The sequence below is a fragment of the Cheilinus undulatus genome, linkage group 1, assembly GCF_018320785.1.
Source record: "Cheilinus undulatus linkage group 1, ASM1832078v1, whole genome shotgun sequence".
NCBI lineage: Eukaryota > Metazoa > Chordata > Actinopteri > Labriformes > Labridae > Cheilinus > Cheilinus undulatus.
In genome coordinates this window covers 12884226-13028404 of record NC_054865.1, presented here as the reverse complement: position 1 = coordinate 13028404, position 144179 = coordinate 12884226, and the positions used below count along the sequence as shown (strand labels likewise).

Sequence of the window (144179 nt, the reverse complement as noted above, 5' to 3'; positions counted from 1 at the left end):
CAAAACATTTTAGTCTAGTTTTAGTCCATAAAAAGTCCTCACATTTTAGTCTTTACTTTTAGTCCAAGCATTTATTTTCTTGCCTGAATCTGGTACCAAATCATGGTAGTGTGTTCTATGCACCTTGGTAAACCTGGGGTCCCTGCTTTCTACAGTTGAGAGGAAGAATAGCTACAGCTGCATTGTTTTTTTTGACAGATTTACCCAAATGGAAAAATATCAGGGATTTTTAATGTCTGACAAAAGCTAAATGATATTGTAGTCTAGTTTTAGTCAAACTTAGTTTTTGTCAGTTTTAGTCATCACAGATCTGTTCTTTTTAGTCTTAGTATAGTTTTTGTCATGAAACAAAGGCTGTTGACGAACATTTTTGGTCGTAGTTTTAGTCGACGAAATTAACACTGGTTTTTCCCGTCGCAGCAAACAAGGATGGAGGTTAGTGAGACAGACATCAGCTGAAAAAGTGTAACATACACAAGCGTTGTGTGAGACCGCTCATCCAGGCTTTAGATGGAGGCTTTTTTTTCAGTACTGCTTGCTGTAAAATGTTTCAATTTTCTTACATAAATGCTTGGCATTGTCGTAAACAGCTCAAAAGAGAGCCAATTACCTTCACTTTTACCGCCAAAGAACTTACAGCTCTCACAAGTTATATATATATATATATATATATGTATATATAAATATATATCTCACTGAACAAAACATGAAAACAATGTGACAAAATCCTGTCCTGGCATTAGCAGCAGATCTAGACCTGGAAACTTTACCCTCATAAAGAGAGATTAGTGGCCATTTTTGTTGATAAAGCAGGTCTCACAAATTTGTTTTCCACTATTGTTTTTTACAAAGCTGATCACAGAAGTCCAGCACCTTCTTTATCTTGACCTGCCAGTGAGGGAGAAGTGACATTGACAGGTGTGGCATTGTTTCCAAAGTTGTAATGTCTTCAAATGAGCGAGCCGAGAGTATGGCGCCAAAACACAGTCAATGCCAAGGGTGTTTATTCTCTTAGAAAGCTAAAGCCTAAAACACACATCCAAAGTATCTTACCCCTAATCGTCTATGAACAAACTCAAACCTGCAGTGGCCAGATGTGCCTGGACATGTTGTGGCACTTTGGACTACTGCTCTATTCCCGGCGTGGCCGGCAGAGTGCATTCCTGAGGGAACAGCTTTTTTGTCCATCTCAGCTGCTGTTGTAGGAGATCCATTCAATTCAGTGTCTTCTTTTGGGGTAGAATAGGTGTGATGCCTCAGCTGCTGGTGAAATACCACTGATAATCTTGGTGAGCTTCGAGTTTGCCTTGGCCTCTGGTATCAAGCACCTGGTCATGCAGGGCTAGTGGGGAGTTTAACTGTTGACACACTGCTGTCAGAGTGTGCTAGAGACGGCAACTGAGGCGTGTCATATGACGAGCCGCAGCGGTCTGGCACCAGTGTGTTTTAGGCTTTAGCGCTGAGAGTGCTGAATTACATTGGTTCAGTGGTATATGCACAAACGCGTAACCTTCCAGTTAGCAGAGAGCTGACTGCCTACTGAGCCACAGCTAGCCCTGGAAATGAGCGCTGTCAACACTGTGGACAGGGGGCCTGAATCTAATAGGCTTTTCTTCAAGTTAAAATTTTTTGTTTCATAATCTCAGAGAACATCTGAGTTGTATTTCTTATAAATTTACAACTTTAGGATCTCAAAAATAATGTGTTTTTCCCTGTGAAATTTACAGTTCTTTCATTTTTCCCCCTTTTTTTCTTAAATTGGCTTTAACACAGCACCATAAACCTCAGCCCTGAGCTTCACTGGGAGCCATTCTTTTCAAACTGTCTACAGAAAAATCATTGATCCTGAACATAAGATTAATGCAAATGTTTTCCTCTTGGTTTAACTCTTAGTCTTAGTTTCCTGCCCAGTGGGAGACATCCCTCTTGATAGTTATAAATATCAACTGTAAAGTCCAGAGGTGATAGGTGATGTAATCAAACTCACTGGGCGATATTATGTCAGATCACTAAAAACACTCGTACTGTACAGTCTACACACTGATGCACACACCCACACATAAGGCATCACGTCTTGGCTCTTGTGGGACGGAAATCATCATATTGTGTAATAAGTGTAAACATGAGTCTGATGGGCCCAGCTGGATGGAAAACACATTCTCACACTTTATTACACTTATCGTGTCAAGTCAGGCTTCCCATTCAGACTTCCTTAAGTACAAACAAATCTCCTTTTTTTCTTATGCTGGACTTTACTCCTTCAAATAGCTTTAACCATCACTTCTGTCCAGGAGGTGGGGCTAAGAAAAACTCCAGATCTTCTAAGGTTACTCTAAAGCAGGACTCCCAACCTCACATTCAGTTGAACACACTGTTGGTGTTTTTATCTAGAGGGAGGGCCACTTCATTTTAAACAAACATTTTCTAAATGAATTTTAATGAAGTATTTCAAATTTAGCCATACTTAAAGGGATATTAAGGTATTTTTTCAAGTTTGGTTGTGAAAGGTACTTAGCAGTAGTAGTGGCATTAATGGCATTACAGGACAACAGGTAAAGTTGCTCTGTGCGATTTGGTGATTTTTAGGTAATAATGGGAAATAAAAACACAGTTGGTTCAATTTAACCCTACATCAAATTTTTTGAAGCATTTTTCACCTCCATGTTTGGTGCTGTTTTGCAAAGCAAGCTTCAGCCACAGCTGGATCAGCTGTTGGGGATGTGAACTTTGACAGAGGTGTGGCGATGGTACAACCAAAGGAAGTTTAATAGGTATACATGAAAGACAAGCAGCAACGATTATTTATATGCATTACTATTTTTTGCTCTATGTCAAAAACTCACGTTAAGAACCCTTTGCACAAAAATGTTTGCATAAAAAAAATCAAGCAATTAATATTTTACAAAAGTAATTGTTTTAACTTCTTAAAACCCACATCAGTCTTGATCACACAAATCAAGTATTAAGGGATTTTGAAATGATGATATCGAGCATCTCCTCAGTTGTGTAGTACCTCTCTATCATGCCAGGTAAGAAATGAGAAGCTCTCCTCCTCTGTACACCTGTGCACCGTGCTGCAGCTGCAGCTGTGTAAACAAAGTCAGGGTCTGTTTTGGTTCTGTAACGACTTGAACTTTCATGTTCTGGGAAAGGTCCTGTGTTTTGTTGATTTCAAAGCTGTGAAGGTGCCCCTGTGTAGATGTGTGTTATACATATTTTATAATGAAAAATGGTTGTGGTGATTTGAACATCTGCATAAAAATTACACATGAAACAGAGGATACCTGCACTACCCACACTTTTACAAATTTGGTCATAAGTTAATGCAGTGTGCATGCTGTAGACACCTGGACGCACATGCATACGTGCATTTTCACATACATGTACTCGCACACCCACATAAACTTAATGCTTTATGGCGTGTGTAGAGAGAGGAGGGGGAGGATATAGTGCAAGTGCCCTATGTAGGAAAATCAGGTATTTTCTCCATTTGCCATATATGGTATAAATGGAATAATCTGAAAGAAATCTTCAGAGCACAAACTTAAAGCCCCAGGCCTCAAATGAAGCAGAGAAATGAGAAGATACATGTTTCATACTTTTTATTCAAGCAGGATCAAAAATAGTGATTTGAATGGACTCCAGTGTGCATGTTTTGTGCATAGAGACATTAAACAGGGACTGTTTTAGGCCATGTTTACAATAGGCGAAAAAAAAAAAAAAAAAAACACATGAACAAAATTGAGAACACTCAAAAATGCACAACCTTGCATAAATCATCGCTAATATGCATAAAAAATGATAACACATACTAGAAATTAAAAGCCAAAAACAGAAAAATGTGCTTGGGTGCATCAAAGGGTTAAACAGTCTGCTGACAGAATTGTAAACAATTTAATTTTTCAACCATCAATAAAATTAATAAATCAAATAAAAAACAACTGAAACCTTGGACTTAACTTCGAGCATATATACAGTATGAAGGAATTTTGTTTGGTGCACTTTGGGACCCACCAAAGGTCTCTGTTTGAAACTGCACTGCTTTTAAAACATACCCCACCTCTTAGAGACATTGTTCATTTTTTGACAGAGGAGTGAAGCTGGCAAAGACACTGAAAAGCCTGAGAACTGTGTCATCTACAAGGTACAGCAATATCACTTCAACCCCACAGAACTTAGCCTTAATGAAAAATATACACTTACTTTTTATGAATGAGGAAATTTGTGATGTTAAGTGCAGGTTAGAGAGAAGGATAAGGTGGGCCAGATTTGGTCTGCAGTTTGATGATCTGGAGAAAAGTTTAAAATAAAAGCTTGATTTAACCACTGCTGTATAAAGTACCATTTAGATGAATACAGGGCAAGATTATGTAAGAAGTCAAATAAAATCTGTCTATCTCTTTGATGCTCAGGACTGTGTTGAATTCTAAATACAGTCTGGGTTAATGGTGTCTTAGTAGAAATATTTACCTGAATGTTCCTCTGTGGAATAATCCTTTAAACATGAAAGCAGACGATACAGCATATCCTGTTTAGTGTGAAGGATAATGAATACGATTCCTGGCATGAGGCTGTGAAGGATTTGATACAGACATGCCTCTGTTTCTTCATCCCTCTGATCTCTGCTGCTCTGGGGGAGGACAGTAAATGAGATTCCCTTCATCTGTCTGCAGGAACATACGCTGTGTGTGTGTGTGGGCCTGCAGCCACTCTGACACAACATGCTTCGAATAAAAGAGCATACTACAGCAAAACAGACAATATTTATTTCATTTGTGCAGTCTAAAAGAGCTAGAAAAGGTTTCTCTGTTAGTAAGGAATAAAATAGGAAACAAAGATAAAAATAAGTTGAGACAAATGGCTTTGTTAAAGATAAAAAATGAATAAAAATGTATTATGTGAAGATGGATGATATGGACTTTGAAATAGACATGTGGGTTGGTGCAGAATCAGCAGTATTCATACATGACTTCACACTTGTGGATCTTCCCCTCTAGCAAGCAATAAAGACTTTCTACTGTAACTATAGAGAAATTAACAGTTAAGTTAATTTCTCTATAGTTACAGTAGAAATTAACAGTTAAGTTGCCACCTACATGTTTTAACAGTTTTATATTATATTTTTTTAAATGGAAGAAAATATTTTTTTCCAGATGATACACTGACCAATGAGGAGACAAGCCTAGGTTATACAACAGAACACCTGCAGAGAAAGAAAAACCCAGAGAGGAGCAAAGAGGGGACGCTCTACCCCTGTAGGCTACAATGAACAGACATCTCCAAATCCTGATTTCAAATATTGTGTAGACCTGAGCAGACTATTTCTACCTTTTAATCAACTTTACAGCATCAAAACACTAAGAAAAGTAACAGCTGACAGCAACCGTTAGACTTTTGATAAGTGACATGATTTTTTTACACTTCACCTCCCTAACAGCAGCATCATCATTGACCCAAACATGCTGTAAATACATATAACTGCCCATACTTTGGTAGACTTCAATCTTGGCAGCTGTGTAAGTGGAAAGATTAAATCCAAATGTAGATATACCAGTCTTTAACCACTTACAATTCTGGGTGCAATTAGTCAAAAATGCCTATCCAGGAACACCAAAATTAAACTGAATGAAACAATCACTAAAACGGTGTCTGTGGAAAAGTAACTCTGAAGTTTCTTCCCAAACTGTCGGACTCACTGTAGGTGCCGCCAGTGTTGAGTAATCCAATAAAGAACTAGAGCTGTGAAAAATAACGTGTTATGATAAAATTGCAGGATTAATTAGTTAATTTTTTTAATGCATTTAACTCATGCACAGAATGAGCCTTCAAGTATATCTAACAGTTTCACCCAATCTGTTGCCGTTTAAACGCAGTCAGAGGATCACTAACCTTGCAAAGCTGATGGATTGGACAGACTCCATGTGTGTCATCAGACAAATCCATTACACAAAGCTCTGGTCTGCAACATATTTGGTGAACTGGTTTGAGAAGTGGTAGCTATGACCAGGGTTTAGTTGTACTGTGAGCCACCAGAAACTTCTGTGTTACTGGTGGTCAACTCAGTGGAGTTCAGTGGCAGTTTTATCACATTCTGGACCACATATGTTTTACTTTGGCAGTGAGTGAAGAGGCCAGCAGGGAGAGATGGGGCATGGTTGAAGGCCTGGACTATGGACTACGGGAGGCTCCCATACCTTACCTGATCTACCTGGTGATATATGCATTTGTAGCAATGGAAAAAAGTACTTGGTACCACTGGTAACAGTAGCCGCAACTGTCCTAAGCACTTTCTGCCCTCTTTACTGCTTTCATGACTTTAAGCTATGAACTACTGGCATTGCTCTGGACTGCTGTGGTGTAGAGGGAGCAGAGCAGGAAGACAAAACTTTCGATTTGCAAGTCAATTATTGATCCAACCCTCACCTATTGTCATTGGAGATCAGATTTACAAGCAGTTGAAATGAGATTCTCTGGAGGGTGGCTGGGCTCAGCCTTGGAGACAGGTTGAGGAGCTTAGCCACCCCAGGTGGAGCACAGAGTTGAGATGCTCCTCTTTCATATTGAAGGGGGGCAGCTGAGGAGGTCCAGGCTTCTGATCAGGATACCTCCATGTGGTAACCTGGCACACCAGATGGATTTGTTTCACACATCCTTCTGGTAAACCACTCATAGACAACATTTGGGAAAGGGCAGAGGCTTTGAAAAAAAACTTGGAGGGTAATTGGATGAATGTTCTGTCTGTCACATCTTTATGGCCAATCAGAGCAACAAAACGTGATGTAGCTGCTACCAAACTGCACGCCTGCGCCCCTACAGAAGGAGTAAACTCCATAGAGAACTGCATAACGCTGCGAACCATGGTGACTGTAGACATGTCAGTACATGACTTTGTCATTTTTGAAAAACAAACAACTCACTGCTGTTCTATTTTCTTCTTTTAACAAAGAAATGTTGTAAAGTTCTGCTAAAACTGGCGCTTTAGCAGCATCCACAGTTGCACTGACCTCTTGTCACTGCTTGCTTACATCATGACTCCGCCACGCCCGAAAGTACTGCCCCTTGATGCTGATTGGTCCTGTCACTTTCTAACCGGGCTCAAACTGTTCAGACGGGAGCTTTGCAAGATGGAGTCACCAGTGAGAAACAAGGAAATGGGCATATCCATCTGCTTTGCAAGGTTATCCCTGTGGAGGTCCTCCAGACACATTCAACTGGGAGGTGACCACATGGCAGACTAAGAACTCACTGTAGGGTTTATACCCCATCTGGCCTGGGAATACCTTGGAATCACCCAGGAGGAACAGGAAACATTGCTGGGAAGAGGGATGTCTGTTTTGACTTGCTTAGCTTGTGATCTGGCCTTAGATAAGGGAAAAAAAGTGGATGAATGGATGGTTGGATGGATAAAATCTATTGTTTACAGTTACAAGTGCAGGTGTAAATGTAGTACATAAGCACTTTTTCATTTTTGCCCGCAGGTTTTTATTTTGCACACAGCGAGATGATGACTTTCATTGTGACACATAATTACAAACAGATGTCACATGAAACAACACATTAGAGGTAAAGAAGGCTATATGGAAACAGGTGCAAAATCAGTGACCATGTTTCACTGTGTGATGCTACAAAATGAAGCATTGTTTCATGCTGTCTGTGTGAAAAATCTACCATGCAAAATAAACAATGCACAATGATTAGAGTGGACACTATGCACTCCCTAACACAGACAACACAACAAGGGCTGAATTTCTCCAGTCTAGTAAGCATCATTCCCTGACTCAGTGCCCCTCCAAAGATACGCCAGAGAACCGTGTTGGAGCACTATTGATCCACATGCTGGTTTCTAAACCTGCCTATTCAACATGCTGACCATCCACTACATAGCAGTGACTTCACTCCCCTTTGAGACCGACTAAAGCTCATACTGACAAACTTTTACTCATGTTTGTGTGGGTGCAAGAGTCCCTAATGGTTGTGTGGGGAAAATCTTGTGTTTTTTACTCTGTGGATCATTACTGTGTAAATGTTAGCCATTAAATCTGACTGTTTTCTTTGGAATTAATGAGCTACAGTTTGATGGAGCTGTAACATCTTCCACGCTGCTCAGCGGGATGCAGCCTTGACTCACTCTTTTAGTCTTGTACCACCTCGACTGGCCTCACTGCAGCCTGACATTTACTGCCCGTCACTGTGCACCTGCTTTCATGTGAGGAGACAGCGCTGGCTCTCTGTCGCAGAGCAGGGGAGACATGATCTCCACTGTAGTAAATTGGATGCTGAGGCGTGACACCTACATGCTCTGACTGACTGTTTTTCAGTGCTACAAAATGATCAGAAACTTTTTATGAAAAGAGAAAAAGTCCAATTAGCTCCCACACACTGCCTTGTTGTTGTTCAGATGGCCATGGAGGTCTTATGGATAAATTTTGACCAGTGCTGTTTACTGGAGAGAAATTCTTTTGAATTATTAGTTTTGTTTTTTGCATTTGATAAACTGAAGAGAGAGTGGAGATGTGAGATGTGAGAACCATGCCAGTTAGATGCATTCTTGTCAAACTAAAAGTATTTAAAAACAAGTGAAAAATTATTTATTCAGCAAATTTGGTGAGAAGGTAGTGAGGCCAACAGGATAGGAAGTCTAGACAGTGGTGGTGGTGTTGATGAGGGATGCAGGTTCGGATGAGGAGTGGACTTCTAAGAAGCTGGACCAGGGCACCGATGAGATGGCTTGGAGGAGGAGACAGAGGTATGCAGGATGAGGAGAAGACTTGTGAGGATCTGGAAAAGATGCCTATAAGATGGAATGGAGGTGGCTGGGGTGGAGGAGGGCTGTAGCATCTACTGACTGCAAAACAGAAGACGACAGATTTGAAAAATGACAGGTGCATGACGATTGGTCAAACAAAGTTGCATCAGAATCTGATTAGCTTAGTACTTAAGAGAGTGAACACCCCTAATCAGCTGATTACCTGAGTGCGAAATGAAGGGGAATGAAAGAAGGGAGTGATATGAATGAGTGTTGAATATTGAATGAGATTAGCTCTCAGTGAAGAAATCCCTAACCCATAACTTTTTACCTCCACAAGTCAACCGTGCAGACCAGTGGGTAGCAAAAAACAAACAAACAAACAAACAAACAAAAAAAAACAGCACTTCGCCAGGGTTGTTTAGGGGGAACCCTCCTTCGCCAGTGTTTCATCCATTTAGTCCCACAACACCTCCAGAGGGCTGAACAGTAATCTCCAGCGTCCCAGAGCCACCCCCTCCATGCCAGCTCATGTCAACATGGAGACATTCTCTTTCTTACCCACCCTACCAGATGGCCATCACAGCCCTAACATTGCCATATTCAACAGACCCAGGCTCAGCTCCAGGTAGTGACAACACTGATATTACCTTCCCTAATCCACCCATAATTGCATCTACAGAAGGGTAACTATTCCTAGTACAAACATTACACATTGAACTGCAAAAAGTATACGAGAGAGAGAGAGAGAGAGAGAAAGAGAGAGAGAGAGCTTAGCAGTAGGACGGGGGAGGCAGAGTTCAGAGTGAGGTGCCCTGATTGGGGCTAGCACACACTTCCACCTGGTGTGGCTTTACCTCCCCCTCCCCTCATTTTCGATAGGAACGAGAGAAATGAGCAGACTGTGAGAAAAGAAACAAACAGAGGAGTTGAGGGGTTTTCATCAAACTTTATTTAGGCCCACTATTGGCTGCATTTCCTTAACTGTCTGTCTCTATGATCCCAGCTCTGTGAGTTATGAAACAGCTAACCTTGCTACAAACCCTCCACTCCTCACTTCTACTGAATTAGTCCTCTTTCCATCCTGCTCCTAAACCTGCAATTCTAAACTTTTTCTTTTGTGCAGTTCCCCCCAGGGAACCGTCAGCTCTATAAAATAAACTTGTCAGGCCTCAAACTAGCACAAACTATCTCCTTATTGCATCCTGTTAGCCAAGTCTAAGCTCCTTGAAAAAGGGTGAGTGCAATTTCCCCTAAGATCTGTTGTTTCATTCAGGAACAATCTTAATATGGATAAACAGTTTTACCTGGTGGAGAAGGCTCTGCTCGAGAGATGCTTCCCGGGTTAGTAGAGCATCATCCGTTGACTGTCTAGGGACTGCATAGCTAAAAACATATATAACAATTCATACTGAATACAATAAATTTGTTTAAAAGCAATGAATCCATAGTAGCATGCGTCTAAATGAGGGTATAACAAGCTTTATGCTATAAAGGATGAGGCTGGGGTGGAGGAGGTGAAGCTTTGCCAGCAGCAGTGTGTGGTGCATCAGCATTAGTGCAAGCAGGGATTAGTAAGAAACACATCATATTCAAATAGACCACTGTGTTAAGAAAAAGAGCTGTGCAGTGATAATTGGGATGACATAATGGACATAATCTTGATGGCCAGCTGATCAGGTCAAAGCTCTTTAACTCTGACTGAGTTTTCTTTTGGCATTTTGCCAACTCTTCTTCTAGCATCAGTCTCAATAAGTTTACATGTAAGAGTGATTTCTCACAGAAAGCCTGTGTTTACTGTAACACTGCAGGACTGCATTTTAAGGCCGCTAATCTGTCTGAAATTGCCACATACACATGCATTTGTTTTGTAGTCACTGTGATAATTTATAAAAAATGGAAAGTAACAACATTTTGTGAAAAAAAAACAAAAACAATTTTGTCAGAACATCCTGGAAAATGTTTTATTTTGTCCCTCCCTCTCCACTTCAATCTCACCTCAAGCTTCCTTTTTTAAAAAGCTTTTGTGATCCTGTCTACATCTTCATTTAAAAAAAAAAACAAAAAAACAAAAACAGTTATTGCATTTTTGTAACATTTTCACAAATGATATTTACATATTACAATACAAGTCAGTACAAGTACAATATTTATATAGATATTTAGAACAGTTATAACATTTTTATTTATAGAGAAATATCATTTATTAAACTTATTTCAAAGTTAAGGATTACCTTTTAAAAAACATCTTTTCACAGAGAACTGTCCCAGCTTAACTTCTTTTTTTTAATGTACAAATGTTGCCCTCTTGTGGATCTCTGAGGTACAGCAGAGTCACATTAATAATTGAACTAAAGTGAACCTGGAAAACCTGACCTGGTTGCTGGCATAGAAACACAAACATCCAAACACAGACACAAACATATTTGGTGCATGTCCGTGAAATGATCACATCAAAGAGGAGCTTGCTGTAATCCCGTGTCTCTGTAACCTGATATCAGCACATTTGAGCTTCATTATGTCCAAACAAACACTCCCTGAACTCCGCTCTGTGAAGAAAAGTCCCACTTAAGTTCACAAAATCCCTCAATGTGTGGATGCTTCTAGATGTTACATGCAAAACAATGCATGTGTGAGTGTCCGTCCACCGCCAGGCCTCACATCTGGAGCCCACCACAGACCTGGTAGGGGATCAGAGAGCTGTAGCTGAGATCTGATCTGCTTTATTGGAGTGATCTGTGACCATGATTAATGAACTCTGCATCTCGATTAGATTGCCTTTCACGCCCTCTTGTGTCATGTCAGAACTTTAACCCCTCAGGCTCGGGCTCCTCGGGGTCCTGAAACCACAGCGCAGTCAGAGGTCTCAGGTCTGTCGGCACCCGGATCAAATGTTTCCTGGATTAAAGAGGACGGGGATACATGCAGGTTAGTGCGAGGTGAAAGACATGCAAGAAAAACACATTACTCTCAGATGTGCTTTCCAAGGCAAACTCAAGCTCACAACATGGACAATATTTTATAAAGACATGAAGGACTCAAATGCTCAAAACTCTTCAAAACTGGCTGAACATCCAAGTGTTTGATGAAATGGTTTCTGTGGCAGTTGTTCAGATGCATCAACCAAACTGGAACAACCTAAACCGGCATGGATAATTTTTTACCAAAGCCATCAGCATTAGTGCATCTATTGTGATTTAAAAAGGGCCATTATTAGTGCATTATTTTTTTAATCACATGCATATTATTATCTCAGCACACTCTGTCCAGCCACAGCAATGTCTCCCTGCCGCCACAGTGATGTAAAATAAGTCCACCTCTGCTCCTTATTTGTCCTTTTTTTTGTCCTTTCATTTGGATTTTTGTGCTTCTTCCATGGGTAGGTAATCTGTTCATATATAAATGTGCTTAATCATCCATCCATCTAATTTATTTTCTACACCACATAAGGAGCCTATCCCAGCTGTCACTGGGTGGGAGGCAGGATATACCCTGGACTGGCCACCGGTCAATTGCAGGGCTGACTGAAGCTGCTTTCCATTAACCTCAGCAATGTGCAAAGTCTAAATAGCGCAATAAAAAACTGGTAATGAAAAGACGTGAATTTTGAAAAAAAAAAAAAACTCAAATATTGCTTAAAAGTTTTTATGCTCTCATGAGGAGGTTTTTCAGATGTTTTGATATAGAAATATATTGCAAAAGTGCAAAAAGTGCAAGACTTTTCTTAACATCATACTTCTGCCCTTATACATGGCTTTTGCCATACATACAGACTTTGCCTCTGAACCAATCTGTTGCCTTCGTCTTTTGTTCAGAATTGTCAAGGCAACTGCTGTAGATGTAATCATAACCTTACCAACATGCAACAGGTTTCGAGCACCCAGCTTCCTTGCAGTGGAGTCTCGTGGGATGAGATTTTAAGAGAATTAGGAGGCTCATGCCCAAACTCCCTTCAGTGGAAACACATTCAAGGCGCAATTGTACTCAGTCGAAATTTAATAAATATCACTTTTATTTTGCGAAAAAATTGTAATGGAAATGCAGAGAGAGCCAAGCAGGTACTCTCACACCTTCAGGCAATTTAGAGTCACCAGTTAACCTAACAAGCATGTCTTTGGTGATGGGAGGAAGCCTGAGTACCTATATACTCCGCACAGAAAGGCCCTGACAAGGAAGCAGACCAGGAGCCTTCTTGCAACAGAGCTAATTGAGAGAGCTCTATTTAGATAGACTTTACCTATTCTTCTTGTTTCTTTGCCCTGGGGCTCAGCTACGCCCCATCATGATGCTTTGTTGATGCAGTAAAGTGAAATCAATCCGGCATTTGTCTGGTGTCAGCATTGGGTATTTTAATCTGAAATCTAACTGGACATTATAATTTGGTTTCGGCAAAACTTACTGCCTCACTCGATCTTCTCTGTGCTAAATTCATGTGCAGCGGTATGGCATCCAACAAAAATAGAAGTCCTGCATATCTGCTGCAGAGGGCTCAAGGCTGTTAAAGTTGTGATGGAACAGACACAACTGGGCGGGGGCCAGTGGAAGTACACTTATTGACCAGAACTGAAATGCTCTGTTGTTGTACACAAGTCTTGGGGAATTTAAGAGTTAAATAGTACAAAATTTAAAAGGAACGTGGTTTAAAATGCAGTTTAGTAGAATCTGAAAATGTGAAAAAAGGGAGGATTAGTCATGATTAACACTGAAATCACCTGACAGCCCTGATTTTTACTTCAAAATACATCACTCACTGAAGAACTGTAAACTGTGTTTGTAGGTCTTACCAGATTTTTGCTCAGGTGGGCCTACTGATTTATAATGGATTGTTAGCTGCACTTTTATGCAGGTAACTATTTACAGGGTTAAAATAATGTTGCTCAGACAGACACTGTGAAGTGAGGGATTCATCATTTGTGAAATAGTCCTGTTCTGTCATTGTCTGTCATCTTGTCTCTTCATCACATCTCTCAATTCCTTGAGCTATGATGCAAGACACAATAATCACTTCAAAAAGACCCTAAATGTGCTTCAGTTGAAATCAAAATTACTCAACCCCAACTCTAAATCAGGTTTATTGTGAACATGTACAGACTTTCTGCTTTTTGCAAAGAACAAATCCAACAAAAGGAATTGAAATAGCTCAACACAATGAGTACTTCAATGGATTTCCCCAAATTCACTGAAAATACAACTTATAATGACTCCTCCAATCTCAGAATGATTCACCCCCTTCATAGCAAGCGTCTTTAGTCCTGAGTAGAGCACATTTTTGCTTCTATGACCTGCTGCAAATGAGATGCATGTCCAGACACCAGCTTCTGGTAGCATTCCTGAGGACTCTCAGCCCATTCCTCATGTGCAATGGCCTCCAGTTCAGTAATATTCTTGGGACATCCCTCTTCAAATCCCACCAGAGATTTTCTATGGAATTCAAGTCAGACGACTATGATGGCCATTGTCAAATTTTCCAGGACTTCTTCAGCAACCAAACCCTGAACCAGAGGTATGCTTGTGATCATTGTCCTGTTGGAAAGTTCAATGACGCCCAAGCTTAAGTTTCCTTACAGATGGCATGACTTTTCCTCCTAGGATTTCCTGATACTTCAGTGAATCCATCTTACCTTCCACATGCTGCAGGTCTCCAGTGCCAGAGGATGCAAAGCAGCTCCAGAGCATCACCAAGCCAACCGCCATGCTTAACTGTGGGCACAGTGTTCTTTTCAACAAATGCTTCATTCTTCTTCCTCCAGACATAACTGACCCATCACTCCAGAAAGTTTCAGTTTTGTTTCATCGTTCAACTGATTTTTCTTGTGCTTTTTGGTCAGTAGTGGCGTACATCATGGAGTTCTGGAATGGAAACCATCTTCATTCAGTACGCGCCTCAGTGTATTTACTGAAACCTCAGTCCCTGTTGCCGTTAAGTTTTGCTGGAGGTCTTTTGCTGTTACCCGAGGGTTTTTCACAATCTGCCCTCTCAGATATCTGGTTGCAGCCACTGACAACCTCATCCTTGTTCTTCAGTCTTGTCCAGGTAGTGTTACCACTGTTCCTGTTCCTGAACTTTGCTTCCAATGGTATCTCTAGGAACATTCAGTGCTATCTTTTTGTATCCTGTTCCTTGTTTGTGAAGGGTGATGATCTCTTCTCTTTTTGGGCCATTCTTTTGACTTTGCCACATTTCTAACATGCAGTCAGACACTCAACAAACCCCTCACAGTTCAGATATTTTATGGGTTCAAACTCAGGTAAAACTGTGTGCAGCTAATGAAGTCCTTGATTAGTTGCAGCAGGTGTGCTTGAAACAACACTGGTTTTGCATATTTGAGCTGTTGTGAGGGATTCTGTTCAGGGGTTGAATAATTTGGAGACTGGAGAGGTCAGTATAAATTGCATTTTCAGGTGGATTTGGGGGAACCACTTGAGGCATTTATTGATCTGAGCTTTTTCAATTCCTATTGTTTGATTTGTTCATTGCAAAAAGCTGAAGATCTGTAAATTTTCAGTTTTCAGTTAAAAACATCAGACACTGTTGCTTTATCAGACTGTGTTGTTGCCTCCTGAGACCCCTCCCTCCCCCTGTCTGACAAGGAAAGTCTCCAACTGTGAGGGTCATATGTGAAAGAGCAACTAAGGAAGATTTCAAACAGAGGGTGTCCTGACATTTTGTACAAAATTGTGAAAAGGGATTTAGACTGTTTTCCTCACAACAGGAGAAAAAGAAATAGACCACCCCCTTTGCTGACCCTTCTTCCCCTTCAAATAACTTTCATACAGTCCCTTCAGAAGATTTTTCTCCATAAAAAACTCTTTCACCACTTGTATCACTTTGATTTTTCATCACTTGAATAAAAGTATGGATTCACTTTCTAAAACTCTACAAACATGTAACTAAACCTGTTTACCTGCTGCTGTGTGCCAGCAGTTACCTTCAGACTGGAGGTGATGATAGATGATGAAAGAAAATGAAAAGTCTGAGAATGCTGCAAACTCAACAGGTGTTATACTTTACACTGTTAATACACACACATCTCGACCACAACAGCCCCCTGTGCAGCGCTGCTCAGAGAGACAGCATGGTGCAGGCTGCAGCTGCAGCACAGTGTTCCTAAGAGCTTCGATGAAGACGTGTTAAAGACTGTGAGGCCCAAACACTGCTGAGCAGCTGGACTCAGTGTGTCTCTCTCTGCTCCATGTAAACAAAGAGCCAGGCAACGCTAAGCAAAAACACATGAGAGTCTTTTCTGTTCAAACCATCTCTATTGTTGAGTTCAATGACCGGCTTGTCTGCACGAAACTCAGATCGTGACTGGTTTGTGGATGCCACAAGCGGTTGCTAAAAGAGGTGTTTAACCCTGGGGGATTTCAAAATATTTAAGGACCTCTGTTCGGGGGCTGGGCTGGGCATACATGAATAAAAAAAGATGAAAACCACCAGGACTTTGACAGCTTAAATAAATGTGGACATCTTATTTTAATATTACAGAGTCAATTAGGCATCAAAATGATCTAACAACTTGGTAAAAGACACACACTATTCTTATTCAACAGATTTGATTCAGAAAAGCACTCTGACTGCAGTTTCTCACTTTATTTTTCCATTTACACAATCTGTATCCCTACAAGAAAAATGTAAAAAAATTAAGGATCTTCACAAATGCAGAAAACTGTGTTCAAATTGGAGCACATGGTTACCTTTGGTTTATTTCCTCCCTGCTTCTTATTACTGTCAATGAATGTTAAATATTTTTGGATCTTCTCATGAGTTCATCTTGCCAGGGAAAATGAATCGACACTGGACAAGAGATACTAAGCTCTCCTAACCAGACTTCCAGTTAAACACAAGATAGTGACACCCCTGTGAAGTCTCGACTTCATTATGGATGAAGCCAGACTGCCTCTCTGTAGGCATTAGAGAAGCTAACAGCAACATTGAAGGGGCGAGATGGAACACAAGCAAACTGGGGAGTGCAATGCTGTGTGTGCATGACTGACCCTCAAAATCCACATACTCTGTATGTGCAGCAATCCAGATGCACTGCAGAGGAAATTGCTCCCTCTTTAGTTAGTCTTTGTAATCCCACAGCTTTTGCCTGAGCTGTCTCGGGTGCGTGCGTTAGGTACTGCTCTGCTTAGCTCTGTCAATCCACATAGAGCAGATCGATCCAAGCAGTTGGAAGAACATGCAAAGCATCAGCTTCAAAATACAGTTAAAACCTGCCTGGACTGTGGTGCAAGCAGTATGTGGAATCTGAGGGTGACTGTATATGAAGGTGGAGCTCCTGCTGAGTGCTTACATGTCATATTCCATTGTGCTTCCACAACACAGTAATGCTCTGTGCACCAATATTATGCCACTGCAGAAGCAATAAGATCATACAAAGAAATAAGGACAGCAGGATTTTGTTACAGGAAGGGCATCAGTGTCCATAACAGATTCAGGACGAAGGAACACAGTCAGATGCTGTGATGACAGTTTTGAACACTGCTGCTGAACAGCTGCAGGGTTGTCAAGCAGGAAGCTTTTCTATGTCTATAAATATCAAACCCTCTGTGCACTGGTTACAGGATAAACATCATCCCTGTCCACACGCTAGCATTGAACTTTCCTGAATTTTGCCGGCTGCATTCACACTTCAGCAGGTCTACATCAAGTGGCCACCTCTGGTGTTGAAAAAGTAGTCTAAAAAACAGACCAAAAACAATACCAAATAAAAAACTGCAGTTTCTTGAGTGTCCACTAGAGGCTAGCTGTATGGCACTGGAAGTCACATACACACCCTATGTTAAAACGCTTTTTACATCAGAAAAACACATATTCACAACCACATTCAAAAATTGGTCTTGGTAGCAGTAGTTCATTCCCCCATGAGCACACCCTGTACAGAGGGTAAAAAACTGTTTTGGTTTTAAAAAGGATGCGAGTAATGTATTATCATGAGTATGGCTGATATGACAGAAAGCCAGCCCTAGCTCCACTTCTGTTTTCTTGGTTAACTGAAAGTTAGATTTTGGGTACTTTTAACAAGACGACCATGACAACCTCACTCAGAGACTATTGAATATTTTAAAATATTATTTAACCTATCCATTGACATTTTTCAGGGAGAAAAAAAAGTCAAGGAAAAAATTGGCTGTTTGCAGCTATAAACATGCAGCTTGAAAATTTTGGAGCATTTGGGGGAGTTTTGAGCACTTGTGAAAAGGCTATGAAGGCAACAAGCTGGTCAGAAGTGTTATTTTAACCTGAAATGCCAAGATAAAGTGTTTCATATATCCAATGCATGGATATATTTCACATCCATCTTAAAAACTGCCCATGAAAAGTATTTGGGAAGGACAGAACTTTTCAAAAAACAAGGCAAAATGAGGTTGGAGACATGAACGGCTGCGGTAGTAATGCCTCATGCTGAGGACAGTCGGGAGAAAGCGAAATTATCTTCTCCACCAAGAGAAGCTTCCAGTGTGTCTCTTTGCTCTTGTTTTAGTAAAGAAATTCTGACCAGGTCTGATAAAACTGCTGTTACACCAAATCTACATCAGAGCTAACTGCTCCACCAGCAGCCACTGCATGTACCAGCTTCTGGTACAACTACTTGACACCAACACCTGTAACTCGTGCTGAAGTTGGTCTGTAGAAAAGTGAAATCATCTGCTCTGTGTGCTTTGTTTAATAAAGAAATGTGGTCCAGTTCTGATAGGACTGCAGCTTTACTAAAGCTACATCCAAGCTAACTGCTATTTTGGCAGCAGCTGTTACTACCATCTTCCAGCTTGTAGCTACCACCTCTTTCTCCTCAAATGACACTGATTGGTCAGGTCAGATTGGAGCTTTGCAAGATGGATCTGAAGGAGTTTAAGTATCTTGGGATCTTGTCTACGAGTGAGGGTAAAAGGGAGCATGAGGTTGGTGGACGGATTGGTGCAGCATCAGCAGTTTGTGCTGGACTGTTGTGGTGAAGGCAGAGCTGAGCCAGAAGGCAAATCTTCTGATTTACTGGTCAATCTTCCTCCAAACCCTCACCTATGGTCATGAACTCTGGGTAATGACCAAAAGAATGAGATTGCAGATGAAAGCAGCTGAAAGAGTTTGGACTAGGAGTATAGAGCCAATGCTCCTAAGCATCGAAAGGAGCCAGTTGGTGGTTTGGGCATCTGATGAGGATGCCTCCTGGATGCCTCCCTTTGGAGGTTTTCAAAGAGAGACCTTGGGGAAGACCCAGAATACACTGCCTGGTCTTGGAATGCCTCGGGTTCCCCCAGCAGGAGTTGGAAAGTTCTCAACCTGCTACCACAGCAACCAAGCCCAGGATAGGCGGAAGAAGATGGATGGATGGAAGCCAACTACAAAAACATATGCAAACTTTTTGCACTGCAAAACCGAAATCTTTGTAGAATTACTCATTTAATTTCTTGTCAGTTTTTAATACACTTATTAGAAGCCACATTCATGTGATAAGTTGAAATACGAATCTTATTTCAAGATATTACAGGCAAAAATTAAGGCCAGAGTGCTTGTAATCAGTAGAAATGACAGTGCCAGTGCAGAAAGCAATTTTTTTCTTGTTAAATAAATAACTTGATTAAAGAATCTCCTTAGACCATCAAATCCCTGCATATTTACTCAAGCACAGACGTTATGACTTTAATAAGTTTCATAAAACGGTTTTAAAAAATTCTTGTGTCTTTACACTCCTCTCCATGTTTCCTCTCTCTCTCTCTCTCTCTCTCTCTCTCTCTCTAGTTGTCCTAATAAATAAAATCTAATGCCAGAAAATGACCTTTAGAAAATAAAAGCATGAGCAATGACACCCTGTAGCAAAGGACTGATCAGTACTCATGCACATATAGTGTATCTGGTCTTTTTTAATCACTACAGTATGAGACAAGCTTGTTACTCAGCCTGGCCATTGTCTTCATCCTCTGAACCTTCTGCTCCGTGTACGACACACGCCACTCCCAGCAGGCGGACTATGTGACTCTGCGTCACCTCGCCTCTGTTCTTGTGCCAGGGGAAATAAATAAATAGGAGTAAACCAATAATGGAAGTCAGATGATGATGTGACAGTGATGTTACGGGAAACTTTTCAGGCTCAACATGTGATGCACAGGAGGACCTGCTCTGAGAAAGTGCTTTATACATCCATTATAAAAAATAAGGAGCACAAAGCATCATTTATATCTTAAATTATTTCCTCTGAAAGAGCCTTAAAATTTCTTACATCCCTACTAGACGATATTATGAAGTAAAAGTTGTTTGAATGATTTCTTTCATGTTTCGATTGACCTGAAAAAGCCTCTCTGTTCATGTTAACCCCTTTGATTCTCATCTTTATCACAGTGGGAGGTGAACATCACTGCAAAGAAACACGGACCACACAGACACTATAACACAAACTCATACTTTCTGTATATGTATAAACTCAGACATTCAACAATGTCAGTACAGTCACAAAGCTGTGGGCACACATCAAACAGCTGACTGCTTCTTATGAGGTGTCAGAAAGCAGGCCTCTCTCTCTCTCTCTGATGTTTGTGTAATTGACTTCACACATCAGTCATGTGAGAAAGTTTTCTCACTCTAAGGTGGAAAATCCCCCGTTTTCCGCCTCTCTCTTGACATAAAGAACCTTGTTGTGAGGCAAACAGTGAGAGTGTTTGTAATAAAATAAGAAACAGCCTGATGATTACAGAGGACGACGTGCTCTCTTATCTGAATCAAAGACGCAGCTGATGTCTTTTAACTAAAGGTGAAAATGCTTCAGTAAACTAACGTTTGCTGCAGAACAGCTCACTTTTTAATCTCCATATTCCCACTGTATGTCTGACGAGAGGCCAAGATACACAGAAGTGATTTAGTGTAAACACCTGCATGTATTCTGAATGTTAAGAAAAAGACAAGCCAAGTGTTTGTGACAGATTATCACCCTTTTCTCACCAAACAGCAGACCATTTCCTGACTGACTGAAAGGAAAACTGTGGGAAACCATCTTGCTTTGAGAGACAAGTGTGAACAAGTCAGTCAGGAAGTTTTCAGGATAGGTTACCAAGACACTTTCATAAAATTTCAGGTCTGCATGTATGAAAAGGATAGTTAACTGGGTTTTAACCCTTTATGGGGCAAGGAACCGTATATGGTCACTTAGGCCTACTTGCTATGTCCAACATATAAGCAGTGACCCAGAGCGTCTCACACTTCCTGTTTCCTCCAGAACTCACAAAATGCAGTTTAACATATTTTTGGTCCCAAACAAGTGGCTCTAAAATCTAAACTAACTCTGGTAAGTGATGAAACGCACATATTATAAAGGTGAACAGTAGCACTAAATGTAATGACAGGATTTGTTTGAGGATTTCTAATCATTACTGAAATTTTAGCGTGAAATATAGAGAAACCATATTTGTTAATACACCCGTTTAGGGGTGTATAATGATGTCTTTTATCAAAAATATGGTCAACTCATCAAGCCACCATTCTAAGGGTATTTTGCTGACAAATAATTCATTATAATGTAGGATAACAGTACTCTACAGTGTAGTTGGATGTTGTCAAATGCTTGTAAAAAATCATAGAGTGATGCAGTGGTTAATAATTTATAGAAGTGTTAAGAAAATAAATAGTAAATTGGAAGATTTTTGGTCCAATTTATAACCTTGTGACAGTTTTATTATACCTATGTGGTTTATATCATTTTTTTTTAATTTTCACTGTGAACCCTTATTTCTGTTTACATGAATTTAGACATTTAATGTTTGTAATGTTTTTTTTAATTTTCTGGTGGAATTTAAAAGAAAAATAAGTGGTAAATAATAATGAAATACATGTGATTTTGGTTAGTTTTACAACAGTTATATTTAACTTAAATGGCATAAATCAATTTTTATTTTTATTGTGAGCTACATCACTGCTAAAATTCACTACATAATTAAATATTTGTGTTTTTATAGGTGTTCTGGTGCAATTACAAGATAAAACTGGTGGTACCATTACTAATACAGTATTCTGAAGCCAGTCATGTCTTGCCTTTTAAAAGAATTCTGAATCTAAAGGGAACCGCACCATGTCCTGTGAAATGAATATTTTGTTTTTGTATAACTTTTTAATGTGTGAGTAAATAGCATGTGTTTATGCTCCATTATTAACATTTTAATATGCATACACTTTAAAGATTTTTTTTTTGCCATAAACAGACAAGGAACCATATAAAGACACTTTGTTTACCTTGGTTTTCACTGTAACAATGAAAGACCTTCCATATTTCAATGAGTGCCCTATAAAGGGTTAAACCTGAAATAAGTTCACATAAGCAAAGGACATAAGAACATACTCAACACTTTTTAATATAGTGAAACAAACTTCATATATTTCTACAATTTATATAAACTTTCATAACTGATGGATTTGCCAGACTCTGTGTCTGTCATCAGGCAGGCCCATCTTGCAAAGCTCCAGTTTATGTTTTTTGGAGCCTCATTTGAGGAGAACATGGTGGTAGACATGGGCAGGGTTTAGTTGTACTGGAAGAAGATAGCAATGGCTGCCACTGGTGTAGCAATTAGCTTGGCTATAGCTCTAGTACAGCAGCAGTTTTCTCAGATCTAGGCCATATTTCTTCTTCAAACTTAGTCAGTCTGCCCATTCAAAGGGTGAAAAGAAGTTACTGTGCTGTTTGATATCATGGTGTGTACCACACTGACCATGGACCACAGAAAGCTGAGGAGACAGTTGTCCCAGGAGATTATAAAGAACATTATAGACAAGCATCTTAAAGGTAAAAGCTATAGGACCATCTCCAAGCAGCTTGATGTCCCTGTGACTACAGCTGAACATATCATTCAGAAGTTTAAGGTCCATGGGACTGTAACAGACCCCCTGGATGTGACCACAAGAGGAAAATTGATGACAAATTGAAGAGACGGATAATACAAATGGTTAACAAAGAGCCCAGAACAACTTCCAAAGAGATTACAGATGAACTCCAAGGTCCAGGTACATTCAGTGTCAGAACGCACCATCCGGCACTGTTTGAGCCAAAGTGGATTTCCTGGAAGACGACCGAGGAAGACTCCACTTTTGAAAGCAAATCATGAAATAAGCCAGACTGGAATTTTCCAAAATGCATATTGACAAGCCACAAAGATTTCGGGAGAATGTCCTTCTGACAGATGAGACAGAACTGGAGCTTTTTGGCAAGTCGCATCAGCTCTATGTTCACAGATGCAAAAATGAAGCATACAAAGAAACAACCACTGTACCTACTGTGGGACATGGAGGAGGCTTGGTTATGTTCTGGGACTGCATTGCTGCATCTGGCACAGGGTGTCTTGAATCTGTGCAGGGGACACTGAAACCTCGAGACTATTAAGGCCTGCTGGAGTGAAATGTACTGCCCAGTGTCAGAAAGCTTGGTCTTAGTTGCAGGTCATGGGTCCTCCAACAGGACAGTGACCAAAAACATAAAAACAGCCAAGGATGGCTAAGAACAAAACGTTGGACTATTCTGAAGTAGCTCTCTATGAGCCCTGATCTAAATCCTACTGAGCATCTGTGGAAGGAGCTGAAACATGCAGTCTAGAGAAGATACTCTTTAAACCTGAGACAGCTGGAGCAGTTTGATCAAGAGGAGTGGGCCAAAATACCTGTGGACAGGTCAGTGAAGTCTCACGGGGAGTTACAGAAATCATTTAATGCAGTGATTTCGTTAAAACAAAATATGAATTAAGGGTTCTATCATTTCTGTCCAGGCCAGTTTCATTAGTTTGTTTTTTAAAAATGATTCTGTTGAACCACAATTCAAAGGCAGTGTCTGATTTTCATTAGTTCATTTTCAGAAAATTTTTTATTTATTATTACTTTGTCAGTTTCATTTTATTTCAGAGACCATTGTGGGTTGTTCTTTCTTCAACCGAAGGTGCCATCAATTTTGTCCATGTGTGTAACTAAAGGACAATGGGTCTGCAAGTCTGTCCCACTTTCCAACTTCCTGACAGAAATGAGTCTTTTTCAATATATCAGATGTTCTAATAAACTAATATTCTGTTTTTTCAATGAGAAATTTAGCTTTAAGTACAGGATGAGTGAACATCAGGACAAATCTTGCAAATTTACAATGCTCTATATATAACACAGTACAGTTATTACTGACATTTTGCAACTTTAAGTGTTGGATTTGTTCTCTAATCCTGTAATTAAAGTCTTGAAGTAAAACTGAAAGGATAATAAACCCAGACACAAAGTGTTACTATCTTCCTTTCAGTACAGTGAACTCTGATTCAGTGATTTATGGCAGTGAGTTAAACATGAAACTGCTGTTTCATCTTCAGGTATGCGGAGCCATTTTTTTTTTTACATTAAACTAAAAATAATTATCATATGCAATTATTTATTGTCACATTTGTGTTCACATTTTCTTCAGGATTTATTATAAATTGTGACTTTATGATTAATTTACAATCTAAAAGTATTCAGAACACTATGAATCTTTAAAAATGTTTATCTAAATCCTTGTTTAGAGAGTAAAAAATGTAATGATATTGTGTTAGAGACTGTTGGCCGATAGTTACCTCTGCAGGATTCTGCAGTAAACCACTCGTCCTCAGATGGTTTTGATTAACACGATCAAAAGCTTTTAATCCAACCTCAGTTCCTCGATTCATTTTTAGATAATGACACAACTTCCTTTGTATTTTCTTTCTGTATCGCACCACAGTAGCGACCTTCACCAACTCCAAATTTACAGGAAACAGTAAAGAGAGCTGGATTATAAAGGAAAACATTTACACAGAGCAGTTTGAGGGCTTTACCACTACAAGTTTTCCCTCTGTCTCCATCTGCTCCTGCTTACTGCTGCCTTACAACAACCATTTCCCACACTATTCCAAAAGTGAATAAAGGCTGCCTTGTCAAAGTCTGCACAATTTATTTGTTGCCTGAAGTCCAATTTGTTCAACTTTTGTTTATATTGCATCTCACATATCTTAGTTGGGCCCTATGTGCCTCCATCAGGTCTTGGAGGTTTGACCTACGAGTCTACAGGGACGAGTGCGAGGTCATCCTCATAAAGGAAACTACAGCGGCGACCAGGGGAGGGCTGCAGGTCTGTGTTATATTTGCAGCATGTATTTTTTATTAACAAGGCGAGTTAGAGGAAGCTGTAAAACAACAGGTAGTTTCAACTCAACAGTTTGATTGGCTGGAGACGTGTTGCAGTATACTAATAATTCCTCATAAACTGAGATAGTGCTTTAAAAACAAGGCGGTGGGTGTCGTTCTAAGCTGTAAGGTAACAAGGAAACCTGTTCTGATTTTAATATGGCCTGCAAAGCCTTATTCAGTGCTGTGATTACACATGCTATTTAAATTGGCTTTATGTTTTAGCTGTAGTTGTCCAACTGAAGTCTTAAAGCACCATATTTAATGATGGTGGGGTTTTCTTGTTCTGTGCAGTGAGTTCAAATGCTTAAAACTATAGTCCAAAATTTCAGCAACATTATCACTATCAGTTATTCTTTTATTTTTATTTATTTATATATTTTTTAATTGATATATTACACCGGGGTTAAGAGAGAAACGCAGTTTTGATTCTCTGTATGACCTGTAGATAAAGCAGAGTTGACAGTAAAGACTTTAAACTTGAACTTTGATAGTTTTCAACTTTGCCTTACTACCTCCGCCAAGGAGGTTATGTGATTGGGTGGGTTTGTTTGTTTGTTTGTTAGCAACATAACTCAAAAAGTTGTGGATGGATTTTCATGAAATTTTCAGGAAATGTCACAAATGGCATAAGGAAGAACTGATTAGATTTTGGTAGCGATCCAGATCACCATCTTGATCCAGGAATTTTTTAAAGGATTCTGTACTATTGGGAGATGGGGCTAATGGCAGAGGTCTGCTCTGTTACCACTTTACACCAGGAGATGGCGAACATGAGTAACTTCAATCCCAGCAGCATGTTTTTGGTGTGTTTCTATTCAAAGTTTTAGAGTTTTTAGAGTTTGAAAAACACACGCCGGTCGAGGAGACAAGTCGGAGTGTAACAGAGAGAAAGACAGCAAATTGTAGCAAGAATACTCACAATGCTGGGAGGAATAGAGGAATATTCACCCTCTGCCGCGACTTCCAGTCGTCTGGTGAGACCTTGGGTACTTCCGCCATGACAGTCCACACGTGGTGAAGCCAATGCTTTGCCTAACCGTGTCTCCATCCCACCGGGGAGGGAGTAATCGGCAAATTAGATTTTGGGAGTGATCCAGATCACGGTCTGGACCCAGGAATGTTTTTAAAGGATTCTTCATTATTGGGAGATAGGGCTGATGGTGGAGGTCTGCACTCTCTGAGTGCTTTTCTAGATTTTTCTGTAAACCTGTTGTTCCACTTGTTTATGATTTGTCCCATTAACTGTTTAAACCCAGGCATGGTCTTGTGACTCTTGCATTGTGTCAGTGTAATGCTGGATCTTCACTTCCATGTTACGTCTGCACTCCGTAATGCACAGAGGCAAGATAGCAACCTGACATGCTAGATAGACTATTTCAGATCTCCACTGCATGGATATAATCACCTCGGAAGGTGACAGGAGAAAAGTTATGTCTGTCACATTTATGATCGACCAGAGTTAATCCAGATAAACACCACTGGCATTATGTTGCTAATGCAAAGTAGTGTGGGTCCTGTCTTTCTATGTTAAGCTATATTAATGGCACACAATCTGTTTTTGAATCCAGTGCTAAAAGGAGTGGGATTATGAGTCGTCATTATATGTTAAAGTGTTTAAGGCCAGAGACATTTCTAGTTTCACCTTGCACTCATGTATGCGTCCAGCTGTGTCATGAGCATTCTTATAAATATACTTGCCTATATATAAGGTGTGTTACTGAATGACAACACTGAGGGCACAAAAGAGAGCTCAGAGTGTATATGACTACCTGATGTGTGAGATGTAAACTACAAATATGGTAATTCTTGAGGTAACTCTAATGATAATTCTAAGTTCAGAACTAACACAATATTAATTTCAGTAATCAACATTAATATCAACGCAGCTCAGACTTACGACTGGTGTTCAGAACACATCGTCTACACTTTAATTCTACAACACTGTCTTCCATGGATGTTAAACTACTTCCTGTATATCGGTTTATTTAGCGACTGTGTTGTAAAATGTCTTTAAGCCAACTGTCAAAATATCCTCCTCAGGTATAACCTGACACCAGATGGACTGTTTAGTATCTTCACTGCATGAACATATTTCACATTCATCTGGGAAAGCTCGCATAGCAAGTGTTTAGGAACTGCAGGACTTTTCTAAAAGAATTCTCAGAAGGTGGCTGGAGTAGCGTTCTGTCTGACGCATTCATGATGGGACAATCAGAGCGACATGACAAAATTATTTTTTCACATGTGCTACTCTTGAGCTGACAGGCTAACGCTGCCCCAGATGTAAAACAGTAAGCTGACATTTTGTTGTCATACAGTATATAATACATAATATATATAATAAATAATATATAAACATTTCTCATGATGTGGGAAACATGCACTTAAAAGTGCACTTCTGCGTGCACACTGGAAGTGCACCACGAAGCATATGTGCTCTGGGCTCTATGACACACATGCACTCTGGCATGTGGCAGTAGTGGCAACCCTGCATGTGAAGCTTCTTTTGTGTGTTAACCAAATGGCAACCTCCCTGGTTGAAAAATGAAGCCAGTGCATGCCCTAACCCACTCTTGAGTGGACACTATTGTGGAACTGCAGTTTATTACACCTCAGTGGCTTCCTTATTCAACACTGAAGGTTGCTACTTGCTTCTTAACCCACTTTACTGTTCTAAAAGAAAGTATGCTTCAGTGTTTTCCTTGTTGTTGTCACTTTGTTAAGCCATGTTACCTCCATTTTCAACGTTCTCTGCTCACAAAGTGCACTGTGGAGAAAATTGCTCCCTTTCTAGTCATTCTTTTGAATTCCACTGCCCGTGCTCAGGTCCGGCGACAGGGTCATTGACAAGAGAGTTAACTTTTAAGGTGGTAAACCACAGAATTTTACATGCAACCACACATCCTTTGTATAAAAACAAAATCTTGTAACAAAGGTAACTTACCTTTTGTTGGGGCAAAGAAGCAACTTTAACACAGGTTAGGTTCATGCCTTTGAATTCCCACAATACCTCAGACATGGTTTCTTTGCTGTGGCTGATACGCAGTAAAGTTACAAATTCAATGCACAGCTGTCTATAACTGATCAACAAGTGCAAATCAATCATAATGATTTTGTTCACAATATCATTTTGTCTAACACACACAGAGGACATACTAACGTTGTGTGGTAAACCACACACACAGATTAAGATTAGTGTCCATCCCTATTTAGCATTATTCATGCTTTAGATGAAATTATCTCTGGGTTTCTAGGGAACACACTGAGCGTTTAATTAAATCATTGAGCGTTTAATTCAAGTATGGTGGTTTATTTGTGAAGGCTGGTGCTGGGTGGACAGTGAGCAGACCTGCACTGAGTGTGACCCTAATGAGAGAAAAATAGGTCCCATTAGGCGCCCAGTCTCTGCTCCCTTTGGGGCCAAATCACCAAAACCTAAAGACTGAAAGTGTTTCACTGGAGTGTGAGCAGAACAATGAATAATCCTGCTGTTTCCATTGTGTGTGTTCCACCACCAGCGTGCAGGAATGTGCGTCCCAGGCCACACAGCTGCATATGGTGCAGCCTGATTCATGACGAGAGTTTCACATTATCTTTTCAGGGCTGTTTAATCCCACTTTCACTGCAGAGATTTACACTTTTCCCTCATTTCATGCTGTCAGGGTGTAAATTCAAAGTCAGCGGAGGGAATAGAGTTCCGCTGAAAACTTTTTTTTCACAGTCATATATCTGCCTTTTGTCTGCATGTGGTCTCATTTAGCTGACGATGTAGATCACTGCCAGGCGTCAGGCTGTCAGTCCCGCTGTGAGAATGCAGGCTGGAGATTTAAAGCAATCATATACTCACATTCAGGGATGTCTGAGAGTCCCACAGTACAGGATGTTACATATTTAACCTTTTTCTGTAAAGGAGGACTCCTGATGCAATAAATAACCCAGCAAAAACTAGAATTATACTGGGTGTATTGGTCCAAATTCTATTTAAAAATATATTATACTCTCTGTTTTATGGAGTTGGTTAGCCTTCATTGACAACTCATATGCTAAATCAATTGCATATCCTTGTTTATAAGACTATACTTAACCTGCCTCCATCATACTTGTGTGATTCTATTCTTTGAAATGTGCTGGAAGCTTTAGATTTCACTCTGCATCTCAGTCATAACATTTGCTTTTGCTATCTGCTCCCAAACAGTGTCCTGAATTTAGTTAAACGAGTTTCAGGTTTGCTGCTCCTGCTGTCTGGGGGAGCTGGTCTCTAAATCAGTAGATTGAAAGCTTTAGAGGAAGATGCATCAGGTTGAAGATGTTTTGACTGACTTTCTGCACTGTGACCCAGGATTTGGTTGATCTGTGTTTGTAACTGCTCTGTTTTTAATGTCTGTCTGTTAAATGTGCTGCTGCTGTCTTGGCCAGGACACTCTTGCAAATGAGATTCTTGATCTCAGGTTTTTCCTGCTTAAATAGAAATACAGATCTTATAGTGGGTGTGTCGCGTGTGAAGTTGGAGCATGCAGAACCGTGGATGAAGGTTGCCAAGCACCTATCCACCTACAGTATCTTCAAAACACTCAGAATGACTATGTTCATACTGATCCATGACTTTCTGATTGGTAATCGGCTACCAGAACTCACTCTCAGCATCTTCATAAGCAACCTAAACCGGTACAATGGGGCTTGCTTTGCACACTCCTCCCTGGATGACTATGGACCTTATGTCTGGTTTCTGGAACTCCCGGAAGCATCTTTGTTTCAGGCAGGGAAGTTCCTGAATCTCGTTGAATTTATGTGATTTTCGCCTCGGAGTTCAACCCAAGGGCTGCAGCCCTCCTGACTGGAGGCCAAAGCACTGTCTAGGCCATATTTGAGCTTAGTCTGAGAGCTGAGTGCAGGGCTGCGTCCATGTCCAGCCTGCATATGATACATGAGATCTTGGTCACAGCGGAGGATGCGACTGCTGCTGCATCTGGTTGTTGAGGGCCAGCGAAGACAGACAAGAGCCCAAGCTAGAGACAACATGGACATGTTTCTTCATGTAGCAACTGTCGAAAAATCTCAGTTCTAAATGGATGAATCACAATGAATAAATAAATAAATAAATAAAACTTCCGTAATAAGGTTTCACAGGTCAGGTTTATTTTTTACCTAAAAACTTTATCCTAACCATTACCTTAATCCTTACCTTTATTTTTAATGAAAGTTAAATGCTGTTTTATCTCAAAGGTTTTAGTGTGTTTCCATTATGTCTAAGTCTGCAGCCTGCTACTTTATTTTTTTTAAATAGGTATATTATAATTCATTATAGACCCTGGCATTATCATTAGTTATGATCACTGTCATGAAGCATGATAAATAAATAAACTATGGTTATACCGCAGAGGTGCAGAGGTAGGCTTAATTGAAAAAGTTACCATTTAACACAATCAAACCATTGTGGAATCAATTTATCACCAGTAAAACTGTGATTTCAGCAGGAATCTTGTTCATTTTGGGGAAAAACAACAGCAGATTTTTGTTATTTTTCAACAACAGAGTGGTTTTTCTCTTGTAAATGAAATATGAAAAATGCATAATGAAACTTTATAGATTACATTTGAATAGAAAAAGCAGGTGAAATCTGCTTTCTGTTTGGGCAAATACTTGTACTTTTTAAAAGCAATTCAGACCTCTTTTGTTGAAATCTTAATCTTATCTTGACTTTCAGGTGAATTTGGCTTACATTTGGGGAAACTGCAAAATTTTCACTGGAAATGAACACTCGGAAAGATGCAGGCTTTATGGAGTATTCTCGGGGGTTTCCTATCCTCCATAAACAGTATTTATGTTATGGGTCACTCTGATGGGGCGAGTTTATAAACCATATAGGCCTGTATGTGCAGAAAATTTGTTGAGAGCAGCGTCTGAAAGTCACAGACCCTTTAACGCTGTGGTTCTGATGTTGCTGATCTGCAGCTCTGACCTCAGCATCTGTAAAAAAAAAAAAGTGTTCGTCCTCCCCCACAGGTGGTAATCCCTCCTGTTGGTGGAGGTCACGGTGGTGTTAGAGGCATCCAGACATAACCACAGCTTGTCCTCCATTAACCAATCACTGCACACACACAAAGTCTGCAGTAGACGGATCCCTTTCTGGTCTGAGTGATTAGGATTTAGTTCAGGGTTAACACACCTGAATCAGACAGCTTTTCATATGTAAACATACAGCCGCCCACTAAGCCTGTAAAAACACTTTTACTCACAGTGAGCACTGCTGGGATGACTGATGGAGGTCACATGTGGGACAGTAGATTTAGACAGTGAATGATAAAATCACTCTTAATTCAAGAAAAGTGAAAGTGTTGTCATTAGGGAGGATTTGTGCTGTTGCAACATTTTAAAGAGGCGATTCACCCTAATAACTCAAAGTTTTATCTGTATGTCAGAGCTCTGGTTTCTCTGCTCTCTCTTCAGTTTCTTTCTGTAAATAAAAGTTTTAATCTCTAAGTTTCTTGCTCTCTGACTTAAATGATGGATGCAGTGCTTCTTATTTTAAATTCTTGGGAACAATGGGCAGGTTTCTGTCTAAAGTAGAGCGTTTAGAAAGATTGAGTATGTGGAGGTAGTGCTCATTCTTTTTTCTCATTCATGATAAGTCATAGCTAGTATTTTACTTCAAGAGTGGGTTTTTTTGCCTGGGAAAATGTCTAGACTTGAGAGAGAACATCAATCTTATTAGGTTCTCTTATTCATTTACACTGTATTTCCACCTTTTGTCTCTGTTTGTTCCTTATCCCTGGTACAAATGGAGGCCAAATTATCCCCTTGAAGTAGCCAGGACATTAGTGGACATAGATGGATGGGGCAGGGTGAGCAATGGGGGCAAAGGCCCCTTAGGTACCCTTTCAGTGGACAAATGTGACAAAATGCTTTCCAGTATGCCCTACCAGTGCAAAATACAAGGTTGAGGGCCCATCCAGGGGAAAATACCCTTTAAGCAGGGGTCATCAAGTACATTTGTTAATGGGTCAGATGTTGTTTTGACAGGCACTGTTGGGGCCAGACTTTAATTAACTAAATTAAATGAATATTTTGGTCGATTTAATATTCTTCTGTATTTTTATTTGTACCTCCTTAATTTTTTCAGAATTAATGTTGAGATCAGCCCCTACCACCAATATTGCAGCCAGCCTCAAGGAAGCGATTGAGCTACTTAAGCTCCATATTTTTGGGTTTTCCGGCCCATCAGGCGGGGACCTGAGAGTGCAATATTTGACAAAGTTCCTTGTCAGTTACCACTCCTGTGAACTTTATGTACTTAAGTGCATGTTAGGGTGCACAACCAAAGCTAATTCTGGTCAATTCCCCTGAAGGGTGCCAATCCAGTAGATATTATGTAGATAATTACCCTGCAAGGTGCACTTCCAGTGGACAAAACTTAGCTAAGTGCTCTTTAGGGTGCCAGGTTAGTAGACGTTATGTGGTTCATTCCCATTTAGGGTGCCCTTCCAGTGGACTATAGGGGGAAAGTATCATTTAGGATGGTTTCCAAGTGGAAAAAAGTGCTCTTGAGGATGCCCTTCTAGTGAAATGTGTGGTTAAGTTTTAGGTTGCCTTTCCGGTGGAAAATATTTGACAATGTGCCCTTGCAGTAGACTTTATGTTGTAGAGTGGTTTTATGGCAATAGGTGGTCAGGTGCCCCTCCCTATCCTGACCAAGCTCCTAAAAATACTCTATAAGACACATGAACAGCGACAACTGCTTTAGTTAAGCGGCCATTCTCCAGAAAACCTAAAAACAAAATACAAAAATGTGATATCTTACTGAGACTGTCCTTTTTTTTTTCTTCAGGGATTAATGAAGTACGACTTTATTTTTGATTTTAAAAATCTAGATAAACTTGACAGATTATCAGTTGTTGTCTGAGAGGTTTAGTCATAACTCAAGTATGTTTTTGTCTAGGTAAGCAACTTCTCTAACCTTGCAAAGCACACAGATTCACCCGTTTCCATGTTTCTCACTGGCGAATCTATCTTGCATCTGAACAGACTGGGCCCTGTAAGAAAGTGACGGGATCAATCAGGAGTAAGAGGCTGTACTTTCGGGCGGGGCAGAGTCGTGACGAAAGCAAGCAGCAAACAAGAGGCCAGTGCATGGATGCTGCTAAAGTGCCAGTTTTATCAGATTTTATCAGTTTCATCAGAACTTGACGACATTTCTTCGTTAAAAGAAGAACAAAGAACAGCAGTGAGTGTTTTTCTTTACAAAAAACAAAAGTCATGTACTGACATGTCTACAGAAACCATGGTTCATGCTATGCAGTTCTCTATGGAGTTTACTCCTCTGTAGCGGCCCACGCCTATGATGCTGCATGTTTTGTTGCTCTAATGTGCCTGTAAAGATGTGAAAGACTGTAGAATGGTCTTATAACAAGTATCAGTCTAATTGCAACAGTGTCCTGCAGCCTCTCACCTGAAATAACATGGGGCTGATGCTTAGTAAAGATAAAAGTCTTCCTCTCTATTGTTACATCTTCATCACATCATCGTCCACAGACCTAAGCCAAGTCCGTCACAGTTGACTCAGCCTGAGGACATGACTGCAGCAGTGACATGTGTTAAGGTCAGAGTCATGTCAGACCTGGACCTGTCTGTCAGAGTCTGTGTTTTCAGCTGCTCGCTGCTCACTAAGTCCACCTGTGAGAGCAGAACAACGATCTCCCTTTAAAGCCTCATAGAAACTACAAGACACAGAAGCAAGTTCAACAGTGTAGTGTTGACAGAATTTAAAAGTTTGATTGTTTTATAAGTGCAAGAGTTGTTTTGACTGTGAACTTGACTCTAGAGACCTGCACTGCTTCTTAAAGGAATATTTAATACAATAGTATGAACTGCTTTGGAGAAGATTGGAGTTCACATTTATTAACAGCGAAATGCATTTAAATAATATTTTGCAATGGCTGTCATATTGAATGATGTGTTATAATCAGCACCACACTTCAGAAACAATGACACAGTTATCTGCACCATGAAGAGGACTAACCTTTCCAACAAATGATTTACTGTGGGAAAAGATGCAGTTTGGTTGGGTTCAGTCAGTGTATCTCAAACTGTGTTGCAGTTATACCTCGTCTTAGTGTGTAATTGGAATTTGTACAACCATGCTTTATTACAACTATACACTGTAACGTTATTTAAAGAGGTTGTTTTGTATGGACATGAACATGGTGTGGCTTTCATTTTTGACTTAATCCTAGGTTTGCCCTGGGCAAGAAAACCACTCAGTTTAGCAGTGTTAGGAAAACAAAATAGAAAGTAAAATCTGTTAGAACCCTCTGACTAGTTCTTTTGCTGTAACATGTAGTGTTATATTTTTGTTTTGCATTTTGAGTAATCAGTTATTTCTTTCTTAAATGTAACCCATTACTTACATAACTGCCATTTTCCCTCTTCCATTTGATCACTAAATGTCAGAAACATCTGCACTGTTTCTGTTTCTCTCCTCCCTGTAGGAGCATATAGTGACAGGAATTCTGTCTCTGTTCATTGATCTAGATAATTTGTCTCAGCTCAGCAAGAAGAGCAGGCTCTGTCAGCTCCCAAGCCTATTTTTGCCACATTTTGTTGTTAGCAATATTTGTGCCTAGAACTGACATTGGGCTGGTATTTTAGTCCAATTTTGCAACATTTCTTCATCATTAAAAATCTCATGTAATTATTTCTAAAGTATTCTGTCTCCCCTAAACACCTGAACTTGAGACGCCATATGGATTTGTTTCGCACATCCATCTGGAAAACCTCCCATAGACTGTGTTTGGGAAAGGGCAGCGCCTTAAAAAAAACTGGGAGGGTAACTGGATGAACGCTCTGTCTGTCACATCTTTACAGGCCAATCAGAGCAACAAAACACGTGACGTCGTAGGTGTGCGCCGCTACCGAGGAGAAGACTCCATAGAGAACTGCATAACGTGAACCGTGGCGTCTGTAGACATGCCAGTACACGGCTCTTGTCATTTTTGAAAAGAAAACAACTCACTGCTGTTCTTTGTTCTTCTTTTAATGAAGAGATGTCTTCGGGTTCTGATAAAACTGACTCAATAGCAGCATCCACGCTAATCTCTTCGTCATAATCACACCTGCCTCTTGTCACAGCTTGCTCATGTCACGATGCCACTGCGCCTGAAAGTACAGCCTCTTACTCCTGAATGGTCCTGTCACTTTCTTACAGGGCCAAGTCTGTTCAGACGGGAGCTCTGCAAGATGGATTCGCCAGTGAGAAACAAGGAAACGGTCGAATCCATCTGCTCTGAAAGGTTAAAAAAAAAAACTGGATTTCAGATGAAACCTGATCTCTGTCTGGGTTGCATGACACTTCTGATATAAAACAGTAAAATAACACCATCAAGCATGAGTCCATAGTGCATGATGTACATTTTTCCCATGCAAAATGTGGTTTTTATCAAGTTGTATTTTTAATGGGGAATGTGTGTAGCTGTAAACACAGCTTTGACCATGCTTATAGACAGAATCTGGTAGCAGCACACTAAAAATAAATAAAACCCATATGAGTGTCACAGTATGCATTAATCAGTCTCAACGTCCATGCATGTCCCAGATTTTCTTTTTAAATGCAGCATGGTATAGTAACCTAGTCTAGTTTGAAACAGACATGCTTCTTAACTGCTGTAAAAAAAGCCTTTTAAAAGGCAGCTGTGACAGGCATTTAAAAAGTCTAATTTTGACATTTTTAAAGATCTTGCCAAGTGTGCACTCTGCAGGGAGGGCTGATTTTGCTAAAAATGTGCAGTTTCAGGATGAAAAAATGAACAGTATTCAAACCTTGTGATTTCTGAAAGTCTTTTCTTATCTAAACCAAGAAGTTCATATTGATATTCTTGTGTTTCAAATACATGGCCAGAAGTAGCAACTCATCATAGGGTGGATCTGGCACCCTGTAGTTCCTAAAGCACCCCCTCCTTTTGCATTTTTCATACAGGATGGAAATAATGTAACGCTGGTTCAGCACATCGATCGAAGGCCCATATACATGTATTTAATAATAATGACAATCACTTAGACAAAAATGACAAAATAAAAACACTGACAGTAGGCAGCGAGTATATAGCATATTGACACATGGATTAAACATTTTATTGTGGCAAGTTAATATGTTAAATTGCTTTTGTCCAGTGTTGGGTGTAACATGATACAAAGTAATGTACAAAGTTACTGATATTACATTTGTCAGTAACACAGTAGTGCAGCGGGTTACTGCTGCTAACTTAGTAATCACATTACAGTTACTGTAAAATAATAAGCTTGTTACTTGCATAACTGTAAATCCTCCAACTAGGTGTAAAACGGGAGCAAGGAGGAAACAAGTCAAGGGCTTCTTTAAATGCTTACTCACGTGGCACAACTGATTCAGGTGATAGAAACATCAGTGCAAATCCATGGAGGAGGGAGAGGAAAACTGCAGAGCAGTTGAAAGAGTGCCTATTTAGACATGTGGAGATACGAACACTACTTTTGAGCTGCTGAACCAAAGAAAAAGAAAGTAAGGAAATGTAAACTGTGACCAGGCCAAAACTAACTCTCTGCTGCCGTAAACTCTGCATCAAACTGTTCAGACACCTGCAAAGGTAGGCCGCTAACACAAAGCTAGTAAAGACCCCAAGTGATGTGATGCTCAAGACAAGTGCAGGATTCTGTCACCCACCAAGCAGCCAAAGCTCAATTTTCAACATCAGCCAAAGGTAAACACAAAAGCTGATTTAAACAGACTTGTGGCAGCAAGGTAGTTTATTCCATGTGCTTAACATACTTGTACAGCCATGGAGCTTGGTGGAAAAAATCCCTGTGAGAAACTGAGAAGAATAATATGGCTTAAGCTGGTGGGCATGGTCTGTTAGCTAAGTGGCGCCTCCTAGAAAAGTTTAAATCAGCCCCTGCACCTCTTTTATCCTAGGATTTGGAAATTTGGCATGCATATGTATCATGCCAGGATCTAAAAAAAATAAAGCCTCTTGGACCCATATTTTAAATTCAACAGGAAATCTGCCATTTTTAATTTTTTTGTACAGATATTGGTCAAAGGGGTCATCTCCAGGGGTCATTCAAGCATTATTTCCTTTGAGGAATTCATCAAATCACCTTTATCTTTGGTGTCAAATAAGAAGAGTCCTGGAGCATTAAAGGTTTGCAAAATGCTGTACCAAACTCAAAGGGTGCACCCATGGTGGCTTATCAAATTCAGATGTCTCATCATGTCATGAAAGTAGCTGGTCCATGAAGAAAATTCCCTTCATTACAAGGTTGGCTAAATCCTGCTGAGATAAACCAAGGCAGTTCCCAAGACTTTTAGCAAAAGCTTCAAAATAGTTTTGCTGAAACTCTAAGGTTTTGAGCAATTGGCTAATATAAATAACACTCAATATTTGATTAGAGTCCCCCTTTAACTGAATCTTTATTCCAAAAATGCATATTTGCTATGGTGCCAACAGTTGGTAGTAAAAATATTCTATACATTGTCACCAACATTAAATTTTAACTCAGCGCTTTCACTTCAAATTGTCTCTAAATACAGAAAAGAATTGATGGCTGTTAGTTCAGTTTGGACAGACATCACTGCAGCTATCTATTGTTTCTGACTAGGCCACAAACTGATATGCACAAAGACCCGGCGTCCGCAAAGGTGCAAGGGCCCGTTCGGTGCTGCTTGCAGCCTTAGCTTAAAACCGCATCACTCCTGATGTGCAGAAAAAGCCAAATTCACCTCTGTATTGTTTGCATTTTCGCATTTTTAAATCTGCTTTAGGAAGCTAAGTTGTAGTAGTGCTGTTCATTTGTTGTTTAGTTAATCAGAGAAGGTTTATCTGGGTTTTATTTTCACCAATTAGAATTTTCTTTCTAACCCTAGTTAGAGTCCTTCAGCGCTGCCTCTCCTCTTTTTATTGTTAATTTTCACTTCTTTTTAACAAATAACTTTTACCTACCAAAACATCTGTTTTTTTGTGACTCTTCTTTCCTCATACGTGCTGAGTTGTAACACTGACTAAGAAATACGTCTTTAAGAATTACACAACTGAAAAAATCCCCTAAACGTCAGTCTTACGTGCGACTCAACCTCCTGGAACACAGTTTTGTGTTTTTACCTTTTCCTACCAAGTCTGTGGTCTTTCTACTGAATTTCTTTATCCACAATGACACATTCTCACTGACTTTCTTGTTCAATTTAAATGGTAGTTAGCCCTAATTTAATCCAATTTGTACCATAAAGACATAACGCATTGCTTTGAGGTTGTGGTTTGTCTTTTACTGTGAGGTCACATTGTACACTATTGAGATAGTTTAGGGAGAAATATTGAACATAATTGGGTTTTAAAGCAATTAAATCAAAAGAGATTCAACATAGCTCCTCTGAGGAGTTTAGGGCTGGTTATTAAACAGACTGATGACTCTGTTATCTACAAGAGACAAAAAGGACCACCTGTATTATTTCATTTATTATCAAAGCCCATCTGACTCCAACTGCTGTAACTTTATTATGAGCCTGACATCTTTTATCATTTTGGTAGAGACAATCTTAGTGCTGCCTGATATAAACTATTATAGTCACTAATACTGCACAGAGACATAAGCATTGTGTCAGACATCTACAAAACCCAAATTTAAAAAGGAAGCACATAATATAAAAAGGAAATAAAAATGAGGAAACCAGGAAAGAAAAACACACAGAGAGGAAAAGTTGGCTCTTGCTCCAACAGAGCCAGAGCAGTGAGACCTGCCGGTTTCTCTCTCTCAACATCTATGTGCTGTTTTAAAAAAGTCTCTGAATGCAAAGGCAGAGAGGGTTGAGAATATTACTGATGCTAACACATTTTTAGACTACTCGAAGACAAGTAGAAGTAAAGAACAGCGGCTACAAGCATGTATTTAAGTGTTCTGCTCAGACTCCGTTGCAGCAACCCATCCTGTGTTTACATGAACTAGTCTGGGGTCCTCCGCTGACGTATGAGTCAGGATTTGCACACGAATTCATTGCACCAGCGTTTTGCTAACAACAGTGTCACAGCATACTTGCTAAATTATTATGATACATTGCACTTTTAATTTTCACTTTGTGTGGTATGTATTTGTAATTTTTCAAATCAGGAGATAATAGGCTGTTTTTTGTGTTGCTCATATTCTGGCTGACCACTGAGGTCAGCCCTACACATGAATCTGTACGTGACTGTCTGACTGAGTGAGTGATGATACTTTCAGAGCTGTACAGAGTTGGGTCAGCGGAGGAGTAGAGACATCTAACGGTGGTTCATCGAGCACAGTGGACCACTGCTGATGCCATGCTCTGATGACCTTGAAAAGCACATGGATTTGACAGGCAGAATAAAAAACACATTAGAAGGTTTTCATGATATCAAAGATGTTTTTCACTCTTCTGCTGACCTGCCTCAGCATGAGTTTGTGAGAGTTACTGGGGAAAGGGTTAGTTGTTTGTGTTGTGTGTATGAGTGGTTGCCAGTTTTGTCAGAACTGGACATTTCTTTATTAAAACAAGGGCAGAGAGTAACACTGAAAGAAAAGATGTTTTCTCTCTTCTCCTGGTCTACTTCAGCATGGGGTTGTAATCCTAATGGGTCAGGTTTGCTGGTGTATTCAATGGCTACTTCTGCAGTATCTGTTAGCTCAAACGTAGCTGTAGGAGAGCGGCTGTTTAATCAGAACTGGACCACATTTATTTTTAAAACATGGGCATAGAGCCACACTGAAAATTTGTCTCGGCAGAGAAGATGTTTATGAACGTCTCCCGACTGGCCTTGGCATCAGTTTTATTCACAGAGAAGATCTGCCATTAACGTAGCGTTAGCCTAGAGTAGAGCATATGCAGGATATCATTTTGTCTTGTCTTTTTTTTTTTTTTTTGGAATATATTGCAAGGTTTAAATTCAGAATGTAATGGTATTATCAAAGAGACAATACAGTAAGCAGTTTGATCTCTGAATATCTTGTACTGTATTAATTTGATCATAGGATTAAAAGGATCTGCAAATCACAGTATTCTGCTTTTGTGTTACACATTTTGCACAGTGTCCCATCTTTTTGGGGTTTTTGGGTTTGTATGTCTGTTGAATCAAAGCTAAGAGCTACAGTTTTTATGACTCAGCACAATAATTGTGCACTCTGAGGACAGAGAGGGAATTCCTTCTTGGGACAGTTTGTGTTTTCCACTCATCACTTTTATGATCACACACATCACAAAGACAACGTCTCATGTCTCTGTGAGCCCACAGTAATTCATGCTGGTTTCTCTTCCCTGCAGATGAACAAACCTCACAACAATGTTAGCCAGAAACTTGGCTTTCAATGCCCCCAAATTTGATGGTAGACAAAAGACAGGCAAGAGGATTTCATGGAGAACTAAGAGAATGAAACAGTTGACAGTTCTAGGAAATCGGTACAAATGATTCATACTGTGCATGGATTTCACTTTTATTCATCACATCCAAACCTGCAGAGGAAGCATTACAAAAGAGAGACATCTGTTTCTCCAGCTGAAAATCAGATGTCAAACAGCAGCTTCAAGGTGAGAGGACAAAACCTGGAAAACTGAAACAAGCTTCCCTCCATCTGGTCTCATCTCTTCAGCTTTTTTAGCCATAAAGAAGTTAACTTTTTCCAGTTTGAATTTCATGAAACAATACGGGGTGATGCTGCTGTGTTTTCATACTTTGTCCCAGTGGAGCAGAAATCCCTCTGCCCAAGTCTGTGACTATAAAACATACACTCAGTATACAATATGTTTAAAAATGAGACCAGATGTAGACATTGTAAAGTAGAAAGTTATTAAAAAGATGACTAATCTAGAAAAAGCTCCAACAAATGGTCAGAGATGATGAAGACGAGAGGGGAAAAAGGAAGCCAAAGCTTTTGTCCAAAGGTCAGTCAGACGTCATAGATGGACTTCTGTCTCTGCTAAACACAAAACAGCAACAAAACACTTGAGTTGTGCAATTTGAATCCTATTACAAAAGAGGGTCTCCTTCCACATCATCCTCTCAGGCAGTGATGGATTGTTTTTGTGTTATTTGGCTTAAACAGTCAGGTGTTCCCTATGATAAGAGCAGCATACAACATTTTTATTTTCAGACTCCCTCAGTTTCCAAGCAACACAAATAAAACACAAAGAAAAAGAGCAGAAACACGTCCAACTGTAGGACGTGGAAACTAAGGCCGGGTTTCCTTCATGTAACTCCTGCTTAGTGTTTTATTGACAAGCAGCGTGCTATAGTGTTGCTCAGTGCAATGAAAAAAATGAATCATGAATAAATCACACAGATGAAGAGAGGTTACAGAGATGATTTGTCTTTTGTGTAAACTGGGAAAATAAGCTTTCCTGGCTCAGCTCTCTGTGTAGGACCTGAGCAATTTGTGTTGTTTATCAAGCAAAAGAGAACTCAATGTTTTGCCAACAAAGAGAGCAGGAAGTATGACGCATATCATGTGTATATACTGTAGTTGTGGACTATGACTAAAAACAGAAGGAAGGATTAGGATAAGTGGGTGTTTTGTTTTAAAGGTGACATATCATATCCCTTTTTCCACCTCTTAACACACTTCCTGTAGTCTAAATGAAATGTCATTGCCACACTTTGGTCAAAATAATACAGGTGCATCTAAAAAAATCAGAATATCATGTAAAAGTTCATTTATTTCCAATAATTTTTGTTTTAATCTTGATGATCCTGGCTTACCGCTCTTGTTTCCTGAGCCTTCATTCTCTCGCTCTGGTTCAGTTCACACAAGCACAACCATGGGAAAGACTGCTGACTTTACAGCTGTCCAGAGGACAATCACTGACATCCCTCATAATAAGCATAAGCCAAAGAAGGTCACTGCTGAAAGGCAAGGCTGTTCTCAGAGGCTGTTATCAGAGCATATTAATGAAAGGTTGACTGGAAAGTGTGGTAAGAAAATGAGAACAAGCAACAGGGATGAGTTCAGCCTTCAGAGGATTGTCAGCAAAGCAGACTCAAGAACATAGGAGAGCTTGACAAGGAGTGGACTGAGACTAGAGTCAGTGGATCAAAAGTCACCACACACAGACGGGTCCAGGAAATGGACTACAAGTCGTGTTTTAGTGTCAAGCTAATCCTGAACCACAGAAGTCATAAGTGTCCCACCTGGGTTAAGAAGAGAAAGAAACAGATCCAAAGTCTTGTTTTCAGATGAAAGTACATTTTGCTATTTATTTGGAAACCAAGGTTCCAGAGTCTGGAAGAAGATCAGAGAGGTACAGAAATCAAGGTGCTCGAAGTCCAGTGTTTTCAGTTTCCACAGTCAGTGATGGCTTGAGGTGCCATGCCATCTGCTGCTGTTGGTCCACTGTGCTTTATCAAGTCCAGAGTCAACGCTTTCAGCAGTCTACCAGGAGATTTAGAGACTTTCATGCTTCCATCTGCTGAGAATCTGTATAAAGGTACTGATTTCCTTTTCCAGCAGGACTTGGCACCTTCCCACAGTGAAGCCAGAACTACCAGAGTCTGGTCTGCTGACCTGGTATTACTGTTTGATTGACCAGCCAACTGGTCTGACCTAACCTTGCAAAGCAGATGAATTCGCCCATTTCTGTGTTTCTCACTGGTGAATCCATCTTGCAAAGCTCCCATCTGAACCATTTTGGCCCGGTTAGAAAGTGACAGGACCAATCAGCGCAGAGGGGCAGTACTTTCAGGTGCATCGGAGTCGTGACGTATGCAAGCAGCAAGAAGAGGCTGGTGCAATTATGCTGGAAGACGTTAGTGTGGATGCTGCTAAAGCCTAAGTTTTATCAGAAATTGACATTTTTTAGTTAAAAGAACAGAGAACAGCAGTGAGTTGTTTTCTTTTTAAAAACAACAAAAGTCGGGTTCTGACATGTCTACGTCGCCTGAGCAGATATCCCTCATTTTAGTTTAGTTTGTTATTTTGTCCTGTGATGAAGCCGTATGCCCAGATAACTGACCAGGAGATGACAATACGCTGAGGCGGAAGAACACAGATGACCAAAAGTTGCACCGCAAAGTAGTGCCAAACACAGACGCTTCAAAAATGTTTGATCTAGCGTGCATTGAAGCTACGATTATGTCTTGAACTATTTTCCCTGAAACTGGATAACTTACATGTGGCAACTATACCCCCTGTTACGCTGTATAGTCCAGCATCCCTGGTAGTACTCCAAGCCTGCCTTGCTTAAAGGGGTAACATACGCTGAAATCACTGGAGGCTGATGCCTCTACTGTTGCCAAGTGCCTTATATTACCCAACTTAAGAATATTGAAATATCCCTTTAAGCTATTTTTTCATGGTGAGTTTATGCTACATTTAGACATTTTCTGTCCCTTTATTTTGCCTCCAGACAATTTCAGCTCTACTCTATAACGTACCACATTTGTGTTCCACCATAGGTAGTGAACCGATTAGCTGTTCAGGTATGCAGGTTTTAACAGACGACGATTAAACTGAGATGCAACGATGTCAAAATCAAAAATATCTGTAGATCCAGAGCAATGCATCTACTTTATGTGTTACAGAGAGGAAAAGTGCAAAAGAGGCTTCCTGGAAGCAAAGTGATGAACAACTTCCAACTCTAGATACACTTCCATCATGAGTTTCTATGCTATGTGTTCTTAAAATTTGCCAAATCACTTGGGAAAACTTAGCCTTTTTCAATAATCAACAGCCAAGCTTCCATGGCAACAATCTGGCCAAATTCTAAATTAAGCGGCAGTGCTAACAGACAACTGTTGTGGCTATTATACTTAAAAATGAAAATCCCACTTTTAAAAATGAGCCCCTTTATAATATAGAGCCTTAACTTGAGAAATAATTACAAAAAATGAAGCCATTTGCTCAGTCTCTTAATTCAGACACAACAATGTGTTTCATGGTTTGACTTCATCCTTCCTTCAGGGTCTTACGTGTTCAGATGCTAAAGCTTCACTTGCATAGACTTGTGTCAAAGGTTTAAAATACAAAACTTTAAGAGAGGTGAACATAATCCACACACTCGACACAGAAAGCATCACACAGGCCTTCACTAATGAAGATAAAGAGGAAACAGGAAAGAGAACACATCATTCATCTTCTACTAATACCACCTGAGCCCTGCTGATGGAGTGATGCTGCTAAAAACCGTCCCAGTCCTGAGATGAAGGCGGTCTGAGGTTATATCACTTATGAATGGTTGGCTCTTTCAAATGTCTCTCTTTTTTTTTTAGTGCATTTACAGGGTCAAACAGGCTCCAGTCAGGGTGGATGAGGACAAGCTTGTCTGCTGATAGACAGGTTATAGAGGAAGGGAGGAATGTTCTCCTTGTGTTGGCTGTGGCGTGTGTCCAATCTGGCTTGTGGCACCACAGCTTTCAAACCCGGCGTGTGTGTGCTGCATGTTGGCTGTATCTTCCTGCTGTCACAGCCATCATTCTTCAAAGGTTTAATCTCAATACATTTTCCTAGTTGTGATTGATTCATTGTACATCCAACCTGGGTTAGTAGATTCAGTCAAAAGACATTCTGTACAAACGAGTTAAGTTTCTCCACAGAAATAGTAAACTGGGCTTTTACTTTGAAAAGCAGAAACTGGAAATGTAGCAGTACTGTGTTCCCTGTGACCGATTCTGCAAATGTGACACAGAAAACCTCCAGTTAAAAATTAAAAGAACAACTTACTTAGACCGGCATGCTTTGGCTAGGCATACATATATCTGCTAAAACAAGGTAAATATGGTGATAATTAAAAAAAAAATCCTATTCATTTTGGCAAAGTGACCTGTGCAGGTCTCAGTTAAATAGGCAATCCTTCTGTTTTATAGATCCTCAATATGTGGCACACTGCACTCACACAGGCTGTCTAAACTCCCTGATGTTGACATGCACACCAAAATGAAAATCAAGCCATGATACCGCTGTTAAACAAACACGCACCCAGTCTGAAACAGGCATCAGCATGGTCCTTTAAAATGATAAAACTGTCCTTTAGCATAGAAGATCCATCTATGGCTAAAAAGTGACATTAGATCTTTAACTAGCAACCACTTGAAACCACCAGAAGTTTGGCCTCTCTTTGTTCCAGGCAGACAAGATTATTAAATGTAGACAAATAAATAAACAACTAAAGGCCGGCCCGGACTCTAGCAGTTCAGCCAGATTTTGGCCCGACTGCAATGTTGTAGTACATTGTCAAACTTCGAGCCCTATTGTGCATGTCGAGAACAGCAAATGGTCTCATGGTGCGATGTAATCAACAATGCTTCCAAGACCATAATTCAACAAGACTGGCATGTCAGAATTCCCTTGCATCGTTTTCTAGTTTGACACCCAACCTGACTTTAAGGATGTCAATTCTAGCACCTACCAACAGGAAAGCTTTTGCTCTCATGTTTCTATCGTTTACCAGGATGACATTAAACACATCCCCACTTTTTCTTCCTCTGGAGATTTTTGTGTACATACAATGATTACATTGGCATTTTATGACATTCATACCTCAGGTTATGTTTGAAGGAGAGCCGGTCTGTATTGTCCTCCTTCATAAATCAGGAAATCATAATTCTTTCTCATTTTTCTCCTTGTCAGGGCGAAAGACTGCTAGCATCACTTAAAGCAATTCTACGGTTCACTCTCTATCAGGTCGTTTCCACCGAGCAGTCCGGTTCAGTTCGATAGGGTACGGCACACATTTTTTTGCGTTTCCACAGATCAACAGATGGAAACAGTCCCAAAAAACTCACCCATACCGTCCCACTGTTTTGGGTACCAATCTTACCTATCAGTCTCAAAAAGGTAGAGCTACACACACAACCATAGGGGTCGGCACTGACGTCACCTTCAACTGGACGTCTGCTCTGTAAGGAGAAGGGAGAAAAACAGATTAATATCTGCTTAAATCAGGGATATTTGTACCTGACAGAGATCCACACTGTTTCCTAGTCTGTGGATATTGGTATGTGGGCACCAATCAAGTTTCCTGATGTTTATCTAGACCATGAAGCAGAGCCTGAAGGCTCACATCAGCCTGGTTTATCTGAGATGGATGTGAAACCAAATGCTAGAGTTTTGTGAATACGAAGCTTTAGATCAGCTGATTCTCTGTATTGTAGATAGTTATTCATCTACTTCTTACTTTAGGTATCCTGTGAAAACATTGCTCTGTGGTTGTTGAACAGGTTTGTAAAACTTCGGGCTGCAGCCTATTTTAAAACGAGATCAAGGCACTGATTTTGACACCAGTTGAACCCTTTAATTATTTTTAATTTGACAAATTCTCATGGTACAACTCTAAACTTTTATATTAAGTTGTATAAACTGCTATAGACTAGATATCTTTACATATCAACGTACCGTTATGACTCAAATATTTCTGTACATGCATTCCATCAGCTGAGGATCTGTACTGACCAAAGTTCATCAAATTAAGATGTATTTATTATATAAAACAGCTCTTTTTACCTGAAATAAAGCTGTTTAATGCTTATAAACTACTGATTTCTGTCACTCATCCTTTCACTCAGCAGCTGGAACAGCAGACTTGCACTGCACCATAGCCTCAACAGATAGCCTCAACAGTTCACCAACCAAGTGAGGGTATACGTCTGTGGAAATGCTATTATGGGGCTTAGCGTACCAAACAATACCAAACTGTACTCAATCAAACAGGACCACCTGATGGAAATGCAGCTTTTGACCCCCGAACCCCCACTAGAAATACGCAATTATTTTACAAAATGGAACATCGAAACACATAGAAATACTGTACATCTGAAAGCATATAAAACCCTTTTTAACACATCTTAACACTCTGCCCAAGGACATGATGGTAAAATTCTGACCCCAGATTTGAAATGGCAGTGGGTGGAGCTCAGATCGATTGACTCTACAGAGCTGGACTAACACTGAGTCATTCAACACTGTCAAATAACTCCAACACTGGAGGCTATTTCTCTCAGAATTGAGTTAAAATGACACTTTGAGAGTTAAACTCAGCTCAGAAATGTTTATCACTGAGACATATAACTCTCCAGATTTTGTTCTGTAGAGTTCACGAAAGTGTGGTTATGGTATGGATTTCATGCAAAAGAATAAATCAGGATTAAGGGTTCTTAAGCCTGATAATTGATGGTTAATATAAAGGGATATGAGGTAACGGCTCAATAAGACTCTAAACAGAAGACCTGGACACAATAATTTTTTTGTTTTTACTAAAAAGGTGGTAAAATCAGTCATTTTTGGGACTGTATTTGGCATTTGAATATCTTTTTCTATTTTAATGACTTTCTTGTTTCTTAATTATGTTTTTATAGTCTGTTTTGTACCTGTGTAAATCACTGAGATATTCTTTGAACAAGAAAAGTTTCCATGCCATATAGAAACTCAAATTTAGTTAGAAATTGATTATTGTGCCTGAATATGTTATTTAAAGGCAGATTTCAAGCCAAACTTGGGACCCCCCTAAATCATTGCTTATCCTCTAAGGACAGAGTGGCTTAGAGGATGAGCAACAAAGAAATGCCACTTTCATGCCACAAGTTTAAACCTCTAACTCCTCTGGGACGGCAAGGAAAGTGTCTCTTTCTTTTATGTGTTTCACAACAAGGCAGTTTTATCCGGAAACAAGAGGTTAGTAACAATGCAGAAAGCGGGCCCTGCCCTCAATGAAAAACAGATTTCTCCCTGCCTGCTCATACGCAGATAGACAAACACCAAATAAAAACCACAACCAAAGTAAACCGGGAAAAGGAGACTCTCCTTTCGTGGGAACAGGAGAAAGCATGGTCTGTGTGGTCGTGATAATGAAGCGGAGTCGGCCATCTCAACAGCTGCCTTCTTCTGCGGTTCTTTAATAATGTTGCTTTCTATATTTTATGAATTTATTTGATTCCAGAGGGAACGGTGCCAAAGGAGTCAGCGCACTTTAATTTGATGTGTAAGGCCCAGTTACCATGTGCCTGTATGTATACAGTCTGTGTGTGTAAGTGAGTGCCTGTGTATTTCTAACATGATTCATTTGTGGTGAATAAAACCAGCTGTTTCTATTGAACAGTGGCCAAGAACCCCATGCACCGGGGAATAGACTACAGTGTAAGGACCACTGAGTACAGAGTTAGTGAACATTTTTGCCTGACTGTGCACTGACCACCACGGTGACTATTGGTCACATCTCCACTCACAACAATAGAATAACCCTTTATTTACTCTAAAATCACAAGAAAACTAAAGACTCATAAGATAAAAACAGGTTATCCTGAATTAAAACTACAACTGTGTTTATTTCTCAGTGAGGAACAGTAAAATTGAAGCATTTATATTCACATAGAGACTCATGTTGTCAACCAAGTGTAAAATTATGACAACCCTCTCTTACCTTAAACTCATATGGCATTAATAATCTACTGTACTTTACTTCCTGCACTCACAGTTTAATGGATGTATGTTTAATACGCCACTAAAGTAGACTGCAGGATTTCTGTCGTATAATTTGGCTCTGATTTCACTCAATTACTCAAACAGGGCAGGCTCTAATGTTAATAAATGTTGTTTTATTACAACCATCAGTCATTTGTATCATTTCTTCTCACTGACATGAAAGACTTGAGAAAGAAATTTTCTTTCAGCATAAAAACACTGAACAGTCTTGCGTGAGTTCATTAATGTCTTTGATTAGACGTTAATTGTCCTGCTGCAGTGACTCATAATAATATGAAAATATTAACCCTGTAAAAGTGTGCAGGGTTAATCAGATAGTGGTGTGCACGGTCTGACTTGAAAAGCCTCTCATACAGATTGAGTAATCAGGCTTTGATTGCAACAATGATTAAAGAAACATGAGTAATGACTGGGTAATTGCTATGTATTAAAATTGCCTGATCTTACACAGAAGATGTTGTTTGTCAGATCTTTTTGTTTTTGTTCATACTTCTCTCTCATATTTCAGACAAACCAAGGTTTAAATAAAGGTGTTAGGAGAAGGGTTGCATGTTTACTCATTACCTTTTTAAACAGATTCTTGAATGATGAAAGACTTTTAACTGTTGGACCAGAAAACTCAGTAACTCATTACACAAACTGAACACTGCTCCCTTTTCAGTGGCATGCACAGTCTAATCAGTGAAAACATACATCTTGTTTGCACAACCCCAGAAATTTTGTAGTTTTTTATGTTGAGAAACTTCCCTTGACTTGTTGCACGCACAGTCTTTAACTTAGTGTGAACTTCTCCCCTTCTTTACCTTCATAAGCTCAGCCTTGCTTGCACTGATACTTCTGAACAGGATCCAGAGTCTGCTGTTCCAACACCACCATTTGAACATGTAGTCCTTAAGGTCATTGCACACTGAGGCTGTTATATCTGTAATCACTGACTGCGAGGCTGAGATCAACCTCAGATTTGGTCTTGCATATAGGGTGATGAGTTTGCAGATGAAAGTCAGAGTTTTTCACTCCTCCTGGTCTTACTTTACTCTTGTGAGGCGTGGACATTGACTGATAGCCAAAGGCAATGGCTGAAATCCTTTGCGACAGCTTCTCTTCAGAGCTTCGCCTCCACAGAACCTGGCATGCTTTCTTAGGTCTGAGCCAGCTCAACCCAGTAATGGGTGCCCAGGACCTGGGTACATGGTGGGCTGGTCCAGATGTCGGGGGCAGCCGTGTTCATCCTGGAAGGTCAGCTGGGAGGATACCTGGAGAGACAGGGCATGGACCTGGAGCAGGCTGGGACGATGGCCATAAGGAGGCCAGAGCAGTACAGGACCAAATCCATTGCAGTGAAGTGCTGAACCGGCATATGCTCCCATACCTGACCTTTGTGGAATGTCCTTTTTAATCCTAAACATGTTACTAATCAGATGGAAGGATGTTACTCCTCATTTCCTCTTAAGCCAGGCATACACTGTGCGATTTTCGTTAGATTCAGCCACGAATTTTGAGTTGCATGACTCACTTTGAGATTGGGCGTTGTCTGTTGTGCTGTGTATAAGGGGGTACAACAGCTAACCACAGCCCAACCACCTGCTCCCGACTGATGGGATAGATTTCTGAAATGTTTGATATTTTGGTCCTACGAACACAGACACTCCCACAGTCAGAGCAGAAACGTGAGCAAAATAAACAACTTTGGGGGATTTTTCCTTTGAAAACTGTCAAACACCGTCCTTAATTAACCATGACAACAGCTGGAATGACTTTGTGATGCTCCCACAGCCTTGCTATGATAAAGGAAATAATCATATCCATGAACCTGCAGCCGACATGGAGGTGATGCTGAGAGAAAGAGAGGATATGACTGGAAACGCTTCACCCTCAATGTGTGAGACTTTTTAAAAGGGAAACTGCAGATTTCTGCCGCAGTCCATCCCGACTTTACTCGTACAGTGTGAGCACATAAATCGTGCGCGCTGATTGTGCATCATAAGCGATTCAGACCACAGTACGAGTTGACATTCTGCTATGACTGTTGTATGATCGGCTTGAAATTGCACAGTGAATTTACGGCTTCATGTATGTAGATGATGTCCATAGAGCTGTAAATACATGAATGATGCCTCCAAGTGTCCAACAAGGTAGTACATTTTTTACAGATAGAAACCTGTTAAAAAATTCCTGTAGAAATGGGGAGAATAATTTTGTACATTTTTTTACCATCCAGTAGTTTGGCATACTTGGTTAAGTACTGAGATACAAACAGGACAAATATTGCCTGTCAAGAAACAAGTAAGAAGTTGCCCCGCCTGAAACATAGCATGTTATGAGAATTTATTTATGTTTTTTAAAAGATGTAGGAACGCCCAAAGGAGCTAAGCTAACTGGTTAAGCCATTCAGATGTTTGTGCCATCTAACATTTCACCTAAATGTATCAATTTTAGGGCTGTCAGACAAATTTGAGTTGCGATTATTCTCCATTCTGAAATTGTAGTATTTGGTTTTTAAAATGTTTATGTTTCAGTTCTTCTTTTGTAATATTTTAGACTATGGAAAGTAGACTTCCTGTTTAAATAAAGACCTGATCTTATTTTGAAAAAAAAAAAAAAAAAAGACAACTTAAGGTTATTACTGGCCAAAACATATTGGCTAATGGTATTAAAGCAGACACATGCATAAAGTTCTACATATTTTAAGTTACTTGGCTCCATTAAGCTTGCTCTTGTGTCTAATTGTAGTGATAAGCCATCCATAAGTTCCCTGTGATGCACAGAGCTGAGCTCTAAACCTGACCATGAATATTTCCTTCCACGTTTAGATGATGAGCTGGTAATGACGGGGACAACTTTCTGTTTAGTGTGAGTCAAGACTTGAAAAATGTGAGTTTGGTTAGTTTGAAATGACAAAAAAAGAATCACACTAAAACAACCTGACCTTTGCATGACCACAAAACACTCACAAAAAAATGCTCTGTTCTCAGGAATGACAGCTGATGACACTGAGGAAAACTGTGTTGAAACATGTCGTTGTGTAAATGCCGTCACTGCCCAGAAAACCCCAAAATGACATTCCTGAGTGTTGACTTGAGGCTTTTTTTGGTTAGTTTGGAAGAAAAAGTTGGATAAAGCCAGCAAGGCCATCTAAATTAGATAAAATATATGAGTCTCCTTCATGCCTAATGGCTCCACTGTCTGCACAGATATCGAGAGAATGTGCTTGTCTGTGTCTTGGTTAAACGTTAGAGCATACAATGGGCAGATTTAACCTGATTATAATAATGATAGTACATGTAAGATTAGTTTTTACTGACTTTATGTACAGATTATAATGTGTCTAAGTCATTGAAAAATGGCTCTGTTTTCCAGATCACTGGAAAGTTTGTGTGAATAATAAATACTACAGCAAAGTTAACAACAAGTCTTCAACGATGGCAACTTTTCATCTGAACGGCTCGTTACTGTTCGCATGAATGTTTGTGAAAAAGACATGTTTTGCAATGAGGCAGACTTTTAGAAGCCAATCTTTTTCAATATCATTGATGGCTCATTTAAAATCGATGAAAGACACTGACACAGACACAATGTTTGTTATGCAGCTAATATTGGGGAGCATTTTGGCACATGTGCTTTTATTAATCAGTCTTTAAGACTGATTTACACTGGGTTAGCAGTGTCAGAACTACAGAGCTGCTGTCACAACTATTTTGAAAGTCCTGCTGGCATAAAAATTCAAACGAACATGTTCTGCAGATCATCCCATTCAGTTTGATTTCCATTTTATTCAACATCATAAAAACAGCAGGTCTTGCGACACCAACAACCAGTGGTTTGTGTAAGTTGACTGGCAGTCGATTTAAAAACATGTGCAGAAAGGGTGAGCCCAGGATTATCACATCTTTCCCTTCTGACTGAAGTGTTTCCAGCAGCGTTTTGCCAACCAGTGGACTGAATATCAAAGTTAGTCTGATCTGATAAAAAGACTTTGTTATTGATATGAAAACAGCCTTCAAATGTTTGCCAGAGAGACAAACTGTTCCAATCTTCAAATACTGGATGCATTCTGGGTGCCAGAATTGGATTGCATAGAAGGTTTGCTGCTGCTTTTGATTTTAGCTTCAACAAAAAAAACACTTTTCATGTTTCTTTTACATGCAAATGACACTTTCTTTTACAAATCCGTGAGATATTGTGTATCTAACCCCAGAAAAAAAAAACCACCGATCACACCTTTGTGTTAATACATTTAATTAGTCAAATTAATTTACAGAGCTGTTGTACTGCATGTATGGAAAAGAGATCAATGAGAGTTAATCCATGCCTATTATTGCTGCAGCTTGTAACAATCCTTTTCCTGCTCTTAATTAAAAGTCAAAGACAGCTGCGGCTCATTCAGCAGGAGTCCTAACAGACCACATCATACTAGAACCAAATGTCTGCACTGAACTCAGGTTAGTCATCTGATTCCAAATGGGTGCAAATGTATAAAACCAAAGTGGTTTGGAACCAAAAAGCAGCTTTGATCTCCTGGTAAAGTGTTTACACACTAAAATTAGATATTACTGATCATGAAATATTCATTGACCCAAACCAGAACATCATAGAAAAAAAAACTGTGACCAATTTTAGCTTTCCTGCTGTTTTATAGAAAGTTCGAGGCATTAAGTACAAAATGAGTTTACACATGTGCGCATTACAGAGCAGACATACATTTTTTGCCTCTATAGATCTATTTACATCTATTAGCACTTTAAAACAGGTCTTAAAACAGTTTTATTTACTGCTGCATTTCCATAACTTTAGTATTCGCCAACCTCCCACTCCTGCCCGCTCCAGCTGGATTTCTGACCATTATCGCCCGCTCCCGCAGTGCGTGCCATCCACTCCTACTTGCACCCGCAACAGCTGTGTCAGCTCTGCCTGCATCCAGCACGGAATCTGACAATCCATGTTGAAGATTTAGAATAACAGACAGAGTTTAATTAAAGGCATTACTGATGTGTTCACTTTAGCATCAACCTGATTTAGTTTCCTGATCTCTGGAAAGTTTGTGCATCATAAAATCGGCAGCACTCTTCCATCAGCTCTTGCAGACAGGTTCATCTTTACTCTATTTATGCTGTGCAAGAACCATTCTCATCATCTTCATCTCAAAAATAAGGCCAATTTGCATGAAACTCAGTGTTTTTCTTACCCAAATAACAGCACATAAGCTCAGCGTCTTTGCACACTTGTGCATGTGAGGTGATAAGCCAACAACACAATAAGGACAGCATTTGTGCTGTGCCTATTGACTTATTTAGAAAGTTTACGTGCGCACACTTTTCTGTGGAGCTTTAACAAAACATCACAGGGTCCACCGGGCATGTGATACTGGCAATGTGGAGACAGACCCATATTCAAATGCAACTACAGCAGCAGCTTAGTGAATGATTCTTACATTAAGCTTACTTTGATCAGGGGTCCTTGAGCAACGTGTATTATCTCATCAGAATACCTTTCGTTATGGGTGTGCCCAGTTGTTTTCCGGGTCTGTTACTTGGGTGTGCCGTCATTCCCAGCTCAGATATCCAACTTTGGAGGTAAATGGAACAGCAGAAGTCCCCAAATAACGTGCAGCAATTTAGGACTTTTTTTTGTTTTTAGAAAATCTGTACATGTCTATGATTTTTTCATGGCACCAATTTTGAACCAAGGAAGTCTTCTGAGAGGCATCAAGGACAATTGGATTAACCATGTGGCATGCAAACCAACACAGACACATTGCCAATTATAGAAGTGAGATTAAAGCCAACTCTACAAAGCACACTAATTTCCTCAATGTCAGAGTGGTACTCTACGAATAAAGGAGCTTTGCCTCGTATTGACCTGCTGTGTCAAATTTGATTCCCACATTTTTAACATACTTTTTGATAATAAAAGGGCCACAAAATAAAAGCAGTTTATATGTTGCCTCAATCCAGTAAATGTCCCTGTTGAAGTATCATTAACAATCTGAATGTTTTTCTCTTTTTCTCTTTGTCAAAATGGGCACACATCTCCATTAAAAAAAAAAAAAAAACATTTGTGTTGTTGATTGCCTTTCATCATTTTTATGTGCTGTACAAAGAGGGCATGCTTTCTGTTCCATGATAAATATTTTGTGTACTTGTGGATCTGGTTGTCTTTATCTGGTATTTAAGGAACAATATGTGCTTTTGAGGATTCAGAGGTCCAAGAAATTAAATCAAAAAGGGTTCATTTGCTTTGCAAAGTTTAAGACAGACAAAGGACTCATTTCAAAATTGTATATCATATTTGTTGCTTAAATTTAGGGCTAATTATTTATAAATTAATCATAATTTCATTAAATGTATATTTATGTATTTTTGAAGTTAGGTTATGTAAGGTACTTGGCAGTAGTGCTGGCATTAACCCTTCATGGATTTCAGTGAGTGTCCCTTTCGACAGGACTGATTGGGGTAGTTAATCTACACAGCACTACAGACAGGCACAGCTGGGCTGTGTAATTTAGTGAGTTTTACTTATGGGCCCAAAAACAATGTTAGCTCAACTGTATACTATACTAACAACTTCTGAAATGTTTTATTTTACACCCAGAAAGCCTCTGTGTTTCACATGCACGTACTCCTCCAACTCAGCAAATCTGATCAGCTGTTTTGAGTCTACAGGCTTCGACAGAGACAATAAAAACAAACTAAATTAAAACTAAACTAAAATGAATGATTTCAACACGTGGCCTACCGTTTACTATGGATACAAGTGGATAGTTTTACAAGCCAGAGAATACAGAGACATGTCTGCAGATGGAGACTCTGGAAAGATAGAGAGAAAAGAAACTTCAGTGGAGACTGGCTAGCAGGAGAGTTCCTGTGCTACACACTAATATACAGTAGATATGGAAACTGTGAGCCCATGCCCATCAACACGGAGAGCAACAACTGTCATGAGTGATTTCACAACACTTCTTCAGGACATTTCTGATCAAGGATAGCAGCCCAGAGACGCCTGCAGTCTGCATCACTCCCCATCCGGAGTCCCCTGCCTTTCTGAATACCATTATTAAGCAGAGAAACTGTACCCGCCTGTAGTGCTGTATAGCCTAGCTACCAAGCATGACATGCTTAAAGGGGCAGCATACACTGAAATCACTGGAGGCCAATGCCACTACTATTGCCAAATACCCACACAACCAAACGTAGAAAATAAATAAGAATATCCTCTGATACAATAGGGCTAAGTCGGGCCCTAAGTATCCCGTTTAGGTCCATCATTAGTGCATTTATTTTTTCTACCACACTGACTGAATACTTAAATTTCCATTTCAGCACACATGGGTTAAGCAAAATAAGACCCCCACTGCTTCTTAGGGTCTAATTTCCCTTAAAAAAAATTCACAGACAGCCCAGTGGACACGTCAGAAGTCATATGCTCCAGGTTTTATCAAACATTTCCCTTTTTACTGTAACTTTATTTCATTTTCAGTCCATAACAAGTTCATTTTTCCATGACTATGTTCATGTCATAATCTTTGACCTTAAAGTTCCTTATTGCCTTTCAAAGTAAAAGCAGGCTGCAGGAAGTCAATCACCCTTAGTCTAAGACAGAACAAAAATAAAAAAGGAAAAAAAAATTAATCAAGATTAACCACAGGAAATCAGAGATTTATTGAGATGATTTTTTTTAGTCCTTGGGCAGTTGCAAATAATACATCTGTTTACTGATGATTTAACAATATCCTTGAATAATTCTATTATCTTGTTCATTTTGTTTGCAGTGTAACTATTTGCTAACCTTGCAAAGCAGGTGGATATGCCCATTTCCTTTGTTTCTCACTGGTGAATCCATCTTGCAAAGCTCCTGTCTGAACCGTTTGGGCCGGTTAGAAAGTGACAGGACCAATCAGTGACGATGGGGCAATACTCCCCGTGGAGTCATGACGTAAGCAGCAACAAGAGGCCAGTGTGATTATGGTGGAAGAGCTTAGCGTGGATGCTGCTAAAGCGCTAGTTTTATCAGAACTTGATAACATTTCTTCATTAAAAAAAGAACAAAGAACAGCAGTGAGTTGTGTTCTTTTCAAAAAGGACAAAAGTTGTGTAATGACATGTCTACAGTCGCCATGGTTCACGTTTTGCAATTCTATATGGAGTTAACTAATCGGTATGGGGTGCAGCTCAGTAGCAGCTACGTTGCGTGTTTTGCTGCTCTGATTGGCCCGTAAAGATGTGACAGACAGAACATTCATCCAATCACCTTTCGACATTTTTTCAAAGCCTCTGCCCTTTCCAAAATGCCGTCTATGAGTTGTTTTCAGGATCTGGTGTGCCAGGTTATCTATTTGCCACTTATTCTGTTATTTAGTGTCAGTGTTCCTTTACTTTATTTTTGCATTGAAGATTAAAATTGTGTTTTACTCCATAAAGTGTTGGCATTCACCTTATTGATCTTGCCATTATTAAGTCCAACTTATTGTTTGTCTCTTTTAAAGGAGACATATTACGCAAAAATCACTCTTTCAGGCTTTTCTAACACAAATATCTGCCCCTGGCCTGTCCACAATCCCCTCAAACACCAAAAAAATCCATTACCTCTCCCCCTCTCTTTCTCCACCTTTCAGAAAATGTGTGCTGAAACAAGCTGTTCTCAGATTTAGCTCCTGGTGACCTCACCAGGAGCATAAGCACCTGCCCCCAGGTTTGGTTGGCCCGCCCCCACTTGGAGGAAAGTTCTGCCCTCCTCTACTGATCCTCTCAACTACTAGCTGAGGTGCTGGATAGCTCAATGGGTAATCCTGTTGACTACAGTCTGGGAAGTTGATGGTTCAAATCCCAGTCAAGTTCTAACCTTTGGATAAAAGTGTCTGTAGTACCAGGAGTACTGCATCCATTTCCTGAGAGGGGTGTGGTCAGGGGTGGAGTCAGACAGCTAAAGCCACAGACACAGACATGGCTTGTTCTGAGAAGGGCTGAAATTGAGTGGGTTTAAAACGTACAAAAATCTTATACTGGAGTGTTTTTTCAGCAACAAACTTCACAGGCATGTTCTGGGGACCTCTGAGACCAATTTGAGCTTGTCTTAAAAATGTATAATATGTCTCCTTTAAAGCATGGTTAAATTCTTTTAGTGCTTTAATTTTGCTCTTACAGAATCTCTAAAAGGGAAAACATCAATTTTACTTTCTCCTTTTTCCCAAATGGAGTACATCATGTTTATCTCAAAATCTTTATTTATTCATCTTGCACAATGATTTAAGAGGAGATTACTGTTATACTCATTTTTTCCCCATGGTTTTGAATAAAGTTTGGTTGTTTTCTCCAGATCTGATCTTTTTGTTTGGTTATCTCAAGAGACACTGTTTTTCCTGTGGTAAAAGATGTGATAAAATATTTATACTTCTAAACCAAACTGCCATGTCTTTCTGTTTATATTTTCTGTTAATCTCCTTTCTCCTTACAAGATCTGGTCTTGTCTTATAACAAGTTAATTTCGACCATTTCTATCTATCTATTATATCTATTTTGAATCTCAGAACACGTGCTGACTGAAAATATGAGCTTGGGGGTAAATTGGAGGATTAGGTCGTCATAGTACAAATTGTAAAATGACTATTTACGTCATCAGCAGTAGTGAGCACAGCGGCTGGATAGTGGGCTGCTTTGAGTCTCTTCCTTAAAGGCAGGAATGTAAATCCAGAGGGGATTAGTGTGGACACACTGCTCTGTAAACCCTTCAGTGGCTCTCTGAGGGGTCTCTGCCTCAGTGCGTAAAGTGGATTCGGGGCTCCGGACGCACAGCGCAGCACTCCTCATCCATCGGTCTCCATGTGCGTCAGCTCTGCGGGATACTTGACGAGGATTACAGAGACTTTGAAACCACTACCCGCGCGGGTGGCTGACATGTGAAAACATTGGGGTTTTGCTGATGTGAAGGCGTTTTCAGTGGAACAGATAATCTGTCCCGGAGCGCACAGGGGACATGGGTCAACTTTATGGTGCGACTCTTTTACCATTTGGCGCAATTTGTGTTGTTTTCCTGTGGGAATCTGGTGCCAGCTCCATCAGGACGACGCTTGCAGTGGACACTTCGAGGTAAGTTTCGTGGACCTGATTAGATTAGCCTTGCAACAGCTTCAGTGAATGAACGGCGGTGTGCTGGTGACGCAGTGCCAAACGCATCCAAGTAAACTTTCACGAGGACTTGGTGGTTTACAAATGCCAAGATGACTTTTTATTGTGACGCAGAACTTTAAGAAAAGGCAATAAATACTTGCAAACAGAACTTTTAAAGTTTATATCTGAGTAGCCCCTGACTCATGATCCAAAAAGATTTAAACTTTTTGGATATCTCCCTCGCGTAAATCAGCTTGTATCCGCATTTAATTTAAGTCGGAACAGAAGTTTCACTGTCAGATTAGAAGCCAAAAGCCGGAGAAGAGCTGAGTCTGTGTTTTTATTAGTTTCGACAAACTGAGTGAGCAGGTTTCAAAGTGGAGACCCCTGGATGAACCGCCGCAGCGCGTCTAATCTAATGTGATTTTCAGAGACATGCACAAGGCTAAAGGGAAACTCCAAATGGTTGGGATCGGTCGCGGTGCAGAGAGCCAAATGTTACTTGTGCGCTCAGACATAACATGACAGATGCTGCGAAGGTGCCCGGAGACAGTGGGTCAGGAGGTGAGGGGAGGATGAGAGGGAGCACATGCACCCAATGTTCTGTGACAGAGAGGGAGACCAGCACAGCAGTAATGTTATTTTATTTAGATAACATACATCCTCTTCACCTTTTAGTAGTAATGACATCTCCTCACATTCAGGATTTAGAGGTGTAGTGTAAACTCGTCAGTCTGTATTATTATGAGACACAAACATCTATTACTCTGACTGATTGAACCTCCTACTGAACCCAAACACACACAGAGGTTCATCCGTTTAAACTCTGTGAATGGATAAGATGAACCCAGATATAAACTGTGGAAATCTGCATTTTAAGACCTGCACACCCACTCTGAAAGCATGTGATAGTAGTGGCTGTAATAATATAAACCCCAAATGTCCAAAAAAGTAAGGACACTGAGTAAAATATGAATAAAACAGTGCAGTGATTTTCAAATCATTTTATTTAATTTAGCACAGCGCAAACACAAGTCAATATTCAAACTGATAAACTTTATTGATTTTTGTCTCAGATATACACAAATTCTGAATTTAGTGCTCACATATTCTATAAAAGTTGGGACAGGTGCAAGAAAAGACCTGTAAAGTAATATTTTACAGGTAATTGTTAACAAGTGATCGTGCTATGATTTAAAATAAAAGGAGCACTACCATTAGACTGAAGCATGGACTGGAGGCGCCCGCCTGACTCTTCTGTAATGACTTCCCTTTGGCACATTTTTGGGTATCGTTGGCGAGACCGTGCTCCAGAGAGTGGAGATGGGAAGGGTCAGCTGCTGGAGTGGCAGCTGCACTTCTTTGGACACCAGGCACACTTTCCCAGCCCTGATCCAGCTCAGCGCACAATGGGTTAGACCATACCTCAGTGTAGTGAAGGCGTCAGTTTGAAGGACACCTGGAGAGATGGGGCGTGGACTTGGCACAGGATGATGGTCATCGGGGATGCCAGAGCAGTAGTGAAGTGTTGAACCAGCATATGCTCCCATACTTGACCTGGCCTTTCTGGAGTGCCTTTTTTAATCCTAAACATGTCACTAACCTGTTGACAGTTATGGATTGTTTCAGCTTATGCATGTGAATGACGACCATGAAAGATCCCTCCTAGTGTCCAGCAAGGAAGTACACTTTTTTACAGATGTTAAAAACCTGTTAAAAACTACCTGTGGCCATAGGAAGAAGGATGATCAGGAGAGTGGGGATGGTAAGGGTCAGCTGCTGGATATGGGGACAGCAGCTGCACCTGGCACCTTGCTCACTTTCCCAGGCCTGATTCAGCTCACCACATACTGGGATCCCAGGACACAGTGGGTTGGACCAGGCCTCTGGGATGGCCACGTGCATAGTGGAGGGGTCAGCTGGGAGGATACCTGGAGAGAGGGGGCATGGGCCTGGTGCAGGCCGAGATGATGGCCAGAGCAATACAGGACCAAGGTTGACACAGTGAAGAGCCAAACCAGCATTGTGCTCCCATTACTGACCTGGGAGACTTGATCATAAACAATGAATCAGTGGTGGAGGTTCTTTACTTTGTGATAACTACACTGATTATAGGAGTGGGCTATATGGGAAAAAAGTCAGATCATTTTTAATCCTGATTTTATTATGATTTTTTTGTTCATTCTGATTTTTAAGGATACTTTTTAAGTTAGTGACCAAAAAAATGTTTTTCATATGATCATGTTTTAAAATGCACATATTGAGTTTAAAAGTAAACTCTATTGGTTTTTTTCATGTCTTCCCGCAGCAACAACCTGTTGGCCATGCATGAGACAGTAAATATTTTACATTCTATAGTTTGCACCGCCAGGTACAGGGGGTCTGAAGGTCTTCTCCAAAATATTTTAAGCACCAAACTTTATTAATCTCCCTGCATTCAACACAATATAATTATGATTTAGTTGTGCTTCATCTTTTGTGTTTTGAAATCTACTTAAGTGTTCACCAGGCATAGTTTACACAGTAACATTTATTTTAAAATATGGACTATGAGCAGAGTTGATGCAGCTGTAGCTCGACACAAGTAGCCTATGCGTTATTATGCAACAGTTATTTCAGCTTTGTTATAGACCCGTAAGAATCATTTCTAACTGGCAGAGTCTGACCATTTATAAGTTATGTTCCTTGATGTGCAATTGCAAGGAATTTAGAGAATTTACCATCTAAAGTCCATAATATCATCAAAAGATGTTGCTTTTTTTAAATGAAATGACAAAAAACCCCTCTGTAACATTAAAGTGAAAACAAATTTCTACAAAGTAATGTAAATTAGATAAAAATGTGTATGTAAAACAAGTAATTGCATAAATATTCACCCCTTTCTAACGTGACTGACCTAACTCAACAAATTGGAAATTGGTGTTGGAGTGCAGTGAATGTGTCTCAAGTGATTGCAGTATAAAGACACCTGTGTCTGTAAGGTCCAGTCACTGCTTAAGTATTCCTGGCTATCATTACACCATGAAGGCAAAAGAACACTTCAAGCAACTCAGAGAAAAGTTAAATCTTCCTCAGGCCCTCCTCACAAACTGAGTGACCGTGCAAGATGGAGACCAGTGAGTGAGGCCACCAAGACACCTATGACTACTCTGAAGGAGTTGTTGCAGTGGTATGGAAACTATTATCATCACTGTTGGATTTAACGTTGTTTCTTCAAAATCCAGAATCAAGAGAACTGTTTCTAAAGCTGTTTATTCTATGAATGCAAACGATGAAGGAAAAAAATGAAAATCACTCCACTAGCGGAGTTGGAACAGTGAAAAAGTTTGCAGACTTTACAATAGTTGTTTTGGTTAAATCAAAAGTAGCTCCTTTTGTTTCTCTATAAATATTATTAGGATGTCTGTTTTTTTCTGCTATAACTCTCAAATATCAGTGTTTGCATTAAGAGGAAACCAGAGAGATTCCATGTATGTATAATACTGAAAAATGTTTGGTAAAATCATAGTGAGACTTTAGTTAAACATGTCACAGTTTGTTACTGTTTAACACCCTGTGTACCAACTTTAACTATTTAAAACTAAACATGAGAGGGAGCTTCTGGCCTTAGGGTTCAGAGGACCATCAACAGCTCCAGCTCCTGATCCCTCATCTCCCCTTCCAGTTTGATGAGTGTATGAACAATGAAAGTGATGAAAGATGTAAAAGTGTCTTGTTTCTTTGCTCAGAGTGGAGTGTCCAGACAATAAGATCCTGACTGTGGAGTATCCTTGTGTCAGAGCCGGGGGGAAGAACAGCACCTGCTTCAGGTAAGTCTCAAGTATTTGTTCACAGCCTGAGTTCCTACCAATGTGGTTAACAGTGGTTTACGTACACTTTTCTGTGGGTTGTTGTTTGTTTACATTGTTTTTATTGATTGATTTTACCGTAGAGACAGCTAAATGTGTGCTAGGATGTTGTGTGTGTGGTATTGAAATGAATTGTATGTTATTACAGACTGTAAAGAACAGCAATTTTTAGGTTGAGGTGTACCTTCCCTTAGGTGCGCCAGGGGACTTGAGGGGTGATGTGGTGTGAGATAACATAAACAAGCATAATCAATCTGCTGTGCTAACTTTAGGGATGAGCAGGGCTACATGGAGAGAGATATTTTGTTGCCTCAGAGGGAGTTACTACTGGGGAAACAACAGAGGAATTACAACCACGACAACTTGGATTGGTCCTGATGGTGCTTCATGGCTGCGGTCAGTAATTTACAAAGAGATGCTCTCTGCTGTACACATGAGGGATGAGGCATTCAGACAAAGCACCCGAGTTAGATGACCAAACCATAGCTATTCATGATAGGAAATTAAAGCAAATATGGTCATTAAAAACAAAGAACCACACTGAAAGCTTTTCTTGGGGGAAAAAAGCTTTTCTTGCTTTTTCTCCTTACTGGCTTCAGCAAGAGTTTACCAGCTGGTTCCACTGTCAGTGAATAGTGATGACGGATGCATGCTGAGCTTGCATTGCATGGTTTATTCCTTGGCGGAGTCGAATGCTGACTCCATTATGTGTTTTGTCACTTTGATTGTGCAGTAATGAATGTAATTGATTAAACACTTATCCTCTGAGATTTTTAAAAACTTTTTGCTTTTCACTAGACATTGTTTATGGGGTGTATCCCAGATGAATATGAACTATACCCCATGTAATAAAGACATGAAACAGTCTATCTGGTGTGTCAGGTTAAACAGCCCTTTAATCGCTAGCACACCCATAACTAGAAAAGCACTCGGAGAGCACAGACCTCCGCCATTAGCCCTATCTCCCAATAGTGAAGAATCCTTTAAAAAAAATTCCTGGATCCAGACGGTGATCCGGATCACTCCCAAAATTTAATCAGTTCGTCCTTATGCCATTTGTGACATTTCCTGAAAATTTCATCAAAATCTATCCATAACTTTTTGAAATATGTTGCTAACAAACAAACAAACAAACTAACAAAGCCTGCCGATCACATAACCTTCTTGGCGGAGGTAATAAAATGCTCATGTTTACATGTTAATTGCCTGGACGCACCGACCCTGGATGAATTATTTTTTTATAACATCAACCTAGATTTTTTTTTTTTTTTAAGGATGAGAATTATAGATAATAAAGAGTTTGGCTGATCTGACTGATGGGTGGGTGTGCTGTAGCTGCTAAATCTGCCTGAACTCCAGATTTTTGCCTGTTTCTAAGTCTGCCCTGAACCATTTGACATCACAGCACTCTTCATAAACTTTAACTACACTATATGGACAAAAATATTAAGACTCCTAAACTTTACGCTAACAAGGACTGTGATCTTACTGTATTCATATACTTGTACTTTAATATGGGGTTGCCCCCCTTCTGCAGCTGTTAGAGCCTTCACACATCTTAGAAAGCTTTCCACAAGATTTTGGAGTATTTGGGAGAATTTGTGCCCATTCATTCATTAAAACATTAATGAGGTCAGTCTCTGCTCCAGTTCATCCTAAAGATGCTCAATGAGGTTGAGATCAGGGCTCTGTGTGGGTCAGTCAGATTTTTTATGCCAAACTTATCAAACCATGTCTTTATAGTCCTTGCTCTGTGCACAGGGGCACAGTCATGCTGGAATAGAAAAGGGCCTTCCCCAAACTGTTGGTACAAAGTTGAAAGCATAGCATTGTCCAAATGTCCTGGTATGCTGAAGTTATAAGATTGGTCTTCACTGTATACAAGGAGCCTAGTCCAAACCCTGAAGAACAGCCCCGAACCATTATCCTTCCTCCACCAAACTTCACAGTTGGCACAATGCAGTCAGGCAGGTAATGTTCTCATGGCATCCGCCAAACCCAGACTCACTCATCTGACTAGCAGAGAAGAGAGATTCATCACTCCACAGATCACTTTTCCACTGCTCCACAGTCCAGTGTCAGTGTGCTTTACCACACTTCATCTAACACTTGCCATTGGACTTAGTGATGTGAGGTTTGCATGCAGCTGCTCAGCCATAAAAACTCATTCCATAATGCTCCCACTGCACAGTTGTTGTGTTTACACAGAACTCTTCAGCGCTGGAATCAGCAGAGCTATGGCGACTTTTATGTTCCATGCACTTTAGAAGTCGTTGACCCTGCTCTGTGATATTACATGTTCTCCTGCTTCATGGCTGGGTTGCTGTTGTTCCTAAACGCTTCCACTTCCTAATTATATTGCTCAGAGTTGACTGTGGAATATCCAGAAGGGATAACATTTCAAAAACTGTCTTGTTGCAAAGGTGGCATCCATTACTAACCTTGCAAAGCAGATGGATACACATTTCTTTGTTTAAAGAAGAACAAAGAACAGCAGTGAGTTGTTTTCTTTTCAAAAATGACACAAGTCGTGTACTGACATGTCTACAGTTGCCATGGTTCGCGGTAGGGGCGCAGCTCGGTAGTGGCTATGTCACGTGTTTTGTTGCTCTGATTGGTCTGTAAAGATGTGACAGAACGTTTATCCAGTCACACTCCAAGTTTTTTTCAAATCCTATGCCCTTTCCCAAACGCTTTGTATTGAAGGTTTTCCAGATGGATGTGTAAAACAAATCCATCTGGCATGTCAGGTCCATCATAGCAGCATGCTTAAAATCACTGAGCTCTTCAGTATGACCCATTTAGTATCACAAATGTTTGCACATGGAGACTGCATGGCTAGGTGCTTGATTGTATACACCTGTGGCAACGGGTCTGATTGAAACACCTGGATTCAATAGCTAACAGGTATGACCTAATACTTTTGTCCATATCGTCCATAGACATTTGAATTTACCAACTGTCAGTTACAAGAAATAAATAAAGGAAACCTAGTTATACAGTAAATCTGGGACTTTATGTTTCTTTTTTACTAATGACCCAAACCCGTACCAAACTGTGACCCCAAAATTGAGGTAACCTCGACATCACTGAGACTACACCCATGTATATATACAGCTGTTGGTCCTCTGCAGTCCTGTACTGTACATATATTCAGATTTTCAACTGAATTTCCTTCACAGAACGGCAATTTGCTGAAGGACACAGTCAGAACAAGCTATTTCTGACTACGGATGTTTCTGCAACCACCACCTCATCATTGCCAAATCTTCCACTTTTGAAACTCCATATCCACTTAGGACCCAAGACTGTCCTCGGCAGATTGATGATACAGTTAGAAGATGCAGTTTTCTGTAAGCACTGTCATTTTTCAGCTCGAAAATAAAGATTAGTGATATAAACTCACCTTGAACTGTAACTTTAATCTGAAGTCCATGAGCCTGGCTCTACTGCAGTGAACTTTTTGGCTCCAATGTGAAAACATTTAAGGAAACATGCCCCTCAGGGAGATAAACTGGTATTATATCCTAAAAAGTAGAGGCTGCATTACAGCAGAGGATGGGATTAGTTATTTTTATGGCACTGTATCCTTTCAGGGGAAGAGGGGGACTACAGAATGTGATTACAACCACCAAATTTGGTTTAAGAGTGCAAACATTAATGCAGGGAGATGTGTTTTTATTTAAACAAAGATAAATACAAGAGGGAGGATGTAAGAGGGGAGTATGTGGCATTTTGTGAAAGTATGAAGTATTTCTTGATGTAATTGGTTCCTTTCGTGCTCTTCTCTCTACATACCGTCTCCAGGGGTCTAATTTATGAAAGTATTCCTTGGTATCATATCATACGAGCTTCTGGGAACTAAGGTTAAATGATATAAATGATTTCAATGCAAACTTCAGCTCATGATACATCAGGCACAGCGGGAGAAAATCAATGTAGATCCCTCATTTTGACGTTTAGATAAGTTTCTTCTTAAGCTGAACTTTGGCTCAGGTTTGGTTGCCGGTGTAAGAAGATCCTGAGATAAATGAGGCAGCAGGTCTGGTGTGAGTCCAAACCCTCTGATCTGTTCATTGTCAGGGTTAGACTGCAGCAGGCCTGTGTCGACTTTAATCTCTGGCTCTTAAAAAGATGTGGCGCGATTAAATGAGGCTGTATTTTCCTTTCTGTGACTCCAGGCAAACAAACCTGGATCAAATTGATTTACAAATAACTCCAGGGGTGAACAGATTGGTCCAATGTGTCATTATAAAAGTAATACTTTGACCTCATTTCAGTGAGGGGAGGTTGTTGTTGTTCATAAAAGGCTGTCTGAGCAGCAATTATCTTTGACCAAATGGATGTTAACTTTTCTAACCTGGTCTGAGACCTGCTTAGTAAAGGAGGCTAACCCAGTTATCTAAATAACATTATTTTTGATTGTCTCTGTTCCTTATCTGAACAGGTTCTGACTTTAACTCAGTTAACTTCTCCGAATAATTCTGCCGACAATCGCCCCTCTTTTTGTCCTCTTACCTAGCCAAGTCAAATGGTGTCCCCATCTTTGGAAAAATGTAAAAATTAGCATCAGAACAGGGTGTTGGGAGGACTGTAGCACCCTATAATGTAATAATTTCCTGAAAATGTAATAAAATTTGCACTTAACTTGGTCGAAAATGTAATAAAGCCCAATAATGTATTAATTTCACCAATGATGTAATAAAATACCCTGACTGATATTGTAATAAAATTTTTACTGATAATGTAATACCTTATTACATTATTGGGTCTTTTTTTTTCAAAACTGATTATGTAATACTTGACAGATAATGTAATATATATGTTCATTTTCAGTCCAGAGTTCTACATTTTGTGTTTTAAGAATCTAAGATTGTTATATACACTGGATTTGAAACAACAGAATGACTATTGGGTTAAATTGCAGACCTTGAGTACCATACAGCCATATGCACATGTGCAAATACTCAGGGACATGCAACTACATCCTGGTCTTACTGAGTGGGTGATGGACTTACCTCTTTGGGAGACCAGAGTTCCAGCTCAGATAAGCCTCTGAGCAGCACTGGAGACCCCAGGTAACTCTTCCCTAAACGTACCTCTTCACTTCACAGATTTCCAACAAATCACTACCTCATGAAAACAACCGCAATCCAACAAAACAACTTTCGATAACACTTCATTTGAAGAAGGTATACATAAGCATTCATAACACCTACATACACATTACATGACTCCTGACATAAACATAGGCCTACATATCCACTCACAAATGGTTATTATATCACTTTCAATGTCAAATTGACATCTTACTCTATGTCAAGTGACATTGTGGTAAGCTGACATACTGTCATGCTTATAGTATATTATGAGATTTACCTGTATAAAATATTAAATTATAGGGTGCTACAAGGACCAAAGCAGTAAACTCCAGTGTTAAAAAATGAGGCAAAAAAGGAAGAGGAAAAAGCCTCAGCTTCGAGTATCCACTGAGGGCAAAAGCCCCCAAGTAACATTACACACCCTATGTTAAAATTCCCGTCTTTAAATGGGTAATAAACATTTTTAAAACCTGGTTTAAATAATCACGTGAACCAGGATTAGCCAGATTCCATATCCGTCAGCAGGCTGATCAATCTTGCAAAGCACCAATTTCAAGGATTATACCTAGTCTGAGAACGGACCCAGCTAATAAGGACCATTTGAGGAGAACGAGGCAGTAACTACAGACAGGGTTTCATTGTACTGCAAGCCAGTGACAGTTCCCACCAGTGTAGCGATTAGCTTGGATGTAGCTATAGTATAGGGGCAGCAATTGCAGTCCACCATATTGTCTTTTTATATTCCATAATGCTTTGTGATTAGGCTGTGGCAACCAATGGCAGACTTAGAAACTGGAGAAGAGAGCCTGAATGACTCATAATGGAGAGAAAGAGACACAGAGAAGCTGTGATGTGTCCCTCTGTGTCACTGCAGACAGGAACTGCTTAGAATAATGTCTCAAATTCCCAAATGAACAAGGACTGATTTTGTAAAAATGTGAATATTTTGAAGACTTTTGTCACAGAATGATTTATTTTCACTTTTTGGTTCCAAAGAGATGGGAGAATTAGGTTGTGCAATACTTTCACATATGAAAGTCTAAAGTTTTAAATTCTGTTCTGTTTTACAAGCATTTTAAAACAAAAAGCCAAGGCGAGACACAATGGTTAAAAAAATAGCTGAAGGCTCAGAGGGTTAAGGCCTACCTTGGCCTCCCTTTTTTGTCTGTTACTAGTTTGATCAATGTTTAGTTTGAGACATTATTTTCAGTATTCCAACATCCATCCATGCATCATCAAAAAAGTACTTCATTAACCGAGTGAATGACGTCCCTTCAGACCTCACCAAGACTTTATACAGCCTCTGGATAAACCACAGTTATGGGCTCCTTTGGTTTGTTAGGGACCCTGTTATAAGTCCATCAAGCCCTTTTTTCTTCAGTCTTTTTTGCGTTAGAACAGACAACAACCTTCAGATACATACAGTGACGTAAACAAGGGGGTATTTATTTATTTTTGGCCTTTATTTGATAGGACAGTGGATAGAGTCGGAAACAGGGAAGAGAGCAGGGAGGGACATGCAGGAAATAGTGCCATGGGCTGGATTTGAACCCAGGTCGCCTGCGTACATGGCGCGCGCCTTAACCACACGACTACCGGCGCGCCAGGGGGTATTTAGTTTTAAATACTAGTCTGATGTCTACAGGGAGACTATTAGAATTTTGGTGTCTAATAGTAATGAAAACAGATTAAAAATGCCCACCTACTTATCATCTTCTTTTTAAGTGTCAGGCCCCATAACAGACCTTTGGGCACAATATGCAAGCATGTAAAGTATTTTAAGTAATAAGGGATGCTATACAAGCTAAAGTACATTTCTCATTTACAGCACATCCCTTTAGAATTGAAAATGTGTTAACAGCTGCATAGAAAAACTTCCTCTAACCTCTGATCAGAACCAGAGCCAAGGTGGATGGCCTTCTGCCATAACCATAAAAGTGCTTATGAATTTTGTTGATAACCACCTATTAAATTCTTGGATTCAAACTTAAGATGCAAAAACAAGCTTCTTTATCAGCTGATGATCTATGTCCTTGGATATGATGTTCTTGTTTATCACAGTAGATTTATAAGATCAAATCTTTATTGACAAGAAATAGAAGGCTTGTGAAATCGGATTGTGTAGTTTCTAATATCATGCTGGCTGCTAATCTGAAGAGAAAATATCTCCAAGTATGAGGATTAACTGATGTGTTTGACGAAAGGGAAATGATATGTTATTATGTTTGCAGAGTGAAAACTTCCTTGATCCAATAAAGAACCGCAAACATTCACAGGAACTCTGATGTTAGGAACGGCCTGTGGAAATACTGAGCAAGGAGCCAAGTTGTTGATAGCTACTTTGTCTTATAGAATCAGAGTGATTGTTAGCAGGAGATAAACTGTAGACCTGGGTTTGGATGAGTGTTTTTCAGATGGTGTATAAGAGCAATGGGAACAACTTTTCTTTTTAGTTTCTTCTTATTTCTAGCCCGCATATAACTTTAGTTGTAGTGTTGGGATTAGTGTGTATGGTGTAAACAAATAGTAAGGACAGAAATCAAACACAGTCATCATTGTGATATTCACTGCTATCCTGTTGCATAACCTAACCCTCAAATTGTACATACTCTGTTTTTGCAGCACATGCAGCGGATTTGCTCTGACTGCCAACATGTGCCCTTGCCCACTGGATCTGTTTGTGAATTGCTGAGATTCAATTTTTCCTTTTATTTTTTTTATTTTGGGAAAAAAAAATTTGAGTGGAAGATATGTCCTTAATATGGCTGAACGCCATAATTGTGAAGCATTCAGGTCTATTCGGAAATGTTTAAACTACTCCTCTTGTACTGAATAGGCTATCACTGCTTACACACAGTTTGTCTTGTCTAACTCTGACTCAAACTGTACATTTTAATGCTCTTCAAATCAAACCTTTCATTTTAATAGTCCACCACATTTTTAATTTACCACACTATGCACTCATACAATAATACTTAAAGCATTTAGATTATTTTGAAAGATGATTTTTCACCTTGACAAGGAATCTTGTGACGTTTTGATCCCATGAGATCTTGTGGCACTCTAGATCTCGTTACACCCTAGTGTACATACTTTACACTCAAAGACATTCAAAATTCATCACCAAACAAGCAGTGTAAGGCATGAAGATCTGCACTAAAATGATGGAGAAGGGCCATGATGTAGTTAGACAGGGAGTGCTTGTTTACATCCCTATAGTTAGATACTTCATTGGCCATGGGAATTATCTAAACTAAGAGCTAATAACCCAGCCTCTTAATATACAACCCTTTTGTCTCAATGTCTTTATTTTTCTGATGGGATTTAAAGCAGAACTACATTCTTTGCTATTATTCTTACCACAGCCCACGCTGCAACATGTATAGACTTGTATGTGGAGAAATCCTAGATTTGACAGACCCAGCTATAAGTAGTTACATTCGCCAATGTATGATTGGACAATTGACGTTCTTAAACTGTATTTGACCCGGACCCGGTCAGTCTAACAGTCTAATCTCCATCCAAAAGCAGTCTGGACACTTTCCAATAGTTTCTGGTTTTCTTCTCTTATTTCTTCACCTGACACTTCGCTCTTATATTCCAATAATCTGGAGGGAAAGTAATATTTCTAGAGTTCTGATTAAAAATGACATATAAACCATTTGGAAGAATTCACACCTTCTCAGAGAAGTGGGCTAAGCTGCTATGAAAACAGTGAAGTCAATTATGATACTTATTGTGCTGCCATCATGGTAATACTTAACATAAGGCAGCATGAGAAGGAGCTTTAATGTTAGGAAAACTAAAAAATATGACATTTAATGAATAATTAACCACTTCTGATGATGATTAATATGCCCAAATAGTCTTTTGTCAAATCTGTCTGCACAGTGTCAGTTGGACTCTTTCCTCTTCTTGCATTTTTGTTGTTGCCGATCCTCTCGTGTTGTTTCCTGCTGGACTCAGTGTTCATTGTGGTGTATACACATGTTTTCTAAATGCATGGACTGTAATGTCTCTGAGGGTTTGGTGGTTTTGTGCAGAGTAATCCCTCACTTCTCTCTCCAGATAAACAAAGACCTTGCCCGCCACAGGTCTCCTCCTCCTCCTCTGTGGCTTCACAGCGTGAATCAGCTCCATTTCTATTGTTCTGACCATTTTTATAAATGTATTCTGTCGATGCTGGAGGTCAGATTCAGCCGTGCCAAACCAAATACACAGAACAAGGTTTAGTGCCCAGAATGTGAGTGATGTGTGAGTTTGCATGTTTATGTTTGAGTCTGTTTGAATTATCTCTGTGTTTTCTCTTCTGGCTGTTTGAGCAGGTTTATGATGATGAGAGTTTCCTGCTTCTCTCTCTGAAAGAGTCCAACTTTGACATGTCTAATTGCTCCATTAAACTATAAACCATCCTTCACTTGATCGGCATGTTGTTCCCGTTTAAATGACCCTTCAGGGCTCTTTACAGCAGCAGATAACGCTTATAACATCATGTTACAGTGAGCCCAGGCTCTCACTCTGTGTGTAAGGGATGATGATAAATGTCATGGAGATATGATTGATATTATACTTTTACTACTCTACACTTCCAGTTAGATCCTAAGGTTTTTGCTCTGTTGCATCCTTTAGACCTATAAGCAGGGATTGTTTCACTCACAAACAGAAAGGGGATCATTCCTGCTGTTGTTTTGAGAAGGTAAACCTTTCACTGATTTGAATTAAACAGATTACGACTGTGTGTTTTATGTTGAAAGACTAGAAATGAGAAATGGCTGGAGCTGAGGGGTATTATTTACATAGGAGCAATCATGCTGGTTTTCAGCCTCTGCCAAGTCAAGTCAGGTTTGAATGTTCAGTTTATAAGGCACACAGTAATACTAAATGCAATCCTTGCAGCTTAAGTACTGCTGGATTGGTGTCATAAGAGGCTAGTTAAAGGAAAGTTGGTACTGTTCGTCAAATGTCAGTGCACCACACACAAAACAGACACAAAAATAACGACAAAACTTGAATGGTAAGACAAGAGAGATGTTTGTGGATAGACACAATCATACCATAAATCCTCATATCTTAAGGACTTTTTATGTGCAGGGGTATTATCAAGAATTAACGTAACAATTCCTGTGTGTTTTCATTTTAAGTTTATAAACAGTAGTCTATTTTAAAAGGTGATGCTTTATTGACTTCACTGCAAAGAACGTCAAATATGATGGTGCTCAGTCAATCAGATCCTCCAAAGCGACAGAGCTTTGTACTAAGCCTAACTAAAACTGAAGTCAGCAATCAAGACTCGTGGTCTTCTACAACACTGAAGAAGACCACAAGTCGAAATGTGTCCCTTGTGCCTTAAGCCTTAATAAACTGCTCTAAAGGACATTTTGAATGCTGACCTAAGTTTTAGATCATCTTTTTGTTACGTACCATTTAGAAGTTTAGTATTGAAAGGTGCACCTTTTTTGCTTTTTTGTGCTTTGTACACTGACAGCCAATAGAAACTTTGAGACCATATTTTTTGACATAATTTTTATTTTGAAGCCCTAAACTGGATTTTTTTCATATGAATCATTTGTTTAGGATATTGGCATACAGAAACAAAAATCAAAAGTTTCAAGAATAATTTCAAAACAAAAAACTTAACAAAAGAAAATGGCACCTGCCAAACACAAAGTCACAACAGTTAATACCGGGCATGGCCTCCGTTTGCTTCGATGCAGGCGGCGAACCGTTGGTGCATGCTCCGGACTAGGCGTCGGATGGTGTCCTGCGGAATCCTATTCCACTCTTGCTGTAGTGCCTGGATCAGCTGCTGCCTATTTGGCAGCTGGGGAACCCGAGATAGTCGACCGAGGTAGTCCCACAAGTGTTCAATAGGATTCATATCTGGAGAATAGGCAGGCTAGGGTAGGACATCCACACCTTGGGCCTCCAGGTACGCTTGGGTCAGTCGTGCCAAATGTGGACGGGCGTTGTCATGTTGGAAAACAGTGACGTCGGGGTGCTGCTGCATGAATGGGATCATGTGAGGCTGCAGGATCTGGTCGATGTAGCGACGAGGTGTGATGTTGCCATCAATGACCATCAACGGTGTCCGATAATCGCAGGATATCCCTGCCCACACCATGACACTGGCAACCGGAAAGTGATTCTGCTCCCGGATACAGCACTCTGCGTGACGTTCTCCACGATGACGCCACACACGCTCCTGACCATCCGGATGATCCAGACAGAAACGGCTCTCATCTGAGAACAGGGTACCCGCCCAGCGCTGCTCTGTCCATTGGAGGTGTTGCCTGGCCCATTGAAGTCGTGTATGGTGTTGAACCATGGTCAGGATGTTGGCGCGTAAAGGCCTCCGCGCTTGGAGGTTAACTTCCCGCAAGCGTCGACGCACAGTGGGGCTGCTGATCCGGGGGTTGTTCCTGACGGGTGTTTCCCGTGCTGTACAACTGACACGGCAAAACCGGTCCCACAGGTGTTGCAACCGGATGTAGCGATCCTGGGCGGGAGTTGTCACTCTGTCTCGCCCTGGATGCGGTCTATCGTCAACAGAGCCTTGCGTGTTGTGGCATTCAACCAGGTTTCTGATTGTGGGTTGGGAACAGCCCATATGCCTGGCTATATCACTGAAGCTCAAACCGGCCTCCGCCATACCCAGTGCCCGGAGACGTTGTTCATGTGATAAACGTGGCATGATGCCTTTCACTGGACTAACAATGGTAGCCTTTTTTGGGCCTTTATATAGGCCTCCAAAACCAATCCTCAAATTGTGCAGATGCCCACTGAGTATTACTCAATGTGTATTTGGTCCACTTTTGCAAAGAGACCAACCCATGTGCAATGAACCATGACAAAATGACAACTCATCATTGTATCAACTAACCGAGCACTAAATCATCAATAAATCCACAATGAATAATTACAACCCATCTACAAGTAGAAATATGCATACATTTCTACCTCAAAGTTTCTATTGACTGTCAGTGTACTAAGCCTACCTTGCAAACTAACTACCTACCTCCCTACCTACCTACCTACCTCCCTCCCTACCTACCTACCTACCTACCTACCTACCTACCTACCTACCCACTTACTTACCTACCTACTGACCTACTTAATTACCTGCCTACCTACTTACACAACTATCTACCTACCTACATACCAACCTACCTCCTGACTGCTCTTTATACCCACCTTCTTCCATAGATATTTACCTACATACATACTTACCTGACTTACTACCTGCCTACCTACCTAAATAACTACTCATATACCTAGTACATACCAATGCAATTAGAGGAAAACAAATCAAGATAAATCACATCTACTTTAGGGTGTTTAGGTCAGTCCAGGTCAGGTATGGGAACATGTGCTGGCTCTGCACTTCACTGCTACAACCTGACCTCTGCTCCCATCTCCTGATGGCTATATCATCCAGGCCTGCACCAGGCCCACTCCCCATTTATCCAGCTATCCTCACAGCTGACCCCTGACTGATGCCCATGGTTGCCCCAGAGATCTGGTCTTACCCACCCAACATGCAGTGAGCTGGATTAGGCTCAGGAAAGCATGCCAGGTGCCAGAAACGGAAGACCCTTCCCATCCCATCCAGCTCTCCTGTGCACGTCAGCATTAGGCACTTGGTCTTGCTAACAATACCCAAAACTGAAGTCATCGCAAAGGACCAACAGACTCTGACTTGCTCAGATACTGAGTGCCACACCGCCTTGCCCAACAAACCCATTGCCCTATGCATTAGGCCAAGTCTGTGGTTGATCTCAGACTTGCAGTCATCAGATCAATGGATTACACTGCCAAGATAGGTTAACTGCTCTTTAACATCCAGGCTTTCACCATTTATAGGTATTTAAACACCTGGAAAATTCCCAGTATCCTCCTCTCAGTATGCCAGAGTACCCGTCCTGCCCTGAAGGTGATGACTGTCCAGCCAACCTCTTAAAGCATTCATCTGTATGTCAGCATGTGGCCATCAGCAAGCAATACGTGTCAGACAACAACTTGATTATTGCCTCTCATTTTCCGAGTGCATTTCTTTCTCATGCCTTGAATGTGAAGACAAAACAACTTAACAATCACCAAATTATGATTGTGGCCCCATAAACCTCTGGATTATCCCATTTACTTTCTTTCCTGCCTCTCCAAAAACACTGAGTACAGAGAGGAGTAGAACATGTGGTAAGTGAAAACAGTCCAACTCATACTGTGTTTGGGGGGAAAAAGAAGAAAAGTCAAGGCTAGAAAAAAAATCCTACAATCAGTGTTTCTTGTTATGAAGTTTTCTGGCTCAGGCTTCCCTTGCTTCTAGCTTGCATGGATATCTCAAGGCTGACTCACTCAGGGTTTGATCATTCTGGCTGAGATGTTGCCTCTTAAACCTCTATGCAGGGGTCTGATTTCATTTCACTGTTGGCCACTTCGTCACATTTTTTGCCTTTAAATTCATCGTTCATTTGTTACAGATGGGGTACTTTGTCTCCACGCATACAGTAGAGTGATACAGCAGAGCTCAGACTGAAAAGATCTTTACCTGCATCACTAAACAGAAGGACTCTACTGATTAAATCATGAGGATGATGTAGATAAACCTACTGTTTCAGACACTCGATGCAATCCTCAGTAATGTGGTTCATTGCTTCTGTGATTTTGCTCAGTGTTGTCAAAATAATGAGCAACAGTCATTGTACTCCAAATAGTGTTTTCCCTTTACCCCACAATGCATTGCAAAAGACAACAGATGGTCACTAACTGAGCAATAGCATCATGAATTGTAGTGTAAAGCTGTGATTAGTATAAAAGTTTTACTGCAAGGAGCATGGCCATGGATAACAAAGAAAACAGAAATAAAAAAAACAGGCATGATGGCCCCTTTTTTATTTTTTTAACAAAATCTACAGTTTTATGAAAAAGTTTACAGCATGATGACAGAGAAACACAATTTTTCCATAAGACAATGATGGGCCTGAGACCATAACACAAAAAACAACGTCCAAATATTTGCATAAATCTTTGTTTCTTTATGCACAATTCACGGTTTCTTTATTCTAATTCTGAACTTAACTAATGCCAGGGTGCTGTAATACTTAATGGCCATATAACCTACAACATTTATCAGCATGATGTCCAAGACCATCTGGCTGTCTACCTAGAAACACCGCCTCTGTCTGGATGGAAAAACATGCTAAGACTTTGACAACAAAAAAAATTGACCTTCAGAACCCAAATACAAAACATTTAATAAAGCCGTGTAGGCAGTCAAACCTTTTTCTCCACAAAAACACTCTTACCTAGCTAATGTAGCTGAGTCTAAAGCTAATGAAGCTACGTTAGCTATGTTAGCTACTTTAGCTACTTAAGCTACGGTGGTAAGGTAGCAGAGGACAATCCACCTTTTACAGTTTTGCAAATCTCTTTAACCCGTATTTTATTCTAATAAAATAGCTACATAGCTAATGTAGCTACGTTGGCTTATGCTACATTTTCTAAAGCTCATGTTGCTAAAGCTGACGTAGCTAAATTGGCTTAGGTACTAAAGTTATCTGCGAAGCTAGTAGAGCTTTGTAAGCTAGAGGCCTTGTTTACGTGAAAATGTCCTGATTTGTTTCCTTTTTCATTTTCCAATAGTTCCACGTTCAGACAGCAACATTTTGAAAACAATCTCTGTGCACACAAGAAAAGAAACACCAAAAACACTGTTGTGAGGTGATCTACTGTACAATAAATGGGTCTCTACAACATGGACAGTACTGCACATTCACTGTTTTTCATGCACTTTTGTCGTCATGATGGTGTGTAACATTTTTATCATGCACAGGTGCATGAGAGTAACTCATCACTAAATCCTCCTTATCACCATCTGCAGTGAAATTCACAGCACATATAAACAGAAAAATGCTTTGCAAGATCGGTGTTGTTATAACAAACATATCAGCTGAAAATAATTATTTTTTCACGTACAAATTTATCTCCTACAGCCTTCAATTTCTCATGTATTTTCTCATATAGTGCAGTGCTTCCTGCTTATGGGCGCAGCAGGAAAGAGGAGAGCCTTTTCAGAATGATATTTCTATTTCCCTTTTTTCAATTTTATCCGCTTCGTGCAGGATGAATACACATATACACTTGTATTACTCCCTCACTCAGTACTCCATAGTAAGCTCCCCATATCGCTGACTGCATCATAGTGTCCTAATAGTTTCTCATAAGAAGTACACCTAAGGCCATTAAGTGAGCAAGGTATACCATCATGCATGACAGTGCAAAGCTGTGGCAAGCAGACAGGAAGTTTGATGGCTCTCATACAAGTCAGTGAGAGCAGCATGACAAGCATCAACACAGAGACAGAAAAGTATAAGTGTTTGGTGGCATTTTTACTGAAATCTATAACATGTTTTACTGCAGAGTAAAGGATTTATGATGGCGTATCATCATGTCTTCCTTATGTTAATGTCAGGCGCCAAACTATGGTCTGTGTGCACAAATAAGATGAGCTGTGGAGAGAAGATAAGGTTTGACTATCTTATTTAAATATAACAAACATGTCAAACATGTTTTTGTGTAGAAATGCTCAGTATGAGTAATCATTGAAATTTATGGTGTCTTATCCCGAGTTAGCAATGCTGCATGTTTTAATTGTACAATTGCCATGACAACATTGTTTTTGTCCCTTCAACAAGTGTCTGACACTTATTAATAATGTTGAGCTGCACTATATCACCCACTACTGAAAATTCCTCATGTAAGGAGTAGTGAATGAACGTTTGATTTTTGGACACAGTCTAAGTCACCCTTTGACTTGAGCCACAATGGTTAAAACCACTTCCAGCCGTGGCTCATTGTACTCTCATCCATGGCTCTCCTCTGTAAACATGTGATTGCATGCCAACTGTTGGTCAGACGGCTCTGAGGCCTCTTTACAACTCATGCCAACACATAGGTGGATTTTATCCACACAGATATTTATTGTTGCTGCCTTCTGTTTCCTCTCTCTGTTGCCAAAATTCAGCTTGGATGAAATCTTTGATGTCCACAGTTTGAAACCCATGCATATGTACATATACTGAAAATCCATCATATCAAAGTATTCTCCCAGCCAAGTGCTTTCCTTGTTTTTCCTGGTTGGACGTATGAAAGTTTTGCTTGCTGTCCAAACAGTATGTGGTTTCACATCTATCCAAGAATGAGAGCAAAATGACTTAATTGCTGCTTAATTTTCAAGATCTCCTTTTACATGTCCCAGTCAATACGTAAATGCTCAAATTTTAAGAGTATTTCCCATTTTTTCCACATAAAGCAATTCAATTCAGTACCACTTTTACAGGCCAATGCAGAGAAAACCACAATTCAACCAAAATGATCCAATTTTCTACACAACTACAGTTGTCTCCTCGGGCGAAAACCTTCACTTGTTCCCAAAAAGCTCCTCCAAACAAAGGTTCCCACGGCTGTGTTGTGTCAGCGTTTTCAATATTACAAATTTTTATCGCCAAAAACTGCAGGAAAACAAAAAACTTCATTTTTCATTGTTGGGAAAATGTCAGGAAAACATTTCTGTGTGTCCCGGTTGACTTGTCCATCAGATGGTGAAATATGATGGTGGTGGTGGTCTCTTATGAAAGTCAGCTCAGGCATTTGTGACCCCCAGGAAAGAAAACAGACTTTACTGAACCCCTTACGTCTACTGAAACTCAGCAAAATGGAAATTCGACACTTTAAGACTGTTTCAGTGAAGTATTTTCAAATTTTTCCAGAATAATCCTGGCTATGCTTTGTTTTGAGTTGATCAGAGAAATCCTGTATCAGAGGATTACATTTAGGATTAGGGATGTGAATTTTAATGAATTTAACAGGCAGTAGGAGTTAATTCAGAAGGCAGAGCAGATTCACTCAGCAGAACCACTTCTAAACAAACAGTTGGGGTCATTAAATTAGATATATTATTCCAGAGTTATTTAGAGCAGTGGTTCTCAACTGGTTCGGCCTCAGGACCCACCAGTCTGTCTTACGACAGATCCCGACCCAATTTTCCCAACAAAAATTTCAACAGTGCAAGGTTAGTAATTTGAATATGTTGCAGTTCGGAGGATGATTGGACCTAAACACTCGATATAAAAAAGAAAATTGACAAAAATGACAAATTTTATACCCTCTTTACCCAGCATTGTGTGTCAATTTTCCAGAGAACTTGTGAAATGACTTCCTTATCCTTAAAAATAGCCATTTATTGCAAGAAGAGGAGATAAATTTGTTAAAATATTGATCAAACATTCAAATTTACCAAATTTTACAGTAGTGTAAAATAAAAGGTATCAATGCTTGTCCAATAAGGACTGCGGGACTCTTGCAAACATTTTTTTTTAAGACACCTAGTCGCAACCCACTGAAAACTGCTCCGCAAACCACTTTTTGGTCCTGACCCACCAGTTGAAAACCACTGATTTAGTGCATAACTCCTGTGAAAACAATCAGGAAACTGCTGTTTGTGTTCATATATTTACCTGGACTGCCCAGCTCTGCGTGGTCCTCTTCCTCTTCTCTCTGCACACCTCTCATTTCATTTCACGCACTACCACCAGAGGATATTGGTTTGATTTGAGCTCACCAATGAACCACCTGGAAGGTGTCAGCCTTGATGAATAGTATGACATCCAGCACTTTTGTTGTGAAAGCAGACAAACAAATGTGTGGTACTTTCTATGCACGAGTCTTTGACTGCCTTGAGACAAGTAGTTTAACCTTCGTGTTGGCACAAGTCTGAGTACAAAATTTTAAACTCAGATATGGATAATATTAGTAAATTGTATAAGTACAACTCTCTTTAAGCAAGCTAACAGGCTCTGTTGAGTGAGGAAAGTGAAAGTAATAAAAGTAAATCTTCCAGACCTCCAAGATGCCTTGTCATCTCTCTCTTTCCGTGTTCCTTGCCCTTGTCATTGCAAAATAGGAACAGGGTAACAATACAGAGACATTGTGCTGCTTTATATGGAAGCCCATTTCTGCCACTTAAAAAAGAAAAATATCAAAGTTTGGCAATTCTTAAAAAAAAGGATCCTAAGTCAAAATTATGAGATAACAAGACTAGGGCCATTTTCAAATTTGCCTACTATACTACAGTGTGTACTGATTTGCCCAAAATGTAGTATGCAGTATGCGAACAAATGCGAAAGTTGCAGTATGCCAAAAAATACCCTGACGTACTGATAGGGGAAATTTTCACACTATGCATCGGACCAGTCTGCTACACCTGCTGTTACCCACAATGCAAAGTGCCGGGTCAGAGTTCGTAATGGCGGAGAGCGGCGAAACTTTCCCCTGAGCGGCTGACAGTTACAAATGGAAGTGCCATTACTTTTTATCTTTACGTTTTTAACATGTACTATAGTGAAATAAGTTGTAATAAGGTCACTGTTGTTTTTGTTTTGCTGTTACAGCTCGTAACGGCCGGAAAGGTGCTGTCAAGTGTGTCCTTTCACTGCACTGTACAAGCTAAGCTAAAAACAATGGCTATAAAAATCCTGAAAAATTAAATAAAAACCCCGCCTATAGAGCAACTCTGTATAGATGAGCCATACATGTTGTTAACTCAAGCCTAGTTAACACAGTGAAGGCAGCCATTAGTGTCAGCATTCAGTCCAAGCAAACACAACTCTGTAGTGTATGGCTCATACAAAAGCGTCACTCACTCAGGTGCCGTCAGACAGACAGACATATTCACTCAGACGTAGACATTGCCATGTGTAGGGCTGACCTCAGCGTCAGCCAAAAAGTCAAAATTATGAGATAAAAACATATATATGAGAAAAGGTTATCGTAATTTTGACTTTCTATGTCATAATTTTGACTTTGTATCTCATAATTATGACTTAGGATCCTTTTTTTTTTTTTTTAAGAATTGTCTAACTTTGATATTTTTCTTTTTTAAGTGACAGAAATGGGCTTCCATACCTTCAGGATACTCCAAAAGAAATCAGTGTAATAAAGCTGATTTTGTTACTGAGGCTCACATTAGGTTAAGAAAGGCTGATAAACTGCTCTGAGGAGTCAGATGGCCCCAGTCAAAAAAGTCTGGACACCCCTATGTTGGCAACACAAATCTACCATTTACTTCACATTTGTGCTTTCTTGCTCTTAGTTTGTAAACTCTGGTGGTGGTTTGGTTTCACTAAGTCATCGACAGCGTGTTTTTGTGTTTTGTCGGTGGGCCACAGCTTTAGACTTTTAGTTTTACAATCAGTGTGACTTCCTAAAAGAGGTTCTTGGAGATTAGCTATCTGTTTGCTGATGTTCACTTTGAGGTTAAGTGTTATTGCTCTGTAAGCAGACCTCACAGTTCATGTAATCAACGAAGGATTTGGCCTGTCCTGACAGGCCTGTAGAATTGATATCAGTGGTTTTCAAGGTTGTGCCAAAATGTATGTTTAAAGTATAATCTAAAGAGCCTGCCAAACAAAGGTTCACCGTGTTTTCTTTGTTGGTCAGGAAAAGTCCTTGTGAACTTGTAAAGAAACTCCAAAGTGGTCTCAAACAGCTGTAGAGTCCTTTCCATTTAAATATGGTGCACCCCACCCCCCACCCCACCCACAGTTGCCTCGTGTGCCACTCGGAGCGATTAAAGTGTTCATTAATGACTCCTGGCCTGGTCTGCATCTCCTCTTGTCCGTGTTGGTCTCAGACTCTCTGTTTCCCTGCAGAGACAGAAGCCAGGCCTCCATCTATGGTAGCCTGAGTATTAAAGCTCGGGTTGAGTTCAGGTCAGATGAAATAAACGAGAGTTGGCTCATGTTTAGTGTTGTTTGTGAAGGCGTGTGATGATGGTTCTTAAAGTTTTAAGCTATCCAGAGAAGGTCGGCAGGGTTAATGTTGAGAAATTGATCCTGTCCTTGTCTCTGTCTGGATTTATCACGTCTGATCTTTTCAGTTTGACTGGATCCACTTTAGCTGAGGACCAGCAGCCTCTTCTTGTGTCCTTAAAGTCAGCCTCTTAGGAGCGGGGTGCCCCTGGATGGCGTAAAGAGGGGGAGGATGTTTGCTGTGATGGTCCCTCAGAGAGATGAGGATGTGTCGAGTTTCAGCTGTTAAACCTCTGAAACGGCTCGTAAATGCAGGACAAGGAGTCAGAATACAGGATGAATCTTATCCTGAGTCTGGGTGTTTAAAAGTCATCTTATGGCACAAGAGATTGGATTGCATTTGAAGTAGATCAAATCAATTCTTCTTTAATACATGGACAAAAGCAAGATGGAGTCTTGAATACCCCATCATCATCAGCAAACAGAAGATTTCCAGATCAATCCTACGGAGATGAAACTTTCTGAACAATCCGACCCTGATAATTTAACTTCTGACTGACCTGATTGATCGACACATTGACCGATTTCAGCTGATCCAGGCTTTAACTGATGCAGGAGAGGGAACTTTGCTCCTTTGCATGCAGCACTGCAGATCAATTTGTGTTATCTCAGAGCCTTAAGCCTGCTCTCATCTCCTCATTTCCTTCTGGTTGTTTGGCATTAAACTTCAACTCAACTCTGCGTCCTGAAGGGTCTCACTCTTCCTTACAAAGATACTGACAATCTGCGAGAATAAACATGTTTATCTCATTTTGTAGGGAGAAGTGATGTTTCACTGAGCTAAAAACAAGCCCTGTAAAAGCAGAACAAGAAGAGTAACAGCCCAGCAGATTAGATAAATAAATGGAGCTAATGAGTAACTTATCTAGCCAGACATTAGCATGACAACCACTGAGACTAACAAGACACATCAGGGGTTAGCGGGGCAGAAAACACATGAGAGAGGAGCATGAAGGATGCAGATTTATGGGATTCTTCTATCAGTGGAGTGCTGCTGTTTACATAAACCACTAATAATGTTATAACTGCCTGTTTAGAATAAAATATCTGAGAGAAAGTACAACACAAGCAAGATCTAGACAGGAGGGAACCACACCAGTAAGGGCTGTTCCCTGTTCTACTTCTGTTTCTGATGAAGATGACCATCAGAGCATCTCTGCACATGCCAACATAGTTAATTCTGATAAAATGCTTGATGCATGACAATGTAGTGGTCATGTAAACAGTGAAGTTGGAATACTGAAACAATATTTTAATCTGGTTGAGGAAATTTTACACATGGAAACTCAGACTATGTTGAAGTCATCAACTTTTCTGTCAACTAAAAATGTTCATAAGAATAATCTCAGTTATTCACAAAGGAACAGTACATGATATGATTGCTGCTGATGCAGGAATCTGATAACCTGACACGCCAGATGGATTTGTTTCACACGTCCATCTGGGAAAGCTTCAATAGGAAACATTTGAGAAAACGCAGAGGCTTTGAAAAAACTTGGAGTATGACTGGGTGAATTTTCTGTCTTTCACATCTCTATGGGCCAGTCAGAGCAACAAAACGTGATGTAGCCTCAAGCTGCGCTTGTGCAGCTACTGAGGAATAACGCACAATATGGCGACTATAGACATGTAAGTATTCGACTTTTGTCATTTTTGAAAAGAAAACAACTCAATGCAGTTCTTTGTTTTTCTTTTAACGAAGACATGTCGTCAAGTTCTGATAAAACTGGTGCTTTAGCAGCATCCACACTAAGCTCTTCCTCCAAAACTGCACCAGCTCTTGCTGCCTTTTGTTTACGTCACGACTCTGCTGCACCTGAAAGTACTAGCCCTCATCGCTGATTGGTCCTGTCACTTTCTGACCGGGCCTAAGTGGCTCAAATGGGAGCTTTGCAAGATTGATTTGCCAGTGAAAAACAAGGAAATGGGCGTATCCATCTGCTTTGCAAGGTTAGGAATCTGAAACTACAATTTCAAAAGACTTTAGAGTTGGAAGAAAAGATACACAACAAATGAGACGCTAATGCAGTAATAATGGGCTTAGATACCCTGTAAAGTGAAAAATGAATCTGTATTTAAGTTTACTGTATGACAGGTCACTGTGTTATAAACCCCTAAATCAAATTTCATTCAAATAACACATCTCTAAGTTTATAAAATTAAGCTTCAAAATCATGAAAAATGAGGCAGTAAAATCTGCTCCAGGATATTGTGGGCGTGTCTATGAATGAGCTGAAGCCACACCCACTCAGGTGAACTACGATCGTCTAAGATTTAAAATTTGTTACAGTCTGAATGTTGACTTTATGATCAGAGTGCAGCTGTCTGGCTCTGTGCCAGAGCAGAGTCTAAGTCCTGTTTCTGGCTCAAATCTCTGTTATGACACTTTAAATGTTCCATAGGACACTGTAGCTGATAGATTTGGATCACAATGAAAAAAAAACAACTGACTGTTAACTTTCAATAAAGTGACAGTGACATCAGTTAACAACAGACTGTAGTGAGATGAACTGCTCTGTGGTTTTATATTGTAGTGTTAGAGGGGCGGGTTCTTCCCACACTGTGGGCTCATGACATCACAAGCCCACATATTTGCCCTGCCCAAATTAAACCCAGCATGGAAAGAGGTGAAAAACTTTCTAACGGTCTAAATCCAGAATTCAGTCACACGTAGATCTCAGTGTTTTCATGTTTACAGCAACCATATTCAAACATATCTAGTGTGTTAAGATAAAAACTTTGGATTTCACTTTACAGGGTCTTTAAGATACAGAACTTTGTATACTATTATAGAAAAAAAAATCAATTTTCCCCTTTGTAAATCTTTCCCAGAGTAATGACTCCCTGAAGAGAGTGACAGCAAACTCCTGCTGTGTTTGTTTTTCTCAGCTTTGTGATTACAGCCCTCAGGCTGAGGATTCAGTTCTGATTTCAGCTTGTTTATTTATCACTCAGGGGCTCGGGCATGTTTCATAAGTGCTTTTTCAGTAGCCCCTGTCTCCCTACTTGTTATTCAGACATCCATCATCCATGCACACTATTGTCTGTCTAGCATGTGTTGAGTCCAGTTCAGACCAAGGATTCCTGACACAAGTCCATTGTAGAACATCGCAGGGGACAGTTGCAACAGTTTATTATGTAGTCTCTTATTTTGCATTATGTATTTTTATTTAATTGACAATATAAATAGCTGCTTTTATCCAGCTCCTCTCCTTGGAAAGTAACAGTTTAGTTGCTGTTTTGATTTTCAATAACAATCATTATTGTTCTATTATACTTAATAGTTGTTCTAGTTATTGCTAATCTTTCAGCATTTAACAGAACATTTCATTTACATGATCAGAAAAATTTGAAATCTTGAAATAAAAATCTCAATAGCATATTTTTCTTTTCACCTTCCAGGTGATTCTCAAAAAAGAAAAAAAGTTTAAGTTTTAAGCTATTAGAAAATTTGCATCATTCCATCCAGCTGACTTTTGTGATTGATTCGTCATTAATTATTTTTTGTCAACAATATAAAGGATCCTTGAACATTTGGTTATTAAGAACTTTTCATGGAACTCACACACTTTTATCCAGTAATTCACAAATACTCTAGTAGTAAAAAGAGCTCTAAAAAAGCTGAGATAACTACAGAACCTTGGTTGATATAAAGTGGAGAGGCAGAGAGGATTGGGGGGTCTGGAAGTGGAGGTATTTTCTGATCCAAACGAAATAAAGCTACAGCCTGGCAGGCCGAGCACTCTCCTCAGCAGGGGTTTTGACTGGAAAACCACGTAAAGGTCTTTAAAACGAGCGTGAGGGAAAATCAGAGAGGAGAGTGAGTTTGCTGACTGTTTTTCACTCCCTTTGCTGTAAGTGGCTTCCCACCTCGACCAGGACATGAGGAGCATGCTACAGCTGCTGACAGACACCGTCAGAGAACCAGACATTCAGCAGCTCCGCTCTGTTGTCGTCAATGGTACTTTATACGTTCACTCTCCATCTGTATTCCCAAACACAATCTCCTCTAATTGCTGGCTTTTTTCTGTCATTTTCACTTTAATTGGTCTTGATCTGTTTGTTCTTCCTCTGACTCATTCTCACTCCTCTTTCTCTGTTTCTCGGTCATCCATTTTCCACCTTCTTTGTTTGCCCTTTCAGATCAGAAACATCTGTCCTTTCATGAATAGTACATCTCCATCTATTATATTTTTTCTGCTGTCCTTGTGTCCAGCATTGCTGTTTAGTCTAACTAGCTGCCTTGTGTGCAGTCTAATATGACGTGTGCATGCATACAAAGGGCATAAACAGGCCCTGGATCTGAGAGAGAAACACTCAGACAAACAGGAGACAAATCTAAAACAGAGAGCGATGAGAAAATGTCTTACTCTATTAGTGGTTTTTCATTGCTTGGATTAAAGATGATTAAATTTGATCCATGCTGTCATTATGGAAACAACAATAAACTTTAGAGCCACATTTAAATCTGATGGAGTTAGAATCCCACAGGTGTTATTAATCTCTTTCATTGTCCTGTTCTGCTCTAGATGGATCAGAGAAGAACTCTTTTATTTAGTCATTAACCCTTCACTGATATCTTCTGCTACTCTTCACTATATCCACTCAAATGAATAATTGGAAACTAATTTGATTGCAATCCCAAATTTTTGGAAAAACAGGTGATTATGCACTAATTCAAATGACTGGCAGCCTATGGTTGGCCTTTGCAACATTCTCCTTGACCTAACCGCTGCCTTCGACACAATATCCCACACCGTCCTCCTTGACCGCCTGTCTCACCATCTTGGCATCACTGATACAGCTCTCTCCTGGTTTCACTCATATCTCTCACAAAGAAAACAGTTTGTTACCATCGGCACCTCTCACTCATCCCCCGCCCCAGTTAACCAGGGCATGCCTCAAGGCTCTGTTCTTGGACCTCTCCTTTTCACCATCTACATGCTTCCCCTTGGACAGATTATTCACAAACACGGTCTCAGCTTTCACTCTTATGCAGATGACACCCAACTCTATCTCAGCACCAAACCATCCACTCAGCTCCCTCCCCACTCCCTGGTAAACTGCCTCCACAACATCAAAGCCTGGATGACCTCTAACCAACTCAAACTCAATAGCAATAAAACAGAGCTCATGGTGGTGGCCCCCAAAGCGCTGCTGCAGAAGGTTGGAGATCTCATGCTGTCATGCTCTCATGATGTGGACGGGACCTCCATCTGTCCATCCTCCGAGGTCCGAAACCTGGGCGTCATCCTGGACTCCACCCTCTCCTTCCAGTCCCACATAAAGTCTGTCACCAAATCTGCCTTCTATCATCTCAAGAACATCTCCAGACTCCGACCATCACTCCCTGATTCTGTGGCTGAAACACTCATTCATGCTTTCATAACCTCCCGCCTGGACTACTGTAATGGAGTCCTGTCTGGAGTTCCCAGCAAAACCCTGGACAGGCTTCAGTACGTCCAAAACTCTGCAGCTAGAGTTCTCACCCGCACTAGACCCTGGCAACACATCACTCCGACCCTCATCCACCTCCACTGGCTCCCTATCAAGTCCCGTATCAACTACAAAGTCCTCCTCCTCACATACAAGTCTCTCCATGCTCTGGCTCCCCAGTACCTTTCTGATCTCCTCCATCCATACACACCATCCCGCAACCTTCGATCTTCAGACACTGGCCTACTTTCCATGCCCAAAACCAAACTCCGAACCTATGGAGACAGAGCCTTCAGTGCTGCAGCTCCCACCCTCTGGAACACTCTTCCTGCAGACATTCATAGCGCTCCATCTCTGGACATTTTCAAAAAATGTCTCAAGCACCACCTGTTCACCACAGCCTACAGTCTTCACTATAAACCACCCCTTACACTCATCCTACCCCTCACATAGTTTGTCCATGTCTATGTGTTCCTGTAAAGCGTCCTTGGGTTTCTTGAAAGGCGCTATATAAATTCAAGATATTATTATTATTATTATTATTATTATTTGCAATCAGGATGTTCGGAAGGACAATTTTTCAACATATTTAATGAATGGAGACAGATATTATTGTATTTTTTAAGTGATCTTTTCAAGGTCAATCTCAGTTTCTCAATATGGAGACAAATTATGACCTCTTTAATCCATTGTATGAAGGAAGACAGTTTGTTAGCTTTCCTCTGGAATAAAATCATAGTCTAGCCAATAATGAAGCTAATGCTATTGCCGTCATCTTGTATGATGTTAGTCTGTGCTCCGCAGTAGGAACACCAAATATAGCCATACATGGATTTGGATTTATTACATTTTTTGTTGTTGTTTTTATGGAGGAAGGAGAATACATGAAATATTGAGATCCAGAAATTGTTTAATGACTGACATGAGCTGGGGCAGCTGGCATCAGTAGTAGGGTCACATTTTAGAAAGTTTTTTTTTAATGAAATAAAGTAGATGGACAAGTTTAAACTGTAATAAGCAATAATGTATGCGAATGGGTGAATTATGAATACGGTCAAAAGCCAAATCGTAAGTAACATAAGAGATTGTTTTGTTTAAATCTTGTTCCTGAACAGCTCCAACAGGTCCCTGGGAGGAATGATTGACTGGGAGGAAATATTTTGTGGTAAAGCTTCAGGCTTGCAAATATCTTTGAAAAATGAGAATATGGGATCTTAAAATATCTGACCAGAGTGTCAAATGATACAAAAGTGTTGTTTAAGAAGAGAAAGAAAATGAAACCATTCTTAAACCATAGTTTAAATGCTGGGTCAAAACGATGTACACTGACAGTCAATAGAAATTTTGAGACCATATTTTTCGACATAATTTTTATTTTGAAGCCCTAAACTGGATTTTTTTTCATATGAATCATTTGTTTAGGATATTGGCATACAGAAACAAAAATCAAAAGTTTCAAGAATAATTTCAAAACAAAAAACTTAACGAAAGAAAATGGCACCTGCCAAACACAAAGTCACAACAGTTAATTCCGGGTATGGCCTCCGTTTGCTTCAATGCAGGCGGCGATCCGTTGGCGCATGCTCCGGACTAGGCGTCGGATGGTGTCCTGCGGAATCCTATTCCACTCTTGCTGTAGTGCCTGGATCAGCTGCTGCCTGTTTGGCAGCTGGGGAACCCGAGATAGTCGACCGAGGTAGTCCCACAAGTGTTCAATAGGATTCATATCTGGAGAATAGGCAGGCTAGGGTAGGATATCCACACCTTGGGCCTCCAGGTACGCTTGGGTCAGTCATGCCGAATGTGGACGGGCATTGTCCTGTTGGAAAACGGTGACGTCAGGGTGCTGCTGCATGAACGGGATCATGTGAGGCTGCAGGATCTGGTCGATGTAGCGACGAGGTGTGATGTTGCCATCAACGACCACCAACGGTGTCCGATAATCGCAGGATATCCCTGCCCACACCATGACACTGGCAACCGGAAAGTGATTCTGCTCCCGGATACAGCACTCTGCGTGACGTTCTCCACGATGACGCCACACACGCTCCTAACCATCCGGATGATCCAGACAGAAACGGCTCTCATCTGAGAACAGGGTACCCGCCCAGCGCTGCTGTGTCCATCGGAGGTGTTGCCTGGCCCATCGAAGTCGTGTCTGGTGTTGAACCATGGTCAGGATGTTGGTGTGTAAAGGCCTCCGGGCTTGGAGGTTAACTTCCCGCAAGCGTCGACGCACAGTGGGGCTGCTGATCCGGGGGTTGTTCCTGCCGGGTGTTTCCCGTGCTGTACGACTGACACGGCAAAACCGGTCCCACAGGTGTTGCAACCGGATGTAGCGATCCTAGGCGGGAGTTGTCACTCTGTCTCACCCTGGACGCGGTCTATCGTCAACAGAGCCTGTCATGTTGTGGCGTTCAACCAGGTTTCTGATTGTGGGTTGGGAACAGCCCATATGCCTGGCTATATCACTGAAGCTCAAATCGGCCTCCACCATACCCAGTGCCCGGAGACGTTGTTCACGTGACAGACGTGGCATGATGCCTTTCACTGGACTAACAACGGTAGCCTTTTTTGGGCCTTTATATAGGCCTCCAAAACCAATCCTCAAATTATGCAGATACCCACTGAGTATTACTCAATGTGTATTTGGTCCACTTTTGCAAAGAGACCAACCCATGTGCAATGAACCGTGACAACATGACAACTCATCATTATATCAACTAACCGAGCACTAAGTCATCAATAAATCCACAATGAATAATTACAACCCCTCTACAAGTAGAAATATGCATACATTTCTACCTCAAAGTTTCTATTGACTGTCAGTGTATTTCTTTAGCTGTGCATTTTCTGTGTTATAGGGAAATGTAGTTTGCATAGACACTGCTGAACTACATGGTGAAGGGTACAGCTGAGCTACTGAAAAAATATTGGATTCTAAAAATCAATGACACAGAGAAATAGAGTTCAATCACAACCAGAGGTGTCAAAAGTATTCACATTCATTACTCAGGTAGTAGTATAGATACTAGGATTTAAAAAAAAGACTTCTGTAGAAGTTGAAGTATCAACTCAAGCTTTTTACTCAAGTAAAAGTGTAAAAGTACTGGTTTCAAAACTACTTAAAGTATAAAAGTAAAAATAATGTAAGGGGGGAAAGATGCCATTAAGGACAAAAGCTTAGGCTGTGCCACAGGGGCCTATAGTGTACTACCCCACCTCCCCAAAAAATATTTTTCCAAAGGCCATAATGACTATAATTTTATATTAAAATGTTATTGTTGGAAAATTTGGGATGCACCCGTTTCAGCAGTGTTTATGCCCATCGAAAATGAACGCATTTTAGTACAATGCAAATACATTCAACAACCATATACATATGTGTAATACTGAGCATTAACATGTGTTTCATGGAGCAGAAGATATGGTGACCAGTTGCCTATAAGTACTGGTCTTCCTGGCTACCAACCTCCTCGCTGGTGCTTGCTTGGGACATTTTGCTCGAGTTCTCTTGAGTCCCTGCCATGGACATCTTCGTACTAGGCTACATATGTCTGCTATTTCCTAGCTGGAGTGTGACGTGATTTGTGTCGTTCGCAGGTGCGATGGATCGCGTACAAACCAATAGGGTGTCAGAATGGTATTATGTTTATACTTCTCATCCAACCACAATCAAATTCACTCTATCTGGATGGCGCGATTTATCTGGATAGGTGAAATGAAATAGGAGTAGATGAATAACGAAGAGTAGAGTAACGAGGCTATTTTTAAAATGTAAGTAGTAGAAAGTGCAGATAATTACTTGAAAATGTAAGAATTAGAAGTGAAAAGTAGGCTGAAAAATAATTACTCCAGTAAAGTGTAGATACCCAAAATTTCTACCTAAGTAAGGTAATGAGGTATTTGTACTTCTGACCACAACTGATACTACTGTAGTGCGTTCTTATCATTCTACTACAGAAACATAAGAAGAAAGTAGTGCAAAGGTAGCTGACAGTAGTCTACTGTCTTTGTTCAACTTATAGTTAACATTCACAATATACCTAAGAAATGACAAAGAAATGAGACATCTTAAAAAAAATTACTCTCATCTTTAAGCATCTACAGTTGATGTTTGCAACCAGACAGTGCTGGCTTTCAACATTAGCAGAGTCAGACAGTTGGAAAAATGTAAATCACGATGCAGGAACTTAAACACAATAAAAACAGCTCTATGTTAACTTTATATGAACACAGCTGATAGAAGTACTTTTCCATGCTTGTTAGTCTATTTTTAGGTCATTGAACAGTCTGAAAACATGTAGTGAGTCTCCTCTGTGTGTCTGAGACACAGATGCAGAATGTATCACATCACTGACCTGCTATTCATCTGTATCTGCTTGTAAAGACACATGGCTGCCTTCTATAGCAGCTGATGTGAAGCAGGCTTGTTAGTGTGGGTCCACATGTTCACTCTTCTGTGTGTGGTTTGTAGCACACAATGAACGTTCACAGGGTTGTTGGGGTCTGCAGTCAGAGTTCTCTGTCTTACAAGCCACAAAAACATAAGTTGAATTTAGTATATTTAATGTTTTACTCCTCTTACAAAAATCATTGTGCAACATTATTGCTCAGTAACAAAAAATAACACACTTAATTTTTTCAGCAGCAGCCCCAGTGTCTTGTCCTTCAGCTGTCGGATCCACATAAACAAACATATGATAAGGTGCTAAAGTTAGGGATGTCAAACAGCAGGAGACCTTTGACTGCAGAAGAAAAGGAGGTGATCTGATTTATATCTGAAACAGCTAACTGGAAGCAGCTGTAGGCATCGGTGTGTGCATGTGTAGATGTACATTTATGATTTTTATGAGAATATGTTGGAGTATGTGTGCATGTGGATGTTATTATGTTTGGATTGAATATCACCACATTTAACACTTTCACATGTGTGTATGTGCAAGTAAATGACATCATCCCATGTGTGCAAAATAGTGGATTTGTATGGATGTGGATTTGATAAACTGTAAAGGAATGTGTGGATTTGATAAGCATCAGAAAAAAAAATGTGAAAAGTTTTTTTTTAGTTAAAGCATCATTCCTCAGCATATTCCAGTCTTTTCAGTTTCTTCTAACCAAGTTATTAATTTCATGATCACCTGAAATAAAATTAATTAATTAAAGAAAGGTATAAACCCCCCTTTATCAACCACATCCAACAGCAACGTAAAAGACTAGCAACGGGCATGCCAAGATGCTCGAAAGATGTATTCTTGGTGTGACAGATATACCACTGTAACATGTGATCATGGCCATAAGATAAGTTGCCATTACCACACATTGTACAAGACCTGGTGCTATTGATAATTCCACTTCATTGTGAATAAAAAAACTGCTACTGCACTGCTGCAATTCAAAGCAATGCAGACCATTACTTTGAATTCCCTAAATCCCTATTAGGGATTTGTTTACAGGTTGTGGGTCAGTGCTTCACAACTATAGACTATACATAAATGATGCCAAGAGCTCAACTCAAATAGATGGTATTAGAAAGAACTGCATAGAATATATCAAAAAATATATCAAGTATACTTGACAATAGTTTTTGGCTTTTGCCATAGGGGATGTATAAAATGATCATAACCATGGAGTATAAATTATGTGGACGTTCTAAACCTCTACCATGCAATCCTCTCTAGAGTTTCACTTCTCCCACTGTCTCCCAACGCCTCTCTCACAGCAAGTGGCACACTCTCCAACCATGCAGAAAACTGTCTTCTGCGTGTGTGTGCATTTTTGTATCAGAAGGGGAGGGAGGGAAGCATGACTGACTGTAGTGTCCATAAACTTATGGGCAGCCAAGGCAAGCCAATGGGTGTTAAGAGATGGAAGTTTGAGACAGAGACAGACAATCTGGTTCCAAAGAAAAAACATTTATACAGTAACTTAGACGAGATTTCAAAATATCGCATTTATTTTGTATATCACAATGTAGCCTAAAAAATATTGCAATCTCAGTTTAAGGCCATATCACCCAGTTCTACTTTGAGTACTCTCTTTTTTACGATTCTCTGTTGACACCACATGTGGCAGTATGCATATGAGGTTGGTTTGAAAATCAGACAAATCCAACCTGTGGCTACCTTCCTGCATGTCTCTTCTCACTCTTTTATCCCTGTTCCCAGCTCTATCTACAGTCCTCCTTCTATGAAAAAAGGTATAAAAAGACCAAAAAAAAAAAAAAGAAAGAAAACACAAGAAGGAGACGGAGGATGAGTGAACCATGGCAACCCTTGGGACTGACGTTTGTATTCCATGCTAAGAATGAGTTCATCCTGCAGAACCTCTTTCTATTTCCACACCTGTTGCTCAGAGGAATTGGCCCATGCTGCACAGATGTGATGATTTCTAAAGAGACAGCTGTTTCTGTACAGTTTCACACACTGATGAGTACCTGATACAGACCTGATTGTGCTCACATGTCCCACGGACCATGTTTGAGTTAACATGAAGAGATTAACTCTTCAAGCAGACTTAGGCCTGGTGTGTGTATATAGTACTCTTGCATTAAATCTAAACAAATTGACACCAGGACTTTTGGACCAAGTGTACTCAGATCTCATCCAGTGTCCCCAATATGAATGCATCCTAAAAAGAAACAATGCCCCTCCCCCTTTAAACACAACTAAATAGGTGATACATTCAAAAATAAACATCAGTTTTTATGGGTTTCATGAATAAAATCCTTACAAAGTCAGCCCACACTTTTTAATTACCAGTATACCTCAGTGCAAACTGTCTGGTTTTTGCAATGAAAACCTGCTTTTGACATCTTCAGAGCAGACAAAGCTGTATGCCCTTCACTGTGATCTTCAGACCTCCTCCATGGGAAAATTGATGAGATTTTTTTATATACATGTCATTATCAATTCTGCTTATAGATTAAATTATTATATTGATTCCCGTATCAATTCCTTGCTGTGTATTTTTGCTTTTGGAAAAAGCAGACTATATAGGTTTTCACTTTTAACATCTTAGACCTTATTAAGTCTCTTTCTCTCTGAACTCTGAACAAGATGTATGCCCTCTTCAGTGAAAGCCAATGACAACTGTTTATTACTGGCTATAATAAACAGTTTTGATCACTAAAAATGTTAAAAATCAAGTGTTTGGGAGTAGAACATGCTAAAATGTGCAAAAATTATCTTTTTTAGTTAAAAATTTCTCAGTTAAACTACTTTCTGGATCTTCAATCCCTGAACTTGAATTAGAATACAACACGACTGCTCATTTTCTATGACAGATAAAATCTTAGAGTAAATATAAAACTAGTCTCTGGATTCTAGACTCTGGACATATAAAATATATTGAATATATTGTACAAATTTAAGAGTTCTCATGCAAAAAGATGCATGCCTTGCATGAAATTACTGTCTGACATTGCACTGAGCCTGTTTTTGTGACCAACTGCCATTTCACTTCCTTGACTTCTGTTCTTGCTCACTTCACTGACTGCCTCTCTCAAGATTGTCTTTCAAGGCACGTGGAAGTAAGGCATGTGTTGGGGGATTGCTACGATTAAATGAAACGAAGCTGGCAAGTTATTTATGTCCATAATCTTGAACACAATGATTCACACCTGACCTTAATCAAATCACATGACTCACATCCTCCTGAATTAGTGATCTATTTAAACTGCAAGATTTCCAGTGTCTTCTTCTGCTCGGCAATTGCCCACTCTGCATGGATCAGCTCTGTGATCTCATTTCAACCCCCCTCCACCCCAGCATCCATATGTTGGCTCCGCCTGGAGGTTTAAGCTGTTATCTTATCACTCCTCTAATTCTGTATGTAAAAATCTGGAGTGATTAAGTCAGAGCCTGACACCAAACAGGTTAGGTAGAGTCAGTGGTCTAGGACAGTGGCTCTCATCTGATTGGTTGGGACCCAAAAGTCTCAGAGTTGTTTTCAGTGGGTTTCAAATGTGTGAATGGGGCAAAAATGATGGGACACGCACCAACATATTTTATTGTACTCTTTTTTTTTCCACAATAAAGAGTAAATGTTTTTTCTCAAGGTTTTGGGAGATATATCTTTTCTGGGATAACACTGAAACTCAAGAAACTGCAAAAATGTCCATGCTATTAGGGATAAAGAAGTAAAATAAACATGCATGCATTCACGTGTACCCATGGTTTCTTTAATGATGTGCTTTATAAACATATTTGTTTGGTCCTGTCTCACATATTTTGTTCCATCTAAGGTCCATCTTACAGAAATCAGAAATTTTGGGGAATTTGGGTTGTGATTTGTCAATGATGAGTTGATGGTAAATCCTGAGGCTGGACCTGTTAAGAACAAATAGGCTGTTTCTATATAATCTGTATTTTAAACCAAATATTGATACCTGAATGCTTCCCAATTTAGAACATTAGTATTAAAATGAATAAATAAACCTTGAAGCATTAATCAAAGTTAAAACCACATGTTGCATTAGTTTTGAATCCTAGCTGGCTGTTGTGTTCTGCAAAAGTATTCACTTCACTCTAACAAATATTAATAAAAAGCATGACTTGAAGATAGTCTATTTTTGCAGTGTCTTCTGATGTTTTTTCCGTCACTGTAAACTGCGTGTGCGTTTGTACATGTGTACATGCAGCTGGGGGTTGTCTGGGTGTATGCATGGTGTATGAAATCCCCTCCAGCAGCAGACTTCTGTTTATCATCCAGAGGATTTAAGTGAGGCACTGACAGCTCTGTCTTCAGCTCCATCCTCATCACTAACACAGGAGAAAGTTATTTTTTCCTCAATCTAAAACTGTTAAATTGTTTAATGAAACCTCCACTCTGGCCAAGTTGTAATAAATAGATGACATACACACGAGGGCGGCTCATTCGCACCGAACATGATCCGCTAACGGATTGTTTGCACTGCATCCAGGAGTCCACGGGGACGTCCTATTCAAACTATCACTCTCTTTTCTGCCTTTGGCGTTTTCTGCCTGTATGTTTTGGATGGTGATCAACAAACCCCGAGCTGTGGGAACGCTAACCTGTTCATTTTTCTCACACTTGGAATCGACACAGGTTTTTTTCTTTTTTTTTTTCTAATGGGGCTATACCTCTCTGAGTTTTGCTGTTTCACTACGCCGAGCAGCGCTCTCCTCTGTCTTCATTTTCTCAGAGAAAAACCTTTACAAGGCCCTTGAGTTACACTTCCTGTGTTTAATGGAGCTTTAATTGTCTTCGTAGAGAGCAGAGGACTTCAGTCAGACCTCCCAAAAAACTCCACTTATCGTCCTCCATCTTTTTCTGATTAGTGCGCACCTGAACGGCCCTCTAGACAAGTCAAACGGATTTTCTGTGTTTTATGTCAAATCTGCTCTGGATTAACTCTTTGCAGTACTTTTATGGCTGCCCTGTCATTGTCCATACGTCAATGAAACATATCACCCACCAATTGATAGCAGATTAAACCACATCATTTTTGCAGTATTGTTTGAAGCTGCAAATCTGCGTATGCACGAAGATCAGTCTCATGTAACACTGTTGAATATAAACAGTGTTTGTGGTGCAACAGCTGCTGAGTAACTACACTTATAAATCTTTCAATACCTTCAGGATTTTTTATCACCAAGGCAGCCCTCAAGGCCTTTTAGGGGACTTGGATGACCTTCAAGGTCTTATCAGTCCATTTCTTTGAGCTTCGGTTACAGTCTCTGGAGAGATCTTTGATAAAACACTCTTCTTTGAAAACAGTTTTCCTGTCTGGCATGAAAACTGAAGCAGACACATCATTTATGAGGGATCTGTTGTGACCTCACTGCGTCGCTGCTCTCACTCACCCTCATCTTTTGCTTACCCAGCGTTTCCTCCTCTTCTCTGTTTGTCTCTGTGCTGGGACATCAGCCACGATCTCCTGCTCTGCTCAGTCAGCTGAAATTTGTGGCATGGGGTTTATATGTATTAGAAAAGTATTACTGACCATAGACTATATAAAGATTGACAACACATCTCAAAATCACTGACTGTTCTAAGATGAAGCAAAAGTATCACCTTGGCTCTTAGACATTGCACATTGGAAAATTAAAATAACAACCCCAATTCCAAAAAAGTGGTGGCCCTGTATAAATAGTAAATGCATGGAATATAATCATTGTCAAATCTTATAAACCCATATCGTATTCACAATAGAACATAACATATCAGATGTTGAATTTGAGACATTTTACCATTTAAAAAAATATTAGCTCATTTTGACTTTGATGGCAACACATCTAAAAAGGTAGGGATGTTTCCCATTTTGTAGCATCCCCTCTTCTTTCAACAAAGTAAAGAGACCAGTTACTGGTGGTTTGGGAGAGGAGTGTTGTCCCATTCTTGTCTGATGTAAGATTTTAGCTGCTCAGCAGTTCTGGGTCTGCTTTGCTGGATTTTTCATTTTATGATGCCTCAAATGTTTTCTATAGGTGAAAGGTCTGGACTGCAGACAGGTCTGGACAGACCAGTTCAGCACCCCGACTCTTCTATTGTGAAGCCATGCTGTTGTAATGTGGTTTAGCACTGTCTTTCTGCAAGGCCTTCCCTGAAAGAGACATTCTCTGGATTGGGACATACTGTATGTTGCTCTAAAACCTCTGTATGCTGCTCAGCATTGATTGTTCCTTTCCAGATGTGTAGGCTGGCCACATCATGGCCACTAGTGCACCCCCATACCATCTGAGATGCAAGCTTTTGAACTCAGTGCTGATAAAATCTGGATGGTCCTCTTTAGTCCACAGGACACGGCGTCCATAGTTTCTCAAAAGAATTTCGTATTTTGGCTCATCTGACCACAGAACAGTTTTCCCTTTTGCCTCAGTCGATTTTAAAAGAGCTTCAGCCCAGAGAAGAGGGCACTGTTTCAGGGTTATTTTTACATATGGCTTCTTCTTGGCATGATACAGCTTTAATTTGCATTTGCTGATGGCATACAGTGATTTCTGTTCCTGAGCCCATGCAGCAATTTTCAGTTCAGAATCATGCCTATTTTTAATGAAGTGCTGCCTATGGGCCCGAAGATCATGAGCTTCCAATATTGACCTTCAAACTTGTGCCTAGCACAGAGATTTCTCCAGATTCTCGGAATCTTTGAGGATGATATGTACTATAGTATAGGGAGCGATTTATTGTCTTTGCAGTGTTACATTGAGGAACATTTTTCTGAAATTGTTCCACATTTTTTATGCAGTTTTTCAAAGATTGGTGAACCTCTTACCATCTTTACTTCTGGAAGACTCTGCCTCTCTAAAATGCTTCTTTTTTACCCAGCCATGTTACTGACTTGTTGCCATTTAAACTTTTTAGTTGTAAAATGCTCCTCCAGCTGTTTTTCATTAGTATGACTTACTTTTTAGCCTTTTGTTGCCCTGTCCTTACTTTTTTGGAGATGTGTTGCAGCCATCAAATTCAAAATGAGCTAATATTTCTCATGAAATGGTAAAATCTTTCAGTTTCACCATCTGGTATGTTGTTTATATTCTATTGGGAATTAAAATGTGGTTTTATGGGCTTTGCAAATCATCACATCTGTTTTTATTTAAAATTTGACACAGCGTTCAGGAATTAGGGTTGTACTGCAGCATTAAATGAAGTACTAATACTTAGAAATATAATGAAAAAAAAATACTCACAAACCTTGAATGCTCTCTCCTTCTGTTTCAATGGTTATACACACAGTGGAGAAATATCATGGATTTTGAATGTCCAACAGTCCAGCGCTGAGATTTCAGTCTCCTTGATGAAAATTAAACTGGACCAAAATGTTTTAGAGCTGTCATGAAGTTATCTAGACTAAAATAAAACTTAAGAGTAAAAAGACTAACATGTGAATTTAACTTCAAGGCACTCACCTCTAAAGACAAAAATGAAGACTAAATCTGAAATAGCTGCAAAATTAACACTGCTGACATTAAATATGGACAGTTTTGGTCTAGACCAGGTCACAGCAGGGGCCAGATTCTAAATTTAGGTCTAACCTGAGAGCCCAACAGGGCCAACATTTAACATAAACTGTCAACCTTATTTTCATCTGTTATGAATTATGGAGAAAAAATTGATGATTAGAGGTTTTAAGATTTTAAAAACTCAAAATAAGTCTTTAACAGTATATATAATGTTTTTACAAGGCAACTAAATGAGATAGAAATTCAAAATCACGAGTTTTAAAGGTCAAAAAATATGATAAAAGTAAAAGTCATGACTTTTAAAGTTCAGAAAATGAGATAGAATTAAGAAACATGACTTCTTAAGGGGGCTGCACAGCGGCACAGGGGTTAGCACTGTTGCCTCACAGCAAGAAGGTTGCTGGTTTGCTTCCAGCCAGGGTTTTCTATGTGGAGTTTGCATGTTCTCCCCGTGCATGCGTGGGTTCCCTCCAGGTATTCTGGCTGCCATCCACCACCAAAGACATGGTCATTAGGTTGATTGATCACTCTAAATTGGCTGGAGGTGTGAGGTGTGAGGTTGTCTGTCTCTTTATGTCAGCCCTGCGACTGACTGGTGACCAGTCCAGGGTGTATCCCGCCTCTCGCCCAATGACAGCAGGGATAGGCTCCAGCAGTCCCACAACCCCTAACGGGATAAGCGGAAAATGGATGGATGGACGGACTTCTAAAGGCCATAATATGTAATTCAAAATCATGAGATCTATACTAGCAGGTCTAAGTATGTGATAAAAATCTAAATTGTGACTTTAAAAAGTAAAAAGATAGATAAAAATTAAAAATCATGAGTTTAAAAGGTCAGAGTTTAACAGAAGTCAAAAATTAAATTGTGAGTCCTAAAGGTAGTATTAAAAGCCAAAGTTGAGAGTTGAAAAGGTCAAAATATGACTTAAAAAATAAAATATTGGATTTAAAAAGTCAAAATATGAGATAAAAATTCAAAATCACAATTGTGAGATTCAAAATTTAAATTATGAAATGAAAACACAAATTTATTTCTTCCCCACATCCCTGACATATGTGATTGATTTTACTTTTTACATTTTTATGACTCAACAAGGGTATTTTAAATCATCAAGGTTAAGTTTACATTTTCACACTAGAGAAAATCTGCAGACCTCATACTGGTGGGCCAGTTATAATAAAAATAGGATATGATCATCATCACTGTACTACCAATTTTGGCCCATTGACCTTGAGTTAGACACCTCTGGTCTAGACGTCCCTATCTGTTGCCTTTAAGTCAATCATAAATCAGAAGTGATGACATTGTAGTCCTTGTTAGATTCCCAGAGTTTACTGGGTTTGCAACCTCAATCGTGTGAAATTCCCTAGAATTAATTCTCCCTCCCTGACTGTGAGGTCAGAGGAAAAAGGATCGAGGTTTGACTGAAGCATCCAAGTAAAGTGTTACTTCTGACAGCTTCTCTCTCTGACATGCACAAGCACACTTTACTGATGGGATCCTTCTACCGTCCACAGCTGGGTTTTCATACAGTTATCTGATGCCAGAAAGTCAGACGATTAATAACGATGGAAACACAGGGGGCTGGTAAATACCGAGATACAGGATACGTTTATGATGTGGGCAGGAGGCATTAACATCTGGTATCAGTGGGACGGAGAGTAAATCAAAGCCTTTTTGGCTTCAAACCCTGCACGCATAAAACTGCCATATGAAAGACAGAAATATGTTTAGCAGGCATGTAAGATCAATTCTGATCAGTCAGGAAGATGATGATTTATTTCTGTCTAGCTGATGGAAACTATATGGAAATTTACACTTGATTTTTGGCAACATTTCTAAAATTAACTCTGTTTGTCTGCACTGAAACACAGCCAGAAACACGTCTGTAAATCAATCCCTATTATCATCTTCTTCTCTGTCATGTAGAGCTGAATACAGACGGATTTATCTCTCACAAAGCTGAATGCGTGTGTGTCAGTGACACAAATTAAGACAGTCATATATTTATGAGTGTAATGTTGAAACAAATGAAAGTTATGCCTCAATAATCATGTTGTTTTGCAAATGTTCCCGTCATTGGACAGCAGATCACGTACAAACCCATCTGGTTTTGACCACAGTTCTTTTCAGCCAATTTAGAAGTCTGGCAGGATGTGTGAAAATGAATCACTGGTGTATGTATCATTAAAATTTGGTCAGTGGTTCCTGGGATATCGTGCATGAAGAAACAAAGTAGGGTAATCTACAAAATGCCATAATGAGGTGGTGAAATGCTGCTCCAGTCTTAATCATCAGGTTTCTGAACAGTGAAAAAAGTAAGCACAGAATTTAGGTTAATGGCTTCCCAAAAGTAAGGAAGCTTATAAACTGCAATTTGCCACAGGAGCAAATTGGGTACTAACTTGTGGAGCACGGTCTTTCATTACCAAGCAAAAACCTCCTGGGTGGACAAATGAAGAAAACACAAGCTGCAATGTCCACCTGATTCTGTCTGTAAAATCCTAAGAACCTCCAACAAGTCCATCCATGATCCAGGCTGCTGGATTCAGGTCCACCAGAGGATGTGTGTGAGAGGCAGATTACACCCTTGACTGGCAGCCAGTCAATCACAGTTCTGACTGGGACATTTACTCTCACACCTACGGGCAATTTAGAGTCACCAGTTAACCTGAGTGTCTAATCTGGAGAACAGGGAGTATTCCAGCAAGGCTGGGCTGGTATTAGGGCTGCGAGGACTGGTGTACAGTGACAGTAAATAGATCACTGTTGCTCAGCGGGTGGAACCCACATGTGGCTCTTTTGTGATGATATTAGGCTCTTTAATGTATTAAGATGAAATATTATTCCCAGAGAAAACCTTAAAAAAAGCGAAACTTTGACCTCAGAAATCATTAATTGCAAGTCATATTTTCAATTTCTTTGTCATTTTTAAATCAGTGTTTTCCACTTCTGTCCTGTTTTTCCTCTTTCTCACCAGTTTTCACCACTTATCCTGTTTTTTTGCAATTCTTTCCTGTTTTGCTACTTTTTACCCACTTAAGCTGCCTTTGCCATTACCTGCCTCTTTTTCCCAATTTTGGCCACTCTGCTACTTTTTAACTAATTTCCCACACATTTTTGCTGCTTTTTGCCCATTTCAGTCACTTTTCACTCATTTTTGCCACCTTTTCCTGCTTTTTGACCATTTTTGCCCCCCTGTGACTCATTTCTTTATCACTTCTCACCCCTTTTTGTAATTTTTCACCCAGTTTTGTCAATTGTATACCTATTTTGCCACTCTTCACAATTACTTTGTATAATTTATGCCACTTTTAACTGATTTTTATTGCCACTTAGATTGTGGCTCTTGCAAAGGTAATTTTCAACAATTTGGCTCTTTGGTAGAGCAGGGTTGATTAACACTGATATAGGTCATAAATGCTGCATTTGCAAGATGTGAGCATGAGCACTCATCGTTTTAGTACTGTTCACCCTCAGTTCTACCTTCTCTCTTTCTTTCCCTTTTTCTCTCTCAGAGCATCTCCTGACAGTTTTGTTCTCCGTCTGACAGCCAATCAATATGCTTGGTCTGGAGGGTCTGTCCATGTCAGCTTTACTGGACACATATACTTCCTCTTGGCTTGGTTCCTTGTTCAAATTCTCTACAGGACTGAGTTCTGGGTTTTGGTGTGGCCACTCCAGAACATTCACCTTGCTGTCTTTAAACATTTCTGTGTAGCTTTAGCTGTATGCCTCTGGCTATTTTCTTGCTGAAAAAAATGTCTCCCAAACCGTACTTATACTGGAGACTGAATAAGATTGTCCTCCAGAATTGTTCTATATTTTGCTGCATTCATTTTACCCACTACCTTTACAAGCCTTCCAGGGCTGGCTGCCAAGAAGCATGCCCACAACATGATGCTGCCACCACCATGCTTCACAATAGAGATGGTGTGTTTGTGGTGATGTGTAGTGTTTGATGTCTTGTATGACACCATTCTGGTCTCATCAGAACAAAGAACTTTCTTCCAGTTGACCATGGAATCTTCCACATGCCTTTTTGGTGAACTCTAGTAGAGATTTAATGAGTTTTCTTCAACAGAGGCTTTTTCTTTGCCACTCTGCCATAAAGCTTTGACTGGTGAAGAACCCAGGCAACAGTTGTTGCATGCATCTCAGCTGCTGAAGCTTGTAACTCCTTCAGAGTAGTCATAGGTGTCTTGGCGGCTTCTCTCACTTGTCTCCTTTTTGCACGGTCACTACCTGCACAATTGCCCACTCACTCATGGCTAATTTAATTGAATGTCTTATCATGCATCAACTCATCCTAATTTTATGAGGAAATTTTACTCAGGAAAATGTCGGGGTAAATTGAGGTGAAAAATATGGCTGTCTGTGCTCTCACAATCAGCTCATGCCCAGAACATTTCAGGGATTTTCAAAGACTTTTGTGCATGTGTAGAGATCCTATAAGAAAATACAGCTGTGCAATTTATCTCATGTCCAAGTGTGCTGTCAAACAATCTTTCAGTCCTGCATTGAGAGGTTAAAGTTTGTTTTTAAGGAGGAGGTCAGGATGGGAGAGTGACAGGAGAAATGATGGAAAGATGAGACCAGAGGGGAGCCATTACGGAGGAGGAGGAGGAGGAGGAGGAGGAGGAGGAGTGAGGGTCAGCTCGTCTGGTGGAAGTGGCTCAGACCTGCTGTGCTCCTAGTCAAAGCTTCCTCTGTTAGAGCAGAGTCCTGATGTTTCCCCTGAGGCCTGCTGGGTCCTGGAAGTGGGCTGGTAGAGCAAATAAACAGAGAGGAGGTGCTCACGCTCACCACACTAACACCTTCACACGTGTTAAACTCACACAAGTTTCAAAAGAATACACACGCAATTATAAAGCAACACTAAAGGAGCTGAACTCGCCGCTGAGTGAAACACCTTCACACCTCTGAGGCAGTGACGTAGACGCTGGGTTTGTTTAAATTAGAGATGAAACCGCAACTATCGTGAGAGGATTTTTTCATTAGAAATTTTGGACTTTAAATTCACTCAAAATTGGTGTTTAATTGTGAAAAACAGAAGAGTAATATGAGTAATTACTTTAGCCTTGTTTAAAATGTGCTTTCACTAGGGAGTCAAATTACAAACAGAGGGAATATAGATGAAACACTTCATAAAAATCTCTTAAAGAGTAATTTGCAGGTTATTTTGTTAACTTTAACACTAACCCCTTGTCTGATGATGGCTGCTGACTTGTCTAATAGTTGATTTAAATCGTTTTACAGCAGTAAAGAGCTCACATTTACAGAGATGGCATCTTCTTTTCTCAATATTGTGCCATATTACATCACTATAAGGACCGGTCTTTGACTCTGGCTGAGGTCTACATGCAGTTGTAGTTTGTAGTGAGTCTGTGTAGTCAGTTTTTATTGTTTAATTTGATTTTACGTGGCTTTCACACTACTGTAGGGTCACAGATCTGAGTGCACTTGAGTTCAAAGTCCACACAGTCCAAGTTCACACGATTCAAGCAGACTCTGGCATGGTTTGGATGAGATGTGAATACAACCGCGCCTGGATACAGGACAGTGTGTCATATCAGCTGATGTCATTGCAACAACAAAACTTCTCTCCACAGCACAGAGTTTTGTTCATACTTAACATAACTAAAGGCAGAAATCATCAGAATCAAGCCAACAAATGGTCTATTATGACTCACCTTACAGATGAACACAAGTTTGAGTCAGTGTAGTAAGATGCAAACCCAATAAAAGTCTCCTTACACCTCAAAAACTACTGTATCCAGGCAGCATGAGCCCATTTAATCCTCTGAGCTACATGTAGATGTGTTGATATGAAGAGAAATGAAAGTGATTTTAAATCATCCATGGTAGCAGGATGGACTTAATAGCTGGGTTAAAACAAAAACAATCTTAGCTCAGATCATGACCCAAGTGCTTGCCATGGTAGCTTCTTCTTCTTCTTTCTCCTCCTTGGGGGGGTTTGTAAACCAGCTACGTACAACTACCACCTGTTGTATCAAACTGAGTACAGACATAAGTCTGTTTTTAGAGTGAAAGCAAGCCAGGGAGGGGGAGGAAATGCGCTGCAGTTCAAAACAACTGGGCCTAGTGTGAAAGCACCCTAAAAGTCTTACATTTCATTTTATCAGCTCTTAAGATGGGTCAATGTTGAGTTTGTGCCAGTTGTACGTGTACCTAGGTGGCCATAGTCACTCCAGAAATTCTTTATAAAATTGGTCTTTTCCTTTTTCAGAGGCAAAACTTTAACTTTAACATCTATTTTCTAGCTGTGTTGAAACTTTCTTGTCACTTTCTCTGCATGGCATCTTTGCTTTTCTTAGTACTCTAAACTAGGCATTCTGACATCAACTTTTTAAGACATTAAAAATGAAATTAAGATGACTTACAGCAAATGTAATTGATGAATACTGTGTTGAGCAGGGTTACTAACTTTTTTAGAGTCTCCAAATGGAACAGTTTGGATATGCCTGGTGGAAAACATTAATTTTCTGTTCTTTGGTTCACATCTTTGAACCTGATCTAGGGAAGGCTTGGTCTAGTTGACTTGAGTAGTTAAGTTTACAGCAAATACCTCCCAGCTGCAGTCATCTACTGGCCGTTAATAAATCTTTTTTTGTGTTATGATAAACAACACCAGTAGAACCTACAGTAAGTCTGAAAGTTTGGGAGGGAACTTCAGAGCGGTACCTTTCAAAAGGAGCCTTGCATGCCAGGACAGCCTGTTATGGAGCGAGACAGGAAGACGAGGACATCTATAGTCATCCATGTTTGTTTCTCTTCTAAAGTCATGTTTGATCATCTTTCTCTGGTCTCCAGTGGCCTGATAGTCCCCTTAATTCCACCAGATGCATGTTTGGTCTGTCTCCACTCCGCCAAGGCTACAGAGCTGATAGGTTTCAGTTTAAGTCAATGGGAGGTTCTTCTGGCTCCAATGCAACGCGTCTCTGCTCTGTCCCAGATCCAGCAGTTCTGAGCCCTCTGCTGCAGAAATGCAGGACTTCTAGTTTTGCCAGATGCCAGACCACTGTACATCAGTTCAGCATGGAGCAGATCAGACATGAGCAGGAAGTTTTGCCAAAACCAAATTCAGATATCTGGTTAATTTTTAGAACAAAATACTCTGTTCATGCCAGACGAATGCCAGATTATATTTAATTTTACTACAGTGAAAAAAATGTCACAGTGGAGTTTAGCTGAGAGTCAACAGGTCAGTTTCCAGGTCTGTGGTTTTCCTGCAGAATTGGGTTGAGTGGACCCATTTTTGATGTGCTGTGTACGTGTTTACAATATCCAAAGCAGAATAAATGACTTTTTTTACCCTCAAATACAACTAACTCAACCAGCAGAGAAGAAGGAAAACATGGAACATGGTGCACAACCAAAGATCTGCTGTGCCACACTGACACACAGACATACATGCCACACACAGAAGCACCACGCCTGAGTACACACAGCAATAACAATGTATGTGGTGTGGCGGAAGTTTTACTGGCTTATTTTGAATTTCAGCATTGGGCTCGTTTTGGGCTAGTGTTATTGGCCCTTGGGCTAGTTTTATCACTCAGACTTGGCAACTCTGCAACAGGTCAGGAGGACAAACGCGTTACTTACCCATGGTAGAAGCACACAAATACAAATGAAAGGACAAATATAAAAGAGACAAAACCAAGCGAGCATCTTTCTCCAACTCCTGCAGTTCTGAACAATAGCTTCACATGTGTTTGTTATGTTTTTAAAGCACTTCAGAAGACATACAGACAGACAGACCCAGTGGAAGTTCTCGGTGAGTTGTCTAATGAGTGCACTCAGAGGATCATAAGATGAAAAGTTGTTTGAAATCGTCCTTATGTCTGATATTTCCCAGGTTTTTAAAATCGTTCAAGATTAGAAAAATGTATAGCATGTGGAAACCCTTGAAAAAAGATCTTTGATCTAACCTGGGTAAATAAAGGTTAAAGGACTTAAAACAAGGTGAAAATGCTGTGCTTAGTGAGGAGAAGGCAGAGTTTCCCTCTGCCTTCCAATCATTTATACCCATAGATGAGGGTTTGCTTACAGGTGCTGACATTTTCTTTCAGGTGTGTTTTTTATAGAGCACATACTCTGAGGCGGAAGTGCCGTATGCCAATTTCAGGCCCTGTTTTGTGTGCACACAACATTTGAAAATGAGACCCCCAGGGCAGAGTTTAGGCTAATTTATGCATGCATGCACATGCATGAAAATAGGAACTTTATAACAATCAATACTCTCATACTGTTGTGCATCTATTATGTTGGATTGGACATTGAAAAACAAATCCACTAGAGGTCGCCATCTCTCACCGAGCTACTATGATGCTGCTCCATATGTGCCATAGACTGAAGAAAGAACGATTTGTCCTCTGCTCAGTTGAGCTCCTGTAGCTGTCTGTCTTTGTGCCCAGGTGAGCTAACATCATTGATATGTGTTTATGGTCTAATAACTCACTCATTATTTATTTATTTTTTCTCAGAAAACTTGATTTAAGTTCTTTCAAATGTTTCTTCTTCGCTGTGTTTGCTACTCTGGGTTAAACTGTTGGCCACGTTGCTCAACACTTCCCCATGATTGGTGGCGGTATTGCAGTACTTGATCCATACCCATAAGCTTCGAGAGAACAGATGAAAAACTGTACGGACAGAAAGGTCCGTCTGAATCCATATGCAGTTCAAATGTAGAGCATAAATGAACCTTTAGACTGATATTTGTCTCTTCAGTACAAACACCTTTAGTTTCAACTAACTCCTGATTATTTTTTGTCACAGCCTTTTAAATGTTTCAGACTTTACAGTCTGATCACATGATTAGATATTAGCTAACGCACATCAGACACCACAATACCTGCTCCATTCTCCACTGGTTCTCCTCACAACTCAGCTCATTTTCTCCCATCTGATTATTATTTCTCTGCATCCTGAACTCCTCCTGTTCACTTTGACTCTTTGACTATTAATAATAAAACTTTTGGACCACTGTATGCTTAGGAATTCACAGTTTCTTCTTCTTTATTGAGGAGGGCAGCATTTAGATCCATATTTATTCATGTTAATGATAACCTAAATCAGCGGGACTTTTTTGTGTAATGTTATATCTGTGGTGTATTTTTAATGCAGAAGTAGAGCAACCATACAAAAGGGACTGCTGGATTCACTGTGTTGGTTATGATAATCCAAGTACACCAAGCAGAATGACTTCATTCTACAAAATAACCAACTTCCCCAAAATATGCAGAAAAACTGTCTGTCCTACAAAAATGTGTTCAGGCTAATGCACCATCAAAAACTCAAACTAAAATGAAACATGACCAGCCAAGTTTCTGATCTGCGTGTGACTGAGTCTGGGAGTTGCCGAGCAAATAAATCAATTACAGCGTGGTTGATGAATACAGCATGCTGTAATTGTAACACATCTAAGCCACATCAGTAGGAGGCATCCATCAAAATGACAGGAAGTACACACTAACATGTACACACACGTCTGGTCTCCTGTCCTGGCGTGTCAAGAGGCCGTTGACCTCCACTGAGCTCCACTTCCTGTGTTCTCCCCCTCCCACAGTCCCAGGAGAGAAAGTCTGAGCTGACAACAACCTCCACTGCTGTCTTTAACCCTCCTCCTCCTCCTCCTCCTCCTCCTGTCAGTGTCCTCCCTCATTTCTCTCTTGTGGCATTTCCTCCCTCATCATCCCCCACATCTCTGCAATCTGAGGCAATGCATGGAGATGTGATTTATTTCAAAGGACATCACAGGGACACCGAAGCCTCTGATAATCTCCCTCACATGTAGAAATTCTACCCACAAAGCAGCAGAACAACACAGTAACATGAGCAGAGCTCATAATGTATAATGACAACATCGTCAAAGGAATCATCCACATCGTACCTGGCTCTCAGGACCCCTGCACTGTCGGGCTGGAGAACCTGGGGAGGTAGTGGGGCCGTCTCAGGGTGCTGTAATGAATATCCTGTCCTTGTAGCACATTCTGGCTTGTGAATGCACAAATAAATCACTGAAATGCTCGATGGGAAGCCAAAACACCAGGCATTCGCCCTGGAAGGAGACCTATTAAAGTACATCATCTTCAGTGAAAAGTCATCTGGCTCCAGCCTGCTTCTGGATCCTGTCTTGGTGTTTCTTTGCCTGCTGTCGTGCTGATTTTGGCAGCAGATTGAGGCTGTACTTGAGCATATATGCGTCCCTCAGTAGGCAGGTAGCTGCTGGGTCAGCCCCCATCAAAATGAGCTGGGAGAAAGCCTGTATAAAGATGGGATTAGGCCAGTGAGGCTGCAGACATTGATAATGTGTTCGAGGCAGCATCGCTCAGTGATACATACGAAAAAGATGCGGCTAGGTGCCCTTTATGTCAATGGTATTATTTTGCACTTTCAATAAATTCAATTGGATAGAGCATGTAAATACATACTCAGGGGCTACTAGACCTTTCTTCCCTTAAAAACAAGCCTGTGGTGGCAGCTCGACCCATGTCTGAGCATTTTTTAAGTGCTGTTGTGTTCAGTTTTTTGTAACAACACCTGTAGTTTCAAGTTTCATCCTCTCCTGCTGAGGTTTGTCAAACTGCCCACTGACAACACTTTATAGAATGTGGACATTCAAAAATACTTAGACAAAATTATAACTTTTATTTTGAAGACTATTAGAGGTAAGGGCATGTGTATTGTTTATCTAGCTTAACCTTAGCTAAGTAGCAGAAAGTATCAGCGAGCATTTTGAGCTGCAGCTGCCTCTCGTTTGATGCCAGAGTCTGCTTCATTGAATCATCATGCACTTAAAAGAAGTGAGTCATCAGGTAAACACATCTTTAAACAGTTGTTTAAGCTGTAATGAAACAAATTGTTGCAGCACTGGCAGACAGATTGGCTCTGTAAAGCAAGAACCGCTTCATGTTGCTGTTAGTACATCAAACTTGGAAAGTACACACGTTTTACCTTAATACTGTGCTGACACGAGCAGAAGAGGTTCTGTTAGTTGCCTTGGTACTCGTTGCTGATGAGCTTTTGTCTGCCACAAATCACACAGTTACACTACTTTGATTTACCCACTACTGTGACCATCAGTTTGAGTTATTGGTAGTATCAGGTACACCTCTGTGTGTGCTCTATAACCACTGTTGGGGCAGTAACTCAAAAGAAGTAATCCATTACACTAGGGATGGGTGATATATAAAGTGTACTCAATGTAACATGGCTTTGTTAAAGCTTGTGAGTAAAATCTTTTTAAAAATAAAAAAGTGTGCTGAATTTAACTTATTGATTTCTACCCTTTCTACATGCAAATGAAAAATATATAATAATCATACTGGTGCCATTTTATGCATCAAAGTTAAACACTTATATAGAAATTTAGAGATTTTAAAATACCTTGATTTATACTGTGTATTGCAATATAACCAAAATATATCACAACGTTAACTTTTGGCCATATTGCCCAGCCCTACATTACACTGCTATTTACTTTCTAAATAAGGAATGCATTACTTTACTTAGTTACTCACAGCCAAAAGTAACTAGTTACTTTACTAGTTACATTACTTTGCATTACTCTGTCTAACCTGAGATCTTCTGTAACTTCACTAACAAAGACCATGCTGGTCGGATATTAGTTTGAAGAGGTTAATATTGAAATGATGAAATGGAGGGATGAGGTTAAGGGTCAACGGGCGAAGGGTTGAGATGGAGGGTCGATAGGTGGTAGAAAGAGGATGAAAGTCGAAGGGTGGAGGATTAAGGTCGAGGGATGAGGGAAAGAAAGGTTGAGTTTATGAGAAATTGAGTAGATGGATGTAGAGATGATGTAGGCCATGTTGAGCTGGTCCAACCGAGGAATGCTGAAGATTCAGGACTTGCATTGGTAGTAAAGGTTGATCTTAGCAGGATGATCAACTGGATAGAGCTGGTGATGACGTAGCCAAAGGGAGTTTGAGAACTTGAGGCCTGGATGGAGGGGTACAATGACTTGCTGGTGTCCGCAGCTGTTGGTACAATGTCCGGGAAACACAGGGGTAGAGACTCTGGGTGGGGGGACATCTCCTTGTCGCTCTCAGTAAGAAGCCTCCAGTGGTTCTTATAATAAAAGAGAAAATTAGAAATGAAGGGGTTTGGGTGGGAGGGATGTGAAAGCAGAGTCAGAGGCATATGAATGAGTGAGGCCTGCTAATATACGTTGGGCAGCTGAAATGAGATTTGGCAGAGAGGCGTGGTGTAAGATTTCTATACAAAAACTACATTTAAAGATGCTGGAAAATTTAATTCAAAATTTGTGTCTTAGCACTCTAGATATGTTTGAATATGTTTGCTGTAAACCTGAAAACACTGAGATCCACATGTGACGGAATTTTCGATTTAGACTGTTTTTCACCTTTAATTTGGGTTTAATTTGGACAGAGTTGTGGTTGTCCTTAACGCTATAATGATATAAAATCACAGAGCAGTTAATCTCAGTACAGTCTGTTGTTAGCTGATGTCACTGCCTTCATTGAAATTTAACAGCCAGTTAAACGATGTTCTTTTGCTCATTGTTAGGTAAATTTCCCAAATCTATCAGCCACAGGATCATTTAAAGCATCATAACAGAAATTTGAGCCAGACAACGGACTTTTTCTCTGCTCTGGCACTGAGCCAGGCAGCCGTGCTTTTAGGTCAACAAGAGGTCAAGGGGCAAGCATGACAGCTTGTCTGGTTTTATGCAGTACTAACATCTTACCTGCAGAAGGTGTGTTTTAATACATATTTCATGTATCTTTAGTCCTAGAGGATTAAAAGAAGCCGACTGTGACTCTCTCTCTACAAGCAGAAATAGTTTAACCCCTCCTGTCTGTTAGCTAATCATCACTGAAGACTTTCATTTGGAGAGCAACTTAAGGAAATGGAGTGTTTTCAGCAGCAACTTAACAACTAAGACGTCCAATAAACAGGAGAGACACTTAACTTCACATAAGTCAGACAATAAGATATACAGTAAGGAAGCCTTGAAGAGTTAAATACAAGATGAGGAAATGAAATAGAGACTTTTAAGCTCTTAACAATCTGTCTTTCATGATATAAATGTGATTGTTTCTCTGGTAGCTGAAACAGAAAGCTGACAGGTCCAGCAGAGCAGACAGAGGATTTCTCCATTTAGCTTGTAGCCTTTTTAGAAGTTTCAGAGGACTGTATTTCTTGTGAGTGGGCGTGGTGAGTGGGTGTGGCTCCAGCTCATTCAGCCAACACACCCACACCATTCTGGAGCAGATTTCACTGCCTCATTTTTCATAATAATATATATAAGCTTATAAACTTAGACATGTTTATCTTTTTTTTTACTGAAGTTTGTCCTCAACGTATGTGGTTACCTGTTGCTGATGTTGGAAGTTGAGCTTTGGCTGCTTGATAGATGTCGGCCTCATGCAGTTATCTTGAGCATCACTTGGCCTCCGCAGGTCTTTTACTTCTAGCTTTGTGTTGGTCTTCTGTTTGGAAAGATTTGATGTGGGGTTCTCAGCAGTGGAGAGGTGTTTCTGGGCACACTCTTGTCCTTTTGTGTGACATATTTATAGTGTCCTCGTCACACTGGTCACAGGTTCAACTCCTGGTCCTGGCACAGTTTGGTGCATGTCAGCCCCCACTCGCATGTCTAATAAAGACCTAAAAACTCCCCAGATTTGACTGAAAATGTCCAATATGGAAGGCCTGCTTCTGCTCTCCTGTATGTTTAATAGCTTCTCTCCTTCACCAAAAGTAAAGTGCATTTAAAAATGTGTCTGACTCAGAAGATCTCCTGCTGTGTACGTGTGACAGGATGAAGTCAGACAACATCCAGACCCCCCTGTCTAGATATTAACCAGAGCTCAAGTGTAAAAGCGGCTATTTTTACTTTCTTAAAAAAATTCCAAGAATGATTCTCTTCTTACAACAGATCACATCCCTCTGTGGGCCAATCAAGCCATTTCTGCTGGTATGTGCTATGACCAGTTCATTTACACTCCTTTTTTTGAAGAATTTATCCCACGTTAGGTATACAAACTGTCAGAAACAGCGGCCATGAGTCACAGATGTTGATATCCACATCGACAGTGTCAAGAAAAGTCAAGAGTGGATGTCGAAATCCTCTCCAAACCTTTCGATCATCCGTGTTTACCTTATGCTCAGCCAATCAGCTGTTAAACGAGCAAAATGTCTGTGATTTCAACATCTATGAATTTTAATAGTGGCTTAGAAAACAGAACCAAGCTGACTCTATGCAAAGTTGTAGATGGTATCAGCTACAGACTGAGCCATAACCTCACATAAACTGACCACAGGGACAATACAGATCAGATTAGCTGCCAAGAACACAACACCTGTTTCATGTTGAATGTGTAAGGCTTTAAGTCTGTAGCTATAGTTGAGGAAACTAAACTCTGCTCATTTTGGACAAAATCCACTGAAATCTATAAAACTGTGATTGTTTAGTTTAGCTGATTCCTTGTTTATGCTGTAGTGTAGGTTGTGTAAGTTTTAATGTACTTTATACATGCTAAGAAAATACTTTAAATGAATCACTAGAGGGAATGTTTTTCTTTATTTTTTGTAATTAGTTGGAAAGAGATGTGTAGCTAAATCTCAGTGCCTTCATGTGTGGACTTTTGAACATCTGTCTGTAAAATGCCAATGTTCAGTGAAATTAAAGTATCATAAATCTTATATATTTACATATTTATCCACACAATCGCTAAGAAGGTCCACTTCAAAGTCTGAATGCATAGAGATTCATGTAAAAGCATAATGACCATACTGTACTGTATTGGAACAGAGTTTTTCCACTCTCATTAATAACTGAATGAATTAATGTTAAAGGTTAGTAGACTGTGGAAATAAACAGACACATTCTCTGGTATTCCTCATTTTTGGAAGATAGAATAAACCACTACTGCAGCTTACTGAAGTTAGTTATTAAGTCAGCAGGTTAGTGAATAGGCCCAGTTTTCATTCCTGACATTCAACTGAACTCTGTGTTAACTCTGTTTAGTAACCCTGAGCTTTGGCGTTTTTTATAATTATTAGGAATAACACCTTGAGATGTGTCATCTTTATGAGGGGATTCTTCAGACAGAAATGTACATTACAAACAAAGACAGGCAAACCATTGAACAGAGCAAATGTCTAAACGTTGCATCAAAACACAAGGTTCTTTGGAAATGACGCAGCAGTGGAGACCTCCCAAGAAGTGATATCTACATAGAGGAACGCTGCTTAAAAGGTCATGTTTTGAGCTGTTACACCATTTCAAGTGTTAAGAGTGCAAAAACAAAAAAACCCTCACAGAGAAACGGCAGCAGGCAGGACCTAAAATAGTTATTAGAAACTGGAAATGCTGACTCGCCCTTGTATTTTTGTGGTAAGTTATCCCACAAAGCTGCAGCAGTTTCTTACTGCCATTCTCTCCAGTTTGATACAGACATTAGGACTCTGAATAACTGTTTGTGTGCTTTTGCGTTGAGTGTGTATGTGCATGTTTGCTCCATCTGATTGGTCTCCACAGTCATGTGACACAGAAAGCTGTGCAGCAGTGGACTTTTGGCACAACAGACAGAGAATGACCGCAAACATATGAGGTGCATAGTTAGACGTTTTATTAAAGTACTTATTTAATATCCATACTTTTAAAAAATACTCGATACCAAATGAGTACTTTGTAAATCTCGATATATCGATACTTTAGACACCGCTAGTGTCAGACAACGCTTGTGTGTGGTCTTCAGTGTCACTCGTGGTGACAGAAAAATCCATCTCTTTAAAAAGACCCAGATCATTTAGCAAAGCTCAGTAGAGCTGGTTGGTTGGCTCTCAAACGGCTCTTCATTTGGTAATACATTGTTTTTTTTTTTTTTATGTGGATTAAATACCATCAAAGAAGGAAAGGAAACTGGCACTTAAATGAGAGTTAGCTACTGTGGCTAACATTAAAAAGCTGTTTTGTAGAACAGGCTACGAGGCTCGTTCTTTTGTTTGTTTGTTTGAATGTATGTGACAAATTGGGGACATTTTTTATTTGTTAAAGGGGTTTGTGATATTGATCGCCTCCATGGCAGGTTAATCAGTTGTGGACAAAAAAAAAAAAATCATAAAGTGTAGGGGTCGTATTCAATACATGTAGAAATTTTCTGGTGATAATTGCATACAGGTCCATTTAGAGCAGTAAAGTACTAACTTTCCTCTGTTCTAGTTCATTCCTGATGGCTATCCCCCACTTCCTCAGTCCCAGCTGAGATTCAGAATCATGTGATTGCAAAAACCTGAAAAGGAAAGATATTCACTGGAAGATCCTGAAGGACTTATGAACATAAATGCCCTAGTAAAGGTATTACAAGAATAAATGTGTGTATATTAAGCCTATCAATGTTGTAAAATAAACAAAGGATAAATAATTTTGAATAAACAAAAGACACATTTTATTACATTTTAACTCAACACAGCCCTGTTGTATGTACAGTATATTACAGCCAAGTGTCCCTTTATGAAAGAAATATTTTATTATAGTTAGAGTTTAACACACTTTACTGTGAAGGGAAAAGTCTTGCCCTTTAAGCAGTGCATCAATCAATTTGGGGTCAATAAAAACAAGACTCTCTTATTAACTACGTAGCAACAGAAGTGTTTAAAAAGTAAGGTTTTAAAGCAGTCTGCTGATTCTGAACATTTATTTGCAGGACTGTTTTAAAGTCAAATTGGATTTCAGCCTGAATGGGTGCTGTTTGCCATGCAGTGTACAGGGGGCCAAGAGGAACAGTGTTGGTGAATTATCTGCTTGTAAATGGCTGGATGAATTTCATGTATTGCATGTTTAACATTATTTTAGCTTAGTAGTAAAGCAGGCACCCAGATACAGACGCTGGTCTTCAATGTACTGGTCATGAGATCGATTCCCAGTCTAGCCACTGTCTGATACATGTCTTCCCTCACTCTCTCCATATTCACCATCTCTCCTCAGCCGTGAAAATAAGGCAAAAAAATAATGAGTAGGTTGTATGACTTCAGAAACTCACATGGTGAAAGCAAAGAGCAATAAGCTGATTCCTCAACATCAGTTGTTTCCTTTTTCGAATTTGCTCATGCAAACTGACAGACAGCATCTGTAATTACATGGCACCAGCAGGCATGTCTGTCTGATATGTCTTCACTTTTTATTATAAAAGATAAAGACTAGAAAATTTGGCACTATGTTGACATTTAGATGACAGAGAGTATTATTTATGATTGAGTTGCTTGTTTGCATCATTGGTGATACTAAGTGTGCATGTATGAGAAAGACTGATTGAGAGTGATTTTGATGGTGTTTAGTTTTGAGCTGTGCAAATGATGAATATAGAATTATAAATGTGCTTTCCCTGTTTAATTCCTACAATATGAGCACATACTAGTGATCTTTGGTTCTGTTTCAGAATCAGTTCAGTCATACAGTGGGAGCTGATATTTCACCACCACATTTTTATAGCTGTACTGGGTATGCTTGGCCAAGGGATCTGTTATGTTCAAGAAGAAAAGAAGAGAAAATGTCCCTGATTTGTTTTGTAATTATGGTCTCAATTTGGTTAAATGCAACCAGCTGGATTTACACTTCACTACAGCACTTTTACACTGTAGGTTACACTTGGACCTATCCGTTAACACACTGACAGTGAAGGCTGCTATGTAGAGTGGCCATCAGTATTACTAATCCTATTTGTTTGCATCCATACAAATTCATGGGTCACATACAGCAGTGAGGACAAACTGGGGTTAAGTGTCTTGCCCAAGGACAGGAACTGGAGATTGAGCCTCTGCTGAGCCACAGTTGACCCCATAGCAGTGGGGTGCATTTTTCTGATGTGGCCGTCATTTAAAATATCTGGTAAATAAGCTATTCTTAAGAGATATCACATACCTGGTTTACTCCTCAGAAGCTAATCCCTTTCCTTTATGAAGCCATCTCAAATTAAAACTGCCACTACTCCTCACTGTCCTTCCTGCAGCTGTAAACTTAGCAAAACAGCTGTCACCTTGTTTACATAGAAAACAATCAAGAGACAGCTGCTATTGTCTGTAGCATCTCTATGGTAAAGGATCTAGTCTGGGTCAAAAGAGTGTAGCAGGAAGAAGCAACAAAAACATATGAAAGTGATTGTGAAGAACTCAGAACCAGATAGTCCTGTTTGGTGCTGCAGTTTGAATCAACTATTAAAGGCTTTAAATAATCTTTCTGGCCTTGGCTGGTCTTATAGAGACAGAAATGCATATCTGTGTATGAAATAAAGATGGAAAAGGCAAACAGCTCATCAGGTTTCATGGACACAGGGCAACAGGAAGCCAACAACATGTCAGGCTGAGGAGATGAGAGAAACAAGGGGTGGATGGAACGTCTGAAGCATAGATGGACATGTTTCAGATCACACAGTGGATGCATGGAGAGAGAAGTAAAGAGAGGACATAAAACAGGAGAGAAGAGGAGGGGGAGCTTGTTAGCATCATCGCTAATCAACCCTGACTGACATTACAAGGCTTTACCACATAATTGGATGGTATCCAGCTCTCACACATGGACTGATGTGTTACAACAGACATGTTTCTATTGGATATTCAACTACTCCTCATCTCCTGGCTGAAATAACACTACCACAGCTTCTTCTTCTACACTGGTAAAAGAAACCAATATTCCCACACACACATTCCTGTGAATGTAATGGTGTGTGTTTTAGAGGCTGTGTCATGTCAACCGGGGCCTGTTGCCCGTCTCCCTAGCATACTTTCACATCCCAAAACAAAAACACACGGGTCACCTCTCTCCGCCCTCATCTGTCCGTCCTGTCCATCACCAGCACCCGTGGGAGAGCTGCAGAGGCTGCTGCATTTCTGACTGACACTCGATCTGAAGATACATGTGAATGAGTTGTTGTGAGATGAGTTTGGTCTTGCTGTTGCGTGAATCATTGGTCTGCTTCATATTGAGGGCACTTAGGTTCATAGTACTTCAATCAGGACCACTTTGTAAAGAAATTCGCAGTTGTTAATATTTTAACTTTTTTAACAAATATAATGCATGATGAACCAGGTGTTTTAATCTGAATTTGACCAGTTTAGACTTGAAGTGGAACTAAAACTGTGACAGAACAAAAAGATGAAGGTATATCCTTCAAAATAAAAGCACATCATAAAATTTCCACCACATATATTTTTCCAAGCACACATCTGAGGCCCACTGAATATGGCTTTGTGACCAACTTTTGGGTCCCGACCCACCAGTTGAGAATCAATGGGCTTAGAGCACCTTAATTAAGGCAGAGTGAATGTATTTAGTCAATTGGAAGCTTAGTGTGAGTCAACTGGCCTGAGCTCATGCCATGCTCAACGTTTATGAATGCAAGGTGCATAATTATAAAATTGTTCATATCAGTAGTCATCACATAAAGTGTCATAAATCTATTTTTGTCTTCATTCCAACATAATGAATCCTGCTTTCTTTGCTTTTTTATTGTGACAGTTTTTATTTAGCACCACGTGCAGGTTTTTTTTTCAGCAGCTTCAATATATTTAAAAGGCTAATGGAAAACTTTTCTAGGGGATTTGTGCCCATGCATTCTAAATAGCATTAATGAGGTCAGGCACTGATGTTGGACTAAAAGGCCTGTCTCACAATTTCTGTTCCAGTTTATCCCAAAGGTGCTTGATGGGGTTGAGGTCAGGGCTTCAAGGTGACCAGTTAAGTTCTCCCAGACCAAACTCATCAAACCATGTCTTTATAGTCCTTGCTCTGTGCACTGGGGCACAGTTATGTTGGAGTAGAAAAAGACCTTCCCCAAACTGTTGCCACAAAGTTGGAAACATAGCATTGTTCAAAAAGTCTGGGTATACTGCAGCACTAAGACTGGCCTTCCCTGGAAGTAAGGGGCCTTGCCCAAGCCCTGAAGAACAGCCCCGAACCATTATCCTTCCTCCACCAAACTTCACAGTTGGTAAAATGCAGTCAGACAGGTAATGTTCTCATGGCATCCTTATAACCCAGATTTACCCATCTGACAACCAAACAGAGAAGCATGATTTACCTCTAAACAGAACATGTTTCCACTGCTCAACAGTTCAATGTTGGTGTGCTTTACAACGCTCCATCCAGTCTTGATGATGTGAGGCTTGCATGCAGCTGCTCATCCATGGCAACCCATTCCATGAAGCCCACCAAGCACAGTTTTTGCGCTTGCATCGATGCCAGTTGGAGTTCATAACTCTTCAGATATGGAATCAGCAGAGTGTTGGCATCTTTTGCACAGCATGTGTCTTAGCGGTCATTGACCCCATGGCTGTTGTTTCTCAAAACTTCCACTTTCTAATAATATCACTTACAGTTGACTGTGGAGTATCCAGCAGGGATGGACTTTCATTACCTGTCTTATTGCAAAGGTGACATCCATCACAGTACCACACCTGAAGTCACTGATCTCTTCAGAATGATGCATTTTGAATCAAATGTTTGTAAATGGAGACTGCATGGCTAGGTGCTTGGTTTTATTCACCTGTTGCAACAGGTCTAATTGACACACCTGGATTCAATAACTACCAGGTGTGGCCAAATACTTTTGTACATACAGTGTATATGGATATGTGAAACAGTCAGGTTACCACTGGCCTCAATGTGAAACAAATATTTAGTTGTGACAAGATCGGCAAGGCATTTTTCTTTAATCTGGTCCAATTAAATCGTTATTTGAAGGGCCAGATTCACAAATGTACTATGAATCATCTGAGAGATCCTCTAAATTAACCTGAAAAAATTTCTATCAAATGATGCATTCACATCTGAGCTGTTTGGTCCATTAGTAATGAAACTCTGGTGTGCTTTGTTGGATTGTTTTGTTCAGGATGATTTGAATACTTAAACTGTGAAGCACCAAACATCTTAACTCTTGACTGCCTGAAAACAGTGTCTCAGTGGGCTTCTAAGTATTTGGTTCACCAGTATATAAGAGGAAAGTCCAGAATGTGCCATTTCTGTGTAGCTGTGTTGCTCTTTTAGCAGCATCTTTGATCAGTTTGTGCATCTTTTAGCTATAATACCATAGCTGAGCTCTAAACTTGCAGTGATTGCTTTGACAGACTCACAGTCAGGAGTTACACTGCTCAACCTTGCTTGTGATTTGCCTTGAATTGAGGAGTCTTTTTAGTCAGCGAGGTTCATATATTTATCAATAACCCCCTCTGCTTTTATTTAATGCAGGATTATAACCTAATGAGGAAGAAACACTGATAAAAAGCGGCCCCTATCCTGGTTCATTTGGTCTGTCACTGTGTATCACAGGACATTGTCAGCTGTGAAGCAGCCCACTTGCAGGTCATATTGTCTGGTTGTGAGCAGGGGGTGATAGTAACAGCTGCTCTTGTGGTCTTGACAGAACATGTCTCAGCATTTTAAACTGGTATACAAGTTGCATCAGTATACAGGTGAATTTCAAAATATTAGCATATTATAGAAAAAGTGTATTTTTTCCTGCAATTTAATTCAAGAAGTGAAACTTCCATAGATTCATGTCATTGAAAGTGAAATATAAAAAGACTTTTTTGTTTTTGTATTAAAGATTACAGCTTACAGTTCATGAAAAAAATCTACTATCTGAAAATATTGGAATATCACAAAACATTAGTCCAAAATACAGAAATGTTGACCTTCAGGTAAATCATGCTCATTTATGCACTCAGAAATTTGTTGGAGCTCCTTTTACATGAATTACTACATCTATGTGACATGGCATGGAGGCGATCAGTCTGTGGCACTGCTGGGGTGTTATGAAGCCCAGGTTGCTTTGATAGCAGCCTTCAGCTCGTCTGATGTTTCTCATCTTCCTCTTGACATTTCCCCAGAGATTCTCTATGGGATTCAGATCAGACCAGTTGGCTGGCCCATCAAACATAGTAATGCCATGGTCAGTAAACCGGTTTCTGGTGGTGCTGGCTTCACTGTAGGCAGGTGCAGAGTCCTGCTGGAAAAGGAAATCAGCTCTCCATAAAGCTTCTTAGCAGATGGAAGCCTAAAGAGCTCTAATTTCTCCTGGTAGATGGCTGACAGCGTTGACTCTGGACTTGATAAAGGCCAGTGGAGCAGCAGCTGACATTGCACCCCAAACCATCACTGACTGTGGAAACTGAAAACACTGGACTTTAAGCACCTTGGATTCTGGGCTTCTCACATCCTCTAGACTCTGGGACCTTGATTTCTAAATGAAATGTAAAATTTGGTTAAATCAGAAAGCAGGACTTTGGACCACTGAGCAAAAGTCAAGTTCTTTTTCTCAGCCCAGGTAAAATGCTCATGATGTTGTCGGTGGTTCAGGAGTGGTTTGACATGGCACGTACAGTTCATTTCCTGCACCTGTCTGTGTGTGTGACTCTTGATCCACTGACACCAGTATCAGTCCACTCCTTTTGAAGCTAAGTTCTTGAATCTGTTTTGTTTTATAATCCTCTGAGCTCATCCCTGTTGCTTCTTCTCCTTATCTTACCACACTTTTCCCTTCAAGTCAACTTCCCATAAATATGCTTTGATACAGCCTCTGAGAACAGCCTGCCCTTTCAGCAATGGCCTTCTCTGCTTTACCCAGGTTGTCAAGGGTGACAATGACTGTCTTCTGGACATCTGATAAGTCAGCAGGGTGAAATGAACCAAAGTGAGAGACTGAAGGCTCAGGAAACCTTTGCAAATTGGACTTTTCAACAATATCCTAATATTTGAGATGGTGGGTTTTTGATATTCCATTGATCTGAGATGCACCTGTTGGGACAACTTTTTTGCTGAAATAATAATTTTTTATAGTGCATATTGTTCACTGGATTTTACTGTAGATTTGTAGCATTACCACATTTTGAAGATCAAAGTAGTGCCGAACTGTTGCGCCATGTTATGAGATGTCATTCCTCTCTGTATTGTTGTGTATTTACTGCAACATTAGTCCATGAGGTGGACCAATAAGGTGTGAATGCTGCTAGTGTGACTGGTTGTCTGCCTCTCCCTGTTAAAGGCTGCTGACCAGTACAGGGGGCCCCACCTCTAATCCAGTGTCACCCCCATGTGATCCTAAGTCATACAGTCAACGGATGGATGGTTCAGTCCTTACTATTTTCTGATATAACAGCCATCTGATCATCTCCATGAGAGAGAGAACTAAGAACATTTTTTTTTTCTCTTTTAATCAAATAAACTTTTGAGCAGCTTTCATGCAAAACTGCAAACGTGGCGCTCCCCTCTTTGACAGTCTGACATCTGCAGTGCATCCATCCACTATTGATGACTGATTGATTGATTGACTGAGTGAATGACTGAGTGACGATGTTCATCTCAGCATTCAGACTCCTGTCTCCACCTCAGCTTCATGCTCGGCCTCATCCATCCCTCTCAACACTTCGGCTACAGGCTGCAGATTAAAGCCGCTCTCATCTGGATCTCATCAGTTTAGGCCGGCCTCGTAGTTTTATAGGTTATTTTTCATTCGGGGGGGGGGGGGTCTCAGAGTGATTTAGGGTTACACTGCATGGAGGCTGGAGGAGAATAAAAGAAACGTGTTTTCTTGAGAGGGAAGTGAAGGAGGCAGCATGTAAATCCTCTACGGTAACAGCATGCAGGTTTCAGGACAGGAGTCTTTCTCCTTGTTATCCTGCATGTTTGATATCCATTGCATGACTATGCTGCTCCGTTTTAATGTGTGTAACATGTGAAGGATTGTTGTAGGATGGCCGGACGAGTGTCATTGCCAAACACCATTAATCAATTCTGGGAGAAATCGTTGCACAATGATCGTTGCACAATGATGAGTTGCAAAAGCTCTGCATCCAACAAACTGTTCCATCACAAACACAGAGATTTGAAAGAAGTCATTTCAGTGACAGTTATTAGCATCTGTTTTTAGTTGTTGATCTGATCGTGGTTTCAACAATAAAGATATGGGTTTGAATGCCATGCTGTCATGTTTGTTGAGATGTAACAGAGGACTTTTTAACTGTGGAGGAAAACAAGAGAGCAGAGAGTAGGCCCTCAAGGAGTTGGAGTGATAATCTGCTGAAAAGTTTAAAGAAGCTTTTTAATGAACTGATCAACTTCTTGCTAATAAATAATGTCTGCTTTTCATGTCATTTTTTTTAATGGAGGGTATAAGCAGACATGTATCCACACACTTTATTTTATTATGACAGTCAGAAAGCATTACTGTCTGAAGTGAAATGATGCTCAAATGATGATTACCTATGCACATCCATGAAACCAGCTCAGCCTAGCTCAGAGTTCTCCAGATTTGCCACTCTAGGCCCGAATATCAAAGTAACCAGAGGATGTTTTGTTTTCTAAATCATCAGAAAATGATCCTGTTATTATGAGAAATCAAGCTCATCTCAGTGCAATGAGAAAAATCAATCTGTAATGATAAGACAACCAGCTTCGTACCATTAGATGACAACAAAAATTAGGCAAGATCTCGAGAAAACAACTGAAATTCACTGCATGGAAAACCAGAACTGCTGCCTTGAGACAGAGATAGATAAGTTAAGATGCTGAGAAAACGACCAAACATTACTTGTCGTCAGAGGACAATGGAACTGCATTTGTAAATAATCTTGAAAACGTGACATCTCTTTATTTAACAGTGACTCTGGAGTTCTTATCCTGCTGTGAAAAAGTCTAATAAAAAATATTTTCTCTTTTCTTTCAGGAGGAAATGCTGTGACGGCTTTAGGTTTGTGATGGGCCAGTGCATACCTGAAAGTAGGTAAACTAGACAAACTTTCCTTTGATTTCAACCCTCAGATCTGAATCGCATGCTGACGCCGTTTCTCCTCTACAGCAGGTCATGGATTAAAAACACATTCATCTGATTACTAAATGTCTGCTCGCATTTTGTAATCAAACCTCAGGGTTTATAGACTTTGGTCAGTTTTAATCCTCCATGTTTAAAGAGTCATTACAGATAACCACCACAGCGCTGCACACCGAAATAAACAACACAACAGCCAAAACAGAAACCACCCACATTTTTGGCTCACAGAGCAGCCAAACTTTGAGTTACCATGCATGCGGGGGAAAAAACGAATTGTTTAAAATGGACTTGCATAATCATGATTGTAGACTTTGATGAACCAGTCTGACAGGCAGGTTTACTGTGTTTGCATGTATGAGTCTGTAGAGGAAGAGTCTGCCACTAGAGGGCACTGCTCCTCCATTAACTTAACATCTGTTGAAGGCTGGACACCAAACAATCCCAGGCAGCTGATGTGTCTTTCATTAATGAAGTTTCTCAACATTTTTAAATGCATTGAGAATTATAGTTGCTTATTTAGTTTATTTCTGATCATGTTTAAAACTATTTTTGTATAATGCAGTAAAATTCTTAGAAAGGGACAAATAAAGCATGATTATATGAGAAAGATGAAGCTCAACAACCAAAGAAGAGGCAAAAACATCAGTAGTGAACAAGCAAAAAAAATGAAAAAATAGACCAAATATGAATAAATGTACTACTGGATACAGATGCAAGTGCTGACAAATTATTACAAATTTTAATCATCATGAAGCTTAAGAATTTCTGCAGTTAATTATGATTTATCTCCCTATATTGAAATTCCTAAGTTTGACATGTTGAGCAGCTTTTGTTTTGTTTTTGGATTTTTAAAATAAGGATTATTGATTTCCTCTTTGGATACCTGCTTTGTTTTGAAAGAAAACAAATCACATTTTTTACCTTGTAAAAAGGAACTTATGGTCTAAATAGAATATAAAGAAACATTATGAAGGCAAACATTTGATGACATAAGGTTCAGATGACTTTTGACTTATCCACTGAGTTTTAAAAGAGTATTTTTTAAGTGCAATGAGACATTCAAAGGAGGAGTGATGGAGTCCCTGCAGTGGCATGTGATTAACTGCAATTGAAAAAAATATCTTTAAGGGCCTTTATTAGCTGTGATAAATGCATTAAGACTGACAATCCTAATAAATGCCACAATATCTAATCATTTATCTAAAGATTGTAAGGGACGGTGTACATTAATGAACATGGACATGTAAATGTGCCAGATTGTAACCATGGGCTAATTTCCATCCATAGTCCCTGGCAGGCCAACAGAAATTTCCATTAAAACCAGAACTGTTGATAAGAATCTTTACAGGTATTGTTATTATTACAGGTATATTTCTGTGTGTAAGGCAGTGATCCTGACTCATCTTCCTCTCTCTCCCTCCCTGTCTGTAGGTGTGGATGTTTGTGCAGCGTCACCCTGTGAGCAGCAGTGCACCGATAACTTTGGGCGAGTTGTGTGTACGTGTTACCCCGGCTATCGCTTCGACCGGGAGAGACACCGCAGCCACAAATCTCCCTACTGCCTGGGTCAGTTCACCCCCTTCATACCCCCTAGTTAAAGATGTTACACTCTAAATTTGATAGCCAAGGTTCTAATAGTTTTACATTTCATTTTCTCAACCTTTATTTCATTTTCAGTTTAGTTTTAAAAACTTGTATGCCAATTTGTTAATTTAAACTATTTAAAATCCTTACTTTTTGATAAATTTTATCAGTTGTATTGTTAGCTGTAGAGTTTTTAAAAGGTATATTGAGGCAGATATCACACCACTGAAAATTAAAAATATTCAAATGCAGCAATAAAATTGGCACATCTATTCAGAAAAAAAAATCAGTAGTGTCAATCAATAGCTGGATTTAATATCCACCAGTATTATAAATAATCTGGTGAGGACAGGAACCAAACACATTTACCATGAAATGTGATTTGAATTTTGCAAACAAAAAGCCATGTTAGTAGTCTAATTGTAAAGCTGTGTTTTGTTCTTCATTTGAGCAACAGGAATGTTTCGAGACAGTACAGTTTTTGCAGCAGTTTTGTTATCTTTTCTTGGCAGTAATATCCTTATATAACCCTGTGTTTAAGAACCACACAATGATTTTTATTTCCATTCATAGTTAATTCTATGGTATATTATCCAGAGCAGTCTTTATTGTATTTGCTCTGACCTAGGCTGCCCAGAGATAGAGTGCTGGTACAGTTCAAGTCTGGAGATTGGCTTGGCCATTCTAAAACCTTCCACTTCTTGCCTCTGATGAACTCCTTTGTTGTTTTGCCAGTGTGTTTTGGGTCATTATCTTGCTGCATGATGAAGGATCTCCTAATCAGTTTGGTTGCATCTTTCTTTAATTTGGCAGATAAAATGTTTCTGTAGACTTCTGAGTTCATTTCTGCTGCCATCATGTGTTACATCGTCAATTTAGATTAATGAGCCTGTCCCAGAAGAAGCCATGCCAGCCCAAGCCATGACATTACCTCCACTGTGTTTCACAGATGAGCTTGTATGTTTGGGATCATGAGCAGATCCTTTCTTTCTACAAACTTTAGCCTTTCCATCACTTTGGTAAAGGTTCATCTTTGTCTCATTAGTCCATAAAACATCCCAGAATTTTTAGTAGCCTCTGTAGTTCTGTTCATGAAGTCTTCTGTGAACAGTGATACCTTCACTCCTGCCCCCTGGAGTTTGTTGCTGATGTCATGCACAGTCGTTTAGGGCCTCGTGTTACAGTCCTCACAATGTCTCTGTCATCAACGGCTGCTGTTTTCCTTGGTCTACCATCTGTTACTGAGTACACCAGTGGTCTCTTTCCTCTTCAGGACATTCCTAATGGTTGTACTGGCTATGGCCAATGTTTGTGCAAAGGCTCTGATTTTCCATCTTCTCTAGGTTTCGCAGTTGCTTGTTTTTCGCTCACAGACAGCTCTCTGGTTCTACGCTGGTTACATCTCTAACTGTAAATCCAGTGAAAACCCAAATCTGAAACTGTGTGTAGACATTCAGCACTGTTTATATTTGAATCATCAATGTAATAGGACACACCTGGGCAACAAAACACACCTGTCAGTCACATGTTCCAATACTTTTGATCACATGAAAAATTTGATGGATTCAAACAAAAGGTATTATCTTTTAAGCTCTGTGTGAAATCCAGATGTAAATACCCTGAAAATAAAAGCTGAAATGTTAACCTGTTGTCTCATATTCATCTTTTGATGTCAAACCCTAATGTTTTCAGTCTACAGCAAAAATAAAGTGGTCTTACTGTTATAATACTTTGGGAGGGGACTCTATGTGAACCCTGTGATTGACTGATGGTTGACATTGGCTTCAGCCTCTGCAGCCCTCATTGGGATAAGCAGTATAGATGGCTGATGAATGGGTGGTTTCTAACCTGGGACCTAGGCCATCCCAGGAGGCTGGGCACCAAAAATCCCAGAGTGAAGCTCTGTCTCCTCTGAGGTTATCACAAATAAATTTTTACCACAACAAGTAAACTGATGTTCAACAGTCTGTTAGTAATACTCTGTAAAAAAAAAAATCAATTTTCCTCACTCAAAAATTCCTGAAATAATCTATTAATTTGTGTGTCCTTCTCGCTCTTTGTCTCCCTTTCTCTCTGACATGTGCACACATGCAGACATAAATGAGTGTGAGCAGCCAGGTGGCAGCATGTGTGACCATGAGTGTGTGAACACGGTAGGCAGCTTCCTGTGTCGCTGTCGCAGTGGCTTCATACTCGCCCCCGACCAACACTCCTGCATCCCCGTACACAACTGTGAGTTTGATGTCTTTGGTGAAAAGTCACAGTCAGAACCAGAGTCTATCTATGAGGAAACTTGATTACTGCTAAATGCATGATAAAAACTATAAACAAATAAATCAGTAAATCCGATGTCTGTTTTGTCTTCCAGTGAGTTCATCAGGAAAGTCAGACACTCTGATGAGCGCTGGGACCTGCTCCTTCACCTGTCAGGATTTTATGAACATGAAAAACAGTCTGCTGCAGCTCAAACTACGGATAGGAAACACACAGGCAGCCAACCAGGTCACTGGAAGTAGTGTCAACAAGGCTAATGTTTTAACAAGATGCAACATTAAACTGACTGGAATCTGCTGTTTTCTCATTGTCCTTCTCATTCCTCCCTCTTGTATTTGCAGGTACCTGGTTTAGCAAACAGCAGTGACAAACCATCTCTTCATGGGCGCCAGGGTAAAAGTCCAGATAGCCCTTGTCTTCCTGGTCTACCTGGCCCTCCAGGAGCTCCTGGGGTCCCAGGTAAAAATATAAATATAAAAATAAGAGGGAGTAAAGAGGCTGAAACTGTATTTTAGGACACTATGTCCCTATTGAAATGTAAAAAATAAACAAAGGTGATGACTATCAATCCAAAGTAAGATATCATTCAGGTCTTCCAGGGAGGTATGTCCTTGAAACAACAGTATGGATGCCCCAAGAAAGACAACTATTTGCTGCTATATTATTTTGTACATCCAAAACACTGAGGAGAGTGTAGAAACTTGTTTTCAGTGTTTGTTTACTTGATTGCTGTGTGCATCTGTCCCCATCAGGACACCCAGGTGAACCAGGAAAAAGGGGGGACCCGGGGGAGAGGGGCCCTCCTGGGCCTAGAGGTCCACGGGGAGACATGGGACCCATTGGGCCAGAGCCAGACCTGAAGCACATTAAAAGAGGTCGCAGGGGGCCAGTGGTAAGGCGAAAACAATCCCAAAATGTTGAGGTTATCACATGTGGTTACTCAATGTTTGATTTCTTAAACATACAGTCATGTGCATAAGTTTTAGGCATGCAGGGCAGTAGGAATTCATCACAGGACCCTATGTGCTACAACCCAGGCCTGGAGAGAGGGTGCAGGGTGGCCAGAGTCAAGCTTGACACAGGTGAACACATGCCTGTTGCCCAACAGTGAAGGTCAGCTTCAACAGCATTTCTTTTGCCCTGGCCTTTTCATGCCCAGAGATCACCTGTGTTTTTCCAGCCCTGGAACATTCACAGCACAACCAGGTGCTCAAGAAACCCAACTACCCGCCTGGATGGTACATAGGCCGTGATTATTCGCCACATCCACCCCATACACCACCCTAAATGTGTGAACTTCATCGTTTTGTAACAGGTTATTTTCCCATGTCCCTGCAAATATTAAAGGACATCCAGACCCTTACCAGGGTTGTGTCAATCCTCCTTGCTGTCCGATGATGCCCTCAGGCAGGCTGACTCACCACATCAATGCCTTAATGCACCCTCAATTTTTTGCCTAAACATGCCTAAAGTTAAGCACAGTACTGTACATCATTTGCTTTGTTACATCTGTCTTATTTTCAAGGGTAAAGTGGGATTATATAATCTGCACAGATCTTCAGTCAGTGAGAATAAATGGAACATTTTCACACAAATTCACCTTTGACATTTCCTGTCATGTCTAGTTCACAGTTGTAGGTGTAAAAGTAAAAACACGAGTTTATGAAAACAAAAACGGTTCTTTTGGTCTCCTTCCAGAATTACTCTTTCATTGAGCTTTTCTATTATTTGATTTTTACTCTTTATTAATTTATTTCCTAATCCATGTAGGGACCTCCAGGAGCACCAGGGAGAGATGGACTGAAGGTCAGTATGACAGGTTTACTCATTACTCTTTTTGATGACCGTCCTTTTGTGTAAGTTTGTGTTTGGTTATGGGTTTGGTCTGCTACTAACTGAGTGATGTTTACTAAAGCTGAACTGTAGTAAGGGTTTTTTTTCCTTTTCTCATCTGCAGGGTGACAGAGGAGCTCCTGGCCCCAGAGGCCCCCCTGTAAGTTTATATATGATTATATTGCTATAAAAATGCATTTTAAAACTGCATGAGTCAGTCATAAATGAAGTTTATTCTTGCTTGCATGTGTATTTTAGATGTCTTGGTTGTGTTAAGTTGCTAACGCTGAAAACATGTCATTTTTTAAAATGGCTGTCACAAAATAAAAGCACGTCAGCAAAATATAAAGTGGTTACTTTTATTGTGAAGAGTGTTTTGGAAATAGAATGTGTCTATCACTGGATTAGCAGAGCCTTAGCAGATTGGAACTAGCAGCTGTCTTGAGTTAGTTTTACTCACCACAAGTCACTCCTACTGCATGCTTCTTTTAACTCTTCTGGACTTGAAACAAGCAAAGCATCAGTTCATGGATTCCAACTACTTTAATTAAATGCTGTGGCTGGTAAGATGAGCACATTTTTCCAACATTCCTCAAAAACATCCCTATTTGTTAAATTCCAACCCAGACCCAGCTATACTTTCTGTGTCCTCCTCCTTTAGATCATGTCCTGCCTTCTGAGACCACTTCCTTGTTTGTCTAGGAATAAATATTTCTGAGTGACTTGTTTGAAGAAGTAACTCAGAAAGATTTCAGGGTCAGACTCTCCTGAAATTTTCAAAATTTTTTTTGAAATGTGCTGTATATTTTTTCACAGTGTAACAGACCTTTTCTTGTGGTTCAAGTTTTTTTTTTTTTTTTTTTTTTTTTTAGTTCTTGTGCTTTTATGAAAGATCCCTGTAAATTGACCTTCAACCAGAGTGAAATCAACATGCAGGTCATCTTAATCCACTCATCCTTATTTCATCCTCTCTGTCCTCAGGGACCACCCGGCTCCTTCGACTTCCTGTTACTAATGATGGCCGACATCCGAAACGACATCATCGAACTACAGGAGAAGGTGTTTGGGGAGCGCCGAGGGATCTCCCTGGACAGTCCTCCTCAGTCCAGTGGGGAAGTGGACTTTGTGGAGTGGGGCTCTGGACAAGAAGATCTAAGGCTGAAAACCTGACCTTTGACATCCCCACACACAACAACCCACCTGTAAATATTCCTGAGCTGGCGTGTGGGATGAACTGGGAATGCAGCCTCCATCACACTCCCCACTCTGCCTCAGACAGTGAACCAGAGAGATATGAGGATTATGATCACGGAAATTGGACCACAGACTCTCTTAACCACTTTGAGCACCGCCTGGCTCCCGTTCACAAGCCGTGGTGTGTGTGAGGGATGTGTGTGAGCACGGCATGGAGTGAGAAAGGTGCACCCTGTGCCTTATTGTCTGAGCTGTGTCTCTGAGATGAACCACTTCAAACAATGAACTTTATCGTCTACATCTCTTCCTGTTCCCAAGTCTGTCCGTGGAGGCTCTGCTGCCGCTGACAGTCTGCCTGCAGGGCGTCGGCACAAAGAGCCAGGACCAGCACTGTGAGTCTCCCTGCACCTGTCTGTAGGAGCCAGGCCTCCAGCCCTAGCTCTGCAGCTAGTCCCTGCTTAGAGGAACCTAAAGACACTAAATCATAAGTGCTACACCCCCTGGACTGTTGTACAAAAACATTCATGTTTATGATACATTTTTAAAATGGTCCAATAAAACAACATGAGTTCAATAGCGAAAAAAACAACTTACTGCTGAGATATGGTTGTCTTAATTTATACCACAGATAGGTCCGACAAAGATTGGACCAGTGAAAGTTCATGAGTGATAATATAAGCTGTGTCCCAATCCAGGGGTGGCATCTTTAGAAAGACCCAGCCTTCATAGTCTGTGCAGACTGCAGGCCACACTGAAATGAGACAGTCTGGTCTGCGGAGGCTTTCCTTTTTTCACCTTGTGGTTTTAGCTGTTGCTTAGCGGCCTCAAAAGGAACTAGCTAACATAACTCTCATCATGTAAAGGCATTTTTTAAAGATTATATTGATTATTTCACTGAGTTAAAACAAGTTACTCAACCCCAATATGCCCCTTGCCCTACCACTTTGTCCTGCCCCTTGGTTTTGTTCTAGGACACTCATTCCCAAGTCGGGGTCCCAACCCATGGGTGGGTCCGGGGAGTGGATGGGACACCATCACACTTGCTCCACCAAAATAAAACACAAAACATAATGCCCAACTGGCCACTGGATGGCAGCAAGCTAAAATCACAGTCATGAATTCTGTGCTAATATGAAGAAATGCATTTTCCAGACAAGACAGCATTTGGGGGCGTGAGGGGCTAAGAACGGGAAGAAGATGTCAGGCACATTTAACAGAAAGCGATGGGTCAAGACCAGAGTGTATTATTTAATATGCATATAAGGGATACAAATATCCTTCCAATCAGATGAATTTGCCTGATCAAGTTTCCTTTAAGCTCTAAATTGTTTTTCTCGGAGTGAAGTACATTATTCCCCCTAAAATTGAAGGGATATTTCAGTATTGTTTAAGCTTGTGCCAACATTGTATTTTGCATGTTAACAAAAGTCTTTTCAGGTAGAAATTAAAATTTTGCCTAAAATTATTCCAAAAACTTGAGGAGAGACTGAACCCATCAAAATCAAATTATAATCAAAATTAAAACTAGAAATTGATTTACACGTGCCACTATTTTCCCAGTATACATTTACTAATTCAACAGGTAGATTTAAACCATATAAGCAGGCATCAGAGACAAGAAATGTCTTGAATTAATCAGTTCCTATCAACAATTGTAGGAAAGATTTTTGTGACAAAACCATATGGATAAAACTCTCTTCCTCATCTGAAAAGTATGGCCAGGTGCCAAATAACATGTTTATTACTTCATCTTCCCAAACAGAGTTGCCAGGTTTGTGTGACAAAACCAGGCCAGTGGCTGATAAAAACTAGACTAAAACTGAGCCTAATGCTGAAATTTAAATAAGCCAGTAAAACCTCATCACATCACATACTGTATATTGCTTGTGCTCGTGTGTGGCATGTATGTTTGTGTGCCATGTTCGTGTTTTCCTGCTTCTCTGCTGGTTGATTTAGTTGTATATGAGTGTAAATAAAGTAGTTTATTCTGTGATGGATATTAAATAAATGGGTCTATTTAACCTGTGGACAAAAAATTAACCCACAGCACTATGTGAAAAGTAGCCCCATTCCACAGGAAACTGCAGACCTGGCAACCCTGTTTCCAAAATTGAGCGGCTCAGGTTAACGAAACTATACCCTTTAAAGGACTGTGAGCCTTCAAAGTCTGTGTAGACCATTTAACTGAGTGACATCCTTAGTGACCTGAACAGCTACACATGATTTAGCTAACATAACTATTATAATGTGATTCAACATGTAATTTTAAGGATTATTTGATGTTAAAGGCCTCATATTTAAAGAAGCCCTCAAAATAGGACTGCTTTTACTGAGCATGGTGTCTTAATTGATTATCAAATCAATATACAGTCCCTGATTTGGGACATAGACTAAGGCAAAAAGAGTGCAGTGGCATTTTTGCATGTTTTTATTGTGCTGTGTTTTCTCACAGCAGGTAACTGTGATTGGTTGGTGTGGCTGCCCAGTCACCCAACTTGGACCACTTAGGCACATTACTTTCAGTAACTATAAAAGCAGACACCCTGGTCCTCTCAGAGCCACTCTCTGCATGCATGTTAACTTTCTTTACCACTCTTTTCCATACAACTCAAGCACATCACATTACACACATCCTGGTTTATACCATTGACTCTACTCACACCCACAACTTATTAAGAGTTAAGTTTAATTTTTGCTTTTGACAAAAGAAATTGTGAAATTTAGTGTAATTCTGATGCCTTCTTTAATTTTCAATCACCATCTTCCCAGAAAGCACATTTTTCCAACCTCTTCATTCCTGATATGAAATGAGTCTTTTAATCTGGCCTCCTGCTGCCTGGAGTGAAGCCTCTCTGGCAGCAGAGGGTGCTAACTCACAGATAATCCCCTGACAGTCTGACCTCACAGCTGTATCAGTTTAAATACCAACCAGGTGAGACAGCCAAACTAACAGCAAGTTCTCACAGCATTCATCCTCATATAATTACCATCCATAAATATTCATAGCTTCACAAAGATGCAAGTTATGGAGAAAAACTAAATCATGCAGGAGTTTATGTGAGTAGAACACGCTCCCACTCATTATCCTTAGTGCTGAATGTTGAAGTGTAGCATGAATAAGCATCATTATGGTAGGTGTAGGTAACAGAGGTCAGTGGCCCGATAATAAACAGCTGGAGGGATAATTATAGTCCACATGCTCTTCAGAGGGGGCCTGTCTGGACTCGCACCCACCACAGAAGAAGAAGAATACCAAGCGGTGTGTTTGGTGTGCACAGTTCATTCTGATCACATGTGCTGTTTGATGCTTTGACCTTCTTTTATTGATTTATTGGTATCAAATTAAATATGCCTAAAAAAGATACATTATGTAAGAAAAAAATCAATAAAAGATAAAAAGATCCATTAACAAACATTATTCAAAGTAAAACAAAAAGTGCATGTTCAACAAGGAGAAGTATGACGTTTACACTTCAGGGTCTTTATTTGGTTCAATTAATCAATCTTCACTTTGTTTGACCTCTGAATGTACTTCACTGTCTACCATTCATTTTCTATCTTCACTGTATAGATCAATAATGAGAGTAAATAAAATACGATTGTCAGTAATCAGTCATCATAAATCAGTAAAAATGAGTAAAAATAAACAGGAAGCACAATCTAAATTTATTTTCAAATACCATATAAGGAGATGTTCTGTTCTGTAAATAAACTTTATTGCACATTTATAGGTTTTAACTAATAGCTAACACGGATGCAAAAAACTGCTTTGAGTGTTCAACTAATCAAACATAGATATATATGGTTAAATGCTTAATCAGAAAGTGATATCTGGTTTTATTTTGAAAGGTTTGTCCTAATTTCAGCCCTGTACGTGGTACATTTACAATGGAAGTTAAATCTTATTTTATTTTTGGAAGTTTTAGTGTGTATTTCCGGTCTGAGATGCACAGCGTCTCAGATGAACAGTCTGCAGCCAGATTTTCTTGAACTTTATTGTAATTTTGGTGCTTGAAGATGATTTCCATGGTATGCTTTATAAATCAGACCTTGAGAGGAAGCAGATAGAGAAGCAAAGGAGAGCTGTTATCTCCTTCCATAATCCTGTTTAAGGCATTCATCACTGGATCAATCAAGGTTTTATTATTCTGTCAATATGATTTCCACTTAGCTTATTATCTCAACTTAGTCTTGACAAAAATTACAAAATGTTTTGTTTGCAGGCCAATAATCACATTTGGCCCCCAGGACAGAGTTTGAACATCCCTGGACTGAAATGTCTAATCAGATTGTTGGCTTGATGCTAACAATTGAAATAGTCATCAACAGGTTGACAGAATTAGCATTGGGCTTATGACTATTTAAGCTATGATCTCTGTTATTAATATGCCACAGTGACAGTGCTTCAGTAAATAGATCCACGGGCAATTTTAGACTCTTTTTAGGGGTGCTGGGGGCACCCATAAATGTCATTATTTTCATGAAACAAGTGGTTTAGCAGGAAGATAGCACACTTGGAACGCTGCATGCCACAATCTAATGAGGGGTTGAGCACCCTGAAAGGTCTGATCCTAAAACAGCCCTTGGAGTAGTCAGTCTTCAAACTGAAGCTGACCTGGACCCAGCTCAGGCAAATGTGTGGGGATGAGGCTCTCTGTTCTTAGGCTGTAATCCATACAAAGGGATATCCATGCTGACCAGGATAAGGTCACTAATATGTTCAACCACATGGCCAGAAGAAGAATGCTACTCTGATACAGAGGTGAGGTAGGAACAATCAAATAATAAAATAAAACATTTTATCGTTACCAGAATTCCTAACTATTTCACTGATCATAGACAACTTTTTGTGAGCTGGTGCAGCAATGCATACCACGGGTGCCTTTTTTATTATTTTGCCCCTGTCCCTCAAACAGAAGACTGCACCCTTGCATTTGGGCCCTCACTTAGCACTTTCTGTCTACAACCACTTAGATGCTAATTTAAACTTCAAAATCCTTATTTGCATCTACCACATCTGCACATCACTCTTTTTTTTTTTTTTTTTTTTTTTTTTTTTGCTATTGACTTAAAAAAGAGAGGCTAAAAGCAAATGGTAACCTCAGTTTGTTAAAAAAAAAAAAAAAAGGAGCACTGGAAAAGAGATTTATTGAAATCAAATTAAATGATCTAAATACATTTTTAAATTGTATTGCATTTGTTATTTTGTCACATCCCTAATTATTGCTGTTTTCTATAACACGAATAGTGGCTGTAAGTTACGTTTATGGGACCTCAACCCTGATCTTAGCACAGTAAGGAAGTGTAAAGTGCCTATAAAAAGTATTCAATTCACTTTGATGTTTTTCCCTTTTACTGATTTTATGAATCAGTGACTATAATTGGGCTGTTTTTAAAATGAAAAAAAAAAAAACACTTTGTCAAAGTGAAAAGATATTTCTAGAAAGAAATGTCACTTAAATAAAAATGTGTTATGTAAAACAACTGAGTGCATTAATATTCATCCCCTTCAGTATTTAGCAGATGCACCTTTTGCTGCAATCACAGCACAGAGTCTGTGTGGATAGGACTCAGTGTGGCTTGCACATCTGGATACTGCAATTTTACTCTATTCTTCTTTGTTAAACAGCTCAAGCTCTGTCAGGTTGCACAGGGATCAGGCGTAAACAGCCGTTTTCAAGCCCAGCCACAAATTCTCTCTTGGATTGAGGTCTGGACTTAGACTCAGCCGCCCAAGAACATTCACCCCATTGTCTTTAAACTATTTCTGTGTAGCTTTCTCGGTATGCTTCGGGTCATTGTCTTGTTGGAAAATAAATCTTCTTCCAAGCTATAGTTTTCTTGCAGACCGAATAAGATTGTCCTCCACAATTTTCCTCTGTTTTGTTGCATTCTTTTACCCTCTACCTTTTCAAGCCTTCCAGGGCTGGCTCTTAAGAAGCATCCCCACAGCATGATGCTGCCTCCTCTGTGTTTCACAGTAGGGATGGTGGGTTTGCGGTGATGTGCAGTGTTTGGTGCCTGACTGGTGTGATTGCCAAAAAGCACCATTTTGGTCTCATCAGACCGAAGAACTACTCTATATTGCCAAAAGTATTCACTCACCCATCCAGATAGTTGAAATCAGGTGTTCCAATCACTTCCATGGCCACAGGTGTATAAAATCAAGCTCCTAGGCATGCAGACTGTTTCTACAAACATCTGTGAAAGAATGGGTCACTCTCAGGAGCTCAGTGAATTCCAGCGTGGTACTGTGATAGGAAGCCACCTGTGCAACAAGTCCAGTCGTGAAATTCCCTTGCTCCAAAATATTCCACAGTCAACTGTCAGTGATATTATAACAATGTGGAAGCGACTGGGAATGACAGCAACTCAGCCACGAAGTGGTAGCCACGTAAAATGACAGAGCGGGGTCAGCAGATGCTGAGGCGCATAGTGCGCAGAGGTCGCCAAATTTCTCCAGAGTCAATTGCTACAGACATCCAAACTTCATGTGGCTTTCAGATTAGCCCAAGAACAGTGCGTAGAGAGCTTCATGGAATGGGTTTCCATTGCCAAGCAGCTGCATCTAAGCCATACATCACCAAGTGCAATGCAAAGCATCGGATGCAGTGGTGTAAAGCACGCCACCACTGGACTTTAGAGCAGTGGAGAAGCGTTATCTGGAGTGATGAATGGCGCTTCTCCATCTGGCAATCTGAGGGACGAGTCTGGGTTTGGCGGTTGCCAGGACAACAGTACTTGTCTGACTGTATTGTGCAAGTGTAAAGTTTGGTGGAGGGGGAATATGTTGTGGGGTTGTTTTTCAGGAGCTGGGCTTGGCCCCTTAGTTCCAGTGAAAGGAACTCTGAATGCTTCAGCATACCAAGAGATTTTGAACAATTCCATGCTCCCAACTTTGTGGGAACAGTTTGGGGATGGCCCCTTCCTGTTCCAACATGACTGTGCACCAGTGCACAAAGCAAGGTCCATAAAGACATGGATGAGAGAGTTTGGTGAGGATGAACTTGACTGGCCTGCACAGAGTCCTGACCTCAACCCAATAGAACACCTTTGGGATGAATTAGAGAGGAGACTGAGAGCCAGGCCTTCTCATCCAACATCAGTGTGTGACCTCACAAATGTGTTTCTGGAAGAATGGTCAAAAATTCCCATAAACACAGTCCTAAACCTTGTGGAAAGCCTTCCCAGAAGAGTTGAAGCTGTTATAGCTGCAAAGGGTGGACCGACGTCATATTAGACCCTATGGATTAAGAATGGGACGTCACTTAAGGAAGGTGAGCAAATACTTTTGGCAATATAGTGTATCTTCAACTTGACCATGGAGTCTCCCACATGCCTTTTGGTGAACTTTAGTACTGATTTAAAGAGTTTTTGTCAGCAGGATCTCCTCTTTGCTACTCTTCAATAAAGCTGGTATAGAGTCTCTCCTATCTCAGCTACTGAAGCTTGGAACTCCTTCAGAGTAGTCACAGGCGTCTTGGTGGGCTCTCTCACTAGCCTCATTGCAGGGTCACTCAGATTGTGAGGACTGCCCAGTCTAGGCAGATTTACACATATGCTATATTCCTTCCATTTCTCGATGATAGATTTACCTGAATTCTGGGGATGTTAAGTGCCTTATAAAAAGTTTTGTATCAATCCCTTTACTTATACCTTTCAATAACCTTTTCTCTGCGTTTCAAGAAAGTGTTCTTTTGTCTTCATGGTGTAATGGTAGTCAGGAATACTTATAAATCAATGACTGGACCTTCCAGACATGGGTGTTTTTATACAACAATCACTTAAGACACATTCACTGCACTCAGGTGATCCCCAGTTCACTTATTGGGAGACTACTAAAACCAGTTGACTGGATATCTGTTGAATTAGGTCAGTCACTTTAAAGGGGGGAAAATTTATACAGACACTTATTTTATCCGGCATTACTTTGAAGAAATCTGTTTTCCCTTTGACATTTATGAGGTTTTTGCAAATTTTTTGTCAAAAAAGCCAAATTATACTGACCATGATTGATTTACAAAATCAATAAAAAGGTAGAACAAGCAAAGGGTTAAACAGGTACTTTACAATAAAATGTATCCTCTGAATAGATCTCTATTAATTCTGCTTCTAAAAAGTTTCCCAGCTGTGCATGTCTGCTTTGAACTGAAACTTATGAACAGAAAGATCCTGTACTCTGATCTTAAAGACTATCTTTCTACATAAACGTGTGTCTGACTGTGTTTTACTTGACAGGCGTCTCACCTCACAGCCCCGCCTCCTTCCGTGCAGTCACAGCTAGCAGTGGAGACGTCGCCGGGGCAACCTGGATCAGGAAAAACAACATGAAACAATTTAAGAAGCATGTCAGTGAGAGAAAGGCAGGAGAGTGAGAGAGATTATCTCATTTCCTTCACCACTTGTCATGCAATTGGAGGCTTTCCTCTCGGCCTGTAGGGGGCAGCAGAGAGGAGGTCATGAGAGTCCACGCTGCTGCAGAAAGTTCACATACCACCCCTGATAATACATCTGTCAACCCCATTATAATGAGACAGGAGATAAAACAGACACCCTGTCAGCCAGAGAAACAATAAATTATCTTAAATGTACATCTGATATCAAAACATTTTATATATAGACTGATTTTAAATTAAACAAAATACACTTTTTAATGAGAGCACTAATAAAAAGCCTTTAAAATATTATTTCTCTTTTTAATCTCTCCATACAATCCCATCTTTGACTGCCTGTGTTGCATTAAATAACCGCAATGTTTCATCCATGCTGTTGGGATGTTGGGCTCAATGGTGTTGCTCTGTGAGGAGAGTTGTGTAACTATTTGTTGGCATCTTTAGATGAGAATAAAGATACATCAGATAAAATTTGGCCAGATGTTTCCTCGTATGAGAACAATTTCCGTACTGGCGCACTATAACCATTCATAAATACACCTCATGCACGACAGGCCTGTCACTTCAAACAGTCTGGGCTTCTGTGTGAGTGTGTGTTCACGTGTGTGAAGGAGCTTATGAGAGAGGCACTGTGCGTGTCTGTCAGTGGGGGTGTGTGTAGAGACAGCGTGACTGTGCTGTGAGAATCCAGGTGAGTTAATTAATCAGAATCAGAACGGGTTTTTATTTCCAGGAATACTGGAGCATTCAGAGAGTTAGACTTGGTGTTTAAATGCTAAAATAATAAACATAAAGTAGATTAAAAATTAGGAAACAGCAGCACTGTCAGTGAATTCTAATAGGATGATGTAAAACATTTAAATGATCTGATTTAAAGAAAAAATCAAGATACAGCATAGAAGCTGTGCAGGTATGCATGCCATTAAGGTTGAGTGCAACTATCCTCCAAGCTGAACTTTTTCCAGTCCAGTGTGCATTAACATGTTCCAGTTTGATTGAGTACAGTTCAGTATGACCAAATAGTTAGCATTTCCACAGACACCCATACCCTCACTTGGTAGGTGGACTGTGGAGGGTATGCATGTGATATCCCAGGAAACCCGAGTCTCTGCAGCTCCAGGCACTGAGTTGAAGAAAGTTTATACTTGTGACAGAAATCAGTAGGGAGTAAGCAGGAAAAAGGATTTATTTCTTGGCTATGTGGGCAGCACAGATCCTCAGCTGATGGAGCATGTTCATAGAAATGTTTGGAGCGGTAACGATACACTAATAAAGGCATAAAGACACACAAAGCTGGGCTGTTACAGTAGATACCACAAGCATTCAGATAGTGGTGAATATAAACTGAACCTATTCTACACTCCTTCCTCTTACCTTGAAAGAAAAATTTCAGCAGATACAATACAATACAATACAATAACTATATTTATCCCCAAAGGGAAATTCATTTGTCTGAAGTCTCACCTGTTTATGGTAGAATTATATAGTCTTATTGCTGATGGTATGGAAGATCTGTATCTTTCTGTCCTGCAACGAAGAGAGAGAAGCCGTCCACCACTGTTGTTTCAACCATACTATAAAATAATATAAGGCATCTAACGACAATGGATTATGTCTCACAGCTACAAATAGTCCTACAACTTTTTTATTTCAAAAAATAAAAACACTCAAAATGCACCGTTCCACAATATTATGCACAGAGTCATTTGTTGAATTAACAGCATTACGAGGTCATGCTTACTGAAATAAAAAGCCATTTCAATCAAAAACATCTCAACACGCCAAGTTACATGTTGAAGTACCTCTTCTCTGATATCATCTTCACTATTCTTGCATCTATTGAATTTGTGAGTTTTTGGAGAGCTTCCGCTAGAATTTTTTTTGCAGGATGTCAGAATATCCTCCCAGAGCTGCTGTTTACATGTCAACTGCCTCAACCCTCATAGATATTATGCTTGAGGATGCTCCAAAGGTTCTCAACAGGGTTGAAGTCAGGGGAGGATGGGGGCCACACCATGAGTTTCTCTCCTTTTATGCCCATAGCAGCCAATGACACAGAGGTATTCTTTGCAGCATGAGATGGTGCATTGCAATGCATGAAGATCGTTTTGCTACTAAGGGCAAGGTTCTTCTTTTTGTACCATGGAAGAAAGTGGTCAGTCAGAAACTCTATGTACTTTTCTGAGGTCATTTTCACACCTTAGGGCCCAAACATGACTCCACCACCTCCTTGCTGATGTCCCAGCCTCGTTGGGACATGGTGGCCATCCACCAACCATCTATTATTCCATCCATCTGGACCATCCAGGGTTATACAGCACTCATCAGTAAACAAGAGTGTTTGAAAATGAGTCTTCATGTGTTTCTGGGCCCACTGCAACCGTTTCTGCTTGTGAGCACTGGTTAGGGGTGACCAAACAGTAGGTTTACGCATGACTGCAAGCCTCTGAAGGATCCTACACCTTGAGGTTGGTGAGACTCCAAAGGCACCAGCATCTTCAAATACCTGTTTGCTGCTTTGGAATGGCATTTTAACAGCTGCTCTCTTAATCTGATGAATTTGTCCATCAAAAACCTTCCTCATTATGCCTTTATCTGCACAAACCTGTCTGTGCTCTGAATCAGCCACAAATTTTTTTACAGTACGATGATCACGCTTAAGTTTTCATGAAATATCTAATGTTTCATACCTTGTCCAAGGCATTGCACTATTTGAAGCTTTTCAGCAGCAGAAATCCTTTTTCTTTCCCATGATGCTAATAATGTGGAACATCCTTCTTACCGTACCGTACCATCCGTACCATGCCTGAGCCCGTTTCGGCCTAAAGTCTGGTACATTTGGCCAGTGTGAGTGCAATCGTTCCATGCTTTGGCGCGGCACACTTCGTGGACGAGGTGGGCCTAGGCACGGCACAGATGGAAATGGAGGAGCACAAGCGCAGGAATGTGACGTAGCGTTACGTAACAACAAGATGACCCGCCTCAGAGAGCCCACCAGGCAGCAGCTGCATGCTAGAGACAGCAGGATCCCAGTCCAGTCCACATTTCTGACCAGTCTCTGGCAAAGTCAGGCTTTAATGAAGGATTTTTGGTTTGTAAAATAAAGCTTCTTCCCTTGATTGAGTCACAAACAGCAGCTCACAGGATAACAAACACCTTTCATCCTCCATGTGTAAAGGAGAGTGCCAAATCCGTGGACAAGTGTGTGCCAGGGTTAATCACATGGCTGATTTAACCTCTTTTATTAAAAGTTATAATGCCAAACTATCATCCACTGAAATAACTTACCCCTTATTCTATTTCATGTCACCAAGAAGTGAAAGTGGGATCTTGATCGCTGATGTTTTAACGGATCATCGTATATTAATCCTGAGGCGTTTTCACCTCCATCTCTCATCAGATGGTTAAAATTGCTCTCCTCGCGGTAAAAAAAAACAACTTTTAACTGAAAATTTAATCCTGCTGTGGACACATGAGAGCTTGTTTGGTGCATCAGGCATCCAGGATTACGCTGAGGAAAGGAACAGTTCATGGCGCATAAAGGAATGCCAAGGGGATTCAGATAGTATAAGGACACACAGAGAAATGACTGTAGGGCTCATATGAGTTAAAAAGTCCGGGTTTCATTCAGCAGAAGTGCTTAGACCTCTGAGCAGGCTCCAGATTATATGCTGTGAGCGATAACTCTCTGCTATGAACCGCTTTTTCTCTCTCCCTCCTCACTGGGCTCTGTATAGTTCATGTAGCTGATTCTCAGGGGAAATAATTCTGGTGTCAGATCAGATATTGTATAAATCTGTAACTATTTTACAGTCTAAAAACAACACTTATGCATGCTGAGTCATCAACGGTGGATGCTTAGTGTAATGACATCGGCACGTGACGCATCCGTGCCCAGGCCTGGATGCGTTGAGCAATGTGAGTGCGGGCCAAAAGGGGGAATGGGGGGGGGTCAAATGGGCTTCAGCACGGTTAGAATGTGGCACGGTACGGATGGCCCAGTGTGAGTACACCCATAAGAAGTTTTCCTTTAACTGGGCTCACCTGGAGAAATAATTATCACAGGTGTCTGATATTGATTTTAGTGATCCAAAGAGCCCTGAGACACAATACCATCTATGAGTTTCATTGAAAAACAAAAAAATGTTGTATATGACTCTAAGATTCAATTTGCATAATAATTTGGAATGCCGTGTAGAGATGAATTTACATTAGTTTTAATTACTGCAATTTTGATTCTGATATGGAGAAGTTATCACAAAATTGTATTTCAAAGATCGATTACTCATTATGAGCAGCCTCATAATAAGAGAGAAAGAGGGAGAGAACAGCTCTCCTACCTCCCGTTCACACAACATTTTTCTTTATTTATAAATCAAACATGACAGCCTTCTCCCTCTCCATTTGCTGCATGTACAGAAGGCACTCGTGCTACTTCCAGCAGAAAAA

General features: G+C 40.1%; 1 protein-coding gene across 3 annotated transcripts; it reads left to right on the top strand.

Annotated features, from left to right (window-relative positions):
* The first annotated feature begins 58011 nt into the window (after positions 1-58011).
* Positions 58012-139821, top strand: LOC121528145 (collagen and calcium-binding EGF domain-containing protein 1-like). Of its 3 annotated transcripts, none has more exons than XR_005993477.1 (12): positions 58012-58417; positions 62167-62247; positions 124348-124400; positions 125884-126018; positions 128131-128268; positions 128405-128538; positions 128652-128769; positions 129063-129202; positions 130081-130116; positions 130268-130303; positions 131125-131729; positions 139576-139821. XR_005993477.1 is itself a non-coding variant. In XM_041815551.1 (12 exons), the coding sequence occupies exons 3-12, from the start codon at positions 62561-62563 to the stop codon at positions 131311-131313; spliced, it is 1101 nt and encodes a 366-aa protein (XP_041671485.1). In that variant the 5' UTR covers positions 58372-58417; positions 62167-62247; positions 62559-62560; the 3' UTR covers positions 131314-132390. The 3 variants fall into 3 exon arrangements, 2 of the variants coding, with proteins under 2 accessions (XP_041671353.1, XP_041671485.1); XM_041815551.1 differs by lacking the exon at positions 139576-139821 and adding an exon at positions 62559-62682 and having other exon boundaries at positions 58372-58417; positions 131125-132390; XM_041815419.1 differs by lacking the exon at positions 139576-139821 and having other exon boundaries at positions 131125-132387.
* Positions 139822-144179: the final 4358 nt, after the last annotated feature.

Bases quoted from the DNA above. Each gene is read 5' to 3' on its own strand.
- LOC121528145 (XM_041815419.1), top strand. From the start codon at position 58,305: ATGGGTCAACTTTATGGTGCGACTCTTTTACCATTTGGCGCAATTTGT. The intron at 58,418-62,166 runs GTAAGTTTCGTG...TTCTTTGCTCAG, and splicing joins CTTGCAGTGGACACTTCGAG to AGTGGAGTGTCCAGACAATA. The intron at 129,203-130,080 runs GTAAGGCGAAAA...TAATCCATGTAG, and splicing joins GAGGTCGCAGGGGGCCAGTG to GGACCTCCAGGAGCACCAGG.